This window comes from Crinia signifera, chromosome 6, assembly GCF_055691185.1.
Source record: "Crinia signifera chromosome 6, ASM5569118v1, whole genome shotgun sequence".
Lineage (NCBI taxonomy): Eukaryota > Metazoa > Chordata > Amphibia > Anura > Myobatrachidae > Crinia > Crinia signifera.
The window spans coordinates 133294221-133414302 of NC_139222.1; the positions used below are offsets into that span (position 1 = coordinate 133294221).

At 42.7% G+C, this 120082-nt stretch overlaps 4 protein-coding genes across 4 annotated transcripts; all 4 read right to left on the bottom strand.

Moving 5' to 3' along the window:
• Window positions 1–12685: 12685 nt before the first annotated feature.
• Window positions 12686–29478, bottom strand: LOC146007077 (keratin, type I cytoskeletal 17-like). Its single transcript, XM_083145459.1, has 8 exons — window positions 29127–29478; window positions 17922–18004; window positions 17022–17178; window positions 16023–16181; window positions 15787–15912; window positions 14553–14767; window positions 14214–14248; window positions 12686–12838 (listed from the first exon to the last, which is right to left on the bottom strand). The coding sequence occupies exons 1-8, from the start codon at window positions 29457–29459 to the stop codon at window positions 12735–12737; spliced, it is 1212 nt and encodes a 403-aa protein (XP_083001585.1). The 5' UTR covers window positions 29460–29478; the 3' UTR covers window positions 12686–12734.
• Window positions 29479–38362: 8884 nt separating this feature from the next.
• Window positions 38363–81174, bottom strand: LOC146009640 (uncharacterized). Its single transcript, XM_083150092.1, has 19 exons — window positions 80946–81174; window positions 80569–80792; window positions 80249–80331; window positions 80011–80167; window positions 79669–79827; window positions 79453–79578; window positions 76405–76622; window positions 76225–76256; window positions 75203–75294; window positions 67937–68136; window positions 66493–66768; window positions 55611–55658; window positions 49688–49753; window positions 48190–48346; window positions 45113–45271; window positions 44899–45024; window positions 44455–44669; window positions 42003–42034; window positions 38363–38466 (listed from the first exon to the last, which is right to left on the bottom strand). Exons 1-19 carry the CDS (start codon window positions 81172–81174, stop codon window positions 38363–38365), a joined length of 2703 nt encoding a protein of 900 aa, XP_083006218.1.
• Window positions 63277–66555, bottom strand: LOC146008208 (keratin, type I cytoskeletal 12-like). Its single transcript, XM_083147278.1, has 8 exons — window positions 66142–66555; window positions 65813–65895; window positions 65574–65730; window positions 65245–65403; window positions 65030–65155; window positions 64428–64668; window positions 63708–63767; window positions 63277–63365 (listed from the first exon to the last, which is right to left on the bottom strand). The coding sequence occupies exons 1-8, from the start codon at window positions 66316–66318 to the stop codon at window positions 63277–63279; spliced, it is 1092 nt and encodes a 363-aa protein (XP_083003404.1). The 5' UTR covers window positions 66319–66555.
• Window positions 81175–111996: 30822 nt separating the features above from the next.
• LOC146007078 (keratin, type I cytoskeletal 10-like) lies at window positions 111997–114332 on the bottom strand. Its single transcript, XM_083145460.1, has 7 exons — window positions 114161–114332; window positions 113769–114061; window positions 113440–113522; window positions 113199–113355; window positions 112856–113014; window positions 112642–112767; window positions 111997–112230 (listed from the first exon to the last, which is right to left on the bottom strand). The coding sequence occupies exons 1-7, from the start codon at window positions 114330–114332 to the stop codon at window positions 111997–111999; spliced, it is 1224 nt and encodes a 407-aa protein (XP_083001586.1).
• Window positions 114333–120082: the final 5750 nt, after the last annotated feature.

A 120082-nucleotide genomic window follows, 5' to 3' on the forward strand; every position in this document is an offset into this window, starting at 1 on the left:
ACCCGGAGGAAACCCACGCAAGCACAGGGAGAATATAAAAACTCTGCACAGTTAGGGCCATGGTGGGAATCTAACACATTACCTCAGTGCTGTGAGGCAGTAATGCTAACCATTACACCATCCGTGCTGCCCCAATTTAATTTAATACATTTAATCCTCTTTGTCTAACTCTGATAAGAGAGCGGACCAAACTACAGTATTATTTATGCAGGGCCTCATCTAAGGGGAGCTGGAGGGGTGTGTGTGCTGGATTTGATAGCCATATGTGTATGTAGGAGTGGGGAGAGACAGAGTTGAGCCAAATTACTGCCTTGCCTTGGGTGACACGATCCAGCTTCAGGCCTGAGTTACGGGACAGGTTTTGCCTCAAATGAAAGGTCAGCAGCAATCTTCCAATTGTGAGCTTGAGCAAAACAACTGTTATTTAGAGTTAGACATTTCAGGCTCACTGCACCCAGATCATTTGCTAGACAGTTTATGGCATATACTGGACTATTATTTCAAAATCATGCTCTATATGAGAAGCCAGATTCTAGTGGAGAACTGTTGGATCTATTTGACATCAACAGAATGCTTGGACATTGACCATGGCAAATACAGATGTTTTGGGAATCTAGTTTTGTGTATCATTACTATGAAATGCTGTACACTTCAGATGTATAATATGCTGCTGCTAACCTGCTTGTCTATATACTGTAGAAGTGTTTGGTCTGCGCTCTTGGAAGCAGGAATGTAACTCCCAGAGGCAATGTTAATGAGTATATTTGGACTTCCCCTTATATTGGATGTGGAATATTTTATTGGTTCCCAAATGGAAAGTGTTCTTAGGTGGATGAACTCCCCCCAAAAATATACAATTATTGGAGACATTTAATGATTTCTGTGGGTCAAGGCATGCTTCAATGTTCTTTGTCTTAGTCTTTGTGCTCTATAAACAGGGAAACATCATCTATATCCTGAACATACAGTAGTTACGGTACTTCTGTAGTTTCACGGCGCCAGTATGGCTATTAAAATCAACTATTTAAAATCAACTCCATGCCAACATGGATAGTGGGGGGTATGAACTATCCATGTTGGCATGGAGTTAAGTTACTTTTTTTGACATATTTCGTGGCGAGCGTAGAACCCGGAAGTAGCACGGCGCCATGCTGGCGCCGCGAAACTACAGAAGTACCGTAGTTACTAAGCAGTGGCTTGTCTGTTTATTTAGTTGTAGCTGCCATGTTCAAATGCAGGTGAGTAAATTGTATTGGCGCTGATGAATACAATGTATTTAGGGCTTGATTAAGGTTTTTTAGCAAATCAAAAATCACACAACTGGACAAAACTATGCTGCACTGCAGGTGGGGCCAATGCAACATGTGCAGAGAGAAAGTGATACATGTGAACTCTAAATTACACTGTGGAGCTTACAATCTATTCTATACCACATATACATGCACACAAGCCAATTTACCTACCAGTATATATTTGAATTTGGAATGGGTTTTAGTTTTGCCAAAATCCCCATGAACCTTTTGTTTTTGTTTTTGGATTTCTTCAAAATTAATAAAAACAGATAAAATAATGTTCTTTGGACCAATCTTTGTTCCTAAAGTATTATTACCATTAATAACATTTTCAGACATTTTCAGTAACTCTTGACTACAAACTCCTGTGTGAAATGGCACCTGAAATCACGAGGGATAGACTTAAATGTCCAAAACCCCAAATTCCAATTTTAATTCCAAATTCCAAATCTACTGTAGGTCAGCTCCCCTAAAGGAATATAAGCCAGGACTAGACTAAATTTGATACCCCTAAATACAAAAAAATGAATGTCTCATCTCTACTTTAATTGGTTGTTTCTACTGATTTAACAACAAATTAGAATAAGTCTCATGCCCTAGGTTTGTGTTTTTGATAAAGGGTGTATCTTGGATGGGACTTCTCATTTAAAATATTTTGGTATTTGGTATCTCTTCTGTCCTGATGGATTATGTAAAGATGAATTGGCAGTACGGATGATGTAATGGTTAGCATTACTGCCTCACAGCACTGAGGTCATGGGTTTGATTCCCTAACTGTGCGGAGGGCATTCCACTGAGTGGGCGCAGCCTAAAGAAAGTCCTGCAATCTTTAATGGGAGCGAATAATGAGTGTGGATGAGAGATGAAGATTTTATAAAGAGCTCAGGTTGGCAAATATTTTAAGATAAGGGAAGAGATGTATGTTGGTGCAGTTTGGTTAATTACCCTGTGCATAAGTAAGAGTATTTAATATTGAATATGGTAGAATTCAGCTGGAGGGAATGATTTAGCCAATCAGCAGACAATGAACATCTTGCAAGGAAGATTAGCCTTGCAGCTTACCACTCATATAAATGTTTGTACTTTTATCTGCGGAAACTGGAAAATATTTGGCATAAGCTGCTGGATTCTTATTATGCAATTGGGCCGAATGCTCTGCCTTAAGCCACTCATTGGAACCCCAAGAGTGCCCGTCACATTGTTTTCTCTGCTTTATTTCTAAAATTAGCTATTTTAATAACATGGATATTAATAGCACTTTATGTATTTTATCATAGCTGTGTTACCAGTTGTTCAAATTATGGGGTGATTGTACACTGCTCGCTAACCAGCGGCCGTTCGCTGCTTTGCGAGTTGCTTAATGCCACCTGCCGCCCATATGAACACCCCCCACCGCCGTAACCCCCCGGTAACATGCAGGTATGTCGGGCTCCGGTAAAATTTTGAAGGCTTGGCCTAATCACGGGAGGTGGCCATGCCTCCCGCGATTAGGCCATGCCCCCAAAATGTTTAGGGGGGTGAACAAAATACTCTAAAGTCGAGCAGGCTCAGCATGAGCTCTCATGCTGTCAGCACAGCACAGGCTGTGTGCGCTGCTGCTGCCCGGGAGGGACAGAGGGGGAAGGTGTGGGTGTGGGGGGTGGAGGGGGGCCCCTCCAGCAAGCCAGGGCTCGGGTAATTAGTACCTGCTACCCCCCTTCTCGGCTGCCCTGGTAACATGTGAGGGGATGTGTATGAGAACACACCCCTTGCATACAGCCACTAGCAGGTGAAATCATTCAATGGTCACCGGCCATTAAATGATTTCTCCTGCCTTCGCAAATATGAAGACTGGGCAGGTGGCGTTTAAGAAATGAAAATACTGTATACAGTAGGGTGAGACCAGCTACGTATACTTGCTCTACAGGGAACAGTACAGTACATAGTATGAGACCGGCTACTGATAATTACTGATCAGAGAATAATACAATATATAGGGTGAGACCAGCTACTGATAATTACTGTACAGAGAATAATACAATACATCGGATAAGACCAGCTACTGATAATGACTGAACAGAGAATAATACAATATATAGGGTGAGACCAGCTACTGATAATTACTGTACAGAGAATAATACAATACATCGGATAAGACCAGCTACTGATAATTACTGTACCCGGTACTGTACAGTAACTGTTTGACAACAATAATAATGTTGTAGTACGTAATATGGACAGCTGAATGAGAGAGACATGAAAATGTTTTTCCAAAACAAAGAATTACTGTAAATACACAGTGTGAAAATACCTTGGATGCGGCTGCTGGGTGATGTGTTCCGCCTGAGTAAGATCATGCATTACTCTTTACACAGAGTCAGACATACTAACCAATTTAAACTTTAACTCATTATTACTATACTTCATAAACCAACACATGAACTTTGATTCCTTCGTACGTTTTGTTTATCTTGGGAGGAACCAGCATCCATTTTTAATCTTACAAATACATGAGCTGTTATGTTTTCATTGACATTGGCAATTGCCTGGCATAATAGCTACAAGTTCTTCCCTTTTAATAAATCTGAACCTGATCTCCTTTGAATAAAGCAGAATTTGTTGACCATAAAGCTTATTAAATAAAATGGTGCAAATAATACAGTGTGTAGTAATAACCTATTGTAACAGTGAGACAATCACCTTTACTAATATGTTGTGCAAGATAAATAAAGGGTAATAAGAAAGTTTTTGTGTTATAACATTTATTTTAATAACCGGCGGTTACAAACTCGACACCCATTGACCGACAGTCAAAATACCTATACAGTCAAAATACTAACATGTTCCAAAATACTAACTAAGTACCAACTTAGTGAAAATGCCGAATTTTAAAATGCCAATATGTCAAAATGTCGACAAAAGTTTCTGTGTTTTGTCAATATGGACACCGTCTAAGTGTACCACGTGCGCTTGCCATGCTTCAGCAGGGTTCCCTGCCATCAGAAAGTTAAATGCTTGCCAGTTTTCTGCACATATCTTGCATGTTTTTGCCTTGTCATTGTTAAAAACCAGGCATGCAAAACTATAGGCAATGGACAGTTGCCTGTAGTAGTAGTCTCTACTAAAGTGTTATAACTCTGCTGTAACAGGGTGTTCTCATATAGGCAATGTTAAGTGAGAGAGTGTCAACAGACTTTTGGATATACAGAGTTGTTGCAAAGTGCTAATGTGTCCGATTGCAGATATATCTTTACACAAAGTATATGGTATGTGAAAAGTGCTCAAGCCAAGAATGCCAGGGAAGGTGTCCATTCACGAAGAGACACAAGTCTGCATATGGGTTAATACAGGATAAGAAAAATAAGAAAAAAGCCCATGCCCCCATTTTTTGCCACTGTGACCACATGCCCAGTGCTCTGTGAACTGTATGCCCTCAGTCCTTCTGACTACGGGAATAGACGCTGTGTATGTGCATGAATTGGGGGACTCCCAACTATCCCCTCCCACAGCGGGACACTGCTGGCCCTGCATGGGACGTGGGACATTGTAAAAAAATGGGTTTGTCCAGTGAAAATCGGTACAGTTGGTAGGTCTGCCTTTAGATCAATTATTTATTTAATATAACCTTTAAAAAATTGCATGGCGAAATTAGGTTTAGTATAAAGGATAGAAATTATGTGAATACAAGGTTAATAACATTTTAAAATGATTAATAAAATAAACTTATACACAATGGGGGAAATTTACTAAAGCAAATTAGTAAAAAATAAGTATACAAAAATACACCTATTTTTTACACATTCATATTTTTGGGATTTACTATCCTTAAAATACGCAATTTGTATTAGTATTGATGGCACATTCGTATTTGTATTTACAAATACGAATGGATACGATAGAATATGAATAGGAACCACCATTCAAAAGAATGGTGATTCCTAATTTACTAAGCGGCCAAAAATTTATAAAAACGGCGCGGGGCCCCCCCACGGCCGTAACCAGCACCAGGCTCAAATAGCCAGGCCTGGTTTTAAAAAATCAGGAAACAATTTGTGTAGGACTTTGCTGATTTTTAAAACTAGCCTCAGGGCCAGGCCTGGTTCCCAAAATATGGGGGACAAAATGAATAGGGGTCCCCCGTATTTTAAGAACCAGCCCCAGGCCCAACCAGCCAGCAGTGTAATTTCACTGCCGGGCAGGGATGGTGTAAGGCTTCTCAACACCCTAGGCAAAACTTCAACCTACTGCCACACCCCTCCCATACTGCCACCACTATCCACTTTGCAATCCCTTAAGGCATACTTGCCTAACAATCTGGAATGGCAGGGAGGCTCCCAAAGAGGTGGTGGTCCTCCCAGCCCCCCCAGGAAAGTGGGCAAGTCCCCTGCTTTCCCAGTAGGCCTCCCTTTGCCATCCACAATAGAGTACAAGGAGGAAGGGGGCAGCAAAGTAGGGCTGTAAGCCTCAAGTAAAACTATGGAGGTAAGGTTTTAGAAGTACCACAGCAGCCACCCGCATTAAGTACAACAAGGATCCTCATAGACATCGATGATTTTTTGATAGGCAGACTTGGTGCCCCCCCCCCCTCCCCACAGATCCTGGCACCCTAGGCAGCTGCTAAAAGCTGCCTAATGGTAGAGCCGGCCCTGCAGCCGGGGGACACTTATTATATAAGGTCCGTGGCCAAAACATTAACCCTACTGACAAGTCAGCCTGGGCAGGGGTCCTGAGGGAGTGGGGACCCCCCCAATGAAGGCCCCCCCCCTCCAAAACTTACCTGTCCAGGCTGAAGCCTGGTGCTGTCCCTGGTACCCCTGGGATGTGGGTACTGGGCTGATTCAAGTGTAAAAAAACATTGGGTTTTGCTGTGGAACTATGAGTCCCAGCAAGCCTGGAATGCATACTGGAACTTGGAGAACCACAAGTCCCAGCATGCAGCCCATTAACCGGGACTCTTAGTTCCACAGCAAAACTAGTTCAATAAAAACACACTGACACTAGTAAAATAAAACTTTATTTCATACATAGCCCATACTGATACTTACCTATATTGAGCCCATAAGTAGGTCCCCGTCCATTGGTCCTTGGGTCCAGTGTCCTGGGGTCCGGTGTCCGAAGAAATCCATAGAGGGACCTGTGGAAGGAAATTATACTCACTGGGCTCCTCCAGAGTAGATCTGGTCCTCTTGTGTCCTGAAGTAGTCTACCGGGACCCCACGTCGTTTTTAATTTATTTCATTCTTTATCTTTTGCACACTGCAGCCTGCACGAATCTGACTGATCCGTGCAGACTGCTTATACGAATTCGTATTAGCGGCCGTATATATGGCCGCTAATACAAATTAATACGACATCGGGATTACAAAGCAGTTGTATTTGACTGCTTTGTAAATTCCTCTCCGGAATACAAATTTGCATATGGCTAAAACAGCCGTATGCATTTGTATTCATTCATATTAAGCATACGAATACGAAAAATCGTATTTGTATTAGTAAATTTCCCCCAATATGTGCATGTTATTAACTTGGTTAAAGTTATGCTTTAACAAGTACTAGTAAAGGGGATTTGCTAATGTAAATAGAGTGATTACAGTTAGCTGAAGGTCACATAAAAATACAAGGTACTCTTTACCTATCACGGCGCCCATCGCGGGCATCGCGGGTACATTTATGTCTGACCGCGACGCGACCGATGCGATGCCCGCGATTTCCCATTGAAACCCATGTTAAACATGGAAATCGCGTCGGTCGCGTCGCGGCCGGCCATAAATGTACCCGCGATGCCCGCGACGCGATGCACCCGATTTCCCATAGCAATCAATGTTAAATGGCCCGACCGACGCGATTTTACTGTTAAATGCCTCAATGGACCCGATGTGGCCATAGGAAACAATGTTAAATGGGCCACAGAGGCCAAATAGGCAACCTTGACTGGGAAATGGCCCCCCCAATTGTTACCGCCACCCCATGATCAACGTGAACCCGAAGCGTGGCGAGCGCAGCGAGCCCGCGAGGGGCGGCGGTACGCGTCCTCCGACCTTTTCATACCCCCACTATCCACGTCGGCGTGGAGTTGAGAATAGAATAGTGTGGCGAGCGCAGCGAGCCACCGAGCCCGAAGCGTGGCGAGCGCAGCGAGCCCCGCGAGGGGACGCGGATACCTTCACAGCTATACGCGTCCCCTCGCGGGCTTCACAGGTGTCCATGGCGACGCGGACACCTGTGAAGCCCGCGAAGGGACGCGTTTACCTGTGAAGGTATCCGCGTCCCCTCGCGGGGCTCGCTGCGCTCGCCACGCTTCGGGCTCGGTGGCTCGCTGCGCTCGCCACACTATTCTATTCTCAACTCCACGCCGACGTGGATAGTGGGGGTATGAAAAGGTCGGAGGACGCGTACTGCCGCCCCTCGCGGGCTCGCTGCGCTCGCCACGCTTCGGGTTCACGTTGATCGTGGGGTGGCGGTAACAATTGGGGGGGCCATTTCAGAGTTCAGGGTAAGTATTTGGGCTGTAAGGCCCATTTAACATTGTTTCCTATGGTAAAATCGGGTCCATTCAGCCATTTAACATGAAAATCGTGTCCATCGGGCCTTTTAACATTGATTCCTATGGCAAATCGTGGGCATCGCGTCGCGGCCATCGCGTGCACATTTATGGCCGGCCGCGACGCGACCGACGCAATGTCCATGTTTAACATGGTTTTCAATGGGAAATCGTGGACATCGCGTCGGTCGCGTCGCGTCCGGGAATCTTTAGCCCGCATACGACGCGACCGACGTGATTTTTTACCTCACGATGCCCACGATCAAGATCGTGGGCGCCGTGCTAGGTAAAGAGTACCAAATACAATATTATTTAATATTACATTGAAAAGTAATAGTAGGATGGTAAACTGATATGCCTTTTACACCCCCAGCCCTCATGCACTCCCCTACTCCGCGAGGTGAATGGCTGCCGCACACAGGCATCCATTTACCTCCTCCCTGCCTCCGCTGCTGTCTTCAGAGTACAGCACACAGCAGCGGAGGCTGTGTGCACCCCCACCCAACCTCCATGTCTGTTCGCAGGATGCTGCAATCTTTAGGTTGGGCTTCCCCCATTGCTGTAAACGGGAGCTGTGTTGGATGACCCGACGTACCCATTTACACTGCCCTCTACCCAGGTCTTGCCTGTGTTCTACCCTGGTCAGGATCTGGGTAGAAGTCCTGTGTAAAGGAACACGGGTTAACCCCTTTTACACTGCCGCTGACCTGGGTCCACGACAGAAAAACCTGGGTTTTTGCGGCACTGTAAAAGGGGTATAAACGTTGTTACATTTACCCAAGACATAGCGGGAGCTTATGTTGGTAGATGTGTGCTTTGCAGTGTTTGTAACTATGCTGTATAATTAATTGTATCTAAATGCCTGGAGTTGTTTGTGCACTTGTTAATGCATGCCTACTTGCATATTTAAAAAAATAAACCTTACAGCCCTGTTTGTACACACGCTTTAAAAGTATTAAGAAGTTATTTGTTTAAACAGTAAAATGACTAGTAACAATTCATATACTATGAATTAAATTATAACATTAACAAAACATCAACTTACACTTGAGTATAATGGATTTTCACTGCTGACACTAAAACACCAACATGTATAGTAAAAACATTTCAACACATTTTCACTCTTCTACAGTATGATATAAAAACAGTTCCGTGCTATTGTGTATTTAGCTCAGCTGTTATCTGGAATCCGGCAGGATGTACAGTAACTATATTTATTTAATGCCCATCCCTACTGTGTTTATTTTTTTTTTACTTACTGATCCCTATAAACAAGAAAACTCTTTCATACTTACGGAACTAGACTTCCGGAGAAATGGCAGCACGATTAGATTATTGCTTTCACGTGTCCTTTACAGTCTTATCCCATGAAATAAAATAATGTCCTCAAATGCTAGACACATGTTTCTTTAGAGATCTGCCACGCTGGACCCTATGGAAAGTTTACCTTCCTGAGACTGCAGCTTGTCAGAAATGTTCCCTTTGCTAAGAATGTCGTTCGTCAGGTTTTTAACCAGTTTTTGAATCTCTGTTCTGATGATTAAAATATCAAGAACTACTGTATATCATTGTAGAACAAAGTCAATTTGAACATAAGGACTGCATTTTTTTGAATAGGTGTTGCAGCTATTTTTATACATTAAACTAATGCTAAACATAAATTTAAAAATAAATATATTTTAAATGTTAAAATGTCTTGAGTGAGGCATCTATATGTACAAAATTATAATTTTAATGCATGGTAGGTAAAAAGTTAAAAGAGAAAAATACAGTCTACAACATGACGTATTGCTAGTAACAGGCTATTAATGTAAAATAAAAGTCAGCAATTTCTTAATCAAACTCTGCTTTGCAAAGTATCAAGTTAATACTTTGGAGAAAAGTATTCAGGTGTGTTTGTAATTGTCAAACAGCCAAACTTGGAGTTTTCGCTGTAGGCTGGTGCATTTTTATTTTACAAGATGCTTATCTGGGCTATTGCTGGTTGGCTTTAACATAAGTTTGTTTTTTGGGCTGTGCTTATCAGGTTAGGGCTGACCTCTTTTCTACTTCTCCAGATCAATCCCCAGTGCTCCCTTTACCTTATATCCCCATCACACATTATATCTCCATCACACATTATAACACACACCCTGATGCCCATTACATATTATACCACACACCGTGATGCCAATCACACATTATACCACACACCATGATGCCCATTACATATTTGATACATAAGTGCCGCTTACCTACATGGTCATTGCTAGAAGGTTCTTGCTTGATGCCAGGGGCTTCATACTCGATGCCAAGGGGGCTTTATGCTCATTGCCAAGTGGGAATACATGCTCGGTGCCAAGGGGGAATTAAATGCTCATTGGCAAAGGGGAGTTAAATGCTCCTTGCCAATGGAGGGGGTGAAATTGACTGTACAGCCAGGCAGTGCACAGCTCTACCGGAAGTGTCGTGCGTTCCAAATACCGGAAACACGTCACTTCCGGATATCCGGAAGCGGCATTACTGAGATAATAATAAGCAATATCTGTTGTTAAGATAAAACTATGTTTACAACACTCGTTTTTGATTGGTACACATTTTGTATGAACAGTCCTGTCTCCTGCTCATGATAGGTAACATTAGATATGTACTTTTAACTTTATGTGATTTTAATTGATTAATTGTTGTGCCTAGTAACCGCCCCCTGAATAACAGAGAGGGGTATTTAAACCCCCCGGATGCAGCCATACACACACCTTGAAAAAGCTCTACCACAGAGCGAAACGCGTTGGTGAACCTACCTAAGTGACTGACCTCCACTACAAGACCCTAACAGCTGGCAATACCTGAGAGACCGAACCAGCCTCCAGACCTTGTTTTGGCACCGATTGGGGAGAAACCAGGCCAATTCACAGACCAATTCACTGGCACCCGAGGAACAGCAGGAGTTCAATTTACTCCTTAACACCAAGCTGCTTTCCCCTCCCCTCAGCCTTCCAGGTCTTTACATTCGAGGCAAAATAGGAACGGATCCAAACGGGCGCTTCACTCTTTGCCCATCACCCAGCTGGACTCATTGCAAAAATATACGGTACCGTATGGACACATTTTTTCAGTCACTTAAGGAAGTATCAAATCTTCCCCATATTTTTTTTCAATGCTATATACCCATTGAAAGTTTTTTTATGTGCACAATATATGTATAAGTTATTTTAACTTGAGCTGCTATAAATGTCTATTTCCACATTAAATCATGTTAAACTTTTAGGTTACTGGCATTTCTTTTTACTTTTCAATCTTAATTAGCGCAGTCTACTGTATCTCTTTTTTGTATCTTCTAGCAGGGGAGTGACAACCCCCTTTTTTTTGTACTGCAGCTTTTCTTTTGCTTACCAGGTCTAGGAATTGCGCCCCTACCTGATATCTTGTTATCAGTTCTCTTTCTAGTGCACAGCTCTCTGCCTGGCTGGCATTGCTTTAAAGTGCTTAATGGTCGGGACAGCAGGCAGACTATTGGATGGTCCGGTGCATTCCTGGACCACCCCTTATATTTGCCTATGCACTGTACACCTCTGCAACTTAGATGACCTAAGGGGCTGCATTTAGTAGATATGTTCCTTTTAAAAACTACAGCACAAAACCTGCTGGCTCAAAGCTGCTGCAAAGAGTGCTTTTGTGGAATGGGATTGGTGGCATTCTGTACAGAAATTAACATCTGTGCTCCATCTCTTAATCTCAATTTAATAATCTTGTTGCACATAATGGGATGTTATCCTTGCACGGAACTGCAAAACTATGAGCACAAATGTATCTACTTTATAATTATAATGGAACACTGTCCAACTATTTCAATTAGCTGGTGACAGGTGAAATCTTCTGCTTTTCTGAAAATGCTTTTATTTTGATCCATAAACCACACAGAAAATCTAGGTGCTCCTGTGTCAATTATAATGAAAAACATCTATTAAAATAATGTATATGTAGATTAAAGGCAATGAGGTGTATTATAGATTATTTATAGGCACATTATACATACAGACATTTTCATTGTTGCGTGTTTTAAGTAATTCATTATTAGGGGCTCAATGTGGTTGCCCAGTATTCTACAAACTCCAAAAGCTGGAAGTTTACAGAGACATTACGCAGGAGCCTAAACGATCTTCAGATGGCATTGGACCTGGAGCCTTAATCCTTCCTATCGGAAGGAGGTCAAGGGTTGCAAAGAAGGATCCCTTGCCCTTCTCTGGCACTTCATCCCCTCTGCAAGTGCACATGCATGAATTCAGTTTGGGATCTTTATCACGGCAGAAGGAATCCTAACAGTCGGGATACTGACAGAGGCATCCTGATGTTTACAGTCCGGGTGGTTCCTGGTGGTATTTTAACCCCATCCCTAACCAATCAATCCGGCAGACTAACCCTTAGGATGCTCCTCCCAGGGCCTGGAGTGCAAAGAACAGGTCCTCCAGCATTGGGTGTTACCTGAGGTAGGAATGCTGTAGCTGGTAGCCCATGCAGCAACTTGTAGTCCTATAGCATCTGCACTATTTTATGTATTACCCATCATCTTACTGCGTAGACCTCTTAGGGATTTGCATCTGCTGTGTTCATGTGACACAGATTAATATTTTGCCTTTACACAGACAAATCAAGTCACTTGGCCTTAGAGATGAGTGCTTGGATAACATGGAACCTGGTTACTGTATTTTTTAAGTCGGCACAGTCATCGCCAATCTACATTCGTGATACTTTTTTTAATTTCAATTTTTTCTTATGCTATTTTTTTTATATCAACATGGTATTTTTTTATGGTAAGTAAATAAACATGAATTGCAGAATAAAGGTTTATTGGATAGTGAAGACATACAGTAAATACTTTACACCTCTTCCCAAGCAGATGGCATGTCATGCAGCATAGACCGTGGCTCTATGTGACATACACATTACAGTTTTAGCTTCTCTTCGGTCTCGTTTACTTTCTTTGACACAATCTTGCCATTAACCACTTCCTCCACGATTGTTGTCACTTTCCTGGTTTTATTTGGCTCTAGAAAGGAAAACAGAGGGATTGTAAAAGCTGCATATTCATTCACACTAATTGTACTGTGCCCAGGGTTGGTCTGGCATCAGGGGTACATGGTTCTAGGGATCAGGTTCCAGACTGTGCACTGTATACTGTATACATATGTTACATTATACTGCAAATGACTATGGTCTTTTTTGTATAGTGCGTTGCGGTTATTAATCTGGTACATTATTATAATTACACTATAGGTATTTATTATATAAAAATGTATGAAGGGGCCCAGTCATATCTTATAGATAACAAAGTCTCTGTGATAGCTAGCCACACCCCCTATATTGCTGAGCACACCCATAACCATGTGCCCCTACCAAAGCACACTCCTCTGGCACTGACTGTGCTTGGCTGTAGTCTCAATTGAACTATGTTAATTTTAACAAATACACATCACAATGTTTGTAGACTACAGCTGTGCTCACCTATCCTGCACTCATGTTATCTGTTCTATGGAGATATAACATATGGAGGACATGTACAACCGCCTGTAGAATAATAAAAGAACTACTAAAGCTGCCACTCTGGTCAACAGGAAGAGGACATTCAGGGGCAGATGTATTATAACCACATGTATCTTTATTGAGGTGAAGTAGGAAGCAGCAGCATCGCGCTGTATAAACATCTCTAATGCCGAAGTGGGTCAAGTGAAAAACCCCTACCTACCAGTGATCGGTGGTAGGACCCCACCACAATTTTTAAGCCTAGTGCAGTGTGTCTCACCCCAGCCGGCTCATTGGGCATGTGCGAGGTCTCGCTATTGTCGCAAGATCTACTGTGCAGCCTAGTCATCAGCCTCCATGAATGGGCAACAACACCTGCTTTTCATATCGGCATGCTAACTATAGCAGCCAGATATAGCAGCCATCTATAGCAGCCAGATAAAGGGGATGCAGTTGATTTGCCGGCGGTCGGGATCCCGGCGGTCGGAATCCCGACACTGGAATCCCGACCGCCGAAATCCCGAAACTTTCTCCCTCCGTGGGTGTCCACGACACCCATAGAGGGAGAATAAAATAGCGTGCCGAGCGTAGCGAGGCACCGGGCCCGCTGCGTGGCGAGCGCAGCGAGCCCGCAAGGGGGGTCGATCCATGTCCCCCCCTTGTCGGGATTTCGGCGGTCGGGATTCCAGTGTCGGGATTCCGACCGCCGGGATCCCGACCGCCGGGAATTCGTATCGGATCCAGATAAAGACAGGGGTGCATAACATAGCACACTTCCCTGCATTAAGGGAGAAGTTGTATCAGGCATAACAGTGCAGAAACCGCTTCTCCCCCCAATGACCTTTCTAACATCTAGCCCCTAGTCTTTAGCTTTACATTAATATACACAATAAAACGCATACCTTTCACAGGGACTGATATCTCTTTATGTTGCCATCTGCAAGAGATAAGCATAATAAAGCATTACATTATATGTACTATTTTTTTGTAAAATACAATTGAGCTAAATGTTTGCATATAATGAATGAAATGTAATAGGATGAGACAATCAGAAAGTGAAAGAAATCCCCAGGGTTTTTTTTAAATCGGCAATCATTTACACTGCAAAATCAAACCGGTTTTACAGTGTAAATGATTGCCACCTTAAAAAAAAAAAAACTGCAGATTTCTTACCAAATCTCTCACTTTTTGATTCTCTCATCCTATTACATTTCACCCATAATGTGCATTATGAAACTTACGCCTCTCCATCAAGTAGTCTGCGGTAAGTCTCAATCTCCCTTTCCAGACGGGTCTTGATGTCCAGAAGAAGTTTATACTCTGCATTCTGACGCTCTAGATCACTGCGGACCTGACTCAACTGTTCTTCCACGTTCCCTACATAGCCCTGTAGTTGTGCCAACTGAGTGCTGTAACAATGCTCTGTCTCAGCCAGGGAGCACTCTAGGGATTTTTTCTGTTATAAGAAGGAGAAAATGGAACACATTTTGTTTATATAATGCGAAATGGAAAACACAGAAAAAACATCTAGATTATTCTAAATCATAGTGAAGTGAAGACACTTTAATCTGCTTTTAATGATTGTCTTTATATTATTCATTATTTAACTTTTATTCATGTTTTAAGGCAATATAAGCATTCACATATATGAGTGCACAAGGATTCATTCAAAAATGAAATACTCCCTGTAAAGCTCTTAATATTATGTTGATGCTATCTAATGATAATATTTAAATACAAAAATAAAGATATTTTTTTATTGGTAATCACCCTCCCCTAGGCAAAAAGCTATTGTAACCCAAGATGACTTCAATATGCTACCACCCACAAATAACATTAATACACCCACATATAACATAAATACTATACCAACACTCAGATAACATTAACACTCTACACACCCTCATACTACACCTTCACTCCTTGCCAGTTACTTATACCCCTTTCACAACGCAAATGTCTGGTTGCACCCGGGATTTGGACATGCATCCATCCTGGGAGCGACCTAGAATTTGCGAGATGAAGCTCACCACAGAGACCCCGGAATAAACCGGGTTGCTGACATCATCAGGAGGTGGAGTGGCAGTTTATCATCGGGAGGCGGGAGAGGAGGTAGCGCTTGAAACTAACCCTGCCTCCTCCCTATAGTGTGAATGGGACCCAGGTCGCTCGCCCTGAGTTATCCATTCACACTGCCAAGCAACCTGGGTACGACCAGGGTAAAACCTTTTAATCCAGGTCAGACTGCCAGGTTGCTGGACCCAGGATTTTTCAAAATGCTCTTTCATACCACACAGTGAACTGGGTCAGACCCAGGTTATTTGTGTGGTGTAAAAGAGGTATCACAAACCCTTAACAGATGATCAAGCTCTGCTCTAAACCTTACCTCTGTGAAAAATGAGGATTAACATCCAATTGAATCTAAGTTTTAAGTAAAAAGCTAGTAGCTATTTCTTCATGTCATATTAACGTTACCATGGCAAGTTGGGCCTGCAATTCAATTTCCAGTTCTTGAAGGGAACGTCGTAGCTCATTCAGTTGAGTCTTGTGGCACTCGACCATCTCATTGCTGTGGGAAATCTCCCTGTTAAGTTCTGTGCTCTAAAAAATATAACAATGAAATGAAATCAATATTTCTATATTAATCCATGCTATTAGGCCAACAAAGAGTCTATAACATGAGGTGACTTATGGCACATTGATGTTGTTACCTTTTCATTGAACCATTCTGCAGCCTTCTGTCTGTTCTGCTCTGCAATTTCTTCATACTGAGATCGCATATTATTCAGAAGTTTGCTGAGTTCTACTCCTGGGGCAGCGTTCATTTCCACATTTACATCGGACCTTTCTCCCCTCAGAGCATTCATTTCCTAATATTATACATGGAGACATTTTGGATCAAGTTTGGACAATGTTCTTCTGGATGAATTACACATAGTACAATAAATGAATGGAAAATATACATGTGAGGATAGAGATGAGCTAAATATTTAAATCTGATCTATGTAGTTTCTTCACTGGGCTACACACTTTGGTAATGGCCTGTCTTCCAGAAGAATTTGGTGTTAACTACTTAATATGTCAGTAATGCTCAGTAATTGGGATTTTCTTATGATTGAAATAGGTTAAGACAATTATTTAGAACATGTCCAACACAATAAACAAGTAAACATTCGAACATTGGCAGATATATTGGGTCATTGATGATCAATCCACCATGATCATTGTAATTCTCCGTTATCCTGATCTCTGCAACCACAGCAGGTGCCAGGTTTTTAGGCACCAAAAGCAAAGCTTCAGCTTCCACTCCACCACACATGCACCAAGACCGACCAGAAACTCGTATAAAATGTGGAGGTAGCATCTTAGAAGTGCAGTACCTGCCATTTGCAATAACAACAAATATGCCTCTCTAAGAGTCATCCTTAATTTTGTAATAGTCAATCTCAGGGGTGCCCCCAAATTCTGGCGCCTTTAGGCAGCTATTTAAAGCTGCCTCATTGCAGAGCCAGTGGCTGCTAATCTCTGCAGCTACATGGTGGTGGTGGTGGTGGTGGGGGGGGGGGGGGGGGGTCACTGGGCTTCTGATCAGCAGTGATTGCTTCCTGGCACTGGGAAAGGGTACCAGGAAGCAAAAGGACTGGAAGTACCTCTACCAGCAGCCGCAGCCACACAGTGGGCATTTCTGACAGGTCACCAAAACAAATTACCGCTTCATGGTTCCTCTTCAGACATTCAATCTCTTCTTTAAGACTCTCGAGCTGTGGTCCCAGAGCAGACTTAGCAAAATTCAGTTCATCCAACAGTCTGCGCAGGCCACAAATGTCTGACTCAACGCTTTGGTACAAGCACACTTCATTCTCATATCTGAAACAAGACAATTCATGTTAAGTGTATAGTGTTTATCATATCTCCACAAGCTAACACAATCTGAGTGGGGCTTATTTATAATAAGATAATATTGCTCATGCTTTCATTGTTGTGATAAACAGTACCATAGTTAAAATAAGTTTTTTTTACCAAAATAGTTTTAGGAAACTTATTTCTCTTCTGCTTGTTTGATCACACACAGTTTATATTATACAAAACATTTTTTTTCATATGCTGTCTTCAGTTTGTCAATGGCCTCAATTTAAAACCACAATGAAAAGATGCATATATTTTTAATGTTCTGTTAATATAGTAATATAATTGAATAGCACTATTTTGTAGTGCTATTCAATTATATTACTATATTAACAGTACATTAAAAATATATACATATATTCATGCACTATACTATGGATGGCTGGCAGTGGTCAGAAGAACGACAACAGCATCCCAATAGTCAGAATCCCAACAAGGGCTGTGTAAGTATTCTTATTCTATCTCTCTACCCCTACTAAACTACCAGCCAATCAGCTCCTATCACAAAGACTGTGTTTGAAAAATGACAACTGTGTTTGAAAAATGACAGGAACATGTTTGTTCAATATTTTACCACTCTCCAAGCTTTGATACATCTCTTCTAGTGTAAATGTTTATTCTGTGTACTGTGATTGCATGTTCAGCCAAGTTACTGTCACAGAACATGGCAGATGCGTACACGGAATTAGATTGTCTCTACTCACTTAATCCTGAAGTCCTCTGCTGCCAGCTTGGCATTGTCAATCTGAAGCACGATCTTCGCATTTTCACAGCTTTCAACTAAAATCTGTGGTGAGAAATGGTATGTAAACTCATTATACAGAAAGATCAAAGTAAAAGTAAATAATACCTGCTGTTAGGCAATGTTGTTATACATAGTACAGTGTTTCCTTACGAGCTTACTAAGGAGCTCTGATGAAAGATTTAACGAAGAGGGAATGCCAAGAACAATTCAAGGAAAAGACAGAACATTTTAAAAACCTTGGTGGGGGGGGGGGTGGGGGGGGGGGGTTTGGTATATTTTTCCGTTGTATTCAGAATGATGGAGAACGCCCTAATCCATACAACACAAAGTTCTAAACATTTTGTATAATAGAAGATATACCTGAATTTGAAGACTGTCACCCAATACATTATTTTAGGATATTTTTAAATAAATAAATTAAATAAATAAATATATCTCATCTCTTGACAATATCCATATTTTAAGCTGTCTAAAAAAAATATATAGTTATATATATATATATATATATATATATTTTTTTACCCAATAGTGGTATGGCGCCTATAGTAAAGTCCAAATGCAAAGTTTGCAAATTCCGTGTCCAGTGAAGTAATACAGATGGTCTTTTCCAATATTTTTGTTTATTATTCTTCACAGGATAGTTGGATAAAAACGCTTGTAGCCAATCCCAACGCGTTTCGTCTCACAGAGACTTCATCAGGGGAATTATACAATAATCTACAAGTATAAAATATTACTTGTAGATTATTGTATAATTCCCCTGATGAAGTCTCTGTGAGACGAAACGCAACAAAAATATTGGAAAAGACCATCTGTATTACTTCACTGGACACGGAATTTGCAAACTTTGCATTTGGACTTTACTATAGGCGCCATACCACTATTGGGTAAAAACATTGGGTATTGTACGTTCCCTATTCCTCAGGGAACTTAGTGGTGAGGCTGCCATACATACAAATATCTATCACTTTGTAAAAATATTTTGTCAAATAGGCTCTAGCGCGAATTGGAATATTGGGGATACATATATATATATATATATATATATATATATATATCACATGGCACTTGAGATGGAAATCTTCAAAATAATAATAGACATTATGTAAGATAAAAAGACAAGACATGATCATCTTGGTATAAAATATATCATTCTTTATGCTACAAAGTCATAACATTTGTTTTATAAGTAATGTACTGTATGTATGTATGCATGTATGTATGTTATGAATGGCATCCTAGGATCCAGTGGGGTGGCCAATATTTTGTGGGTCACATAGCTACATTTTGAAGGGTCACCTGCCCCAGTGCTTGTAGAAAGACCCCTCTCCGCAGCTGATGTTATGCCCCATAATTCATTCATTCTCTACTTCATTTTCTGAACCACAGTAATGCCCTAGTTCAATTTATGTCACATTGTAGGGCTGCCAGTACACATTATGCAATACAGAACCCCCAGGTAACATTATGGCATACATGGTCCTCAGTTAATATTATTTCCCATTACAGTTCCTCCAGTTCATATTATGCCACACTATAGTGCCTCCATTTTATATTGTGCCACAGTACAGTGTCCTACTTCACATTATGCAACATTATATTGCACTCCAGTTCATTGTATCACACATTACACAGATTAGGTCCAGGGGCATACCTATATATTGTAGGCCCCAAGGCCTATGCTCTACCCAATGGTAAAGCTATATATAACACATGTATCTTTAACAGGGAAGCTGGGCCCCAGAGCAGGTGCACTCCCTGCTCCTATTGGTAGCTACGCCCTTGCTAGGATCTCCTATGTCAAATGAAAAACACATAAATGTATCCTTAACTCAATAATCCAATTTCTAACCCTCCTTTTTGAATCACACCATAATATTAAAGATGTTTAATCAAGAGCATAGATCAGTATGTATAGTAAGTTGCAGACCGGACTTAACTGTAACCCCAGTCTTTAGTCCAAGCTCAGTAATAAACATAGATTCATACTCTAAATTTAACTATGGCTTTAAAAAAGCCTTGTTCTCAAATCCCATGACCTAATAAGTTATCAAGTCTGTAATACAGTATAATTACTCTAAATGCTATATTTGTATTGTACAGTACTATTTTGGTAATAAAACTTGGGAGTAAATAGTTATAATGGGGCACTGTTGAAAGCTAAACATTATGATTAGGCTGCATCAATCTTTATCTAGGATCCATTAATGTTTTATAATAGTCCTGAATCTACTTTCAGTTGTAGAGCACTAGATAATATGCTTCAATAATCAATGTGTGTTTTTGGCGTTCCCCGTCCACTAATGTTTTAAATGACAGCCAGTAAATTGTAATTATTATGAACCATGAGAAGTATTAGTGAAACAATCTATAAGAACAGTATAGTGTAATATCAACACACTATGATGTACAGTACTACTAGCATATTCCTATAATTTTAAGAAAGGTAAGCAAATATTGCTTAAACGTGTTTAGAGTGATCTCATACTGTATGTTCTGAAGGAGTCAAATATTTCCTTGGGTCAATAACAATTGATTAATAATACATATACATTTGTGCTAAATATAATTGTCCCTTTAACCCCTTCCCGACATTTGACGTACATTTACGTCATGGTCGGGAAGCACTTCCCGACACATGGCGTAAATGTACGTCATGGATTTAAACTGTCACCGCGTCTATAGACGCGGTGACAGTTTCAACATGTCTGCTGTCCCTGACAGCAGACATGTCCGTGCATGCCCAGGGGGGGCTGCGATGCCGCCCCCCCGTCGGCGATCGCTGTGATTGGCTGTTCAGTATGAACAGCCATTCACAGCGTTTTCCTGTGTCACCGGCGAATAACGTTCGCCGGTGACACGGGATCGGAGGTGATTGGTGCTGTAAAGTACAGCACCAATCACCGCGGGGTGTAAGGGTGACACTGGTGTCACCCCACCTCACCCCGCCCGCCCCCAAAGGCCGTGATTGGTCCGTCGGACCGACGGACCAATCACAGCCATGGAGGGGGGTTTAAACTAACGGTGACTGCACTGCAGACGCCATTCCGGTCTGGAATAGCGTGCAGTGCGGTCACCGTGCCCACCTGCCGCCATATACTGACCAGAACCTTGCTCCATACTTACCTGATCACTGCTTCATCACTGCTTGATCACTGCTTGATCTGTGCTTGTAGTGTGCTGGATGCTTCCTGGATCCTGTTGCTACTTGTGCCTTCCTGTGCTGTGAAATTGTGCTGCTGCAGTGTAATAGCTAGATAGAGAGATAGATAGAGAGAGATAGAGAGATAGAGAGAGATAGAGAGAGATAGAGAGAGAGAGATAGTGTCAGAGAGTGCTATATTTTGTGCTGCTGCAGTGTGATATAGTTATAGATAGAGAGAGAGAGATAGAGAGATAGAGAGAGATAGAGAGAGAGAGATAGATAGAGAGGCCTAGTGACAGAGTGCTATATTTTGTGCTGCTGCAGTGTGATAGTTATAGAGAGATAGAGAGAGATAGAGAGAGAGAGAGAGATAGAGAGAGATAGTGACAGATTGTGCTATATATTTTTTATATAACTGACTGCTGCCCCCTCCTTTTGTGCTGATCAGTATAAATTAACTGATCAGCAACTTTTTGGGGGCGCAGGTTTTTTTTTATATATAGATATACCTGTCAGTGCTGCTGCTGCAGTGTCATAGAGTGATAGATAGTGAGAGATAGAGAGATAGAGAGAGATAGTGACAGAGAGTGATAGAGAGTGCTAAATTTTGTGTCTGCTGCCCCCGCCTTTTGTGCTGATCACTATATCTGAGGTGATCAGCAACTTTTTTGGGGGTACAGAGGTTTTTTTTTTTTTATATATACCTGTCAGTTGCACTGTCAGTTGCACCAAAGGTTGTGCACCTGCTGCACCTCACTGGTAATCAGTGTCGCATCACTGATCACCTTTTTTTTTTTTTGTGAGTGCTGTGGGGTCTTTTTTTAATTTTTTTTTTACACACACTGTGATTTTGTGGGTGTCCTGTGGCCACTGTGCGCTGATCAGTGACGTACATCACTGATCAGCTTTTTCGGCACAGGGTTGATCTATTTTTTTTTTTTTTTTGATCAAATTCCTGTTGCCTTTGAGCGCTGTTCAGTGACAGACGTTACTGACCAACATCTGTGCTAAATTTTTGGCGCAGGACCTTTTTTTTTTTTTTTTTTTAACCCCTTCAATTTTTTATTTTTAACCCCTTCATTTTTTTTTTTTTTTATTGGTATAAAGTATTTTTTTTTTCTGCACTACATACACACTACACACTACATACCCCCCGGGTTGAAATAAAGTTTGTACCCCCCCCCCTACACTATACACGTGTTGAAACATTTCACTACCAGTAACACAAAAATAAAAATGGCATCCCAAATGTCCTCCCAAATGTCCTCCCAAATGTCCTCCCAGTCATCCAGGAGAATGTATTCAGTGGAGGAGGCATATGCCATGCTTGCCTCTGACTCTGACACAGCCAGTGATGCAAGCGGGGAATTTGAAGGATTCGTCTTAAGCTCCTCTTCCTCCTCTGGTGATGAGGGACCCCCTCAAAGACGCCCCCGTAGAGCAGCTGAGACCCCCCCCAACAATTGATCTCGTATGGACCCCACCACCAGACAATTTTGAGCCCCAGGTTCCTGAGTTTTTGGCCATGCCAGGAATCCAATTTGATTCCACAGGTCTCAGAGAAATTGACTTTTTCAAATTATTTTTCTCTGATGATTTTATAAATTTAATGGTGGACCAAACTAATTTATATGCCCAGCAGTTTATTGCTCAAAACCCCACGTCATCATTTGCTAGGTGGACCCCTGTAGATGCAGTAGAGATGATGACGTTTTGGGGTCTGGTGTTTCATATGGGCATAGTAAAAAAGCCAGAAATTAGGCAATATTGGAGTACAGATGTTCTGTACAGTACTCCATTTTACCGTATGGCCATGACCCGGACTCGATTTGAGACAATTCTTAAATTTATACATTACACCGATAATGCACAGTGCCCACCCAGAGATGATCCCACCTTTGACCGGCTATTCAAAGTCAGGCCGGTCATTGATCATTTCAGTGCCAAATTTGAAGAGGTGTACATCCCTGAAAAATTTATTTGTATCGACGAGTCCCTTATACATTTTAAAGGAAGGGTTAAATTCCGCCAGTACCTTCCCAGTAAGAGGGCAAGGTATGGCATAAAAATGTATAAACTGTGTGAAAGCACCTCAGGGTACACCCACAGGTTTAGGGTTTATGAAGGGAAGGATTCAAGAATTGAACCGCCAGAATGCCCCCCTCCCTCGTAGGTGTTAGTGGGAAAATTGTCTGGGATTTAGTGCACCCCTTCCTGGATAAAGGTTATCACCTCTATGTGGATAACTTTTACACTAGCATCCCCCTGTTTAAGGCCCTTGGTTCAAGAGGTACAGCAGCTTGCGGTACTGTGCGCAAGAACCAAAGAGGCCTCCCAAAAACGCACATTGCCCAAGTAATGAGAAGGGGTGAAAGCAGGGGAATATGCAACGAAAATATGTTGTTGGTCAAATATAAGGACAAGAGGGATGTCCTTATACTGACAACAATTCACGGAGACAGTACCACCTCCGTCCCTGTACGAGGTACCAGTACCCACACCTCAAAACCTAATTGTATCCTGGATTACAATAGGTACATGGGCGGAGTGGATCTTTCAGATCAGGTACTGAAGCCGTACAGTGCCCTGCGGAAAACAAAAATCTGGTACAAGAAGGTGGCCGTGTATATCATCCAGATGGCACTGTATAACGCTTACGTGCTATTCCGTTCTACCGGCCAGAGGGGGACATTTATGCACTTTCAAGAGGAAGTCATAAAGGGCCTAATATTTGGGAACCAGCAGGCAGAGGGCCCCAGTACTTCTAGTACTGGCCCCCGTATTGTACCAGGGCAGCATTTTCCTGATGAAATCCCCTCCACTGGAAAAAAGGGCAGGACACAAAAAAGGTGCAAAGTTTGCTATAAAAAGGGAATAAGAAAGCAAACTATTTTCCAGTGTGACACTTGCCCCGACAAACCCGGCCTATGTATAAAGGAGTGTTTTAAAATATACCACACATCTATGGAATATTAGGTTCATAATTTCACCGTGCTTCGGGGGTCTTGCTAATGCCACATAGCACCCACCATTCATTCCACCAGAATCTGAGCCGCAAAATCCAAAAATCACTCCTTCCCTTCTGAGTCCTGCCATGCACCCAACTGGTATTTTTTGGTCACATGTGAGGCATTGCCGTACTTGGGAGATATTGGGGCACAGATTTTGGGGTGCTTTTTCTCCTTCATTCCTTGTGAAAATGAAAAATTTTGAGCCAGAACTGCATTTTTGTGTAAAAAAATGTAATTTTTCATGTTCACTGCCCAGTTTTATCAAAATTGGTGAAACCCCTGGGGGTTTGAAATGTACACTATACCCCTAGATGAATTCCCTGAGGGGTGTAGTTTGCAAAATGGGGTCACTTGTGGGGGGGTTCCACTGTATTGGTGCTTTGGGGGTCTTGCTAATGCGACATAGCACCCACCATCATTCCACCAGAATTTGTGCTGCAAACTCCAAATATCACTCCTTCCCTTCTGAGTCCTGCCACTTTTTGGTCACACATGAGGCATTGCCGTACTCGGGAGAAATTGGGGCACAGATTTTGGGGTGCTTTGTCTCCTTCATTCCTTCTGAAAATGAAAAATTTTGAGCCAGAACTGCATTTTTGTGTAAAAAAATGTAATTTTTCATTTTCACTGCCCACTTGTATCAAAATTGGTGAAACCCCTGGGGGTTTGAAATGTACACTATACCCCTAGATGAATTCCCTGAGGGGTGTACTTCGCAAAATGGGGTGACTTGTGGGGGGGTTCCACTGTATTGGTGCAACATAGCACCCACCATTCATTCCACCAAAATCTGTGCTGCAAAATCCAAAAATCACTCCTTCCCTTCTGAGTCCTGCCATGCACCCAACTGGTATTTTTTGGTCACATGTGAGGCATTGCCGTACTCGGGAGAAATTGGGGCACAGATTTTGGGGTGCTTTTTCTCCTTCATACCTTCTGAAAATGAAAAATTTTGAGCCAGAACTGCATTTTTGTGTAAAAAAATGTAATTTTTCATGTTCACTGCCCACTTGTATCAAAATTGGTGAAACCCCTGGGGGTTTGAAATGTACACTATACCCCTAGATGAATTCCCTGAGGGGTGTAGTTTGCAAAATGGGGTCACTTGTGGGGGGGTTCCACTGTCTTGGTGCTTGGGGGGTCTTGCTAATGCGACATAGCACCCACCAAAATTCCACCAGAATCTGAGCTGCAAAATCCAAAAATCACTCCTTCCCTTCTGAGTCCTGCCATGCACCCAACTGGTATTTTTTGTTCACATGTGAGGCATTGCCGTACTCGGGAGAAATTGGGGCACAGATTTTGGGGTGCTTTTTCTCCTTCATACCTTCTGAAAATGAAAAATTTTGAGCCAGAACTGCATTTTTGTGTAAAAAAATGTAATTTTTCATGTTCACTGCCCACTTGTATCAAAATTGGTGAAACCCCTGGGGGTTTGAAATGTACACTATACCCCTAGATGAATTCCCTGAGGGGTGTAGTTTGCAAAATGGGGTCACTTGTGGGGGGGTTCCACTGTATTGGTGCTTTGGGGGTCTTGCTAATGCGACATAGCACCCACCAAAATTCCACCAGAATCTGAGCTGCAAAATCCAAAAATCACTCCTTCCCTTCTGAGTCCTGCCATGCACCCAACTGGTATTTTTTGGTCACATGTGAGGCATTGCCGTACTCGGGAGAAATTGGGGCACAGATTTTGGGGTGCTTTTTCTCCTTCATACCTTCTGAAAATGAAAAATTTTGAGCCAGAACTGCATTTTTGTGTAAAAAAATTTAATTTTTCATGTTCACTGCCCACTTGTATCAAAATTGGTGAAACCCCTGGGGGTTTGAAATGTACACTATACCCCTAGATGAATTCCCTGAGGGGTGTAGTTTGCAAAATGGGGTCACTTGTGGGGGGTTTCCACTGTATTGGTGCTTTGGGGGTCTTGCTAATGCGACATAGCACCCACCAAAATTCCACCAGAATCTGAGCTGCAAAATCCAAAAATCACTCCTTCCCTTCTGAGTCCTGCCATGCACCCAACTGGTATTTTTTGTTCACATGTGAGGCATTGCCGTACTCGGGAGAAATTGGGGCACAGATTTTGGGGTGCTTTTTCTCCTTCATACCTTCTGAAAATGAAAAATTTTGAGCCAGAACTGCATTTTTGTGTAAAAAAATGTAATTTTTCATGTTCACTGCCCACTTGTATCAAAATTGGTGAAACCCCTGGGGGTTTGAAATGTACACTATACCCCTAGATGAATTCCCTGAGGGGTGTAGTTTGCAAAATGGGGTCACTTGTGGGGGGGTTCCACTGTATTGGTGCTTTGGGGGTCTTGCTAATGCGACATAGCACCCACCAAAATTCCACCAGAATCTGAGCTGCAAAATCCAAAAATCACTCCTTCCCTTCTGAGTCCTGCCATGCACCCAACTGGTATTTTTTGGTCACATATGAGGCATTGCCGTACTCGGGAGAAATTGGGGCACAGATTTTGGGGTGCTTTTTCTCCTTCATACCTTCTGAAAATGAAAAATTTTGAGCCAGAACTGCATTTTTGTGTAAAAAAATGTAATTTTTCATTTTCACTGCCCACTTGTATCAAAATTGGTGAAACCCCTGGGGGTTTGAAATGTACACTATACCCCTAGATGAATTCCCTGAGGGGTGTACTTTGCAAAATGGGGTGACTTGTGGGGGGGTTCCACTGTATTGGTGCAACATAGCACCCACCATTCATTCCACCAAAATCTGTGCTGCAAAATCCAAAAATCACTCCTTCCCTTCTGAGTCCTGCCATGCACCCAACTGGTATTTTTTGTTCACATGTGAGGCATTGCCGTACTCGGGAGAAATTGGGGCACAGATTTTGGGGTGCTTTTTCTCCTTCATACCTTCTGAAAATGAAAAATTTTGAGCCAGAACTGCATTTTTGTGTAAAAAAATGTAATTTTTCATTTTCACTGCCCACTTGTATCAAAATTGGTGAAACCCCTGGGGGTTTGAAATGTACACTATACCCCTAGATGAATTCCCTGAGGGGTGTAGTTTGCAAAATGGGGTCACTTGTGGGGGGGTTCCACTGTATTGGTGCTTGGGGGGTCTTGCTAATGCGACATAGCACCCACCAAAATTCCACCAGAATCTGAGCTGCAAAATCCAAAAATCACTCCTTCCCTTCTGAGTCCTGCCATGCACCCAACTGGTATTTTTTGGTCACATGTGAGGCATTGCGGTACTCGGGAGAAATTGGGGCACAGATTTTGGGGTGCTTTGTCTCCTTCATTCCTTGTGAAAATGAAAAATTTTGAGCCAGAACTGCATTTTTGTGTAAAAAATGTAATTTTTCATTTTCACTGCCCAGTTGTATCAAAATTGGTGAAACCCCTGGGGGTTTGAAATGTACACTATACCCCTAGATGAATTCCCTGAGGGGTGTAGTTTGCAAAATGGGGTAACTTGTGGGGGGGTTCCTAAATTTTAGCATCTTATGGTGCCTAGAAACCTACATGGTGCCTAAAAAATAATCTCATAAAAAGGAGGCTCCAAAATCAAGTAGGTGCTCCTTCTATTATGAAGCCTGTGTTTTGGTCAACGTGCACACTAGGGCCACATATAGGATATTTTTGAAAACAAAAGAATTGGGGGAATCAATTTTTAGTCACATTTCTCTAGTAAAATGTACTGTGTTCCTTAGAAAAATGTATTAAAATTGCAAATCTGCAAAAAAAATGAAATTTTGAAATTTCACCTACACTTTGTTTTAATTCCTGTGAAACACCTAAAGGGTTAACAAACTTCCAAAATGCTGTTTTGAATACTGTGAGGGGTGCAGTTTTTGAAATGGCATCATTTATGGGGGTGTCTCACATACAAGTCCCTCAAAGTCATATCAGAACTGAACTGGTCCCTAAAAAAATCAGTGTTTGAAATTTTCTTGAAAATTTGAGAATTTGCTATTCATATTGTAAGCCTCCTAGTGTCCAAAAAAATTAAAAGGAAGTTGAAATAATGATGGAAACATAAAGTAGACATATGGTCTATGTTAGTTATTAACTATTTTGAGTGGTATGATTATTTGTCTCACAAGCAGAAAATTTAACATTTTGCAAATCGCTAAATTTTCCATTTTTTCACGACATTTTGGTATTTTTCACAAAAAAACACAGACTGTATCGACCCAAATTTACCACTAATTTGAAGTACAATGTGTCACGAAAAAACAATCTCAAAATCACTGGGATAAGTAAAAGCAAAAAAAAGTTATCCCCACTTAAGTGAGACATGTCAGATTTGAAAAAAATGGCTCTGTCAGGAACGCAAAAACTAGCTCTGTCAGGAAGGGGTTAAATGAAGTGGCTTAAACAGATGAAGATTTGACATCTTTAAAATACACTGCATAGTAAATTCAGCCCTATCTCTTCAGGGGCTACAGTATACATTATGTGAAAATGATATCCAGGAGCAGAGTGCATTCATGTGAATTTCTATTACCATGTACCGTATTTAAATAAGTAATTGATGCTTCCACTTAAGAGAGACAAATAATGGAACATACAGTCTATTAACATTGGCAAGATATTGAACTTCTAACCTAAGGCCTAAGAGGTATGAGTGAATCATTGTTTATCTGCAAGCACTGTGACTGAATGAATGAGCCCTGACATCTGTCACTGCTAACTGGTGAATGCCTTTAGATCTATTCTGTCACCTGGAATATGGATAACAGCCAATTAGAAGATAAAGATGACATTTCTATGTATTATACTATGAAATTGTTATATTCTTTTAGCAGTGTACTTTCCTTCTATAAAATGCCGAATGAACAGACTGAATTTTCAGGGGTAAATTTACTAAGATGGGAGATCTATTGAAGAGTACTAATTATTTATTTAATTAAATTGACCCCTCAGTGAGCAGCTCCCAGTGGTGGAAAAGCTAATGGCAGCGCTTAATACAAACTGCCGGTTCCGCTGTTTATTATGTGGCATTATTATTATTATCATTTTTTCACCCACCTTGTGTTTGAGGTCCTCAATGATGTGGAAGTAAGGACTGTAGTCCTCTATTTTTGGCTGATGTTTTATATACCACTCCTTGATCTTTGATTCAAGGTCTGCATTGGCATCTTCAAGGGCCTTCACTTTGTCCAGATAGGAAGCCAGTCTGATGTTGAGGTTTTGCATGGTCTCCTTTTCTCCTCCATGCAGGAGCCCATCATTTGCACTATAGCTCCCAGCTGAAAAGTGCTCAGATCCAATGGCCAGGTCCCCAGCTAGACTGCTGATTCGGTGGCTGCTGACACTGCCGCTTACTGATCTTACTGATCCACTTTTCCAGTGACAAGACATGGTATAAAATCACAGGAGCGGCCCCTTTAAACTTCAAGTGGAAATGTTTTAGTGGCTCACACAAAACTGCACAACTACAACATACTGTACATATATTCCCTATATATATATACACACAAGTTACTGAGATGGGTGTAGTAGTAGAGTTTTTACTATAAAACAACAAGTAAATCCTGGATGGATTATTACAAATTGCACACTTAAAAAAAAACCATATATCCACTTTTTCATAGCTGTGACTGTGTCTATCATTTTTATTGCTGCAGGTGAGATTTGTGGTGTTGAAAAACAACCAACAATCACTCACGTAAATAATAATTATTATTTGCATTAATATATTTTTATATGGCAGCTTTTTAGTGAGATGTGCAACTGATATTTTAAGGATTATTGTCATCATTGTCGTCATTGATAATACACTAGACTTATCCTGCATTAAAATAACATTTTTATTTCTGCATTTCATATGTTAACACCAGACTGCTTCCTCATATGGTCACAATGCAGCAATACTTCCCACATATTAAAGTATGTGTAAAAAGTGCCTCCACTTGCCAACTTTAATGTGTCCCTAACTGCTTTCACATCGCAAACCCTGCTCTAATACGGTATTTAAAAATGTTTCTGAAATGGGCCTGAGCAAGCTAAACCCCTTTCACATAGCATGGTGGACCTGGTTTATTACTGGGTTATTACTGGGTTGGTGCCTTTCACACTGAACCCGGTTCACCCATACAAAACAGTGTAATGTCATTTGTAACGGACTTTTATGGCTCACAAATTTGTATTATAGCTAAAAATAAACCTGTTCGTTGATGTTTATGTACTGTGCCAATTACAAATGTTTTTATTTATTAGATAATCCTTTACAGTGCCAGTGATTTGCCTGGCAATGTCTGCCTCCCCTCTTATTCTAAGCAACTCCCTCCCCTCCTCATCAGTCCATGTTGCCATAACTATATATTCTGTAGTGTAGAAATATGCCAACAATGCTTCCCCACTACTTCAAATGCTATTTCTCTTGTTTCCTGTTTGAGAATAGTGTTATTTGGCAGGGAGACAGCCTATCACCTTCTTTTGCAGAGAAATGTGTTCAAAATACCGGGTCTGAGGCTTTCACACTGAAAAAGTAATCGCCTTTGTACCTTCTTTTAACATGGTTTGAATTACTGGACCTCCGGGCTGCAGCTCCGCGGAGGAGGAGATGGGGAAGCAGGAGCCGGGTTACGGTAAGTCAATTGAGGAGGGGGAAGGGGGCCCTGGGCCCAGACTGGAAATTAATCCTGGGCCCCAAAATTCCTGATGGCGGGCCTGAGAACATTTAGGACGAGTGATGGGGTTCTTTAATGATGTGCAGGAGTGCGGATCCTTAATGAAATTCAGTGTACACACCAGGCAACATAGTTAAAGTTATCACTCAGTAGGGTCCCATAGCAAAATGTGGAGGATGGCCTGCAAATACTTTTCACCATCCCATAGAAAAGTAGAGTGGAGCATGAACCCATACACAAGCTACTGAGAGTAACATGCAGTTCTGTCAGGTAATAGACAACTTGTGCTGCAAGAAAACCATTAGGGTAAAGTAGCACTTTGAGTGGTTAAGTTCAGCCATCTTGTAGGGATGGCTGTTGACCATCAACGGTTTTTGGCAGATGTGGAATACTTTTGCAGTCCATGGGGAATGGATTCTCTCATTGATGGCACAGCATAACCAATTTTTTCCCAAGGTGTCAGGGCACTGAGCATAACTCCACCCCCAAAACCCACAAAGCCCTAACCCCAGATTCTGATTTGCCCACAGATCACGAATGCAGCAGCTGATCGGGAGTTACAAAGCTTTTGTAGGGGCCCTGCTCAGCGGGTGGTAATACCGATTCAGGTGAATACAGGCTGTAAAGTAGGCCTTAATCTCACAGTGCAAAGCCCTACACTGTTAGTGAGGAGGAGTAGAGACATTGCCATTGTGAAAATTGCACAGAAAATGTAATTCCTTCAGGATAGTAATAATGATTCTTATTAGATGCTGCTTATTCCAAGTCCAAGGCAACACAGAGTACTGTATATTATGCTCTACCCGTCACAGTGAATTATATGTACCAGAGCAGCAGGCTTTCTTCAGTCTCTTTCCCCAACCAGGCTGAACTGAGTTATAGATTCCTAATACAGCCTTTAGAAAAGTTACACAGGTAAGCCCTGGTGTGCATACTGTAGCTAATTAAGTGCAGTTATGGAATGGCTGTTACTGCACCATAGCATTAAAAAAGTGAGAAATACTTCATCAGCAAAGTGAATATTATGATATATTCAGCTTTCGAGAGACCTAAAGTTTACACTGGGTATTATTGCACAGATGAATAGGGAAAAATATAAGCTAAATGTAGATACTTTTGTTGCGAAAGTTAACTAAAGAATGTTACAAAGTTACAACTAAAGGTCAATACACTGGGTGGCTGGAAAAATGCTCAGTGCATACACACTGGGCAATTTTCATCCTTTTCAGTGATTTTTATGGGGTTGGGTAGCTTTGCATATCAGGACCAACACCCGCCGGCGGCCGGCGATGATGAGGGGCATACATACTGGGTGGTTTTTTAGCTGAAAGCAGCTTAAATGGCAAAATTCACCCAGTATGTATGGGCCTTACCTGTCAGCTGAACAGTATTGTATTTTAATACAAAGAATAGGAAACTTTCCCCTTTGGACCATAACAGCCCACTGCTGCATAATGAACATACTTAGCATCAGTTTCTGAGCTGGGAAAACCAGATAAGGAGCTATAGGGAAGAGCGACATCACTAGCCTGGTGCGGGAGTGACACCAAAGTGCCGGCATTTCTGCTTTGATAGGTATGATACTCTCTTGAGCACATGGCTCCTGTCACACATAAAGTGCCAGCAATGTAGACAGCCTGATCTCCGGGGACAGCCAGCATCTCTGTGGATGCTGGACACCTCTCCAGAGTAATGAAAATAGGGTCCTGTGAGGCCACGCCCCTTCCATTTACACCACACACCCTTTTTTTTGGAAGGCTGCACTACTGGTCGGCAGGGGATGTAATTCCACCAAACTTGGTTCCAACACACCTGGTGATGCCTCTGATAAGGATTACAACTGTGTGCTCCAACGAGAACTATTTCATGGACACAAACTAGTACATGGGGCCCCATTAGTAGTAGTTATATGTGATCATTCCAAATTACCTTTATTAGTTTGCTAAGTTGTCGAATGTCAGGTAGCTTCATTGAAGCATTCCAGATAAGTACATTCCTACAATTACATCATAAAATGATTGTCTTCATGTAATCAAAATTGTATTGCATTGTGTTGTGAAATCACATTGATTTTTATGCTGCAAGGCTGTGTTATACTGACCTTGGGTGGGTGTCACATATGCAACTCCCAATGCCGGTGGTCAGGAGCCTGATGTTCAGAATGCCGACAGATCCTATTATTCTAACCCTAAAGCTAGCTCTAATCCTAAAAGATCCATCCCACAGCCAACCCCCACCATTTCATCCCGCAGCCTAACCCTCCCACTAATGCCTAACCCTAACCCTAAAATTACCCTTATCCCTAATTATAACCATTGAGATCTGTCAGCGATGTGAGTGTCAGTATTCTGGAATTGTTGGAATTGTTATCGCCAGGATCCTAACTGCCAGGACCCAGACTGGTACATTTTCAGCTACTCTCATAGAGGTAAATTTACTAAGATGGGAGTTCTATTGAAGATGGGATGTGCCCATAGCAGCAGTGGCGTAACTATGATTTGAGCACCCCCCCGCCGATAATAAAGCAGCGCCCCCCATGCCCCCCCCATCCCCCACAGATATACCTGTATTTGCTGCGGTGGTCCCGGCTCCCCTCCTGGCTTCATTCTGATGCTATGAAAAATGGACCCAGACAGTTTCAGAGAACTGTCTGCTATATGGGGGCGGACATTTTATGATGGTCTGTCTCCATAGCATCAAAATGAAGCCAGGAGGGGAGCCGGGACCACAATTACAGGTAAAGCTGCGGGGCATGGAGGGGGGGTGGGGGGCATTACAATAGCCCCGCAGCCCCCCGGCGCCCGCACTTACACAGTGCCTCCTTGCGACAGCGGGGGCCGCGGTGCTATTGTTACGCCACTGCATGGCAGCCAATCAGATATAACCTATTACATTCTAGAAGGTGCTAAATAAATACCATATATACTCGAGTATAAGCCTACATTTTCAGAACATTTTTTATGCTGAAAAAGCCCCCTCGGCTTATACTCCAGTGAGGGTCCCACTTGGGTCAATACGTTTTCTCAGTTTTTTGTTGTAAAATTAGGTGCCTCGGCTTATATTCGGTTCGACTTATACTCGAGTATATACGGTAAGTAGAATCTGATTGGTTGCTATACGCAACATCCCATCTTCAATAGAATTCCCATCTTAGCAAATTTACCCCATTGACTCAAATGCAATTGGTAACAAAGCTTCAGGGAATCATATTAACAGTTGTTGTACCAGTATCGTGGGGCAGAAGAATGATGAAATCAGTTTGGGTATTACTGCCCATTGCATTAGTAAACTATACTGTTGCTATCCCACAATAATGGATTTTTATAGCAGACTTTAAAAGAAAACCTTGCTGAATAAGCATTTGGAATCCTCCCCTTCTGGGGCTTTTATTGCTGTGTGTTTTGAGTGCAAATCTTAAACCCTATGCATTTTCTTTGGCAATGTGAATTAGCAGCCAATTAAATACTTTATGCGGTGTTATTACCTAAGACATTGTACCGTATTTCAGAAGATTTCCCATAGTCCAGAAACAATACACACTCATTCCTCCTCTAATACTGTACAGCCCATTTCTTTGTCATGAAAACCGGAAATTTCAGAACTTTAGTCAGGAATTTGTATAAAGTCTCACGCAAGATCCATATGTTATTTATATAAAGGTACCAGTCACCTCAATACTTATATGAAAAAGGAAAAAAAAATTGCGCTATAACACCAATGAGTTACTTAAAATAAATGGGGAAATTTAATAATTATTAAACTACCCTATTTATTTAAGTAACTCATTGGTGTAGTAGCGCTCTTTTTCTTTTTCTTGTATATTTTCTGAGGGATTGCTCTTCCCCTTAAGTAGCCGCTTTATGGCAAACCCCTTGTCAGTGCCCGGTTGGTTGCCCAGGCAACACCCATCCACCTCAATACTTATAGTTTTGCTTTCTGCACTTACAGTAACAATAATTTGTATTCCTGTTGTATACAGAAAGAATCCTGTACTTTTAATAATGCACCTGAACTTTAACAGTATAGGTTCTGGAAAACATAAAAGAATACTGTAAACCAGATACTGCTAAACAGACCATGGATATGGCTGTCAGCAAACAAATTGTGGGCATAAGATTCAGAGGTGAACGTAGATACTGCCGAGGCTGGGTCTTTTGGTGGCTGCCTCTCTGCAACTTTGTGCAAATGGCACTACAAACTCCTTCACTTGTGTACATTTGTGTGTCTGCATGTAAAAATGACTGAAATTCTGGCAAGGATGGGTTAGAGTTAGACTGCAGGGCAGGGTGGGTTAGGCACCAATGTGGAGGAGGGTTAGTGTTAGGCTACAGGGATGAGAGGAAGGGTAAGTACACTTATTGGACTCCTATCAGGACTACCTCCACTGATACAGTATGCTGCCATTGATATCACGACTGCTGCCATCCTGTCCACAAGTCATCTATATGTATTCCGTGAAGGAGTTTTTAGGGATTTATACGCATATATGTGCAGAAAGTAGAAAAACAAACCTCTGAAGCCTGCTAACATTGTCTGCAGCTCTACACCAGGCTTATACCCCTTTCACACCAGAAAATTCAGGGATCCACATGGGAATACAACCCAGGGATCATGCCGGGGTATTCCCGGGTTGGCCCCTTACACACCAGAAAAGTCCCTGCATTTTCTGATATGGGAAGGAGACCGGATGGCTGGAGAATGGCGGCAGAGGTGGGCAGGAGGTGGTTTGGCAGTGGAGAGTACTCACCCCGGGTTGCTGGTCCTTGGTGCAGGTTGGGATCCACACAAGCGGCGGGCGCAGATGACAGGTCAGACGGCAGGGGCAGATGACACAGCTCACCGGCTGCAGTGAGGGCGCCGGAGAGCTGTGTCATCTTCATCCGCCGTCTGTCCTGTCATCTGCGCCTGTCACCTGTGTGAATCCTCAGCCTGACTGCATACACTGAGGACCGGCAACCCGGATGAGTACCCCTGCCCCTTTCACACTGGCCAGGACCCCGGGTTCAACCCGGGAGCAACCCTGCTCACTATAATATATGAATGGATGATATCTATAATCTTTTGGCTCAAATAATAATAAATCAGTCCCTAGTGGAGTTTTGGATGTTCTAATGTAGCCTATTTTGAGATCCTCAGCAATATGCTTCTATATGGACTAATCAGGATTTAATAATTATAGAAGCTTTCAAATATATACTATCTTTACATAAAATATCTGATATCCTTTATAAATCATATTCTAATGACAATTTCAAGTAATTTACCAGAGCCGGGAAATCTGTCAGCTGAGGGGAGGAGCAATAAATGTCCAGCAGCAAAACATGGCATCAGAAAGTATCCAACACATGGGGAGGGGGAGGGATGGGGGTGGGACAGTAATCAGGGCACAGCTGGTTCCACCTTTTCACAAAGCTATTCCAATAGTTTCTCTGAGGGAGGAGAAGAAGTCGGCTGAGAGCTTGGACCTGGGAAGAGAACAATGTGGCATTTGATTGAAGAAGGGAGAAGGTGTATGTGTGTGTGTTACAGGGAATCAATTTCTTGATTGCCCCATTGACCTGGATCTGCCACTGCTGTGATACTAAACATACCTGAAATATACAATGTGTGGTGGGAGCAGCTCACTTCACTGCAGATAATCTTAATTGCCCATCCTGGCGGATAAGTATTATTTAAAACCTCAAAGAAATTTGGAACTTCCAAGAACAACAAGGGCATACAGTAGCTACCATAGGTGCAGGTAATGCAACTGATATGGGGCCCAGAGATTAGTTATACACTACCATTGGGTGGTACATAGGAGCCCTTACAAACTATTAACCTGTGGCCTATAATATACCTAATTATACCCTTGGACCTTATAAGGTTACAAAACATGAGCTGGGGCACTAAAATGTGTCACACTATGAAGTGGAGGCACTATAGTGTAGATACATATTAATTGGGGCACTCTAATGTGGCATAATATGAAGTAGAGGCACTGTACTGTGGCATAATATGAAGTGGAGGCACTGTAATGTGGCATAATATGAAGTAGAGGCACTGACATGTGGCATAATATTAATGGGCAACACTGAGAGGCTCTTTCAGGTGCATTTGGAGCTGCTATGCCATTTGCATTAATGCTAAGATTTTTGTCTGACTCACCACGAGAACCATTATGAATAACAGCATTCTTAATTGCCATATATAAGGGATTGGACTCAAATTATCAAATTTAGGGCTCCATTCTTTATCTACCTATATCCTTACCTCAACCTAAGACCTAAAAACTGACCCTTGGTTTAAAGTCTCCATTTTGTGTTGTAGTGCCTTCAATGTTAAAATCAGGTAAATGATATACAGCATACAACAGATAGAGACAGCATTTAATGACAATTTATAACAGCATTAAGCTTTCAAAGTCACACCAAATATAGAATTTATGGTACTTCTTTACTTTCACGGCGCCAGCATGGCGCCGCGCATCAGAGTCCCCTTGCGGGGCTCGCTTCACTCGCCCACGCTGCGGGCTCGGTGGCTCGCTACGCTCGCCACGCTAATTAAAATCAACTCCATGCCAACATGGATAGTGGAGGTATGAACTATCCATGTTGGCATGGCGTTAACTTAGTTTATTTTACTTAATTAGTGGCGAGCGTAACCCGGAAGTACGCGCGGCGCCATGCTGGCGCCGTGAAAGTAAAGAGGTACCGAATTTATCAGCGAGTGGAAAGTGGAGGAATATGGATGTCTTCTCTATCATGTAAGGAATGCATGAGGAAAACTATCCATCTGTGATGCTGATTAGGTCAGAAGGCAGAATAGTTAAGGTGCCCATACACGGTGCGATGAACTCTGTGCTTTTAGTACTAGATTGCATTGTATCTAGTACAAAAAGCATACAATGTGCTACAGCACCGTGCTTTTTGTACTAGATACGATGCAATCTAGTACTAAAAGCACGGGTAGCACATACTTTATGTGCTGTGCGATGGGATGTGAACAGGAGCACGCATCTCATCGCACTACTCTGTCGCACCGTGTATGGGCACCTTTAGAGCAAGATCTACTTTGCAGTGAGGTAAATAATCAGAGAGATGGTCTGGTGCTGAATCATTTGTCAACTGTAGTTGTAGTGTGCTCTCATACTCGCTTCCACAATAAACATGTAATATGGTGCGATTGCACACACCCATTCACACGCAAACATACATACTTAACTCCCCACACGCTCCCCCGCAAGTCTGTCCTCTTCTCCAGTAGGGCACCAGGGGGTTAAAAAAAATGCAAAATCTCACATTTGACAAAAATCGCCTATCACGTCTCGCCCCACATGTCCATTTGTTTTTATTAAATCTGAACATACAGGCGCACCAGTGTAACTACCTACCCACTGCTCTGTATCCTCAGATGCAATTTTGAGAATTTGTAACCAGTTAAATTGTACTTATTTGGTTAAGTTAAGAAAGTTAGAATGAACCCTAGTCTGTACTTTATGAGAAATGACAACAATTAATTGCATGATACAGTTTATTGGATATAACGGAAATATATATTCAGCCAGTTGCTTGTTAGCATTGATTAACTTTATTATATAAGCAAATGCAGATAATATCCTTTTAAAGATATTATAAATATTATTTTTTTTTATCACATTTTCAGCTTCTCTTCTGTTTCATTCACTTTCTGTGATACAACTTTGCCGTTGATAACTTCTTCAACGATGGTTGTGACTTTCCTGGTTTTATTTGATTCTGAAAAATGCATAGGTATTTGTATTTTGTTAGTTACTTATTATTCTGCTAATTTACAAACACTTACCCCTGTTTTTTCCATATTGCTTGTGTGCACCAAATTATCTACTCATATGCATGTATATTCTTTTTTATGTATATTTGCCTTATGTCTCCCTAGGCATGAAAAGGAGGTTTGAGAGTAATACACAAGCATAGGTTCAGCACTCTAGAAAGACATTCGGAAGAAATGGTGCAACTATACACAGTGTTGAAAATTAAAACCAGCAGCACTATCTACATTAGTTACCAGTGGCAGCTCCTTCCTGATTGTAAGAGGGGGGTTGGCTCTGGCCCAAAGAGTGGGCTACCCCCCCCCCCCCCCCCACTGCCGCTGCTCACCTGGTTTTCACTGCTGTGGTCACAGCACCTGTATAATACAGATGACAGGCACTGGGACCGGCGCATTCACAATATCGTCCTCGGTACTGCGCATGCGCATACCCTCAGCTTCTATGGGCTGCTTCGGCTGCAGCCCACAGAAGGCAATCACGATCCTGATGCCTGTACAATGCAGGTGACAGGCACAGTATCGGCCTCGGTCCTGCCCATGCATATACCCCTGGTCCTATGGGCTGTTTTGACTGCAGCCCATAGAAGCTGAAGAGGCAGCCCAGAGGGAGGACACACCTCGCAATGGGACTGCCTTGGGTGACTGGCAGGTCTGACTTCCAATAGTTACTACCAGTCACAATAAAGCCAGTGCAGTTTTACTAACTGCATCTGGCTTCAATACAGTGATGGATGTTACTTGGGGGGTAAAAACAACCTATGGTAGTTACTATCAGTGTCAGCTCCAGACAGTGGCGTAGCTTGTGTAAGGCCACTGCTTGGAGGAGTGGGGGCTGCGTGGGTGCCGGAAGCCTCTCACTAAATTGTCGGACGCTTGATGTCGGGACGGCCCTAGCGGCGGCCGGGGCTGATATTATGACAGAGAGCAAAAGCTCTATCATACGTCACAGCCTCCTGCTGCTGCTGCCGCCCGGCCAGTGTATGACAGGGCAGGGTGACAGCTGCCCCCTGGACCAATCTGCTTTCTGCCTAGAGCGGACAGCCAATTGCTAGGCATCATGCTGCTTTCCCTTCACAAGCAGCTGGGGAACCTCTGAGTCTGTAGTATACAGGCACGCCCGGCAGCTCCGTGAGTCCATGGCTGCACAGGGAAGAGGAGGACGCTCAGCCCCCACCATCCCCTGCTTGCTGTCTGTGTGGCCAGCAGCCCCACTTCACTCCCTGCCCTCACGGCAGCCCAGCCTAAGGCAGCAAAACAATGTAGGTAACTAACAAGCATAATAGGTGCGTGTGTGTGTGGGAGGAAACTAGTGTACAAAAAGTATTTTTACAGTGGGTTAGTGATAGGGATAGATAGGTACACACATATATGACTATCACCCCCATCGATTATATATTTATATGTATGTATATATATATATATATATATATATATATATATATATAGATAGGGGTGATAGTCATATATGTGTGTGTGTGTATAATGGATGATGTAGGGGGGTGATAGGCATATACGTATAATGGATGTGGGTGTGTGGGGGGGTTGCTACGCATATATGTATATATAGACGGGGTGATTTGCATACAATATATTCTGGGGGTCAGGATACCAAGACTGGGTTATGTGGCAGACCCACATGTGGTGGGCGCCTGGGCTGAACTGACAGACGACCCAGGCAGCAGTGAGTGCTAAGCTGGTCCCGCTCCGTGCATATTTAATGAGCGGGACCCAGCGCAGTGTATATTTAATGAGTGTGTCCCCGCCCCATGCATATGCTCAGCGCTCACTGCAGCCTGGGTCGCCTGTCAACTCAGCCAGCAGTGCCCATAGTCAATCGCCTCTCCCCTTTTTGGGGGGCGCCAGAATTTTTTTGGCAGGGGGGAGAAAAATTTCTAGTTACGCCACTGGCTCCAGAGGTGGATTACATCGCAGTTCAAAATTCAAATGGGTAGCCAAACTAACTGCCACCCTAAACACTGCCAAACATCAAAGGTTGGGACTCACTGGCAGTTGGTATTGTTCCCCTATTTGGATTCTGAACTGCACTGCAGCCCCACCTCTGGAGCTGCCACTGGTTACTATTGTATTGTTTTTTTGTTTTGTTTTTTTTATAAGGAACTGATTTAATGTAATGTGCTTTAGCTAATGAACTTGAATGTGATTTCATTTACATTAGATTTATATTTTGTACTTGTAGTTACTAATATTTGTAATAAAACATCTATTAACATGTATTATATTATTATATCATGTATAAATATGCCTTCAAAGGGAAATAATGAATACATATGTTATGTTCTGTGAGCTGCATTAGTGGTGGTCAAAGACACCTGGTGCAGTCAAAAGACACCTCAGTGACAGGAGCTGAGTGCTGCAAGTTAATATAACACTTGAGCACTTGGCTCCTGTCAGTGTGGAGGAGTTGGCATTTTGGTGCCCCATAGTCTTGATGGGTGATACCCAAGAGAGGTCCGAACCTTCCACACTCCTCTTGTGACACCACTGAGCTGCATTGTCATACTGTATGTTGTTACATACAGGACAACACTGAGTGCTAGTTGTGGCACACTCTTATGTGCATTCTATTAAACTGTACTATAGAACATTAGGACCCCAAATGTCAGAGAGTCATTCATCTGAAAACCAAAGAATCAGTATGCTAGGACAATGCTAGGAACCTAATGCTGTGATCAGTTGTTCTAGGACAAGAGTCAGTGCGCCATTGTTCTGGGTGTCATTGGGTCATTGATCCGAGAAGTACAATTATCACGAGTATATTTACGTCATTCCTTTGTGAATTCACTTGGCAGTGTGTCATTGCCCTGGTACTCTGTTGTTCTCAGGCAATAAACATCAAATGTAATTGTGCATTGCTTTTCTGCCAACTAGGTACCCCAAAAATAAGTGTTGTGAATCTACATCAAGTAAATCCCCACACTTCTGCACTAGGACACAACATTCTGCTCTGTAATGCTTTGTAAACTATATTGTCCTAGCATATTATTCATTTATATTGGCATCTGGCAGTGTGCTTTGTAAATACCAGAAGAGGTTCTAATTCATATTTTTACAGAAGTCTAGTTAAAATTAAATAATATTACTGAATGCTACACTAATACATTAATGGGGTCATTCTGGTTGGTTTGAAAAAGCAAACTCCTTCTTTAATGGACAAAACTATGTGCACTGCAGGTGGGGCTGATGTAACATGTGTGGAGAGAGTTACATTTGGTGTGTGCTCAACAAAAGTAACCTAAATTGCAGTGTAATAATAAAGCAGCGAGTATTTATTCTGCACAGATACAAAATAACTCACCCAAATGTAACTCACATGTTACATCTGCCCCACCTGCAGTGCACATGGTTTTGTATATTAAAGAAGGAGTTTTCTTTTGCAAACCAATTAGAATCACCATCTCAATGTCATTAAAGTGTAAAGTTGTCATGTATGGCAGACTGACTACATCCAATAATGCACACATACCTTTCACTGGAGCTGGCTCTTTGTAGTGCCATCTAGAAAACACACAATAATTTTCAATTATTTGATTGTAATATTCTTTATAATACAGTTTTCCTTTCTAAGACATGCAGGACTGTCAATAAGGTCTTTATGATACAACAATTTTTATGATACAATATCCCTTTCTAAGACATGCAGAACTGTGGACTGCCGTGCATCCATGGAATTATTGTGGATATTTACAATAATAATAAAAATACAAAACAGAGGTAGAGGGCATCTACTGGCACTTCTGTCTATAAAGAACTGCCCAAGTGCTGACTGGTTCTACTATTGGGACAGAAAATGTTTAGCGGTAGAGCAACACTAAGTGATGTCAATGACAAAAATAATTTAAAAAATAATAATAATATCCAGATGGAGTATAAAGTACTAATATAATAATGTCATGTAGTATAAAGTGATCAGGATACTGAGTACCAGCATTTAGTAAACAACCAAAATAAATACATATATAGGAATTGGAAATTTGTTACATTATGTTCTATTGCCAGTGGAAGGATGCACTGATTTTGCAAATCAATTTGCAACATAAAATTGTAGTGTGACATTTGCTAACAGTCATAAAATTAGCCTAATATCAATGTCTCAATGTCTCATCTTTAAAAAAGCAAATGTATTTTTTTAAAATAGAGATTAATTTATTTCTCTGCCAAAAAGTGACATTTTATTTTTTTAACTATTACATTTGTTTTCTATGTATAGATATTAAAAATAACAAAATGTGAAGCTACTGATATGATATATACAGTATATATAGTTTTTTATTTAATTTTGTTTTTAATGTGTTTGACAATAATCTCTTGTAACTGTCATTTTAGAAACACAGACTGTAACAGGGCAGTTAGGAGTGGTTACTTTATCTTGGTCAACTTTATCTCTTGGTAAGGGTAAAGTGCGCCTAGTGCTGGATTTCAGGGTGCGCTGAAATGGACTCTACATTATCTCTGGCCAAGGGTCTATTTAAATAAAGTTTGGTATTTTTTATTTTTTATTTCTGAAATCCAATCACACTTCATGTTGCATCTCAAATACATAGATTTCCAGTAATGATGAAAAGCCCAAAAATGGCAATTCAGTTGGAATTAATTGATTCCACTGCTAGCCCTCTCTCATACCCTCTAATATTCCAAAAATAAAAAATGACTTACAGTAAAATAGGCAACACTCCCAATAAGGCCCAGACACACCCTAGACTAAAGGGCTATACACACAGGACAATTACATCCCCATTTCTTAGTGATTTGACTAGATCACTTAGAAATGAAACAGATATCGCTCCATGTGTATGGCCCCAGCTACGGCAATGTGCATTCCTGTGCATTGCTATCACCTGAGTAGATGTATACTGCATGCAGTATAAATCTAGTCATCGCCAGTGGTCTCTCAATTGAGCACACTGTCTGCGACAGATGTCTCAGCGCACATCGCTCGTGCAGCACTTTGTGCTGAGCGATCTGTGATGAGCAATCTGTGCTTACATAGATCACTCAGCACACTGCTTCTGTTGCACCATGTGTACGGGGCATAACTGATCACAAGCTCATTTTTATCATGTATACACGTCCCATCTGGGCCTGTCTGAAACTATCAATTGTAGGGATAGTTTTTTATTACAGGTTGAGTATTCCTTATACAAAATGCTAGGGACCGGAAGAATTTTGGATAACAGATGATTCCGTGTTCCAGAATATTTTTATATTTCTGTATATTGATGTATCTTAGGGTATCTTGCCTTTATGTTGTACAAGCACATCAAACACATGAAATACACACAAATATAATTTATTTGTGCATAAAGCAAGGTTTCAAAACATGAACCAAAGTTTGTGTACTATCTTAGATACTGAATTTAAATGCCAAGCAATCCTTTTCTTGCACATATTTAGTTCCAGTAACATATCATGTCCCCAGTAGTGCTGTTACAGATGTCTCCAGATCTTTTTTTTTTGCAAAAATAATAGTTTTTTTTCCACTTTCTGAAATGTATGGTTTTAAGAATAATTTGGATAAGGGATATTTGAATGAGGGATACTCAACCTGTATTATAAATGCTATTATGTTCATGTTCTTCTAAGCAATAGAAAATAATTGTAGTGTATTGTTCCAGAAGTACTGTACATTACTGACTAACAATTTGCCTATTTCCTGCACCAGAACCACATATGGACAGTATGGATGGCAATGGTTAGCATTACTGCCCTAACTTTATGGCATGTGTATATTCTCTGTGTGCTTGCTTGGGGTTTTCTCTGGATTTCTTCCAACAATCCAAAAATATACCAGTAGGCTATCTGGCACCTGACACAAATAAACCCGTAATGTACATGGTTCTCTCTAGATAAATGGTTGTCTTAAAGGTCAAGCCGCTTTAGTACTGAACTGTATATATAATGTGCATTGTGACACTTACGCCTCTCCATCAAGTAATCTGCGGTAAGTCTCGATCTCCATTTCCAGACGAGTCTTGATGTCCAGAAGAAGTTTATACTCTGCATTCTGACGTTCCAGATCACTGCGGACCTGACTCAACTGTTCTTCCACGTTCCCTACATAGCCCTGTAGTTGTGCCAACTGAGTGCTGTAACAATTCTCTGTCTCAGACAATGAGTGCTCCAAAGAGGATTTCTGATAACAAATAATAATTGATTATTCTTTTTCTATTATTCACTTTATCTAAATATACATAAAGATGACACAGACCGTTTTCCACTTTATATGAAGCTTTATGCCTTTCCAAATGTTCCAATTAATCTCTTGTTGCATGCTGAGCAGTGCAATAGAGTCTACTCCACGTTTGCAATGCTTTGTCCATATAATTTGTATTAAAATAACCACAGAAGAATAAAATGATTACCATGGCAAGTTGTGCTTGAAGCTCAATTTCTAGTTCTTGCAATGTGCGCCTAAGTTCTGTCAACTGAGTTTTGTGAGACTCGACCATTTCGCTGCTGTGGGAAATCTGATGGTGCAGTTCGGCGCTCTACAAACATAAGGAAATGATGACAAACAAAGCCATAGTGTAAGATCCGCTGAAACATACAGTAACCCTAACATTTTGAGCACATTACCTTTTGTTTAAACCATTCTTCAGCCTTCTGTCTGTTCTGTTCAGCAATTTCTTCATATTGTGATCGCATGTCACTCAGAAGTTTGGTAAGATCAATACCGGGGGCTGCGTCCATTTCCACATTAATATCACCTTTCTGTCCTCTAAAAGCCTTCATTTCCTGAGAAACAAGAAATAATCCATGTTTCATTTACAAGAAAAAAATAGCTAAAAACACAAATTTAAAATATGGTATCATATTTACTATAAAACTAAACTACTTTCTTGGAATAATCTGGGAAATGTAACTTTAAATATACTTTATTAACATTATAATGCCTTTATGTAACATTATAATGTCTTCAGTTCATTTTATGCAACATTACAATGAGCAGGTCCAGGGGCATACTTAGATATATTGCAGGTTCTAAGGACCCATATATATCACCCAATGGTAAAAAATTATATAAAAAGGCAACTATCCCTTTAAACTGGGACACTTATGAATGTCACAAGTCATGTGGCTGACTGACTTCATGTCTGCATTTCACCTGATTTTAATCAGTCACAGAACCTGTGTAATCCATGAGAGTCCCAGTTTAAATGGATAGTATGGTAAGCCTATATATCCTATATATAAAACATGCAACTGTGACAGGAAAGGTGGCCCCTCTTAGCTCGGGACAACATAGCAGCTGAACTCTCTGCACCTATGTTAGAAACACCCTTATCTAGATCTATACATGTCCTTTTTAAGTTAAAGTACAGCATACTTTCTTAAAGTTTACATGAATTCAGAGTTACTTTAACACTTCCATGGCAGGATTTCTAGAGGGGGGGGTTTCCAAATTCAGTGCACAATCTCGCACTCTGTACAACATTGGAGCAATGCGGTAGATGGTCTATAGTATTGGCTATATCAAACATTTAAATAATATAATAAAAGTTAAATAAACCATTATAATAAACACACAAACATAATGGAACTAGTTCTGCACTTTTTAAGCTCACATTCTACCACCTTATGGTAAGACTCCTGTCTAATCTTTCTGGTAGCTGCTCTATGGTCTACTGCACTGATGGAGGATTGATAACAATAAAGTTAGAAGATGCTACCACTGGGCATGTGCAGCAGCTCTCCTCTGTCCCTTATACTGCATAATATTGTAATTGTTGTCATAATTTTATCCACTTGCCAAAAGGAGGGGGGTTTCTGGGCAACTGGAAATCCCCCCTGCGTTTGCCTATGAATGGGTACAGGGCCATTATCATATTACTCCTGGTCTTGTGTAGTAATTTGCAAATGAATTCCAAAAATATTCAATTTAAGTAAAGCCAAGTGTTCTGAATAAAAATCAGATCACTTTATTGACTGAGTAATTTTACAAATCAAGTAAGAGTAAGGGGTTGATCCTATTTACACCGATGTGTGCGATGATTCGCTGAGTGCGAATCTTCACAACACCAGGTGCACTTTACGGTGGGCCGAATTCGCTTAATTTGGGTGCCGTATTCACCGTGAAAATGTTACCCAAGCGGCAACTCACACCTTTCGGGGTTAATTGGAGGTGCTTAGGTGCCCAGGATTTTAGTGACCCGGGTTAATTGCAGGTGCTTAGGTGAAATCCTGGGTAGATCCTTTTAGGCATACGCTAGTCCCAGGTTGATGCGCGTTTATGTGAAAACATCTGGGATTTCCCCATAAGTCTGAAAGGAGTATCAGACTCTGACACATGGGTTAAGGCTAGGTAAGGATAAAGGTTCGAATTAAAACTATTATCAGTTCCAAATTCAGTGCACAATCTCGCACTCTGTACAACATTGGAGCAATGCGGTAGATGGTCTATAGTATTGGCTATATCAAACATTTAAATAATATAATAAAAGTTAAATAAACCATTATAATAAACACACAAACATAATGGAACTAGTTCTGCACTTTTTAAGCTCACATTCTACCACCTTATGGTAAGACTCCTGTCTAATCTTTCTGGTAGCTGCTCTATGGTCTACTGCACTGATGGAGGATTGATAACAATAAAGTTAGAAGATGCTACCACTGGGCATGTGCAGCAGCTCTCCTCTGTCCCTTATACTGCATAATATTGTAATTGTTGTCATAATTTTATCCACTTGCCAAAAGGAGGGGGGTTTCTGGGCAACTGGAAATCCCCCCTGCGTTTGCCTATGAATGGGTACAGGGCCATTATCATATTACTCCTGGTCTTGTGTAGTAATTTGCAAATGAATTCCAAAAATATTCAATTTAAGTAAAGCCAAGTGTTCTGAATAAAAATCAGATCACTTTATTGACTGAGTAATTTTACAAATCAAGTAAGAGTAAGGGGTTGATCCTATTTACACCGATGTGTGCGATGATTCGCTGAGTGCGAATCTTCACAACACCAGGTGCACTTTACGGTGGGCCGAATTCGCTTAATTTGGGTGCCGTATTCACCGTGAAAATGTTACCCAAGCGGCAACTCACACCTTTCGGGGTTAATTGGAGGTGCTTAGGTGCCCAGGATTTTAGTGACCCGGGTTAATTGCAGGTGCTTAGGTGAAATCCTGGGTAGATCCTTTTAGGCATACGCTAGTCCCAGGTTGATGCGCGTTTATGTGAAAACATCTGGGATTTCCCCATAAGTCTGAAAGGAGTATCAGACTCTGACACATGGGTTAAGGCTAGGTAAGGATAAAGGTTCGAATTAAAACTATTATCAGTTTTGGTTTTATTATTATTTTTTAATATAGATCAAATATATTTTAGTACTAAGGTTTTAAATCAACTCCTTTGGAATAATAGTCTCCATTTTTTAAAACAATTGGTCTCTTGTTTTTCAGGATATCAGGAACAAAGATACTGTTTGTATTTAGGCCCTAATGCTTAAAATCAAAACACATGCCCTTTACATTGTAATTTATTTAAATGGCCATATATATACAGTACACTGACTGAAGAGTTGTATGCCTGAGTAATCTATTCCAAAACTGTAAGAAACATGTTACTGTAAGGGATTCACTTTTATATGTCCACATGGTGCAGGTACTGACAATTAGAATGTCAACATTTTAGCTATGTCAACATGGTAAAATTACCTCCTCATGGTTCCTCTTCAGGCAGTCAATTTCCTCCTTAAGGCTTTCCAACTGAGATGCAAGGTTGGACTTTGTGAAAGTCAATTCATCGAGCAACCTACGTAGGCCACAGATGTCTGATTCAACGGTCTGATGAAGACAGGCCTCATTCTCATACCTAAAATAAAGCTTTGTGTGAAACACATTTTGCAAATATGTACATACATCGCATTTACAAAAATTAAAGGTAACTCCACTTAATGAATAAAACAATTTTGCCCAATTAAAACCCTTATGCAGGATACACTAATTTCTGGGATGACTTCTGATTTTTTTATGACTTATACTCATAATAAGCAATGAATAAAAAATACATGGCTGTCTTTAGTCTTTACTACGAATCTTGTGTAATAAAACTTACCTGCCTTATCAGCATATGTAATCCATGGAACAAACTATACACTGCAGCTATTTATTTTGTTACAAATATTGCTATCAGAGTGGAGATATATCAAACATTCTAAAGAGGACAAGTGGAGAAATAGCAACCAATAAGGTTTTAAGCAACATTTTTCAAGTTTCAATCATTGTTCAATGATAGCTAAAAGCTGGTTGCTATGGGGAACTTTTCAATTTGTCCTCCCTAGATGGTTTAATATACAATGTCTCCCCATCAATTATTCACATGACTGTGAAATGCAGCCATTTTTATATTTAACTATTGATTTTGAGCAGATTATTTTAACTTTTCAAAATGATGACATTATATTGTAGTGTTCAGAACAATCAATTTCAATTTAAAATGAAAAGCTTTTTCCATTGTATTATTTTTTATGAGGTGAAGTTTTTATTTGAATAATGGTGCTACTTTCAAACATGTGTGCAGTTGACGTTTGTGCAAAGTCAATGATGAATACTAAACAACGTTTCAGTCAATTGAATCTGCAGTTATTTTTGATATGATACCCCACCTGGAAGCATATTATTTTAAGGTAGACTTTTGGGTCTGTCTCTCCCTGTGTGGAGAGTTTGTTTTACTTACCCCATCTGTCTTTATCTTCTCCCCCATCCCCCTCTATGTGACATTTTTTGTGTATGCATAATAGATCTATGTGACACATTCTCTGGCTCCCACTTCCCTACGTAGAGAAAGGATAGTCCTTCAGCATTATATTCTATAGACAATTTTATGGTCAGGAGCAAAGAATACTGGAACATTGCTTTAATAATGCTGAAAAAATTATATTTGTTCACTTATTATTATTGTATGATAAAATATGTTCACGTTAAGTTGAATTTGGAATTGAATTGACTAATCTTGTAGCCTTGTAAGCAGGGACCCCCTACCTCGATGTGGGTTTGTTTCTACCAAGTTTTTTTATCACTGTTGTTTCCAATTGTAAAGTGCATCGGAATATGCTGCACTATATAAGAAACTATAAATAAATCAAATAAATAATCATTGTATTGAACTAAAGTCCCTACATGTAATCTTTGAGTGCATAGTGGCTTAACTTACTTAAGTCTGAAGTCTTCTGCTGCCAATTTGGCATTGTCAATTTGCAGGACAAGTCTGGCGTTGTCTGTACTTTCAGCTAGGATCTGGGAAGGACACGAACATCCGCAAAATAAGAAGATACAAAGAAAATGTTAGTGTACAGTATATATATTTTAACAGTTGCCTCTTTGAAACTTGGATAACACTTGTTTCCTACAACTTGGACTTCTCACTCTCAAGTTATTGTTCAATGTATTTTGGACTTAGAAAATAAAATGTGTTTTATTTTTTACTTGTAGCAATTAGCTGTCTACTGTAGTTGTTATAATTATATTTTCTAGTACACAGTGTAATGCTTATGTTATACAATAATAACTGTGCCAAAACAATATTAGCTGGATGACCTGAAAGTTTCGAGACTGACCAACATTAAGTCATTCATCTCTCTATGGTCAGAACTTAGAATATGCAAACACTTATTTTCATATATTTCTTTAGAATTCATGAAATTTCTCCCTTCGTTTACCCTGTTTTTGAGGTCTTCAATGATGCTGAAGTATCTGGTGTAGTCTGGAATTGTTTTCTGCTGGTGCTTAATGTACCACTCCTTAATTTTTGCTTCAAGGTCAGCATTGGCATCTTCCAGGGCCCTCACTTTGTCCAGGTAAGAAGCCAGTCGGGTATTCAGGTTTTGCATGGTCTCCTTTTCGCCACCATGAAGAAGGCCATCATTTGCATTGAAACTCCCAACTCCCCACTGATCCGATCCTTTTGCCAGGTCAGCAGCCATACTGCTAACTCTGTGACTACTGCCACTTCCACTCACTGAAGATCTTATCGATCCACTTTTCCAGGTACAAGACATTGTGTATAATGGTAGATCCAACTTCTGCAGGCTTCAAGGATCAAATCGCAGAGCACAACTTAGTTGCTGTAGAAAAGGAATATTTATACCTGTCAGTGGGGTGGGTGTAGTATTCTCTTTTCTAATTTTTTACTATAAAACAGCCTATAAATCTTAGCTGGATTAATGTAAATTGTACCTGAGAAGTATATCCTCAGATTTGTTTTTTTGTTTCTCTGAAACCCCTTAGGCTGTCTGCCTTTTTTATTGTTAACGCTCAGCTTCTTGGTGTTAAAAATTTAAATCTACTGCTTTTTTTATTAACTTTGAAGTGTGTCATGTTTTCTACAATTTCTTTGTCTGTAACAATGATAACAAACAGACAGTAAGGAAAATAATTATTAGGTGCAGTTTTATATACAGCATTTCTAAAGGTCTGTCTAGCCAATATCTTCGGTATTACCTGCCTTTTTGAAGTTCCCAGTTTCGTCCTGCTGTATGTTCAAAAACTGTATTTCGTTTTTTTTTTTCATTTGTTTCTTCATTTCATATAGGCCACTTATTATATGTCTGCATTTTATAATGTGACAGCCTTGTGTGCGGGGGCAAAATCATTCAATGGGCGCCGACCATCGCAGATGTAAGACACCTCTCTGTTGTCTTATATTATTTATTTATTTATTTATTTATTTACCGTTTCTTATATAGCGCAGCAGATTACGTTTTGTTTTACAATTGTAAACAGGGTACTTATATGTTAGTCGGGCACCCGGCTACGGTACGCTGAGAACGTTCTCAGCGTAGCCATTGCCGGGTGCACGACTAACATATGTGGGATTCAGCGGCTGGGCAGCAGGCGGGCAGCGAGCAGCGGGCAGTGGGCGGAGGGGGGGGGGGCATTATACTTACCATCCACGATATCCCCTCCGGCACTCGACTCCCCGCATCGCGGCCGCCATGACAGTTCTCCCCGGGTACGCTATTAGCGTTGTCACCGCTGGGGGAGCATCACATGGTTTCCCTGCTCCCCCAGCGGTGACTACGCTAATAGCGTACCCGGGGAGAACTGTCATGGCGGCCACGATGCGGGGCGACGAGTGCCTGAGGCGCCGGGGACATTGTGGATGGTAAATATAATGCACACTACACACACACACTACACACACGCACACACACAACACCCACTAACACAATCATATCCACACTACACACACACACAACACCCACTAACACAATCATATCCACACTACACACACACACACAACACCCACTAACACAATCATATGGCCACTATCCACGTCATACCCCCGGTGTCCACGTGGGCTTGGAGTTAATTATAGAAAGTGTGGCGAGCGCAGCTAGCCACCAAGCCCGAAGTGTAGCGAGCCATGCTTCGGGCTCGGCTGCGCTAGCCACGCTTCGGGCTCGGTGGCTCGCTGCACTCGCCACACTTTCTAAAATTAACTCCGCGCCCACGTGGACACTGGGGGTAGAAAGTGGATAGTGGCCATATGATCCTTTATGTATTAGCTGGGCATTCCCTTGGCCCCTATGACAGCCTGCTGCCCCATGCTCCTGTCTACCCTGCTGTGTGTGAGTGGCTGGCGAATAATCAATTCTCCATGCCCACACACTGACATAGGTTGCACATGCGATAAATACTTATGAACATGCGCAGTCTCTATAAATGGCTTCCCTGTGCGAATGCGCAGGGGAGCGATTCATCTAGAATCACCCACAAAATGTGATATTTCCCTACAATGAGGTGTCACATATGCACTTACTTTGTGTAATGAATTTTATATATTTTCTTTTGGCCCAAATTTATCCAACTCTTAAAGAGCCGCAGAAGAAGTTCATTATTTTTGTGTGTCACATGAAGCCCACAAGTCAAGGCCCGCAAATATTAACTATGTTGTTGTTGTGCTATAATATCATTAGAACTGTGACATAAATGGTCCTTCACATTATTATAGAATATTAACTAGAAACAGCTAATCATTGTGTAATGTATGTGTGTGAACTCCCTGTGTTACGTACATAGACAGAATTTCCTGGATGTACTGTAGAAAAGCATGAGACATGAGTGTCTCTATCACAATGGCTTGGCAATCATAATGCAGACTCACTGCACAAAGCATCTGATGTTTGCTTTCTACTTTATTTTCTTGTCACCAGATTGTGAAGCATGATAATGAAGTGAGTAAATTATACAGGGATGTGTTGCATAATTTTAAATGCTTGATAATTATGAGATCTGTAGCATTATAATGTATGTCATCACTAATGGAATATGTATTAAGCAATATATATATATTTATTCTCATTGTTAAAATGTAATATTTTTGAGGCACCACAAACAGTGGAGTACAAGGAATATACATAGTAACAGTGAAATCTGACACATCAGTACAAATTGACATGGATGTCCTCTTAAGGTCAACATACATTAGTCCGACTTGTCCTAAGGAAAGGTAGGACCTGAATATCCCTGCAGCTCCCCAGGAGAGGTCATATGCGATTAGGCACTTCATATGCCAAGTTTTGTATGTGATAAATCCCCCCCACGCCCACTGCCGTCCCCCATCCGGCTCCGGGCTGCACATAAGATTTAGCAAATCACATGTAGACGGGATGTCTACATGTGCGATTTGGGACAGTTTCATGGCCTGATTCACTTGAATCGGGTGAAATCGTGCCCAAATCACATAGGCCCTTATTCTGATTGACGCGGACTTTACCGCGTACTTACGGATCGCGTCTTTATGGCGTCTGCGCATGCGTGGAGAACGCTACGCGCATGTGCCACGCCTTGACTCGGTACCAGTTCGGCCAAATCCCGTCCAAAACTGTTCACCGCTATCATTCGGGAAATAGGGGCGTATTATGGGCGTCATGCGGAATGACACATGGGCGTAGTTTCAAAGTGGGCAAAACGGGGCAGAAACATGGGCGGACACGGGGGAGTACACTTATGTTGGGGGGCGTACATTCGGAAACCACTCCGAATGCACGCGATCAAAAAGGGCAGAAATGTGCGGTGTCCACAAGTGTACTATTGCTTTGCGGACACCACTCGTTCATGCGGTAGGCGAACGTACGCCTAATGACTACAACCATTAACACCTGAACCCAATAGAATCTACTCCTTTACTCATTACTCACTAATAGGACGCTTGTCAGTGCTTTAATTGAAACCATTGCTGCTTCAAGGAACCCGTACTAAACACCCACATATGCTGTACTTGTCAGACACTTTCAAACTGCTAACAATGGACATGACAGAATATTAATACTAGCAATACACATGTGTATTTGACATGTACTCATGAAACCACACACATTGATTCCAATTCCAAATAAGCAGTTTTTTATGAGGATAGGTAATTGAATAAGTGGGTCATGTGATGTATTGCAGAAGATACTTCATAGTGGGTTGTTTGGCGTAAATACTCCGCTTACGTGCGGTAGCACCGCTTGGCTCCCGTTCGGATGCGGTATTCCCGAGCATACTCTGTAATACTCTGTAATACCGTGCCGAATCGGAGTGTTTCTCCCGCACACGCATGCTTTGTATGTCGTCCGTAAACACGCCCTGTTCTTAAAGAGTGAGTCCGTCCGAATGCGGAGGACACGTGGGCGTTTCGACGGACGATGGCCGCATGCGGCAAAACGCTGTGGCGTGCGGACCGCTCCGTAAGAATGCGGGAATTTCCGCACAGATCAGAATAAGGGCCATAGTGTATTACATCTTTCATACATACGCCATGTAACACGCCTTGTAACTCGCACTATGGCTTCTTGGCATTGTAAGTGGCGTATTTGTACCCCATCAATGAAGCAGGGGATTAATGTGGATCTTTTTCAAAGCCACCAAATCAAGGTCCTTACATATAAATAGTGCATTGCTCTATTCCCTGTAAAGCCAGTAGGGAACCTACCTGATTCCCCATTTATACCTGCCAACTTTCCTGATTACAGTGGGACAGTCCTGCAAACTGTAGACTGTCCCACTGTCCCTCCCACAGGTGGCAGTGTCCCGCATGCGCGTGTGGGGGGGGGTGGGATTGGAGGTTGCTAGAGATCACCGCTGCTCTGTGAAGCAGCTGGTGATCAGAAAAGGGATGTCGTGTGTATACACATGGCATCTCTTCAGTTCAGGAATGGAGCGAGGGGCTGCTCAGCTTCCAGGGGAGTGCTGGGCATGCCCCTGAAAAGTATAAAAATGTTGATCATCCCCCAGGCTGATGCGCTCCGGACCCCCACCCCATTTGAGTCTTTATGTCTGAACTGCCCTCTACGCAGGGGCTTGATTTCTTCTGTCTACTCAATGTTACTCACAGCCACTGCTGTTTCTCTTAGCCGCCATGAAAGAGATTGGGAACTGGACCTGGGGCCACCACCTGATGGCTCTTGCTGGGATGAGGTAGGAGAGGGCATAGCTAAAAGCTCTATCTCCACCTGACTCAAATAAACATCTTACAAACTATACTAAAGATGGTACTATACCCCTGTGAGGCTCTCCAAAATGTTTCCCTCTTCTAGCCCTGTGTGCTGGCGAAATTGTGGCCATAGGGGGACGCTATTCCATATTTGGTGGACGTGTCCTTCTATTTCCCCTTTTTGGACTAGGATAGCTCTGCTCCCGAAGTCTATCTCAGGTATCCCACTCCCCCTAGACCCATGGTCGTTCCTACTCGCTTGTCCTTTCCCAGACTTAGACTCATCCTTGAATAAGCTCCTGGACCTCTTCCACCTGTAACCTCTGTCCGCTCCTAGTGTGTTTCCATGGCTGGAGTAGATGTCTCTGCTGTATTGAGCTGCCCCTGCGCTCCCGCGGGACTATACCTCTTTTTATACAGTAAGTTTTTCCCTTTGTTTTTGTATCTTCAAACAACTGCAATTCGTATTTACCTGAATCTCGTCATATATACAAGGAACTGTGGTATATCTGTACCTGACCCTCTTCTCCCACCTTTTTCACTCACCCCTGTCTTTCCCTTCTCCCCCTCCCCTCCTCTTACTCTTCCCATTCCCTGTCTGTGCCCTCCCTCATGGTTTCCTTCTTATTTTTTCTTGTTTTAATGTGTAAAAAAAGATAATGATTTTTTCCTTATATCTGATGTGATTATACTTTGTATTGATTCTCTTAGAAAATAAAGAGTTTAAAAAAAATGTTGATCATGGTGGTAGGCCACGTCTCTTCTTCCCAATGCCATGTAGCCCTGCCCCTTTTCAGTACAGCCCAAATTTAGATAAACAGAAATTGGGAGATATGCCCATTGCAATGGGATTTAGGGTCCTGCCATCCCATCTGAAGGGACTTTATATATTATACACATTTTATATTTATTTGTAAAGTTTTTTTTAAATTATTTTTTCATATTTTTATTTAATTTACTTTATTTTTATTTTATTTAATTGTTTTTGTGTGCAATTTAATGTGTACATCTGCTTATGTGTCTAAAACCAAAACAGAAAAAAAACTGACAAAGGCGCTCGGTTCAGAGAATATAAATACATTTCGGCTGCAGTTTAGAAGGGTCTGCTTAACCCCTTTGTGTTATGTAGAAAAAAAGAAAAAAGTAGAAAACTGCGCTAGACATATATAAACAATAATCATGTTAATTTAATAAATATTATACACTGGCCAGTGATATCATAAAACGATTATAAAATCTAATTAGACGATGCAAAAAGAACTAGACATAGACATACATTTAACACAGAATTATCCTTGATTATTAGTATAGGTGGATTAGTGGTGTTAGGATCTATTAAGTCAATAGTCCTTTTTGTTATTGTAACTTGATGTTAGTTTGTCAAAGAGTCAATATTAGTAACATCCTTCTGGGTAGGGATTCACATAAAGTTCATGTCTGGCCAGACTTTGTTTATAGCAAATACCTGCACTTGTTTAGGTGTCCCTTGTCTTCTCCCAGCTGCTGGTATTATTTCGATCCAGTGTAGCTATTTCTGGAGCCTCTTGGCGGCAAGGAGGTAAGTAAGGTATACCGGATGGTGCAGTCCAAAAAAAATCTTGTACCGGATGGTGCAGTCCAAAAAAAATCTTGTGGTTGACGTGATTCCCTGCCTTTGATTGCCCTCGGCGGCTTCCTCAGAACCAGTGGAGCTGGTCAGCGAAGGTGCCCGCACAGAAGCCCTGTGTGGTCATCGGTCCCCTGGGCGAACACCCAGGGGACCGATCAAATGAGAATAAGGGCCTAAATGCCATTAAATATGTTGTACTGTACATCATCAGGAAGACTAGCTGGGCAAGATAAGGTCAGATGTTATAATGTTTTATGTTTTAGATATTTTATTGTATAAATAACTGGCACTTGCCTCACCACCAAAGATGACATCTCCTTGGTCATATAGTATGCCAGGGTGTAGCAACTGATATCTCTAAATTAGCTTATGTACCATGTATGGCCTCAAATGTCAGATTAGTCTAACAGTCATATTGAGAAGACTTTTATTGTAAGATGGTAAAATTATCAAAATGTTCCACCCAGCAGTGCAGTGTTCCAAAGATAGAAACTCAAATGCATAATTATTGAGAATTATGGCAATTGTGATCATCCCTGTCATCATTTATCTTTCCTTATGAGATGGGAAATGGGTTGATACTCATGTTGTAATCCTTTAAAAATCCTCTCATTTAAAGATAATATACTGTGCGGAATGAGTTATGGGTGTGCCTCATAATAAACTAAGTTGAGACATATCACTTATGCTAGTCTCTGACAATATCATCTGTCTACAAGAATGTTTGCTTGCTTTCCATCTTTGAATGTCAGAATCAAACACTGTTCTGCATGGAGGCTTTTTAGGTCAGTAAGCATCAGTTTGATAAACCAGTTGAATCAGCAAGATATTTTACCAAGGATGGGGTGGTAGTCTGCGAGGTGGGTGGGGATGGGGCGAGAGGGTGGAGGGATTTTAGCACAATCTTGTGTAATATTGTGTGTTCATGTTTAGAAATATATCTTTGTTTGCTATGCATCAGGTCCAGGGCCATCTTAACCTCATTCTAGGGCCTAGACAATGCAATGCACTGGGGGCCCTAATTAAGTAAAATAAAACCATCACATGTCTCTCCTCCTGTTATCAGCCATCCAGCAATTAGCAGCTTAAAGTCATTAACTATTTGGCTGCAGGCCGGTAGAGAATATTTCCCAGCAGCTCTAAGTTTTTGTAATTCACAACCAAAGCAGCTTATCATCTCTACTAGCCTCACAAGAAATTCCAGAGGCACCAGCAAACCCTTGCTTGAAAGGACCTTAGAATTGTGGGGCCCTATGGTGCTACCCAATAAGCGCATGTGTAAAGGTGGGCCTGATCAGGTTGTGGACCAGTGGAGGGTGCTTGGAACCGTATGGATGGAGGTTTAATGTATGGTGAGGCCATACACTGGGATACCAGGGAACAGCTGGACCAGAGTGTTGGCGGAGACCAGGAACTGGGGCACTGAGTCTAACTCGCAACTGGTTTTCACCAGGGAACGCTACAAGGGGCTTTGGGCTTAGCTGTGCCCGACAAGCAGGTCGTGACCCCCTGCCCTGGTCCTCTGGTACAAGCTGGCTGGTACAGAGGATACAGGATAGAAAGCAGGAGTGGATGTACCGTACTGGAGTCTTGAGATAACTTGAGCTATCGGCCTGGGAGCCGAAGGTAAGTATAGATACTCAGGTAGCCAGGGGTGACATTTGGCAGCCTTGAAGCTGTTAGTGATTGTCGATGGCTTGGAAGCCAGAGACAACTGTTGAAGGCCTGGGAGCCTGTAGATAAGTATTGGTGGCCTGGGAACCATTAGGAGTTGATGACAGCCTGGGAGCCAAACGTAACTGTGGATCGCCTGGGAGCCGGTAGGAGTGTCAATGGACTGGAGATTTCGACAACCAGGACAGGGATGGTAACAGTCTCTGGTGAACATGACAGCTGGGGGTCTAGTCAGGGTGTTGAAAGTCAGGAAACAGATGATAATGATCCCTGGAGAAGTACAGCAGCTGGTGGGTGACCTGGGGTGTCAGCAGTCAGGACACTGATGGTAATAGTCTCTTGTGCAACACTGCAGTTGACGGTCGACCCAGGGTGTTGACAGTCAGAACACTGACACAATAACAAGAGATTGGCCTGAGAGCCAATATGGGTGACTAGCCTGGGAGCTAGTAGAGGTAGCTAACCAGAACCAGTGGCGATCTCTGCTGGGGATGGCTGGGCACACTCTACCGCAGGGATGAAATATGCAGAAGTGACTGGCAGGTGGAGAGATAGGCAGATAGCAGCAGGACACTGGAGATGGAATCACTGGAAGTGCTGGTGGGTAGCTAGGAGCCTGGAAACTCTCTGACTCAGGAGCAGGAACTCAAGGGACAGAATAAACAAGGAGGCTTGGCCAGAACCCTGGCTTATTTCCCCCTTGCCTGTCTCTGATTGGCTGCATGCTGCAGCATCAATCAGAACCAGGAAGTGCCTGGAATTACCTTGGTTCTGACACAGGTATCCAGGTCAGAGTTCAGATCAGCAGACCGCAAGATCGGCCCATACTGTCAGCTGATCCCAGGTGTCATGGCGGTGCCCATGCAACATGGGCCCGGCGTGGATACCGCAAGGGATGCCATGCAAGGACCAGGGGATCCAGGGAGCACAGGGGACATCATGCCATGAACCCCAGCCAATGATGACACAAGCAATGGGCCTGCGATGCAGCACACACTGGCGTGATGGTAAGGGGCACGGTCGCAAACAGTTGCGCACCGTGGTTTGTGACACAGGTCCAGTGAAACAAGTGAGATAATCACAATTAGAAATTAAAAAGTACATGCAGAAATAAACTGTAGTGGCTGAGGTTTTAATTTGTTAAAATTCTAACTTGAGATGTGTGCCATATTTGCAGGCATTGGTTTTGGCTCTAATTCATTTTCCGGTTTTGGATTAAATTTTGGATTCCAATCGTGACTGGTTTGGTTTTGTATTTTTCCAAAGATTTACAAAAGAAACTAAAATCACAGAATTTGGGCATTTTTTATTCATTGAGTATTATTAACCTTTATACCAATTATTTTCCCATATTTCAAGTCAAATTTAACCCCCCAGAATATTGTTTTCATCCACTTTAAGCTACCTAGTTATTAAGTAACAGCAGCGGCACAAATACACAGCAATTTATGGCACCCTGGCGGGCGGTGTTAGTTGTTTTGCTGTTGAATTAACGCTGCTTAGCTAGTCAACCAGAATCAGGCCCTAAGTGATAGAACAGCGGCACAAACACATGACAATTTATAGCACATCTATGATATATTGCCACATAGCAAATGACACTGCGGAGTCACACCACTTATGTGAATTCAGTGGGTTATGGCTTTCACTTTCACAGTACTTGCAAGTTATGGATACACAATGGGGTATGGCCTGCAGAGTCACAGTACTTGTATGTCATGGATAACCAGCGTGATATAGCCAGCGGAGTCAAAGTACTTGTATGTAATGGATACACAGTGGGGAACAGCAAACAAAAAATTACAGATTTGAAAACTTGTTTTTAAAGTTTATGCGCAAATGATACTGTGGACTCACACCACAATGCAGTGGTGTATGGCCTGCGGAGTCACAGTTCTTGTATGTTATCATACACAGTCAGGTATGGCCTGCAGAGTCACAGCTCATGTATATTATGGTTACACAGTGGTGTACAGCACAAAAACTTTATTCAACTTTTTTTTTTAAATTTTCTGGACTTTTCTGAATACATATGACATTTTGTTAAACTTTTTAAAAACCTTTTTTTAATACTTGAACAGATGTGCATTGAACAGGTATGTTCACTGCACTGGATAGATGCCCACTTGACAGGTTCATTGGCAGCACTGGAGCGGTTTGACACTGGACAGGTGTATTGACAGCACTGGAATGGATGGACACTGGACAGGTGAATTGGGATCACTGGAACAGATGGAAACTGTACAGCCACTTCTGGATTGACACAGTACAGCCACTTAATGGACACAGTTTAGCCATCTTAAATGGACATCGCACAGCCACTTGTATGGACACACAACAGCCACTTGTATTGACACAGAACAGCTGCTTGTGTTTAGCCTGCAATCTCTGAAAACAGCACAGCCATTTGAGCAGCAGAACAGCAAAGTGCCGGAGTGAAATATTGCTGATTGGGAGTATGACTTTTTGCCTCTTCTGAAATCTCTTCTGGTGGGAAGACCAGAACCCTGGCTTAAGTAGACTCTTCTTCAGAGGCGGTTTTTACCAATGGGCTGCAGGGCTGCAGCCCCCCAGGTAAAATCTGCCACTGTAGTGAAGCTAGATGCAGTCTGTGAGACTACACTGGCTTTACTGTGACTGGCAATGACTTCCTATTGGAAGTCTGACCTGTCAGTCACCAAGACAGTCCCATTGGGAGGTGTTCCCTCCCTCCAGGATGCCTTTCTGCAGGCTGCCGAGCAAAATCCATGATTGCGCATGCTCAGTACCTACATATTGTTACAGAATTTATCTATTTTTAGTAGAGATGTGCGGGCTCGGATTCCTCAGATCCGAGCCAGCACGGACGTCATCAATCCGGGCCCGGATACGAGCAGTGCTCGGCGCTTCCCGCCTGACTCGAATCCGGGCGCATGGGCAAATCGTCATCGCCCGGCGTCGGATTCTCGCGAGATCACGGAACCCTTAAATTCCGCAACCTCGCGCCGCCATCTTCACTCCAATCTCGGAGAAGGGTTGGGAAGGGTGTGCTGCTGCTGTGTGTGGTCTCTGCTGGGGCCCGTGCTGCTGTGTACTGTGTCTCTGCTCAGTGATCAAGACATCACCATTGCAAGGATGACTGGTGCTGTGTTCTGTCTCTCCTTTGTGCTGGGGCCTGCCTCTGCTGAGTCTGCTCCTGTATAGTCAGTCACAGTGTGATAGTCCACTGGTGCTGCTAGTGCCACTGCCTGCCCTGCACTGCCTAGTGTCTGCTGCAGTCTGCTCTCTGCTGTTGCCACTGGCTAGTGCCTACCAGTACCTATTGAAGTATATAATTCCAGTGTGCTGTTGCCCCTGGCTACCAGTACCTATCACAGTATATAATTCCAGTTTGCTGTTGCCACTGGCAGTGGCTACCAGTATTTTATTTATTGCAGTATATAATTCTAGTCTGCTGTTGCCACTGGCTACCAGTATTTATCGCAGTATATAATTCCAGTCTGCTGTTGCCGCTGGCTACCAGTATTATTTATCACAGTATATAAATCCAGTCTGCTGTTTCCACTGGCTACCAGTATTTATCGCAGTATATAATTCCAGTCTGTTGCCACTGGCTACCAGTATTTATTGCAGTATATAATTCCAATCTGCTGTTTCCACTGGCTATCAGTACTATCAGTCCAGGGGTGCCCACATGTGTGCTGTATCCATCCAGGGGTGCCCACATGTGTGCTGTATTTGTCCAGGGGTGCCCCCATGTGTCCTGTATCAGTCCTGGGGTGCCCGCATGTGTGCCGTATAATTCCAGGGGTGCCCCATGTGTCCCATATCAGACCAGGGGAGATGCCCTTTTTTTTAATGAAAATAAAATTAAGGTGTTTTTTTTTTTTACTGCAAGGGCTGTTAAATGCGCTGTAGTCCAGGGGTGAGCCAAGAGTGCTGTATAATTCATGGGGTGTTGCCTAGTAAGGTGTGCTGCTCTTTTTTATAATTAAAAGAATACACATTTTTATTTTTACTGCAGGAATTTGTCTGCCGTATAATTCCATGCCAGCCGCCATCTGTGCCGTATAATTCCATGTGTGCTGTATCAGGTCAGGGGTGCCACCATCTGTACCGTATAATTCCTGGGGTAAGCCAAGTCTGCCGTATAATTCATGGGGTGCTGCCAAGTGTGCTGTATTAGTCCAGGGGTGATGCTAAGCATGCCATATCAGTCCAGGGGTGATGCTAGGTGTTCTGTATTAGTCCAGGGGTGATGCTAAGCGTGCCATATCAGTCCAGGGGTGATGCTAAATGTGCCGTATCAGTCCAGGGGTGATGCTACCTGTGCCATATCAGTCCAGGGGTAATTCTAGGTGTGCAGTATCAGCCTAGAGGGGATGCTAAGTGTGCCATATCAGTCTAGTGTTTGTGTTGCACACTTGTGTGGCTTATCATAGTTATCCAGCTACCTCGATGCAACCTTTTGCCCTAAAAACAATATTGTAAGGTGTGAGCTGTTCAGAATAGACTGTAAATGAGTGGAAATTAATGTTATTGAGGTTAATATAGCGTAGGAGCAAAAAAAAAAAAAAATTATGCGATTTTAGCAGTTTTTATGCTTTTTTAACAAAAAAATCAGAACCCAAAACCCAAGAAATCCAAACACAAAACACTTAGAAGGTGTTTTGGCAAAACCCATTAGAACCCAAAACCTCAAGGTAATCCGAACCCAAAACCCAAAACCCAAAACCCGAAAAGTGGCCGATGCACATCTCTAATTTTTAGTGATAGAACCAACATCTCCCAATTTTTTGTTACCATTGGAATACACAAATACACATAATTGTTGCATCACAGGAAAGTTTTATTGAATATAAGTTACTATTACAGCATCACCATAGATAAGAGAAATACACCTCTCGATGTATTGAAGAAAAGAAAAATTACAGAGCAGGAGAAACATATTATATAGAGTAAGGATGCCATTGGGACATCAAATATATATTTTTAGAAAGTAGTAGTTGTGGTAGTAGCAGCTTGTACATAAACAGTAATACAGGGGGCTTAGTGGTGCTGATCACACCTTCTCTTTCTCATTGACTTTATGTGATACCACTCGTCCATCCACCAATTCCTCAACAATAGTTTTAATAATCCGGGTCTTAGAGTGCTCTGAAAATAGAAAGCAACACAAGTAATAACAATTACCATCTGTATGGTACATTATGTGCAAAATAAGTATGGTTTTATGAAGATTCTGCAGATATAAGGTTATCTGCAGACAATATACATATGTGTAGACTGTCAGCACATTCTACTCCATATCAGACAATAACATATATGTGTATGTAACAGGTGGTCACTAGGAGAAATCCGGAGACCATAGTCATCAGTTGTGTTACAATTTAACATCAGAAATGTAATCTTTGTCATGTTTTGTAAATCTCATTCTTTATAATATGCTTTTACTTCTTATTATTTGCAATCTGTAATACCAGTGTTTTGCCTTTGGTATATTTATGCGGTCTTCATTCTGGAATTGTGATCTTTTTGTGCTGAGATTTAGAGCTTTTTCCACAGTGGTCATGGATAATTTAATCATGAGTCACATAATTGGGTGGTTTCATGAAAGCTTAAGTTATATATTGTATTTTCAAGAACACATCTAGAACATGTTAATAATTTTTAGATAGTGTTTTGAAAAAGACTGACTGTAAGCTCATTGGAGCAGGGCCCTCTTCCCTGCTGTTCTCACAGCCCTCTTCTTGAATTTCTATTACAGCTCTCTTACTCACCGACTATCTATACCTGCATCTCTTCTCACTCTTCATCTCCACCAATGACAACTTGCCCCTTGTACCATGCAGACAAATCCTCTGTTTCCTTACATCTCAGTTGTATTGTGTATTGGGGATTGTGCTGCTTACCTGTTCTCTGTTTTAGTTACTAAATGTTATGTTAAGTTCTGTGTACACTGTAATGTTGTAATGTGTGACCTATGTACGGTGCTGCAAACCACTTATTGGCCCTTATAAATTAAATCTAATAATAATAATAATAATAATAATAATACGTCGTGAGACTGGTGGAGATGATTTTATTGCACTAGAAAAAAGACATGCTTGTTACTGTTAATTTTGAAGAAGACATACTGTATATTGGCAAGTCAGTGAACAATATCCGTGAGATCATAGTCATAGGCTATTTACATTATAATTTCCAAGAGACAATCTTTTACAAAATGCACGTACCTGTTTTCACCATCTAGCAGACAGCGGTAGGTCTCAATTTCCTTCTCCAGTCTGGCCTTGACATCGAGAAGCTGATCATACTCCAAGCTTTGCTGTTCCATGTCAGTCCTAACCTCACACATCTGTTGCTCCAAATGGCCGATCTTTGCTTGGATTTGCCCAAGTTGTGCACAGTAGTTGCCCTCGGTCTCGGCTAATGAGCTTTCTAGGGAATTTTTCTATAGAAGAAAAAAATTGTGTTTTACTTTTCTAAGTGTATATCTCTGTGTCTATCAGTAGTTTCTGTCACTCATGAAATGCTGCTGTTTAGGTATGGTTGCCAGTTCTATTTTCTTAATTTAATCAGTTATCATTTTCAGATGCAATAAAATACATACTTTAGATATTTTAAATACATTATGACAGCATATATTGACTACTGAACATCTGTTTTTTTTTTTTAAACTGGAACAAAAACAAGTGAAAAGATAAACGATTTAGCAATAACCAATATAGAATAAACTAAGAACTGAAGGTACTACTAATTACATGAAATGAGAGGACAAAATGTATTTTATTATAGTATTGTTGCCTCCATACCGTTGCCAGAGCAGCTTGTAGTTCAATCTCCAGTGTTTGCACAGAACGTTTCAAATCAGTGATTTCCGTTTTGCTGGACTGAACCTGCTCAACCCCATGTGAGATTTCCTGCTTGAGGGCTTTACTCTGAAACACAGCCATCAAAAAAATCTAACTATGTAGAAGATATTTACGGTACTGTATAACGGTTACAACAGTAAGCTTTTTCTTTTTACCGCTTCATTAAACTGGGCTTCAGCATCTCTCCGATTTTTCTCTGCTAAATGTTCATAGTCAGCTCTCATGTCATTTAGAATTTTGGTCAGGTCTGTCCCTGGAGCAGCATTCATCTCCACAGTTAAGTGTCCTGTTACCCCTTGATAACTCTTCATTTCCTTAAAACAATGGGAGATACTCATTTAATCTTTATGATAAAGTCATCTGGGGAGGAGAGTGATTTTCCAAGAAATACAAATGTGTAATCAAATTGAGGTTTCTGTACAAAGTAGTTGATATAAGACAGGAATGGTTAAAAGGGTGAAAGATTTAGGTTCTGTTGTGTTACCTCCTCATGGTTCTTCTTGAGACACATAAGTTCATCAGTCAAACTTCCAATCTGTGACTCAAGATCACACTTGGTCATGTTAAGTTCATTCATAACTTTGCGTAGACCATTGATATCAGCCTCCACGTTTTGATGAAGGTACAGCTCATTCTCATACCTGCATGGAAGTTACATTATTTTCCAAATACCCTGTGCCTTATACACAACAACAATAAGGATCTTGGTGATTATATTCTTACTTTAGTTTGAAGTCATCAGCTGCCAAACGGGCATTGTCAATTTGTAGGATGACTCTTGAATTGTCCACAGAAGCACATTGAATCTGTACAGATAAAAAGGCGTTCAAATAAAGTAACTATTCCTGACGATAAGGATCAGTTTTTCTTTGTTACATTATTGTTTAAAAAAAAATGAAAATAAAAGTTATATACAGTATATAACAGCTACAAATGCTTTTCTACTCTGACACTTTATGCAATAGAAACTTAGAAAACCCAAATATATTTTCTTTGTTTTCACACCATAAAATCATTAAGGGGATAAAATAGTAGAAGTATTGAAGTAATACCTGTTTCTTGAGATCATCAATGATTTTATAATATTTACTGTAGTCGTGGTCAGGCTTGTTGTCCTTGCTGTGTTTTTCATACCAACTCTTAATTTTGCATTCAAGATCAGCATTGGCTTCCTCTAATGCTCGTACTTTGCTCAGATATGAAGCAAGGCGATCATTAAGATTCTGCATAGTTTCCTTTTCCCCTCCAGATAGAAGGCCATCTCCACTAAAATTGCCTCCATGTTGACTTCCACCAAAGCCTGCACCACCAAAGCCACCAGCACCACTTAGACTACCCCCAAATGCCCCTGCCCCACCAAAGCCATGGGCAGCACCTCCATGTTGGCTACCACCAAATGCCACTTGCCCACCAAAGCCATGTGCAGCACCTCCATGTAGACTACCACCAATAGCTCCTGCACCACCAAAGCCATGCACAGCACCTCCATGATGGCTACCACCAATAGCTCCTGCACCACATGACCCTCCAGAGGATCCAAGAAATGAGCAAATAGTGGTCCCATAGCCTCCACCTCCAACAGACATTCTTGAAGATGCAGAGCTTTTGTGGTGCGACATATTGGTGATAGCTGTGAAGTAAGACCTACTGTTTTAGCTGTGCAAGCGATAAGAAGCTTTCTTCATGAATAAACATATTAGCTTTTATATACAATAAGTAGGGTGTTTCCGTTTCATATAAATTTCCAACCCCATTTTTGGCTTTTTTTTATTTCTTGATTAAATGTTAATTAAAGTGTATGCAGCGTGTCCACTTGGACTAATTTCGGTAATCCCTTCGGGTGCTTGTTCACAATAAAATCATATGTGGGTGGAGCATAGATAAGTATTATTTTACTTCCTTTAACCGTATAAAGCTAGACATGTAATTTATGTTTTGAAATACATTCCTCCTCCTTTCTCCCAGATTGCATTTTACAACTGAAATTTACAAGTTTATAGCATTCTATTATTGAGCATTAGCTCAGTAATCACTTTGCTGTACTATTTAAATTAATAATAACTAAAACTTACATAAATCTTTGTGAAAATTATAGGACAGGAGAAAAAGCTGTGATACATTTGCAATATATGAAGAAAACAGGAATAAAATTAAATTATTATTATTATTATTACAGTATTTTACTTTTTTCATATGGTGCAACAAGGAATCTGCATAACTTATTTACAGTGTATCCGTGTTGTGTTCACAGCATATTATTTTTATTTGTTATGTTACAGCCTTATTCCAAAATGGAATATATTCATTCTTTCCCTTAAAATTCTATACACAATACCCCATAATGAAAACGTTTTTGTGAAATGTTTTTTATTAAATAAATAACTAAGAAATCACATGTACATACTGTAAGTATTCACAGTCTTTCCCTTGAAGCACACAACTGAGCTCAGGTGCATCCTGTTTCCAATGATCAGCCTTGAGATGTTCTTACAGCTTCATTTTTAGTGTACAGTACCTGTGGTAAATTCAGTTGATTGGACATGATTTGGAAAGGCACACACCTGTCGATATAAGGTACCACACTTGACAGTGCATGTCAGAGCACAAACCAAGCATGAAGTCAAAGGAATGCTCTGTAGACCTCCTTGTCTTGAGGCATAAATCTGGGGAAGGGAAAAATATATCTGCTGCTTTGAAGGTCCCAATGAGCACAGTGGCCTCCATCATCCATTAATGGAAGACGTTTGGAACCACCAGGACTCTTCCTAGAGCTGGCAGACAGTCTAAATTCAATGAGAGGGGGAGAAGGGCTATAATCAGGGAGGTGACCAAGAACCCGTTCATCACTCTGTCAGAGCTACAGCATCCTTTGTGGAGAGAGGAGACCCTTCCAGAAGAACAAACATCTTTGCAGCAATCCGCCAATCAGGCATGTATGGTAGAGTAGCCAAACGGAAGCCACTCTTTAGTAAAAAACACTCATGGCAGCCCATCTGGAGTTTGCCTAAATGCACCTGAAGGACTTTCAGACCATGAGAAACAAAATTCTTTGGTGTGAATGTGAGGTGTCATGTTTGCAGAAAAACAGGCACTGCTCATCACCAGTCCAAAACCATCCTTACAGTGAAGCATGGTTGTGGCAGCATCAAGCTTTGGGGATGTTTTTCAGCAGCAGGAACTGTGATACTAGTCAGGATAGAGGGAAAGATTAATGCAGCAATGTACAGAGACATCCTGGATGAAAACCTGCTTCATAGCGCTCTTGACCTTAGACTGGTCTTTTGGCAGGACAACGACCCTAAGCACACAGCCAAGATACCAAATACTGTAGGACAAATTCAGGGTATATACATTTACCTGCTGTACATCAGCAAATTACATCATGGTGGTAGAAAACCAATGGTGACTTCCGGTGGAGGCCAGGGATAGTCGCAAGCTTTCGGTTCTCCCAGCTTCCATCCCCCGGAGCCCCATCCCCGGCCCCCCAGAGAAACGGAGGAGGGACGCAGAGAGTGGAGAGCGGCAGGAGGGGAGATCAGAGGAGGCCCCTGGCCACAGCGCAAAATCCTGAGAAGGGACACAGAGAGAGCGGAGAGCGGCAGGAGGGGAGGTCAGAGGAGGCCCCCAGACACAGCACAAGATCTGGAGGAGGCTTCTGGCAAGGATGCGGCTGCAGCCCCCCGACGTGAACGCGGCTGCGGCCCCCGATGAAGGACAAGGGAGAAACCCCCCCAGTGGCGAGGATGCTACCCCCACTGTATCAGCCCAGATGACCGCAGCCAGAGGAGGGGTGAGGTGGAGGAGGGAGGCGGATGGCCTCCCAGCGCAGGCCGTGGCCCCCAGTGGCATGGCAGTGGCATGGTGTAGCGCCGACCCCTTATACAGCAGGAACCCCCCCGGCCATGAACACCCAGTGCCCTGCTGAGGAAGCCCATGGGAGAAGAGGTATGACTCTGCATCGGGCCAGTAATGGTGTACTCCAGCCAAGCTCCAGCCTGACACTTTCTGACTACCCCCTCTCTCTGCACGCTGGCTCTCCTCCCCCAGCTGCAGCTCCAGCCAGATCCCTGACACACTGCCCCCCCTACAGCCTTAGGATCCATCCTGCTGTGTGCTGTTGAGCCCTTCTGCTGCTGTGAGTAGCATGATCAAGATGGTGCTGCAAATGGCTGCCTAGGAACTGTGCATTCAGCCACATGTAACCCCATGTCTCCCCTGTCTCGTCTCTGCTTGTATTGTATTACCTACCTGGCTGCTGCAGCAACCAGTGGCGCCGCTGATGGCTGCCAGGCGCTGGGCTGCTTGGCAGGTATATGTTCCCTGTGTGATAACTGTACTCTCTCTGCTTGTATTGTTACCACCTGGCTGTAGCAACGACCAGTGGCGCCACTGATGGCTGCCTAGGCGCTGGGCTGCTTGGCAGGTATATGTTCCCTGTGTGATAACTGTACTGTCTCTGCTTGTATTTTTGCCGCCTGGCTGTAGCAACGACCAGTAGCGCCGCTGATGGCTGCCTAGGCATTGTACTGCCCAGAAAATATATGTTCCCTGCCTCTATAATCCCCAGGATTAGTGTATACCTGTATGTGTTTTGCATATCTGTACTCTCACCGGCTGTTGCACAGCAATAGAACTCAAATTCCTAGTATATGCGAGTATACCTGGCCAATAAAGCTGATTCTGATTAGATGCCATTGATGAGAGTACAGAGAAGAAGATAGTTAAAGTAAGAGATGGCAAAGCACATAAAGAAAGAGGGCCCTACTCATTAGAGCTTATGTGCTATATTCCATCTGTGAATGCCAGAATTATACACTGTTCTGCATGGAGGCTTTTTAGGTCAGCTAGCATCAATTTGATAAACCCAGGGCCGGCGCTACCACTAGGCAGCTTTAGGCAGCTGCCTAGGGTGCCGGCCGCTGGAGGGCGCCTTTTGTTCAGCCACAGCGGGTTCGACTATTGCTGTCTCCACCCGCAGCAGCCACCACCGGCCCATAACCCGTTGCTAGCAGCAGCCGTGCACTCTCACTCCCGTCAGTAGCAGAAGCCGCCCAGTGCCCTTCAGTGTCAGCAGCCACCAGCCCTCACACCCGTTAGTAGCAACAGCCGCCGTCCTCACTCGCATCCGCCCTCACGCCTATCAGTAGCAGAAGCCGCCCGCCCGACCTCACAGCCATCACCAGCATCAGCCGCCCGGCCGGATCTCTAATGACAGCTGTGCTGGGCTGCGATGGTGGAATTCTTCAGTAATGTGTAGCTTCAGCCTGCGCCGCAGAGGGAAGAAGGAGGCGGGGACCCAGAAGGGGTGGACTGGAGGGGAATCCTACTTTCCCTAACTTGGCTGCCCAACTGCTGCTTACCTTCATGGAGGTTAGAAAAGCAGCTGGAGGGTTGGGGAGGGATGTACATTTTGGGGATTGATATAAGTATGTATGTACTGTATGTATGTATCTTGTGTATGTATGTGTGTATATGTGTGTGTGTATGTATGTATGTATGAGAGAGAGGCAGTATTTGAATGCATATATGTATGTATGTACTGTACTGTATGTATGAAGACAGATTATGGGTGTCTATGTATATACGAGAGAGGCAGTGTATTAATGTATATATGAAAGAGGGGGGGGGGGGGGGGACACAAGTTTTGCCTAGGGTGTCAAGAAACCTTGCACCGGCCCTGGATAAACCAGTCTAATCAGCAAGTAATTGTACCAAGGAGGGGGTTCTGAGAATTAGGTGGTGATGGGGCTAGAGGGTGGAGGGGTTTTAGCACAATCTTATGTGATCTGTGCAATATTGTGTGTTCATTTTTAGAATATTTTTTTGTTTCCTATATACTGTATGTACCAGTTCCAGTGAAATGATCACAATTAGAAAATAAAAATGACATGCAGAAACAAACTGTAGTGGCTGAGATTGTACATTATTAAAATTATAACTTGAGATGTGTGCCATTTTTTCTGATTCTAATTCATTGTCTGGTTTGGGATACAATTTTGGATTCCAGCAGTGATTAATTTTGGTTTTCTGTTTTAATTTTTTTTACAAAAAACATTTTTTGTTCCTTGAGGATTATTAACCTCTATAACAATTACTGTATTTCCACATATTTCCAGTCAATTCTTACGACTCCACAATATTGTTTTCATTCACTTTAGGCCAAAGGCTGCAGCGTGTCTCCTAGTTGCTAGGGGCCTGATTCTGGTTAATTCGGTTCCTGGTGTATTCGCACCAGGGACTGATGTTTAGCCACTGCGCATGCGTATATTAGCATATATAGCTTTTGGCGATTTGCCCAGTCACCGAGGTATTTACACAGAGGGGGCAGGATGGAGGCAGTCAGGGGGTGTTCACATGGGGATGCCATGCATTTCCTGGGCATTCCCAAAAACGGTGGTTGCACCCAGGAAAATGGAAATTAATGCAAAACATTCATTTGCAATGTGCCAGGAATGGAGCAGGGGGTGGGCACCCACTCGCCTTACTGGTGTGTTGGCAGCACTGCAGCGGATAAAAACTGTACAGCCACTTCTGGATGGACACAGTACAGCCACTTAATGGACACAGTATACCCACTTTAGATGGACAAAGCACAGCCACTTGTATGTACACACCACAACCACTTGTATTGACACAGAACAGCTGCTTGTATTTAGTCTGGCATCTCTAAACACAGCTAAGCCACTTGAAGGAGCAAAATACAGCACAGCACACAGCAAAGTGTCTGAAAACAGAGTGAAATGTTGCTAAATCATAGCCGGCAAATCCGACATGGGGAGTATGATGTTTTGCCTCATCTGATATCTCTTCTGATAGGAAGACCCGAACCCTGGCTTAACTCTTTGAGTGCTAACATCTCTGTGAGAGATGTGCAAAACATCTGCCAAAAATGTCCGTTGCTCAAATATGTTATATAAATTCAAAAAAGAAATGTTGTGTACAAAAGATACTCTTTCCTATATATGGTAAACTTTACAGGTCATTATGATGAATAAAAATGTTTTATTGCCAATTTTCACACCTATTTTGACAAATTCACTTGGCACTCAAAGGCTTAAGTAGACTTATATCCCAAAAGGTTAGAGTTTCATCCTGCCTAGACTATTGCTCTACCTTGGTCTCCCAGCAAAAGAATTACAACATTTGTAGCTGGAAAAAAATGCAGCTGCTAGGCTATTATCCAACCAGCCCCATTCAAGCCACATAACAGCCATGCTCTACTCACTTCACTGGCTACCTGTATGATGGTGTCATTTACAAGATTGGCTTACTGACTTTCTAATCCCTTCATGACCAGTGCCAAAGGTACTTGAAGCAGCTTCTGATTTCATAATGTCCCACTTAATTACTGTGATCTGCAGAAGATGGACTATTAACAATCTACCTGAACTTATCTGGGAGTCAGTCTTCCAGCTTTGTGGTTCTGACTCTATGGAATGCTCTTCCCTGCTCAATGTGAAATTTCTCCAAGCTGGAATCCTTTTAAAAAATTGATTTATGGATATTACTAATATCTACTGTTTTATATTTTGTGTTGTTAAGGCAAAATAAAATCACTTTGAGTCCTATAAGAGCAGGGCTGGGCAACACCGGCCCTCCAGATGTTGATGAACTACACATCCCAGCATGCCTTGCATCAGTTTCAGCATGGCCACATAGCAAAACTAATGCAAAGCATTCTGGGATGTGTAGTTCATTAACATCTGGAGGGCCGGTGTTGCCCAGCCCTGTATTAGAGGAAAAAGGCTATATAAATAACTTTTACTTTATTAGTCACCTCCAAATTTTATGTAATCTTCTGTTAAAGGCAATCTGTGACCATTAGAGGGGACAAATATACTGGTGAATGTAGTGCACCAAGAGCTCCGTCTTTATGCTGTTTAATGTAAAGTTTAGACAGGAAATATTACAAGTAGTTTAGCTAGACTGTTAAGGCCCCCATACACTATGCGATTTGGGCACGATTTCACCCGATTCGGATGTATCGGGCCGTGAAATCGGCCCAAATCGCACTTGCAGACACCCCGTCCGATCCGATGCGCGGTCCCATGCGCATCGGATCGGGGTCGGGAGGTCCGACTGTCTGCACATAAGATTTGCTAAATCTTATGTGCAGCCCAGCCCCGGAGCCGTGTGGGGGATGACAGCGGGCGGGGGATGCCGGCTATAGAGAGCCGAGCAGGGGGAGGCTGCATAGGGAGCCGGGCAGGAGGAGGGTGACAGCGGGAGCAGCGCGCCGGGCAGGGAGGATGACGCTGGCTGCCGGGCAGCGGCGGGAGCCGGGAGGAACACACTAACTTTAAAAAAAAAAAAGCCCATACAGATGACTAGCAAGCCATTGATTGGCTGAGACCTCTCTCAGCCAATCAGCGATTGGCTGAGAGAGGTCTCAGCCAATCAATGGCTTGCTAGTCATTCTGTATGGGCTTTTTTTTTTCAAGTTATCTGTGTTCCTCCCGGCTCCCGCCACTGCCCGGCAGCCAGCGTCATCCTCCCTGCCCGGCGCGCTGCTCCCGCTGTCTCCCTCCTCCTGCCCGGCTCCCTATGCAGCCTCCCCCTGCTCGGCTCTCTATTAGCCGGCATCCCCCACCCGCTGATGACCCCCCCCGCACGGTTCCCTCCTCCTGCAGCTCCCCGGGGACCGCATATGATAAATCCATGTGATTTATCATATGCAAACCTTGGCACATCAAGTGCCTAATCGTGTGTCCCCCTCCCGGGGAGCTGCTGGGTGAAATCAGGTCCGACTTGTCCTTAGGACAATTCGGACTAATGTATGGGGGCCTTTAACCTACATTCCAGAGTACTAGCCATGTGGTGCTGTCCAGTCCTACCAACACGTGTGGTGTCTCCATCAGAATTACATATTTAGCACTTTTACCTACTTATGTTGAATATTTTTCCAAATACCAAATTATATCTGGATCTCTGGATTACAGAATTTATCTCTGACATTACAGGGGACAAATATGCTGGTGAATGTAGTGCACCAGGAGCTCCATCTGTATTTTGTGTAATGTAAAGTTCAGACATGGAATATTACATAGTTTAGCTAGACTGTTAACCTACATTCTAAAGTACTAGCCATGTGATGCTGTCCTACTGTACCTCTACCAGAATTAAATATTCATCACTTTTATCTTCATTATGTTGAATATTTTCCCAAATAGCAAATAATATTGTTACATAATTTATCTATTTTTATTGTAAGAACCAGTGGCTTTTTTACAATCAGATTACACAAATAAACATAAATGTTGCATCGCAAGAAAGTTTTATTGAATATAAGTTACTGTTACAGCTTTACCATAGATAAGAGAAATACACCTCTCAATGGGGGTTATTCTAGTTCATTCTTTCTGACAAAATCCTTCTTAGATGGACAAAACCATGTGCACTGCGGGTGGGGCAGATGTAACTTGTGCAGAGAGAATTAGATTTGGGTGGGGTTTTTCTTCAAAGTGAGATCTATATTGCTGTGTAAAATCATGCAGTCAGTATTTACCCTGCACAGAAACAAAATAACTCACCCAAATCTAATTCTCTCTGCACATGCTACATCTGCCCCCCTGCAGTGCACATGGTTTTGTCCATCTAAGAAGGATTTTGTCAGAAAGAATGAACTAGAATAAACCCCAATGTATTGAAGAAAATAAAAAATGACAGAGCAGGAGAAAACTATTATGCAGAGTAATGGTGTGTACACACGGTCAGATGTGCCTTAAGATCCTATCCACAATCCGATCAGATAGGATCGATGATAGGATCTTAAGGCACATCCGATTTGCATCCAATCTTGACTATATAGTGCAGATCTGCACTATATAGACAAGGCAGCCAAGACTTTCTGGCTTCCGATACGTGAACGCGCTTCGGGATCGGATCGGGATCGCAAGGGTCAAAACCCTTGCGATCTGCATCTGATTCCGATCCGATGCCGATCCGATGTTGACTATATCGTCAACATCGGAAAGGAAATCGGACCGTGTGTACACACTATAAGGATGTCATGGGGACAGCAAATAATGTATATATTTTTAGAAAGTAGTAGTCGTGGTAGTAGCAGCTTGTACATAAACAGTACTACAGGGGGCTTAGTGGTGCTGATCACACCTTCTCCTCTTTCTCATTGACTTTATGTGATACCACTCGTCCATCCACCAACTCCTCAACAATGGTTTTAATAATCCGGGTCTTAGAGTGCTCTGAAAATAGAAAGAAACCCAAGTAATAACAATTACCATCTGTATGGTACATTATGTGCAAAATAAGATTAGATTTCAGATTTTATGAAGATTCTGCAGATATAAGGTGCCTGCAGAAAGTACACAGTATATGTGTGTAGACTGTCAGCACATTCTTCTCCACATCAGACAGTAACATATATTTGTACATAAAAGGTGCACACTATAACCTGGAGACAATACTGTATCAAACAGATATGTTATAATTAAGGTTAAATAAAATATGTAATCTTTGTCATGTTTTTCAAAACTCAATCATAATATGCTTTTACTTCTCCTTATTATTTGCAATCTGTAATATCAGTGTTTGGTCTTTGGTATTTTTAAGCTGTCTTCATTCTGGAATTGTGATCTTTTTGTGGTGAGCTTTAGAGTTTTGTCCACAGTGGCTCATGGATAATTCAATCATGAGTTGCATAACAGAAATGGGCGTTTTTAATGATTGCTTAAGATATTTCTTGTCTTTATCAAAACACTTCTAGAATATGTTAATAGTTTTTATATAGTGTTTTTACAAAGACTGACTGTAAGCTCCTTGGTGCAGGGCCCTCTTCCCTCCTGTTCTCACAACCCTCTACTTGCATTTCTATTACAGCTCTCTCACTCACCGACTATCTATACCTGCATCTCTTCTCACTCTGTTCATTCATCTCCAACAATAACAACTTGCCCCTTGTACCACGCAGACAAATCCTGTTTTCTTACATCTCAGCGGTATTGTGTAATAATAATTGGGCTGCTAATTGTTACCTGTGCTTTGTGTTTCATTTTTCAGTTTACTGTTATGTTAAGTTTCGTGTACACTGTAATGTTCTAATGTGTGCCCTATGTACGGCGCACTTGTGACATCTTATAAATAAAATGTAATACTGTAATAATAATAATACTTACGTCGTGCGACTGGTGGAGATGATTTTATTGCACTAGAAAAAAAAGACATTCTTGTTACTGTTAATTTTGAAGAAGACATATATTGGCTATGGTAGTCATTGAACAATATCTGTGAAATCATCGTCATAGGCTATTTACATTATAATTACCAAGAGACAATCTTTTACAAAATGCACGTACCTGTTTTCACCATCTAGCAGACAGCGGTAGGTCTCAATTTCCATCTCCAGTCTGGCCTTGACATCGAGAAGCTGATCGTACTCCAAGCTTTGCTGTTCCATGTCAGTCCTAACCTCACACATCTGTTGCTCCAAATGGCCGATCTTTGCTTGGATTTGCCCAAGTTGTACACAGTAGTTGCCCTCGGTCTCGGCTAATGAGCTTTCTAGGGAATTTTTCTATAGAAGGAGACAATTGTGTTTTACTTTTATAAGTTATATATATATATCTGTGTCCAACATTCATTCCTGTCATTTATGAAATGCTGCTGTTTAGGTATGGTTTCGAGCTTTATTTTCTTAATTTAATCAGTTGTCATTTTCAGACACAATAAAATACATACAGTATATAAATACATTGTGACAGCATATATTAACTAGTGATCATCTGTTTTTTAAAAAAAAAACTAATTAAAAGTGACAAAAATGTTTTTTAACCCCTTCACGACATTTGACGTACATGTACGTCATGGTCGGGAAGTACTTCCCGACATTTGACGTACATGTACGTCATGGATTCTAACTGTCACTGCGTCTATAGACGCGGTGACAGTTAGGAGATGTCTGCTGTCCCTGACAGCAGACATCCCCCCTCGTCGCCCAGGGGGGGCAGGGGTGCCCCCCCCGGTCGGCGATCGCTGTGATTGGCTGTTCAAATCTGAACAGTCAATCACAGCGTTTCCTGTGTTACCGGCGGCTAAGCCGCTCGGTAACACAGAAAACGGTGGTGATCGGTGCAGCACCGATCACCACCGAGCGGCAGCACCCCCCTCCCACCCGCCGGGCACTCACCCGGCAGCAGCAGCAGCTCCCCCGGCTCCACCGCTACGTCCGGAGCGCACGCTGCGCTCCCCTCCTCCCCCCCGCAGCAGCAGCAGCAGCAGCAGCATCATGCTGCTGCTGGAAAAGTTAAAAATAAAATAAAATAAAAAATAATGTGCAAATGTGTGTATATATATATATATATACACACACATATATATATATATATATATATGTGTGTGTATATATATGTATATATATGTATATATATATATATATATACACACATATATATATATATATATATATATGTGTGTGTGTGTGTGTGTGTGTGTGCGTATACCGCACCGATCGCCAGCCCCCCCCCCCTCCCACCCGGCAGCCCCCCTCCCTCCCACCCACCCGGCTGCCGCAGCGCCAGCACCCCTCCCACCCCCCCGCCAGCCGCAGCGCCAGCCCCCCTCCCAAAGCTGGTGACCAAAATGGGGTCACTTGTGGGGGGGTTCCACTGTATTGGTGCTTCGGGGGTCTTGCTAATGCGACATAGCACCCGCCATTCATTCCACCACCAAAAATCACTCCTTCCCTTCTGAGTCCTGCCATGCACCCAACTGGTATTTTTTGGTCACATGTGAGGCATTGCCGTACCCGGGAGAAATTGGGGCACAGATTTTGGGGTGCTTTGTCTCCTTCATTCCTTGTGAAAATTAAAAATTTTGAGCCAGAACTGCATTTTTGTGTAAAAAATTAAATTTTTTTACACAAAAATGCAGATCTGGCTCAAAATTTTTCATTTTCACAAGGAATGAAGGAGACAAAGCACCCCAAAATCTGTGCCCCAATTTCTCCCGGGTACGGCAATGCCTCACATGTGACCAAAAAATACCAGTTGGGTGCATGGCAGGACTCAGAAGGGAAGGAGTGATTTTTGGATTTTGCAGCACAGATTCTGGTTGAATGACCCCCGAAACACCCATACAGTGGAACCCCCCCACAAGTGACCCCATTTTGCAAACTACACCCCTCAGGGAATTCATCTAGGGGTATAGAGTACATTTCAAACCCCCCGGGGTTTCACCAATTTTGATACAACTGAGCTGTGAAAATGAAAAATTATTTTTTTTCATTTTCACTGCCCAGTTGTACCACAATTGGTGAAACCCCTGGGGGTTTGAAATGTACACTATACCCCTAGATGAATTCCCTGAGGGGTGTAGTTTGCAAAATGGGGTCACTTGTGGGGGGGTTCCTAACTTTTAGCATCTTATGGTGCCTAGAAACCTACATGGTGCCTAAAAAATAATCTCATAAAAAGGAGTCTCCAAAATCAAGTAGGTGCTCCTTCTATTATGAAGCCTGTGGTTTGGTCACCGTGCACACTAGGGCCACATATAGGATATTTATGAAAACCAAAGAATTGGGGGAATCAATTTTTAGTCACATTTCTCTAGTAAAATGTACTGTGTTCCTTAGAAAAATGTATTAAAATTGAAAATCCGAAAAAAAAATGAAATTTTGAAATTTCACCTACACTTTGTTTTAATTCCTGTGAAACACCTAAAGGGTTAACAAACTTCCAAAATGCTGTTTTGAATACTGTGAGGGGTGCAGTTTTTGAAATGGCATCATTTATGGGGGTGTCTCACATACAAGTCCCTCAAAGTCACATCAGAACTGAACTGGTCCCTAAAAAAATCAGTGTTTGAAATTTTCTTGAAAATTTGAGAATTTGCTAGTCATATTTGAAGCCTCCTAGTGTCCAAAAAAATTAAAAGGAAGTTGAAATAATGATTGCAACATAAAGTAGACATATGGTCTTTGTTAGTTATTAACTATTTTGAGTGGTATGATTATTTGTCTCACAAGCAGAAAATGTGACATTTTGCATATTGCTAAATTTTCCATTTTTTCACGATATTTTGGTATTTTTCACAAAAAAACACAGACTGTATCGACCCAAATTTACCACTAACTTGAAGTACAATGTGTCACGAGAAAACAATCTCAAAATCACTGGGATAAGTAAAAGCAAAAAAAAGTTATCCCCACTTAAGTGAGACATGTCAGATTTGAAAAAAAGGGCTCTGTCATGAAGGCACAAACTGGCTCTGTCATGAAGGGGTTAATCAATAAATATAGAATAAATATAAGTAACGATGAAATGAATAAAGTAAGAACTTTAGATACTACTAACTACAATAATTTAGAGCCCCAAATGTATTTTATTATAGTATTGTTGCCTCCATACCGTTGCCAGAGCAGCTTGTAGTTCAATCTCCAGTGTTTGCACAGAACGTTTCAAATCAGTGATTTCCGTTTTGCTGGATTGAACCTGTTCAACCCCATGTGAGATTTCCTGCTTGAGGGCTTTACTCTGCAACACAGCCATCAAAAAATATGAAACTATGTAGAAGATATTTACGGTACTGTATAACGGTTACAACAGTAAGCTTTTTCTTTTTACCGCTTCATTAAACTGGGCTTCAGCATCTCTCCGATTTTTCTCTGCTAATTGTTCATAGTCAGCTCTCATGTCATTTAGAATTTTGGTCAGGTCTGTCCCTGGAGCAGCATTCATCTCCACAGTTAAGTGTCCTGTTTGCCCTTGATAACTTTTCATTTCCTTAAAACAATGGAAGGCACTCATTAAATCTTTATGACAAAGTTATTTGGGGAGGTGGGTGGTTTCCCAAGAAATATAATAGTCTAAATATGAAACTAAAACAAAATGAAGATTTCTATACAAAATGTTGATTTAAGACAGAAATGATTATCAATTGGCAGGATTTAGGTTTTGGTGTGTTACCTCTTCGTGGTTCTTTTTGAGACTCATAAGTTCCTCAGTCAAACTTCCAATCTGTGACTCAAGATCACACTTGGTCATGTTGAGTTCATTCATAACTTTGTGAAGACCATTGATATCAGCGTCCACATTTTGACGAAGGTACAGCTCATTCTCATACCTGTATGGAAGTGACATAATTGTCTAAATACTGTGTGCCTTATACACACAACAATAATGATCTTGTTGATAAGATGCTTACTTTAGTTTAAAGTCATCAGCTGCCAGACGGGCATTGTCAATTTGTAGGATGACACTTGCGTTGTCCACAGAAGCACATTGAATCTGTAAGGATAAAATGCCTTTCAAATTGAGAAACTTTTTATAATGCTAATAGGTTTTGCTTTTATCTGTTACATTGTTGTTTAAAGAAAATAAAAAAGTGACATATAACATAGCAAAAAATATTATTTTTTACCCAGATATGTCATTCAATAGTATCTAACAAAGCACAAATAGATATTCTTTGTATTCAAACTATCCAATCATTAGGGTCATAGAATAGAAGTAAAGAAGTAATACCTGTTTCTTGAGGTCGTCAATGATTTTGTAATATTTACTGTAGTCATGGTCTGGCTTGTTGTCCTTGCTATGTTTCTCATACCAACTCTTAATTTTGCATTCAAGATCAGCATTGGCTTCTTCTAATGCTCGTACTTTGCTCAGATATGAAGCAAGACGATCATTAAGATTCTGCATAGTTTCCTTTTCACCTGCAGATAGAAGGCCATCTCCACCAAAGTTGCCTCCATGTTGGCTACCACCAAAGCCACCAGCACCACTTAGACTACCACCAAATGCCCCTGCCCCACCAAAGCCATGGGCAGCACCTCCATGTTGGCTACCACCAAATGCCCCTGCCCTACCAAAGCCATGGGCAGCACCTCCATGATGGCTACCACCAAATGCTGCTGCCCCACCAAAGCCATGGGTAGCACCTCCATGTTGGCTACCACCAAATGCTGCTGCCCCACCAAAGCCATGTGCAGCAGCTCCATGATGGCTACCACCAAAAGCTCCTGTGCCACATGACCCTCCAGAGGTTCCAAGAAATGAGCAAGTAGCGGTCCCATAGCCTCCACCTCCAACAGACATTCTTGAAGATGCAGAGCTTTTGTGGTGAGACATATTGGTGATAGCTGGAGAGTAAGCTATGAAGATATAAGATGCTTTCTTCACGAATAAACAGATTAGCTTTTATATACAGTAATACGTAGGGTGTTTCCGTTTCATATACATTTCCAAACCCAATTTGGGCTGTTTATTTCTTGATGAAATGTTAATTAAAGTGTATGTAGCGTGACCACTTGATTAATTTGGGTAATCCCTTCATGTGATTGTTACAATAAAATATGTGGGTGGAGCATAGATAAGTATTATTTTATTTTATTTCCTTTAACCATATAAAGCTAGACATGTAATTTATGTTCTGAAATAATTTCCTACGCCCTTCTCCCAGATTGCATTTTACAACTGAAATTTACATGTTTATAGTATTTAATTATTGTGCAATAGCGCAGTAATCTCTTTGTCATACTATTTAAATTAATAATAACTGTTACTTATATAAAGCTTTGTGAAAAGTATTGGACATGAGAAAAAGCTTTAGAACATTTGCAATGTGTAAAGAAAACTGGAATGAAAGTAAATTATTATTATATTATTAATATTTTCATTATTCATATGGTGCTACAAGGGATCGGCAGCATCCATTAACAGATGACATAAACAAATAGTCTAAACAAGAACACAATGAATTACAGTTCATGGCAATATAAGACAAGTAAAAGGATATATAAATGTAGCTATTGTACATCAGCAATTGACACTGAAATAAGTATCATGGTGGGAGAAAATTGAGGGATTAGATGCCACTGAGGGGAGTATGGAGTAGAAAATAGTTAAAGTAAGAGTTTGCAAAGCACATAAAGAAAGAGTGTCCTACTCGCAAGAGCTTATGTTCTAAAGGGGAGATGCAGATGGACAAGGGTTACACATATGGGGTAGGCAATGAGCATGGGGCAGAGGGCTAGGACGAGTTGTGTGGTTTTGGTGAAGAAGCGAGTCTTAAAAGACCAGGCTTCTGGAGGATAACACAGCTTTCTGGACAAGTTATATATACACCGATCAGGCCAGTGGCATAAGATTATATTTGGCACCCAGAGGCGAAATAGGTGGTGTCCTTCCATGGCTCCAGGATGAAAATGCGCTGACATCCCAGAGACTCACCATTGATACATCTGAAAGGATAAAGAGTCCTTATTACAGAGACTCCAGATAATCAAAAAACAGAGAGACATCATCAGTTGGGAGCAGCATCTGCAGATCCTGGGAGATGGTAATGTCTGCAGCCTAAAAGATATACTTCACAAGAGCCTGGCCAGGTATCTTAAAACTATTAAGGCAGCTAACCAATGCAAGGTATTACCAATAACAAGGGCATAACTACCATAGGTGCAAAGGGTGCAGCTGCTATGGTGCCCTGAGCTGAAAAGAGGCCTATCTTCTCTTTATAAATGATATGTGCTATATATTTATCATCATTAGTTGGTACATAGAGGTCCTTACAAACTTTTGCTATGGAGCCTACAAATATCTAGTTATGCCCCTGACCAATAATATTACTAATTTGTAAAGAGAGGCTTTTTCTAACATTTTAAACTAACCTAGCTATACAGTATAATAAGAAATCTGTTTCAACTGTGCTATATATTTGTGGCACCACAACACAGCAGAGGCGTCACTAGGATTGGTGTCACCCAGTGTAGTAGCCCATGGTGTCACCCCTACCCCTACACCCCCCATCCCACGTCCAGCAGTCTCAAAACGCATATAGTACTTGCCCGGGTGCCATCCCATAAAAGATCTCATCCTCCAATATAAAGCTGCTAATAACTAGCGTCACTCTGGGTCTTTGTGAAAAAGTGCAATTCAAGTGTTTATTGTCTACAGCGTTTCAGGCCTCCACCCGTCTGTGTGTCCAGAAGAAGGGTGGAGGCCAAAAATGCTGTACAAAAATAAGAACTTGAAGTGCATTTTTTCACAAAGATCGCCACAACACCCGCTGGTATTCAGCCAATGTTTCAATAAGCTTTACTTATTTTCATCAAGGCGATAAGTAAAGCTTATTGAAATGTTGGCTGAATACCGGCAGGTGTTGTGACTTTATTCCAGACCTGAATGTCACCGTACAAACGTTGTTGTGTGGGGACAAAGTGGTCTCCTAATTTTGCGGATGGCAACAGGCAATTACAGGATACCAGCATAGCGAGTGCCAGAACACATTGATGTTGTATATATATATATATATATATATATATATATATATATATATATATAGAAACGGGGGTGCGGCACTCCTTAATGCTGAAAATCCCAACAGGGGGAAGGGGTTGAATTCCCTTTGGCGGTGCCCTCCAACTGTATGACCGCCTGGGGGGTCCAGTAAACACAGGGTGTAGGGGGGGCGGTGGCACTCGCACACTGTGCGAGTGGGCGGCACTCGCACACTGTGTGAGTGCCGCCGCCCCCCCCTACACCCTATATATATATATATATATATATATATATATATATATATAGTCCAAAGTCCGGCGGCACTCGGAGTGAAAAGACAAAATGACAGCCAAAGGCAATATTCTGCCAACGTTTCAATTAGGTTTACTAATTTTCATCAGGGCATACAAGATACAATAACTACTCACCATTTATGTGCTTGTCCATCACCAAGTGAGTCTGTCAGCGCCGCGCGGCAGGCACCACGCCGCCTGCACGCACGTCACGTCATGACGTCATCACAGTGCTCCCACACCATTACAACCAACTTTATTAAAACTGTAACAAAACACAATGGAAAGGCATCATATAAAAGTATAAATATAGCGCAACTGTCACTGTATCAAAACGAACAGCATGCATACTTAGCAATAATATTGCTACATCCAAATGTGGATCTTGTTAGAAATACCAATTATGCTGAAAAACTACGGTGAGTATTGCACATAGGAGAGGAACACTTAAAATCACAACAAGAAGAAAAAATTATGAGTACACTATAAAAAGCAGTGTAACCCAAGTGATTCATTCAGACCCTGGGGACTAAGAGTGCCCAGTCTGAAAATCCACTCCGCCTCACAATGCAAAAGAGAAGCTTGGATCTATTGCCCCCCTTACAGTTGGGGGGACATGATCAATGATTTTATGCTTGAATGCCGTTGGTGAATGCCCCGTTAGAATTTGAAACATAGAATTTGACGGCAGATAAGAACCACTTGGCCCATCTAGTCTGCCCCTTTTTTTAAACATGTTACCTCAAACCATATTTGATCCTTATTTTTTTGTAAGGATATCAATATGCTTATCCCAAGCATGTTTAAATTGTACTACTGTATTTGCGTCTACCACCTCTGTTGGGAGGCTATTCCACTTATCTACTACTCTTTCTGTGAAAAAATTCTTCCTCGCATTTCCCCTGAATCTTCCTCCCTCTAGTTTCAGTGCATGTCCTCGTGTTCTGTTGCTCCTCTTCCTGTGAAGAATGTCTCCCACCTGTACCTTGTTAAAGCCCTTGATATATTTGAAAGTTTCTATCATGTCCCCCCTTTCCCTTCTCTGCTCTAAAGTATACATATTAAGATATTTTAGTCTTTCCTGGTACGTTTTGTGATGTAGGCCATGGACCATTTTAGTTGCTCTTCTTTGTACAGTCTCTAATGTATTTATATCCTTCTGGAGATATGGCCTCCAGAACTGAACACAATACTCTAGGTGAGGTCGTACCAATGACCTATACAGTGGCATTATTACTTCTTTCTTTCTACTGCTGATACCTCTCCCTATGAAACCAAGCATCTGACTTGCCTTCTTCATTGCTTTGTTACATTGCCTACCTGCTTTTAAGTCCCCTGAAATAGTGACACCTAGATCCCTCTCTTCCTCAGTAGTTTCCATTATTGTGCCATTTATACTATATTGAGTCTTTGGATTTCTGAGACCCAAGTGCATGATTTTGCATTTTTTGGCATTAAACTGTAGTTGCCATTCTCTTGACCATTTCTCTAATCTGCCTATATCCTCAATCATTTGTTTTACCCCTCCTGGTGTGTCTACCCTGTTGCATACCTTTGTGTCATCTGCAAAAAGGCACATTTTACCCTCAATTCCATTTGCAATATCACCAATAAAGATATTAAAAAGCACCGGTCCAAGTACAGATCCCTGGGGTACTCCACTTGTAACCTTTCCCTCCTTTGACTGTACTCCGTTTACTACAACTCTCTGTTTTCTGTCCTGCAACCATGCTCTTATCCATTCAACTATCTTAGAATCCAATCTCAAGCTTTCAAGTTTATTTAACAGTCTGCGATGTGGGACAGTGTCAAAAGCTTTACTAAAGTCTAGATAAGCTACATCTACAGCCCCACCTTGATCTATTACTTTAGTCACCCAGTCAAAAAAGTCAATAAGATTTGTTTGACATGATCTTCCCCCAGTAAACCCATGCTGTTTTGGATCCTGTAAATTGCTGGTTTTGAGATATTCTACAACTCTTTGTTTTAAGAGTGTTTCCATCAATTTCCCTACTACTGATGTAAGGCTCACTGGTCGATAGTTGCTTACCTCTTCCTTGCTTCCACTTTTGTGCAGTGGGACTACATTCGCTGTTTTCCAGTCCTCTGGGATTACTCCAGTAGCTAGTGACTGGTTGAATAATTCTGTTATTGGTTTTACCAGCTCCTCTTTAAGCTCTTTTAGTATCCTTGGATGTATCCCATCTGGCCCCATTGATTTATCCACTTTCAGTTTTGAGAGTTCTGTGAGGACTTTCTCCTCTGTAAATGTACTTGTCTCTCCCTCAGTTTTCTGACTATACTTGCAACTTAACTGTGGCCCCTTCCCCTCTCTTTCAGCAGTGAATACTGAGCAGAAATAATTATTAATATTATCTGCTATTACATTGTCCCCCTCAAGAAAACTTCCACTCTCTGTCTTCAGTCTAATTATTCCACTTTTTGTTTTTCTCCTTTCACTTATATACCTAAAAAAAGTTTTCCCCCCTTCACCCACTGACTGGGCCATTTTCTCTTCAGCCTGTGCTTTTGCACATCTGATTACCTTCTTAGCCTCCTTCTGTCTAACAAGATACACCTCTTTGTCCTCATTCTTCTGCGTCTGCTTAAATTTCTTAAAGGCCAACTTTTTTGCTTTCACAATACTTGCTACTTCTTTTGCAAACCACAATGGCTTTCTTTTTCTTGTGTTTTTCCTAACTCTTTTGACACAAAGTTCTGTTGTTTTTAGAATTGCACTTTTTAATTTTTCCCACTTATCCTGCACTCCTTCCAAGTTCTTCCACTCTGCCAAAGAATCCCTTACAGAGTTTCCCATCTCTACAAAATCAGCCTTCCTAAAATCTAACACCTTTGTTTTTGTGTGCGATGAGTCAGTCTCTGTCTTTATTTTGAACCATACTGCTTGATGGTCACTGGATCCCAGATTTTCACCCACATTTATGTCAGATATTCTGTCACCATTTGTAAGTATTAAGTCTAATATTGCGTCCTTACGAGTGGGCTCCCTCACCAATTGCTGGAGGGATGCTCCTTGCAAGGAATTCAGCATGTCCCTACTTCTGGTGGAACTTGCAACAGGCAGCTCCCAGTTTACATCAGGTAGATTAAAGTCTCCCATGATTATCACCTCTCCTTTTAATGCCATTTTATTGATGTCCCATTGCTGCATAATGCCTGGCAACAGGCTGCTCACTTGACCCTTTAAGTACCGCAGTGCGTATGGCCATCCTGTGCTGGGCCATGCGCACTTTGAATTGACAATCTGTCTTGCCAATGTAGTACTTGCCGCAAGGGCAGACAAGTACATACACAACGTGGGTGGTGGAACAGGTGACCCTAAATTTTATGGGAAATGTGATGTTCTTTACAGGATGTTTGATGCTGTCACCCGTCCACATATAACTGCATGTGACACAGCCAGTACACTTAACACAGCCCACTTTAGGAGCACCAAGGAACGTGGTGTTAAGGGATCTTTCGAAATTGGTAATATCACTATGTACCAATAGGTCACGCAAATTACTGCCTCTGGAATAACTAGTAACCATCGACGTATATATATATATATATATATATATATATATATATATATATATATATATATAGGATACTTGCGATCTGGCACTCCTGGTACCTTGGTCAATGGCCTGGGTGCCTTCGTAGATAATCGTACATGCAGGTGGGTGAGGATTACTCCTAGGAGATAAGTCACCAACGCGGCACTCCAGGGCTTGTGAGAAATCAGGCAAATTTATTGTGCAACAGTTTCGGGGACAACGTTCCCCTTCCTCAGGCAGACAGCAATACAAAATTACAAACATAGGGTCCTACCTTATAACAATGTGTGCAGCAAGAAGGCACCTCCTTCCGTTGTACGTGGCCGGTGGACTGGTTCAGAGCGGGAGACGCCGCCAGCGGGATGCAGAGCAGACGTTACTTCCTGTATCTGACGTCACCAAGCTACGTCTGGCACGCTGACGCCCGTTGCCAAGCACACAGGGTAGCGTGAGTTGTTTACAGTAAGGAATGGTGCTGGTAGTGAAATAAATTGTGCTGTGTGGGATTAAGAGATGCATACAAACACTTATTATAAAAACATGATGCTGGTATAAATATCAATATTAAATGGAGTGTATAACGTGCAGCATATAAGTGATGCACGTAGGTGCTTAACAATGAAGATTGGGTCAATAAAGCATGCAAGACATTTTTACATCCAAAAAGGGTTATCTGGGGTCATCTTGGATCAAGTAAATATAAATGTATAAACGAGGGGATAAATAGGGTATCCTAAAATGGATAAGTTAATCGCCCTATACGATAAGGGGTCAGTCCATCAGGTCCCGCTATAGGCAAAAATCATAGAAAAATATCGTCCAAAAACATCGACCAAACGGGAAACGTGTTTGGACCACAGGGGACTAAGTTAGTGTGTTCCACATGATACGCTCATTGAGCCCGTTGGGTGAGACAGTATTGAGCCTGTAGATCCACCTGGCTTCCAGTCTTAGGAGGGCTTTCTGGCGATCACCCCCCCTGGGCATTGGTGGAATGTGGTCTATCATAAAGTAGCGTAATGATGCCAGTGGGTGGCCCTTGGCTTTAAAGTGAGCCGCTACTGGCTGGTCCATTGGTTTGTTCTTTAGAGCAGCATTTATAGCCGAGTGGTGTGCGGCCATCCGCTCCTTGAATTGTCGAGTGGACATACCAACATAGTATAGTCCACACGGACATACTATGATATATACAATATATCTAGTGCTACAGGTCAGTATGTGTCGGATCTGTAGCCTTTTGTCTTCATGGGGGTGTTTGAAGGATGAACCTTGGATCAGGTAGTTGCATGTGATACACTTGATGCACTTATAGCATCCCGGGGTTTTTCTTTGTCTGGTGGATGCTCGGTTATCATCAAACCCGGTTATGTCCGTGTGTACCAATAGGTCTTTCAAGTTACGTCCCCTCTTATAGCATGTCATCGGTCTTATTTTGGAGAAGCACGGTAGTTTGGGATCAGTGGCTAGAATGGGCCACAGGGCTTTACTCGCAATAGGTATAAGGCTGCTGTTGGTGTCGAATGTGGTGGACCACGGGAATACCTTAGCATTTTCCCCTTTAATATTTTTGGGTTTAAGTAGATCTTCACGTTTAAGTTTGAGTACTTTTGCTTTAGCCTGATGCAGGGCTGACAGGTGATAACCCCTTTCATGAAACTTGAGGATGATGTTATCAAGCTGTAACGGAAGTGTTTCTGTATTACTACAGATACGGGCCGCCCGGAGCATTTGGGAGTATGCCAATCCCTTTTTCAATGGTGGAGGGTGATGGCTGCTGGAAAGCAAGAGGGTTTTCCTATCTGTTTCTTTGTAGAAGATAGAGGTGCTGATGTTACCTTCATTCAACGTCACAGTCACGTCTAAAAAGTTGATAGTGTGACTGCTATGCGCATATGTGAGTTTAATGGGTCCTGGCATTGCATTGATGGTGGTCATTAGATCGACGAATTCCTCTGCCATGCCCTGCCACAGCATGAACAGATCGTCAATGTATCGACACAGGAGAATGATGTTATCTTTAGCAATTTGTTCTTGAAAAAATATGCGTTCCTGGGCGACCATGAAGACATTGGCGTATGCTGGTGCCACGGCCGATCCCATGGCACAGCCTGCCTGTTGAAGGTAGATTTGACCATCGAATCGGAAATAGTTACGGCATAGGACCAGTTCAAGCAATTGAAGGTAGAGTTTTTTATTGAAGGTAAACCTTTCGCCAAGGGAGTCCAGAAATTCTTTCATGGCCAGGAGCCCCTGGTCATGAGGGATCGAGGTGTATAACGATGATACATCCATAGTGCATAACATAGCAGTCAGGGGTAGTCTGGGCAGTTGTTTTAAGCGATTGAGGAAGCTTGTGGTATCCATGAGGTGCGTATCTTGAATGATGACATGCGGCTGGATCAAGACGTCCAGTAGTTGGGACACCGGTTGAAAAAGGCTACCTTGAGCAGAGATTATTGGGCGACCAGGTGGAGATGTAGCATGTTTATGAATTTTCGGTACACTGTACAGTATTGGTAGAATAGGGTGGGTAGTATGCAGTGCTTCTTTGAGCTTGATGTCTATGATCTGTTGGTCGACTGCCTTCTTGAGTAGTGCCGTTAGTTCTTTTTGGTACTTCTCAGTGGGGTCGCTGTGCAATTTCCTGTACGTGTTCCCATCTGCTAATTGGCGCATAATTTCTGCTCGGTAAGTACTCAAGTTCTGGATTACGATGCCCCCGCCTTTATCAGCGGGGCGTATGACGATGCTGTGGTCATCTTGCAGAGATTTTAGAGCTTGAGTTTCACCTCTGGATAGATTAGCATGGAATGGAGTGGGAGCTGCTTTGAATCGCTCCATGGACGCGTCCAGAAGACGTGTGTACGTTTTTATAGATGGATTGTGGGACATGGGGTCAAAAGCGGATTTGCTATGAGACCTGATGAATTGCGTGATAGGGGTGGGCTGAGGGGGAGCCTCATGATGCTGGAAAAACTCACGTAATCTGAGTTTACGGTTCATTTTATGGATGTCAAGTTGCCAGTCGAAAGGGTCATGTCGATTGGTCGGTATAAAGGAGAGGCCTTTGTTGAGGACATTTTCTTCATCGGGAGTGTGCAGCCGATCCGATAGATTAAATATTGCTTTTATTTTGGTCCTGCTCGCTTTGAAGTTCATCTCCCTTTGGCCGCCACGACGGGTTCTTTTGTTGTAGGGCCCCTCCGGGTGGTAACCCCTAAAGGGGGACGTCTGGTGATGGTGCCATCATCGGATTCTGCCGGAGCAAAATCACTGTCAGATTGGGAGGATCCTGGTTGTGGGGCAGCGGGAGTTCTCCGTGATCTCCAGCCTCGTCTAGCAGTTGCTTGGAAGCTGCGGGGCTGGGGCTCACTGCCTGTAAGCCACCTGTAGACCTGGTTAGACTCATAGTCTGCCTCTACTGTGGCTAATTTTGTCCTCTTGAATCTTAATAGATCACGACGGTAGTTGTCGCATTGATTTTTAAGCTTGGATGCCCAGGCGTCAAAGTCAGGGGAGGCAATCAAATTTGCATTAGCTGTTTTAAGATCATCAATCTTGCTCCGGGTATTTCTGAGTTCTTTACCGGCCTCCTCCACCACCAGCACCATCAGGTCCAGGCTGCATTTGTTGAGTATGGCTACCCAACGCCTGCAGAACTCTGGACTTGACCGGCCGATGGTGGGGATGTTCCGGACTCTGAACCCTCGAGGTATAAACTTTTTACGGTAATAGTCCGATAAAGATTGGCCGTGAAGTAAGTAATCGATTTCACGGCGTCTCAGCTTAAATAGTAGGTTGTATATGTCCTCAGCTTCAATATCAGGATTAGGTTCCTCCGCAAATAGAATGTGAGAAATTTCATCCTCTGAAAAATTCAGTATTTCTCCGGGGGGAGTTACAGCAATCCCCTTAGAACCAAGTGGATGTTGCGATGCCTCCATGTTGGTTGATAAAAAGAGCTGGAGTAGATTTAGCAAGATGTAGGCTGGACGTCCTAGGAAAATTTAGGAGAGTGGGTGCCACGATCCTATGCTAACCGGGCAGGCTAGCGACTACAGGATACTTGCGATCTGGCACTCCTGGTACCTTGGTCAATGGCCTGGGTGCCTTCGTAGATAATCGTACATGCAGGTGGGTGAGGATTACTCCTAGGAGATAAGTCACCAACGCGGCACTCCAGGGCTTGTGAGAAATCAGGCAAATTTATTGTGCAACAGTTTCGGGGACAACGTTCCCCTTCCTCAGGCAGACAGCAATACAAAATTACAAACATAGGGTCCTACCTTATAACAGTGTGTGCAGCAAGAAGGCACCTCCTTCCGTTGTACGTGGCCGGTGGACTGGCTCAGAGCGGGAGACGCCGCCAGCGGGATGCAGAGCAGACGTTACTTCCTGTATCTGACGTCACCAAGCTACGTCTGGCACGCTGACGCCCGTTGCCAAGCACACAGGGTAGCGTGAGTTGTTTACAGACGGTAGCTAGGTTACCCGATGCCACGTAGCAGCGGTAGTAAGGAATGGTGCTGGTAGTGAAATAAATTGTGCTGTGTGGGATTAAGAGATGCATACAAACACTTATTATAAAAACATGATGCTGGTATAAATATCAATATTAAATGGAGTGTATAACGTGCAGCATATAAGTGATGCACGTAGGTGCTTAACAATGAAGATTGGGTCAATAAAGCATGCAAGACATTTTTACATCCAAAAAGGGTTATCTGGGGTCATCTTGGATCAAGTAAATATAAATGTATAAACGAGGGGATAAATAGGGTATCCTAAAATGGATAAGTTAATCGCCCTATACGATAAGGGGTCAGTCCATCAGGTCCCGCTATAGGCAAAAATCATAGAAAAATATCGTCCAAAAACATCGACCAAACGGGAAACGTGTTTGGACCACAGGGGACTAAGTTAGTGTGTTCCACATGATACGCTCATTGAGCCCGTTGGGTGAGACAGTATTGAGCCTGTAGATCCACCTGGCTTCCAGTCTTAGGAGGGCTTTCTGGCGATCACCCCCCCTGGGCATTGGTGGAATGTGGTCTATCATAAAGTAGCGTAATGATGCCAGTGGGTGGCCCTTGGCTTTAAAGTGAGCCGCTACTGGCTGGTCCATTGGTTTGTTCTCCTTTATACCGACCAATCGACATGACCCTTTCGACTGGCAACTTGACATCCATAAGATGAACCGTAAACTCAGATTACGTGAGTTTTTCCAGCATCATGAGGCTCCCCCTCAGCCCACCCCTATCACGCAATTCATCAGGTCTCATAGCAAATCCGCTTTTGACCCCATGTCCCACAATCCATCTATAAAAACGTACACACGTCTTCTGGACGCGTCCATGGAGCGATTCAAAGCAGCTCCCACTCCATTCCATGCTAATCTATCCAGAGGTGAAACTCAAGCTCTAAAATCTCTGCAAGATGACCACAGCATCGTCATACGCCCCGCTGATAAAGGCGGGGGCATCGTAATCCAGAACTTGAGTACTTACCGAGCAGAAATTATGCGCCAATTAGCAGATGGGAACACGTACAGGAAATTGCACAGCGACCCCACTGAGAAGTACCAAAAAGAACTAACGGCACTACTCAAGGAGGCAGTCGACCAACAGATCATAGACATCAAGCTCAAAGAAGCACTGCATACTACCCACCCTATTCTACCAATACTGTACAGTGTACCGAAAATTCATAAACATGCTACATCTCCACCTGGTCGCCCAATAATCTCTGCTCAAGGTAGCCTTTTTCAACCGGTGTCCCAACTACTGGACGTCTTGATCCAGCCGCATGTCATCATTCAAGATACGCACCTCATGGATACCACAAGCTTCCTCAATCGCTTAAAACAACTGCCCAGACTACCCCTGACTGCTATGTTATGCACTATGGATGTATCATCGTTATACACCTCGATCCCTCATGACCAGGGGCTCCTGGCCATGAAAGAATTTCTGGACTCCCTTGGCGAAAGGTTTACCTTCAATAAAAAACTCTACCTTCAATTGCTTGAACTGGTCTTATGCCGTAACTATTTCCGATTCGATGGTCAAATCTACCTTCAACAGGCAGGCTGTGCCATGGGATCGGCTGTGGCACCGGCATACGCCAATGTCTTCATGGTCGCCCAGGAACGCATATTTTTTCAAGAACAAATTGCTAAAGATAACATAATTCTCCTGTGTCGATACATCGACGATCTGTTCATGCTGTGGCAGGGCATGGCAGAGGAATTCGTCGATCTAATGACCACCATCAATGCAATGCCAGGACCCATTAAACTCACATATGCGCATAGCAGTCACACTATCAACTTTTTAGACGTGACTGTGACGTTGAATGAAGGTAACATCAGCACCTCTATCTTCTACAAAGAAACAGATAGGAACACCCTCTTGCTTTCCAGCAGCCATCACCCTCCACCATTGAAAAAGGGATTGGCATACTCCCAAATGCTCCGGGCGGCCCGTATCTGTAGTAATACAGAAACACTTCCGTTACAGCTTGATAACATCATCCTCAAGTTTCATGAAAGGGGTTATCACCTGTCAGCCCTGCATCAGGCTAAAGCAAAAGTACTCAAACTTAAACGTGAAGATCTACTTAAACCCAAAAATATTAAAGGGGAAAATGCTAAGGTATTCCCGTGGTCCACCACATTCGACACCAACAGCAGCCTTATACCTATTGCGAGTAAAGCCCTGTGGCCCATTCTAGCCACTGATCCCAAACTACCGTGCTTCTCCAAAATAAGACCGATGACATGCTATAAGAGGGGACGTAACTTGAAAGACCTATTGGTACACACGGACATAACCGGGTTTGATGATAACCGAGCATCCACCAGACAAAGAAAAACCCCGGGATGCTATAAGTGCATCAAGTGTATCACATGCAACTACCTGATCCAAGGTTCATCCTTCAAACACCCCCATGAAGACAAAAGGCTACAGATCCGACACATACTGACCTGTAGCACTAGATATATTGTATATATCATAGTATGCCCGTGTGGACTATACTATGTTGGTATGTCCACTCGACAATTCAAGGAGCGGATGGCCGCACACCACTCGGCTATAAATGCTGCTCTAAAGAACAAACCAATGGACCAGCCAGTAGCGGCTCACTTTAAAGCCAAGGGCCACCCACTGGCATCATTACGCTACTTTATGATAGACCACATTCCACCAATGCCCAGGGGGGGGTGATCACCAGAAAGCCCTCCTAAGACTGGAAGCCAGGTGGATCTACAGGCTCAATACTGTCTCACCCAACGGGCTCAATGAGCGTATCATGTGGAACACACTAACTTAGTCCCCTGTGGTCCAAACACGTTTCCCGTTTGGTCGATGTTTTTGGACGATATTTTTCTATGATTTTTGCCTATAGCGGGACCTGATGGACTGACCCCTTATCGTATAGGGCGATTAACTTATCCATTTTTGGATACCCTATTTATCCCCTCGTTTATACATTTATATTTACTTGATCCAAGATGACCCCAGATAACCCTTTTTGGATGTAAAAATGTCTTGCATGCTTTATTGACCCAATCTTCATTGTTAAGCACCTACGTGCATCACTTATATGCTGCACGTTATACACTCCATTTAATATTGATATTTATACCAGCATCATGTTTTTATAATAAGTGCTTGTATGCATCTCTTAATCCCACACAGCACAATTTATTTCACTACCAGCACCATTCCTTACTACCGCTGCTACGTGGCGTCGGGTAACCTAGCTACCGTCTGTAAACAACTCACGCTACCCTGTGTGCTTGGCAACGGGCGTCAGCGTGCCAGACGTAGCTTGGTGACGTCAGATACAGGAAGTAACTGCATCCCGCTGGCGGCGTTTCCCGCTCTGAACCAGTCCACCGGCCACGTACAACGGAAGGAGGTGCCTTCTTGCTGCACACACTGTTATAAGGTAGGACCCTATGTTTGTAATTTTGTATTGCTGTCTGCCTGAGGAAGGGGAACGTTGTCACCGAAACTGTTGCACAATAAATTTGCCTGATTTCTCACAAGCCCTGGAGTGCCGCGTTGGTGACTTATCTCCTAGGAGTAATCCTCACCCACCTGCATATGTATATATATATATATATATATATATATATATATATATATATTGACAGCATGAATGAAGGCTATCCAAAAATGAATGTGTATAATTGCCGGGGTGCTGCACGCAGGGGGTATTTAGAACTGGGTATCGTGGCAAACTCTCGGACTTAGTAACAAAAAGCAGGCTCAACACACAGAGCGCATTGCCAATGTTTGGGGGTTTATTCCGTTATCAAGCCTAAGAACAAATGACAAACTGTACAACACTTACCTAAATCTCCTCTGTTCTGTATCACATGCTTACTCCTGGGAGCCGGCGTCCATTCCCTGCCTGCTCGTGCAACCTGCCCACACTGATGACATCATCGGCAGCAGGACTCAGGTTCCAGAGCCAAGCATCGGTTTTAGCCTGGCAACGCTCAGGAACAACAAGCTGTGTAAACAGAAATGGAGAGAGATAAAACAGAAACAAACAATAACCAAGTGTGTAGTGATATTACAGTGACATGTGCAGAGTATTAGCCGAAGTGAAAAACCAAGAGACCAAAGAAGAGAGGCATAGGTGGCTGCAATATGGAAGCAACAGTGTATCAAAAAACATATTGAAGCTTAATTGTTTATTAAGACCCTTGGGTCTCACAGTATCCAATTTATGGATCCATTTAACTTCTAGTTTGAGCAGTTTCTTGCCTCTGTCACCTCCACGGAAATCGTCAGGGATATGATCTATGATAATGGACCTTAAACTGGAAAGTGAATGTTTTTCTGCCGCAAAGTGCTTGGTGACAGGTTGATCCATTTGTTTATTGTTAAGTGCAGCTCTGATGGCTGAACGATAGAGTGCAATATGCTCTTTGAAGGTTCTGAGGCCGCATGGGCAGAGAATGAGATAAATGACATGAGTGCTGGAACACATGAGTATTTATTCTTGTATTTAAACCCATAATGAGGATGGTTAAAAGTTTTGCAATGGATCGTGGCATTACACAGAGCAGCCGCCCGTTTTTTTTTTTAAGTTCCAATCGGGACTCTGGAAGAGATGTCTGTTCTAACAATCCAATCCCATATTTTCCAGACTCTGGTAAAGCAGGATGTCAATCGCGATGATTTCAGTTTTTTCAAGTCTTTGTCATATTGCATGGTAGGCCACAGTTCTTTTGCAGTGGTAGTGATGGTATCATTAGCATCATTGAAGGAGCGGACCCATCTGATTACTTCTTTGGTGTCTTTATTATGCACTCCTCTTTGCAGAGTGGTTTCACAAGAGACACTATTCACTTTATCTCTTGCTTTATCCACTATTGTGTGTGAATAGCCTCGAGATAGGAATTTATTTTGCATCATGTCCAGATTGGAATTCAACTCCTCTGTGTTGGTTATTCATTTGACCCTCAGTAATTGTGAAAATGGGAGTCCATGCTTAAGGGCTGGCGGATGATGGATTTGTGCCAATAACAGCGTATTGCGGTCAGTGGGTTTTGAGAAAATAGACGTGCACAATCTTCCTTCCACATTGGTAATTCATGCATCCAAGTAGATGACTGATACCAAACTCATGGTGTAGGTATACTTGATGGGACATGTGTTCTCAATAGCTGACACAAATTCTGCCTCACTCTCTGTCCACAGGAGCAGCACAACGTGTGTAAAAGTTGATTTTGGCACTTCGTCACCACTGAGGAACAGGTCCTGTTCTATTACCGCCATGTAGGCATTTGCTTAAGATGGAGAGACTGGAGAACCCATCGTGCATCCAGCATGTTGCAAATAAAACCTTTTGTTGAACAGAAAGTAATTGCATTGTAGAATAAGGGAGAGGAGCATGATGAAGAGATCAGTCAGTGGGCCTTGGTATTCAGGGTCATTTTCAAGTAGATTGCTTGTTGTCAGGATACCGCCCTCATGGGGGACTCTAGTATATAGGCTGCATATGTTGAGGGTGATCAGCCATCTGTAGCACTGTCAGGGGCTGGCTGGCAACGTTCAGCCTGGGCGGCAACACAAGCAAGTGGCCCACCACCATCGCCATCGTTTCACCACCCTAACCTCTCCCTTCTCCCCTCTAGTATGCAGCAAAGATTAAACAATCATTCCCCCACACATACACACATACAGATGGGTCAGGTCCCATCCTTGCTGGCGGGTCGCCAGAACGTCTGCACTGGCGACCCGCCAGCAGCCACGCCAGCGAATGCACTGAGACGCGCGTGCGTCTCACGCGCACGCGCGTCTCAGTCTCCGCCGCCAGCGCAACAGAAACCCTGTCCGTCTCCACCTCAGGGAGACGGACAGGGTTAGGGGGGGTTAGGGGGGGATGCGGGCAGGCGGCGGGGACCCCGGGGGAACGGATGGAAGCGCCGTCGGAAGGGGACGCACGCGCCTCTCGTGCGCGCGCGTCCCCTTCTCACCATCGCCATGGCGCTGGCGGGGGATGGCGGCTGGCGACGCCAGCGCCATCCCCTGCCAAGATGGGACAAGACCCATCTGTACAGTACACCAGAAACGGGGACAGTGCGTGCCGAAGGCACGTTGCAAAAATTTACACTGTAATGCCGATTACACATAATGCCACACACCGTAATGCCCAATACACATAAAGCCAACACCATAATACCCATTAAACATAATGCCACACACCATAATGCCCATCAAACATAATGTCACACCGTAATGCTCATTACACATGATGCCAACACCGTAATGCCCATTACACATATTGCCGCACACCGTAATGTCCATTGCACATAATGCCAACAGCGTAGTGCCCATTACACATAATTACACATAATGCCAATACCGTAATGCCCATTACACATAATGCTGCACACCGTAATGCCCATCACACATAAAGCCAACACCCATTAAACATAATTTATAGGTATATTGCTCGTTGTCATGGGTTACATGCTAATTGCCAGGCAGTTTATGTACATATGACAGATGCAGTATATGTATATATGAGAAAGGTAGTGTATGAATGTATATATATGTATGGAGGCAGTGGATGGATGTATGAATGTGTATATACTGTATGAGAGGCAGTGAATGGATGTGGGGACATACAGTAAAAGGGGGGTGTCAGACTGGGGGACGTACAATGAAGTGGGTCAGGCTGGGGCACATACAAAACGGGAGCAGGCCTGTTGCATAGTATATTTCATCTTCCAACAGCGTAAAAGACCCTCTCTGTATATTTTTTATTTATTTATTAGCAGTTTCTTTAAAGAAATTAATATGTGGGGTGCTGGGAAAAGGGTATTTGGGGGAGCAGGGGCGGTATTCTGCAGCTTTGCCTATGGTGTCTATAACCCTTGCGCCGGCACTGCCTCTGTCACCACTGAACCTCTCCATCTCCATCCCACTGCACCTCTATGCCCGTTACCCCTGCACTTCGCCCCATTTGTCATCGCTGCACAGCCCACATACACCCCTTAACAGCTATCACCACACTCCTATAACCTTACATTACTCCCCCTGACCACCCACACACTACTACTGCCCATGTCTTCCCACATGCACCCCATACCCCTCTAGCCCCAACATACCCTACTCCCCCTATCTCCTATAAACACTCTATATAGGGACTATGTAAAAACCGGACCCGGACTAAACCCCGGACTGCCGGACCGGACATCAAAATATGCAGTCCGGAACTTGTGGTGTCCTGTCCGGGGGGTGTACCGTCCGGGGGGTGTCTTGTCCGGGGTTGTCCCTGTGATAGCTATCATCAGGGACACAGGGAAGGGGCCCGTACGGTTTTTGCTACATGCAGGGAGGCTTTATTCTCTCCCTCCTCCTCTCCCTGGTCACAGGTGTCACAGGCAGCCCCCCAGACAGGACACCCCCAGACAGGACACCCCCCGGACCGGACGCTACAAGCTCTGGACTGAAGATTTTGATGTCCGGTCCGGGGTTCTTGTCCTGGTCCGGTTTTCACCCATACCCCTCTATATACCAACACATCCTGCACTTCAGTTCCTGTCCCCCAATATACACCCCATAATAACACTCTACCCTGGCCACAGACACATTCCACTGACTGTCCCCAACATACACATGCCATAATCACCCCCCCATCCCATATGACCATCTGATAGCCACTGACAGTCCCTAACATTCCTATACACATCCCATAACACCCTCCTTGCCCCCTTTCTTCATATAACACATTACCTTCTTTATATTTGCTGGTCGTGGTCCCTTCTGGTAGCCACATTGTGGGAGCTGGGCAGGAGGAGGTTAGCTGCGACGGGCGGCTGTCAACTGGATTTGTTCACCATCCTGCAGCCTGTGCAGGCCCTGCGCAGGCTGTACAATTACAGGCAGGTCAGAAGTCAGCCGTCACAGCTCGCACTGCGACGGCGGTTGTGAAGGCTGTAACTGGGCTGGGAGAGCAGGCAGGCGGGAGGGGTTGGGGGCAGCCGTCGGTTTTAGGGGGGGTGGCGCCACGCCGCGCCACTGAACTTTAGTAGTAAAACAAAAAAACACACAGAAATGATAGCCGCCTCTGTGGGTAGGGGTTCCTTAATCAGCGTGCCAGCGCTACCCGAATCCGCACTTCCGGGTAGCGCTGGCTGCACTGACAGACACTAGAGGTATGGAAGTCCTCTAGTGTCTGTCTCCTCCAAGTCGGCGACCATTTTTGGAGGGTCGCCTTACAGAAGGCTGAATGCGGGTGGACCCGGAGGCGAAGGCGGCGACAAGATGCATTGGGCACAGCGGCAGTCGGCCCAGCCCCAGCAGGTAGATACCGGCCCGGGGGGCATTTGGCACCCTGCCCCCCGGCCCAGCCCGCCCCTGAGCACTGTACCGATGGAGTCAAGTTTATTAAGAAGATGGGTGGTATCTTGTAGATATGCTGGTGTCTTTTGGATAACTGGTTGGAGAAAGTGGTCAAGAAATGATGATATTGGACTGTAGAGCGCATCCCTGGCTGAGATAATCGGCCGACCTGGTGGGTGTTGTTTGTCCTTGTGAATTTTGGGCAAGCAGTACATCAGGGGTACTCTGTGGTCAGGTATTCTTTCACCGAGGATGGTAATTGATTCAGATTTACAGCTTCAGAGAGGATGTTGTCAAGTTCTTTTTTAAATTGGAAGGTAGGGTCATTTGACAGTAATTCATAGTTATCTGTCTTGGATAGTTGAGAGTATACTTCACTTTGGTAATCTTCCATATCCCAGATAACTATACCACCACCTTTGTCCGCAGGTAGGAACATTATGTCATCGTATGTGCTCAAATATTCAAGGCTGCCCATTCTTCTCTGGATAGATTGGAATCCGCCAGATGTCACTAGTTGAAAGAGACTGCAGTGTGAGAGGGGGAGAGTCAGAGGGTGCAGGTTGGGCTAGAATGTAGAATTAAAATATGGGATACAGGGTGGGAGAGCATGGATGGTAATAGGGGACAGGGGTAAGAGGGTTGTGCAGGTGGTACAAAATGCAGGGTGAGCATTGGGTGCAGGGAGGGAGAGAACACATGGGGAAGGGGGTGCAGGGAGGTAGAGAATACAGGTAGCAAGTGAGGATGCAGGGTGGGATAAGAAGCATACCATATCTGGATGGGCTCCCTGCCTGGCTCCAGTGGTGGCAGGTACTGGAACCAGGCATATCCCATATGGGTGCCTGGCAGTGGCAAACACAAGAGCCAGATTCACCTCAGTGGTGCCGGGAACTGGCTGCTGCAATACAGAGACCGGCCGCGGCGCAATGCTGGGATCCAGCAGCGGGACTGTGAGTGACTTTTAAGTCAGCTTACAGTCAGCACCGGGTGCAGGGCAGCAGAAACGGTGGGTGCAAGTTTGAGTGCGGCTCTGTTTGGTGACACCCGGTGCTGGCTACACCCACCGCACCCACCTGGTGACGCCACTGCAACACAGTAATGTAACTTTATGCTCCTTCCCATGCTGAATACATCCTTGGCTGGACACTATTTAAAAGGCAGCAGGATAGGGGGATAGGGTTAACTGTGCTCTGAGTGCCGTATCTGACATGTGGACACTGTCCAATCAGTAAGAGGCATATGGATCCCAGGGAGATAGCGATACTGCCTGCGCTGTGCAATTTACAGTACAGATGTTTTCTTTGACAGTTGGCAGATGGGTAGCAGCCATCTTAGGGAGACTGATAGCAACAACTTGAAGCAGAAGCATCTTCTATTGCCAGGGATGCAGATTCCATGCCTTACTTAATAAATTAAATATTATTTTTATATTTGTGTGTAGTATTCAGTACATTAACTGAAACATCAACTGAAGAAAAAGATTAATACTGCCAGCGATACTATTAGACTACCTAATATTTATCTGTAAATTGTAACCTTTCACATGATACATAGGGGATTATTCTGGTTCGCTCGCAAAGGCACAATCACTCACTGTGACAAAACCATATGCAATGCAAAGAGTTAGATTTGGGTGTTTTATTGGGTACTTGTGTACAATCACGGCTCCCACGATGTCCATCGCATAGTAAAAAATCTCATCGCATCGCATGCATCGCATGCGATTGCATGCAATTTTTAACAGAAATGCATCCAAATGCATTGAAATTAGTATCAAACATGTTCAATGGCCCCCAAATGTCATTTTTGAGGCTGTACCACCCCCACTATCAACGCGAACCTGAAGCGTGGCGAGCGCAGCGAGCCCGCGAGGGGCAGCGGTACGCGTCCTACGACCTTTTCATACCCCCACTAGCCACGTCGGCGTGGAGTTGAGAATAGAAAGTGTGGCGAGCGCAGTGAGCCACCGAGCCCGAAGCGTGGGGAGCGCAGCGAGCCCCGCGAGGGGTGCATTTAACATTGTAAGCACCCATTAGGGTGCTTATACAATAAAAAATCTTATAGGGGGGCCAATTAACATTGAAAGCACCCATTAGTGTGCTTTTACAATTTAAAATCGTATCTCATCTCATATCATCTCATCTCATTGTATGCCATATACAATGGTATACAATTTAAAATTGTATAAGATCGGGACCCATCACATCGCATCTCATCTCATTGCATACCATATTAAGCCTTATGATATGCAATGCGATGGGCGCCGTGATAATACACAAGTACCCCATACTTAACCCCATAGCTTGAGTGTCACATATTCACTAACCGGTTGCTAATAAGCACCATAAGAAAAAAGCAATACTAGCCTACTTTTCTTAGCTTCTTGCTAAATATGAAAAATGAGTAGCACAAAAAAAAAGGATTTTACACTACTCTGCCTTGTTGTGTCTAAAATGTATCAATTATATGCTGAAGAATAAACAGCACAAGAGGAGACCAGTGGCCTGATTCAGACCTGCATGCTGGGCTGTGAGTATTCGGAGCCCAGAGAGCAGGTAGCTGCCCCTGTGCATGGCTGTGAACACGTAAGCATCTGTGCACACAAGGGGAAAATCATTCACCATCTAATGATTTTCTCATTGCCCGCAATGCAGAATGAGCCAGCACTCACTTGGCTCTGTGAAGGCCATGGGGATGAGGCCACTGATGATGTCATCCCCCCAAATGCCTGTAGGGTATCGCTGCCTTCAGGTGGATGGATCATGCATGTGCACAGCGTACTGTGCATATGCGCAGTTGTTCAATAATCGGATGGGCTGCAAATTTGCAGCCTGTCCGAACGGGGTCTGAATTGGCCCCCAAATCCAAAGCAGAGTAGGAAGATATGGTTTCCTTATAATTGTATGCAGATTTACTATTGAATTTTATTCAATTATTTTACTGTGCATGATTTTAACCTGGCTTTGTAATTGTATGTATTTTCAATTGTGTTTCTTTAAAGAATTCTGCATTTTGGTACGGAGCAAGATTGAAACTTTGTTGAGTAATCCCAACCCTATATATCAAGCCTGGCCAACCTGTGGCTCTCCAGATGTTGTGAAACTACAAATCCCATCATGCCTTGCCACAGTTTTGCTATAAGGGAGTGTTAAAACTGTGGCAAGGCATGCTGGGATTTGTAGTTTCACAACATCTGGAGAGCCACAGGTTGGCCCGTCCTGCTATATATATATGCCCTTATTCTGGTTGGCTTGGTCCCATGCGTGTTTATGTTCTCTGCATATGCATCTGCTCATACAGATGGAGCCCCTCTCAACTATCTTCCTTAGGTCTTGGCTCATCATGGCTCACCATGGCTATCCTATTGTTCTCAGCAGCAATACAATATATAGAACAATACAGTAGGGGATTAATCCTATTACCATTTAATCCTATTAAAGGGCTAGATGAGGAGGGCTCCATCTGTATGTGCATGTGCTGAGTGTCTGTGCAGCAGCCCTCGCCAACCTGCACAGTCAGTGTGGTGCTCGCACAGGGCGGCAGGTGGGACAGAGGGGGTGGCGGCACTGAAATATCTGAACACCCAGTGTTTCATGGGTGTTCCATTGCAAATGCGGGCTTGACAGTGTATCAGGGACATAACATGTCAGCCACCCGCCCGGTCTTCATTTCGCTGCCCGCAAATATAAGTCAGTCTCCACTGACTTATATTTGCGAGTGCAAGTTAAAAAATAGGGTTTGTTCACTGCGCTGGATTGAAAGGAAAAAAGCAGCTCAATGCGTTTTTTAAGTACGTATGAAAAGAGGGGTGATGAGCGCTAATTAAAGAGAAAAAGGTTATTAGAAAAGGAAAGAAAAATAAGTAAAGAAAAATAAGTAAGAAAAACACCTGAAAATAAAACGGGTTAGTTTTAAATGCTTACAGCTCTTCTGAGCCGGTGTAAAAGTCATTAATCATTCGATGGTCGCAGGGGAAATTACTTGACGGTCAGCGGTGTCGTTTTGTTTGGTGGCTTCTGCGCTATGTTGTTTGAGCAGCTTTTTTGTAATAAATTGATTTGGGGATTGATGAAAAGCGCTAAAAAATATAGTGAATGATTATATACTTAGAGTGGTACCTGTGAATAAATTATAGTTAGTAACAATGTTAACACCTTTTTGGGGAAGACATATAAGAAGTTGGATTAACTGATGCTGTCCCTATACCTGACCCTTACGTGCTTCCGGTGCGGTGGTGACTCCGTGTGTCAAAGTGCAGTAACAGGGCTGCCTCCTGATGTTGTTGCGGCTGTGTGCTGTGCGTCCGCCTCTCTGTGTAGCAGGGTGCAGTGTCAGGACCACCGCTTGATGTTATTGCGGCTAGGTCTCTGCGCGTCCATGACTGCCGGAAGTCGGAAGTTGTTACCGGAAGTTTGCTGCGGCTGCCGGGCAGAGTTTCAGGGCAGGATTGGGAGCAAGTGTCAGTGTCCTCCTCGTGGGACCAACGCGTTTCGTGCGTCCTGCGCACTTTTTCAAGGATGCTTGAAAAAGTGCGCAGGACGCACGAAATGCGTTGGATCCACCGCACCGGAAGCACGTAAGGGTCAGGTATAGGGACAGCATCAGTTAATCCAACTTCTTATATGTCTTCCCCAAAAGGGTGTAAACATTGTTACTAACTATAATTTATTCACAGGTACCACTCTAAGTATATAATCATTCACTATATTTTTTTAGTGCTTTTTATCAATCCCCAGGTCAGAGGTGTAGGCTGTGATGTTTGCAGCCTACTGAGCCAACCTGAATCAGGGCCTGTATCTGACCTACACTGTATCCATCCCACACTATATCCATCCAGCGTATAACCTGCACTAAATCCAACTAACTCTATATCCCGTACTGTATGCAGGCTGCCAAGTGAAATCCCAGGCCAACAACTTCCCACAGCACATTAGGAGCATGTTTAGCACATGAGACTATATATAATTTTATACGTTTTACATACATACATACAAACAGTGGCTGAAGGGGAAAATTTGAAATGATGCAGTAGCGCACGCAGGGAGGGTTTCTGAGTACCCAGAAACCCCCCCAGGAGTCTAAGGGTCCTAGGCTGATAGCTGAGGGTCCCCTCTTTCCATGGGTATAAGAATTTTGAAAATCGGCCCTTGGGAACCGGAGATATCTGACTTCAAAGCACTGGTCCCCATCCAAGCCTGTTGATTGCTCTTCCCAGTCAGATATTTCAGGTTCTGTCTGACTTAGAGTTTTTCTGAGGGTAGATTCCAAAAGATGGGACTCTTCCCCTTTGATGGACACTAGTAACTTGTCTCTCTTGTTCCTAGAACCAGAGATATCAGCCTTCCAGCAGCTGGTTACTGCTCCAGCTCCACACACCTGGTATGTAGTTTTATATTCTCGTTGGTAGATTGCTCTACCTCCTGAACTCTGATCCCCTAGTCCCCAATACCATTTGGTAGGTGGGATTCTCTACTTTTTAATGCCATTAAAATCTAAGAAATCTATTTCTGGGAACTGGAGATATCTGCAGTCAAGCAAGCTGTCCTCCCACCAGAAAATTGTGAATAATAAGCCCACTCCGGTATACACCCCCCTCTGCGTATTAAACATCCTCTACCACCCTGGAAGTTATGTATCAGGGCCCCTTCATTCAGCCCAATGCCCCCTTCTCCCACCCCATCTCCCACAATCTGTGCAGTAAAGGGATAATTAGTGGAAATTACTGATCCAGGCCCTACATGCTGAGCGGTTGATATAATACCCCCTACCACCCGTGGGACATCAAAGCTTCCCCCACCCCTACCGCTGGAGGATCGGTAGGTGCCCCAATACATTGCTATGCCCAGGGGTCTACACTGCTGTTGACGCCCCTGTGTGTGTGTGTGTGTGTGTGTGTATATATATATATATATATATATATATTATTAATATTATTATTATTTATATACATTTGGTCTATCTATAATACTTTAACTGACCCGGCATATACTGGGTCACCTAAGTGTCCATCTCCATGCTTTGCTCCGCCCCTCTGGAAACCCCCTTCTGAAAATCCTGCGTTTGCCACTGTGATGGTATGGTAAAGTGAAGTTTGTAGCTCCGGAAAAGATGATGTGGCCACTCAAAGTGGACATGTCCTTAGCTGTAGTGTTCCACACTATATACCCTTTATACTCATTACACAACACAATAGTAGACCCTGGAATTAGTAAAAAAAGTTGCATTTTGCCACACAGTATGAAGCAAAATTCACGATATGCCACATGGATTGAGACAAAATGTACAATATGACACATAGAATGAGCCAGAATTCACGTTATGCCACACAGCATGAGCAAAAATGAAAGTTAATCCACACAGCATGAGTCAAAATTCACGTTATGCCACTCAGTATGAGCTAAACTTCATGTAATGCCACATAGCATGAGCCAAAATTCACATTATGCCACATAGCATGAGATGAACTTCATGTTATGCCACACAGCATGAGCCAAAATTCACGTTATATCACACAGTGGGGCAGATGTATTAAGCTTTGCGAAGAGATAAACTTGAGATAAAGTGGAGATAAATTGGAAAGAGATAACGCACCAGCCAATCAACTTCCAACTGTCATGTTTCAAACACAGCTGATTGGCTGGTGCGTTATCTCCTTTCAATTTATCTCCACTTTATCTCAAGTTTATCTCTTCGCCAGGCTTAATACATCTGCCCCACTATGAGCTAAAATTCATGGAGAGTGACAAAGGAGACACGAGAATAGTGACAGTGAGGACACAGGGACACTGACAGTTAGAACGCAGGTGCAGTGACAGTTGGGATGAAGCGACAGTGATATCGGTGATACAGGGAAAAAGAGTGACAGCGGGGAGGCGGGGAGAGTGACAGAGAGGATGTGGGGACACTGACAGGTGGAATGAGGGGAAAGTGACAGCGGGAACACAGAGACATGGAGAATGACAGCAGGGAGAATGACAGCTGAGACAGTGACAACCTAGACATGGGGAGAGTTACAGCGAGGATGAGGAGACACTGGCTGTAGTGATGCAGGGGCAGTGACAGCAGGAATGAAGAGACAGTGACAGCGGAGACACAGGGACAAGGAGAGTGACGTAATAGCTGGGACAGTGACAACAGGGACACAGGGAGTGTGACAGCAAGGATGCGGGGACGCAGTGGCAGTGACAGCAGGAATGAAAGGACAGTGACAGCGGGAACACAGAGACAGGGAGATTAACAGCGGTCCCATGAGGAGAGTGACAGCGGTGGGACAGAGCAGTGCAGTGGCCATTTGTTGGGCTAAACACCTACTCCCAGGACTTCATATGCACCGGTGACAGGAGGAGGCAGGAGTGCAGAAGCCGAGCCACCTGGAGGGGCTGTGGAGGCAGCAGGAAGGACGGGGGCCAGCTCCACCCTAAGCAAGAAAATTTTGAACCCCCCCATGTGCCTGCACACTATTGAAAAATTGCGTGTTGCCTTGTAATAGCGGGCAAAGGAGAAGCAGTAGGTGATACCAGGGAATGGGTGATGGGCAGGCAGTGGGTGACAGGTAGATGCAGTTGGAAATAGGGTGACAGGAGAGAGTGAGACAGAGGGGTAGTGGGTGATATATTTCAGTGGCCCTGGGATGGATGGGAAGGGGATAGAGAGTTGATGGTGGGGGTGCACTGGGCTGAATGAGGGGGTACACTGGGCTGAATGAGGGGGGAACATTATGACTGGAGTAGCTGAGGGGGTACTGAGGGTTATTTATAAGAGGGACGTTTGTTAGTTGGGAGAGGGAAGAAGGGAGACACAGCTGGGAGAAATAGTGAGATGGTGGGGAACACTGTGCTGGATGGGGAACAACTGGGCAGGAATAGAAGGGGACAGCAAGTAGTGAGAGGAGGGAACACTTGACTGAATTAGGAGGGGGTAGATCACTGTGTAACTGGCAGACTGGGTTCAAGGTATGGGGGAAGTGATATGGGCACTGAGCTAGGGAAGGGGCAGTTGGAGCACTAACCTTTCATCATATCCCCCGCTGCATGATACTCCAGCGCAATGCAGGGATCAGTTCCCCAGCAGAGGGTCTTGGCTCTGCCTTTCCTACCTGCCCTCTACATATTATTGCTGGATGTGGCTTCCAGCAGAGGCACCTTCGTCCCTTCCCTGCACACTGATGCTAGGTCGATTCGGATCCCTCCCCCTGCTTCCCGGTCTGACTCCCGGCCAGCACTGCATAACGGCTCCCATGAGCTGATGTCCGCTGCAAAGGAGCACTCTTTAAACAGACCCTGCTGCAGATTCCCGGGCCCAGGTAAACTCTACCCGTCCCCCCCTCTCGGCGGCCCTGACTGTATCCAGCTATAATGTACATATCCAGCATTGTATCCAACCCGCACTCTATCCAAATAACAATGTATCCTGCATTGTATCCAGCCCACACTGTTTCCAACCCATACTGTATCTAACCCATACTTTATACAACCCACACTGTATCCAAACTGCTCTGTATCCCACACTATATCAAATCTGCACTGTATCCCTTACTGTATGCAACCCACACTGTATCCAAACCACACTATATCCAACTTTGTCTGTATCCTGCACCATACCTAATGTACACTTTAAGTAATGCTCACTGTAACCCACACTTTATCTGACCTACACCGTAAACAACATTGTATCTTAGCCCCACTCATGTGGGTTGTGAGTCCAGGGGCAAAAATATCATTTGGGCCCCCCTCCTCAACCTCAACCCAAGTTCATAATAAGTGCAACACAGCAGTGGGAGACAGGTAGAGGCACAGGGTTACAGGGAGAGGCAGTGAAAATGGTGAAGGGGCAGCAGTGGGTCCCTTAGTCCTCAGGGGTACAGGCAGGGCCAGATTAATGGGGGGACCCTGGGGGGTCAGTACCCACTTTTTGAAAGCCTCCCTTATCACAGATCAGATCTGTCTTAGGATCCGATTTGCAGTACTGCATTCTCTGCTTCCTCCCTGCCCCCACTGTGCTGATTGACAGCTGAGCCACCAGTGGCCTTTAGCAGTACAGGGCACCCGAGTGACGGCTCAGCTGTCCAATCGTGTAAGGCAGCCTGTGGCTCAGTCACTGGCTGGGCACACAGACTTACAGGAGGTGGGATCCTGGGCAGCATGTGGAGTGGCAAAGGATAGGCAGAGAGGCTCACAGAGTACAAAACGAGTTCTCTGACAGAAAAAAATCAGCTCCCGCAACCATGGCAACCAGACACTGGTTGGCTGACAATTGCTGCCTCTCAGCCAATCAGTGACCTGTTACAATGGTACCAGCAGCGGATTGTCTCCGACAGGCAGAGGTGAGGGAACATGGTGGGGAGCGTACAAACACTGTGTCATTGCTGCTGTGTGCTGCTCCTTTGTCCTTTACTGCATCTGGTGCTCTCCCACATCCTTCTACCTGTCATCTATGCGCCCCATTGAGCCTCCATCTACTGTCCCTTGTCCTTGTATCTGTGCACAAAGTGGGAGGTTGCAGCAAGGGAGAGAAGGCAGAGTGACAGTTACACTGGGAACTGGTGATCCCTGCGGGAGGGATGCAGACCCTGAGCCTTAATCCAGCTCTGGGCACAGGTGCACTGCACCTGCTGCACCAGTGGTAGTTCTGCCTCTGGGGAAGTGCATCAACTAGCGATTGAATTTGTGAGTGGTTGGCTCAGGTGCCCCTCCTCCACAACAACCCTAATTTACAATATGACACACATCAGTGGGTGACAGGGAGAGGGGCAGAAGTGGGCCCCTTAGTCCTCAGGGACCCTTAGTCCATTGCACTAGCTGCACCAATGGTAGTTCCGCCTCTGGCACCAACACCTATTCAACTCTGAACACTTAGTATGAAGTTATGCCCCTTTGCTTAGTAGTGTGACTGTCGTCACTATTATCTGTAAATCCCTTGCTGCTTCTGTTGCTGTCCCTGAGAAAGATTGCCACACTGCTTTGCTTTAGGTCCTGGGGTAACCTTGCATCAGAAACTCATCATAGTAAATGATAGGGTGGAGTTATGTCAAGATGCTTAAAAAGTACATAATTGTTTTTACTGCAGATTTATTAGACATTCTTCATTGAGAATTTTGGTGTTACAATTTTAATTATGAATTCATTTAGTACAGGAAGATATTAGTCAGCTCCAAAGTGTAAAGGTGTATTTTTTGAATTCTAGATGCTTTAATCAGGCTCTCGCATCTTGTCGTGGTTTTGCTATGAATTTAATGAGTCATACAATCAACCTTTGGGCCAGGAAATTACTGAGGAGAATTTGTGGCTTACAAATTGCAACTAACAGAGAATCATTAGCAGATTTAAATACACTGTAGTGCAATCAGAGAATATCAATATACCTCTGTGATTCTGTGAATGATAATTACATGAAATCTGCTGTTGAAGACAATCTGTGACATTACAGGCAACAAATATTCTGGTGGATGTAGTGCACCAAGAACTCCTTCGGTATGCTGTTTAATGTAAAGTATGGACATGGAATATAACAAGTAGTTTAGCTAGACTGTTAACCTACATTCCAGAGTGATGCTATCCAGTCCTACCAACACGTGTGGTGTCTCCACCAGAATTACATATTTAGCATTTTTACCTACTTATGTTCTATATTTTACCAAATAGCACATCATATTGTGAGATCTTTGGGTTACAGAATTATTCTGTTTTTTTATTGACAGAACCACCCATTTGTTTTTTTTTTACCATCAGAATAAACAAATACACATAAATCTTGCATCAGAAAGTTTTATTGAATATGTCACTATTACAGCATCACCATAGATAAGAGAAATACACCTCTCGATGTATTGAAGAAAATAAAAAAAATGACAGAGCAGGAGAACCCTATTATGTAGAGAAAGGATGTCATGGGGACAGCAAATATATATTTTCAGAATGTAGTTGTCGTGGTAGTAGCAGCTTGTACATAAACTGTAATACAGGGGGCTTAGTGGTGCTCATCACATCTTCTCCTCTTTCTCACTGACATTATGTGATACCACTCGTCCATCCACCAACTCCTCAACAATGGTTTTAATAATCCGGCTCTTAGAGTGCTCTGAAAATAGAAAGCAAGTAATAACAATTACCATCTGAATTCTTCACCATTAGAGCAGTGAAATTCTGGAACTCATTGCCAGAGGAGGTGGTTGTTGCAACTACTGTTAATGAATTTAAATCAAAACTGGATCAATTTATAAGGTATTCCTATAGATATGACTTACTCAAGTCAATAGCTATAAGTCAGATAGGTTGAACTCAATGGACTGATGTCTTTTTTCAACCTTGATTTCTATGTTACTATGTTACTATATTACATATTGTGCAAAAGAAGATTAGATTTCAGATTTTATGAATATGCTGCAGATATAAGGTTCCTGCAGACATTATACATCAGTGTAGACTGTCAGCACATTCTTCTCCATATCAGACAATAACATTTATCTGTACATAACAGATGCTTGCTTTTTATATGTGCACCATTGAAAGTAAGTGATTCTCTTTAATACTAATAATACTTCAAAATAATATTTTTTTAAAGATAAGGATTCAAAATGGAAACCTGGAGACCATAGATTTCAAACAGTTATGTTTTTAGATTTAGAAAAGTAATTTATTATTTGCAATCTGTAATAGCAGTGTTTGGCTTTTGGTAATTTTATTATGTCTGAGCTTTAGATTGGATTTGAATAATTAGATCATGAGTCACGTAACAGAAATGGGCGGCTTCCTGAATGCTAAAGATGTTTCTTAGCTTTTACAATACATATCTAGAATGTTAATAGTGTTTACTTACCTTTTGTGGCAGGAGGAGATGATTGGTGTGTACTAAAGAAAAAGATATTCTTGTTACTATTCGAAGTCTTATGTATAGGCTAAGGTGGTCATTGAACTATGTCTATAAGGTCACGGTCATAGGTTTTTTACATTATAAATGCACGTACCTGTTTTCACCATCTAGCAGACGGCGGTAGGTCTCAATTTCCTTCTCCAGTCTGGTCTTGACATCAAGAAGCTGATCGTACTCCAAGCTTTGCTGTTCTATGTCTGTCCTAACCTCACACATCTGCTGCTCCAGCTGGCCGATCTTTGCTTGGATTTGGCCAAGCTGTGCACAGTAGTTGCCCTCGGTCTCGGCTAATGAGCTTTCTAGGGAATTTTTCTAAAGAAGGAAACAATTGTGAATTACTTTTCTAAGTATGTATCTCTGTGTCCAACACAAATTCCTGTCACACATGAAATGCTGCTCCTTAGGTATTGTTGCCAGTTTTTTTTTTCTTAATTTAATCAGTTGTCATTTCCAGATGCAATAAAATACATAGGTGCTATAAATACAATGTGACAGCATATATCAACTAGTGATCCTTTCGTTTTCTTAAATAAAATTAAATTAAAAAAAACAAGTGAAAAGAAAAAAATATAAATAAAAGAATAAATAATAAATTTGTTTTAGCAATAATTAATTGATAATTAATAGTTGTAGCAAATATTCAAATATAGTAAGAATTGATACTAGTAATTGCAATACATAAGAATCTATTATCCATTTAATATATTGATAATGCCTCCATACCGTTGCCAGAGCAGCTTGTAGTTCAATTTCCAAGGTTTGTAAAGAACGTTTCAAATCAGTCATTTCAGTTTTGCTGGACTGAACCTGTTCAACCCCATGTGAGATTTCTTGCTTGAGGGCTTTACTCTGAAACACAGCAATCAAAAAATGAAACTATGAAGAAGATATTTGTGGTACTGTATAACGGTTACAACAGTAAGCTTTTTCTTTTTACCGCTTCATTAAACTGGGCTTCAGCTTCTCTACGATTTTTCTCTGCTAATTCTTCATAGTCAGCTCTCATGTCATTTAGAATTTTGGTCAGGTCCGTCCCTGGAGCAGCATTCATCTCCACAGTTAAGTGTCCTGTTGCTCCTTGATAACTCTTCATTTCCTTAAAACAATGGAAGGCACTCATTAAATCTTTATGACATAGTAATCTGGGGAGGTGGGTGATTTCAAAAGAAAAATACTAGTCTAAAAATGCAACTTAAATAAAATTAAGGTTTATATGCAAAAAAGTTAATTTAAGACAGAAATGGTTTATAAGTGGCAGGATTTAGGTTCTGTTGTGTTACCTCCTCATGGTTCTTCTTGAGACTCATAAGTTCCTCGGTCAAACTTCCAATTTGAGAATCAAGATCACACTTGGTCATGTTGAGTTCATTCATAACTTTGCGTAGACCATTGATATCAGCGTCCACATTTTGACGAAGGTACAGCTCATTCTCATACCTGCATTGGAAGTGAAATCATTATTTAAGAATTATGTGCCATAAACACACACAACAATAAGGATCTTCATGATTAGAAGCTTACTTTAGTTTGAAGTCATCAGCTGCCAGACGGGCATTGTCAATTTGCAGGATGACCCTTGAATTGTCCACAGAAGCACATTGAATCTGTAAGGTTAAAATGCAGTTGAAATTAAGAAACTTATATCATGCTAATAGGTTTTGCTTTTCTCTGTAACATAATTGTAAAGAAAATAAAAATTAAAAAGTGATATATAACATAGCAACAAATATTCTTTTTAACCTAGATATTTTATTCAATATTAAATATTAAGAAAACACAAACATATTTTCTTTGTATTTAAACTATCCAATCATTAGTGTCATAGAATAGTAGAAGTATTGAAGTAATACCTGTTTCTTGAGATCATCAATGATTTTGTAATATTTACTGTAGTCATGGTCTGGTTTGTTGTCCTTGCTGTGTTTTTCATACCAAGCCTTAATTTTGCTTTCAAGATCAGCATTGGCTTCTTCTAATGCTCTTACTTTGCTCAGATATGAAGCAAGACGATTATTAAGATTCTGCATGGTTTCCTTTTCACCTGCAGATAGAAGGCCATCTCCACCATGTTGGCTACCACCAAATCCCCCTGCCCCACCAAAGCCATGGGCAGCACCTCCATGTTGGCTACCACCAAATGCCCCTGCGCCACCAAAGCCATGGGAAGCACCTCCATGTTGGCTACCACCAAATGGCGCTGCCCCACCAAAGCCATGAGCAGCACCTCCATGTTGGCTACCACCAAATGGCGCTGCCCCACCAAAGCCATGGGCAGCACCTCCATGTTGGCTACCACCAAAAGCTCCTGCACCACATGACCCTCCAGAGGTTCCAAGAAATGAGCAAGTAGCGGTCCCATAACCTCCCCCTCCAACAGACATTCTTGAAGATGCAGAGCTTTTTTGGTGAGACATATTGGTGATAGCTGTGGAGGAAGCCCTTCTGTTTTAGCTACGAAGATATAAGAAGCTTTCTTCACGAATAAAAGATTAGCTTTTATATACAATAATAAGTAGGGTGTTTCCATTTCATATAAATCTCCAAACCCCTTTTTGGCTCTTTATTTCTTGATGAAATGTTAATTAAAGTGAACATAATGTGTCCACTTGGACTAATTTGGGTAATCCCTTCAGGTGCTTGTTACAAAAAAAATTACATGTAGGTGGAGCATAGATAAGCATTATTTTATTCTGTCTCCTTTATCCCTATAAAGCTAGACATTTAATTTCTGTTCTAAAATAATTTCCTCCTCCCTTCTCACAGATTCCTTTTTACAACTGAAATTTACATGTTTATAGTATTGTTTTATTGAGCAACAGTTCATTAATCTCTTTGACATACTATTTAAATGCATTATAACGTTTGCTTATATAAAGTGAATAGTATTGGACAGGAGAAAAAGCTTTTGGACATGTGCGATTTTTTTTTTAAATACAGCAATGAAAGTAAATGGCATAAAAACACATCAGACAAAAATACACATCCGTGTGAAATAAGTTTAAAACACATTGATGGAATGCTGCCCATAGCAACCAATCAGAATCTACTTGTTATTTATTTAGCACCTTTCTAGAAGATAATTGAATCTGTTTGGTTGCTTATAACAACATCACATCTTCAATAGAACTCCCATCTTACTAAATAAAACCCAGAGCCTATTTCAGCATGCAATAAATACACAATGCCAATGTTCACGTATCTGACTGATTATTTGCAACAGCAACAACATTTCTGAGAACTCGTGGAAAACATGCATTACAGTGTAAATACACAAAGGTTGCAATTGATTAAGATGGTATCAGAAATGTGTTGGAAATGAAAAGTGAGAGCCATTCCTGGGTGGGGCTGATAAGTGTCTATTAGTGTGTGCAACAATGGTTCTTTCAGTTGTCACATCATGGGAGTGTCACAGCTGTGTTAGAGAAAACAGATAGAGTATATTGTTAGGAGTACAATAATGGAGGCCTTGGTCAGATGAAAAAAAAAAGCAATGTCAGCTGGCCAGCATTTTGGGGGTGGTAACTGGCTGTTTCCTTGGAATGACCAGGAAAAATGTCGGCGGATCCAGGCTTTGGTTAGAGTAGGTGTGGCCATAGACTATTAATTGTTAGCAAGCAAGACAAGTCTCCCATACATTCTAGGAGAGTAGTGACTATAGTTATAGTGTTTTTGGCCGGGAGTCTCCTGAAAATCAAGTCCCCCTCCCAGCCTGCATTCTCTTGTACCCCTGGCACCCACATTCCCTCCACAGCCACCCTTCTCTGCTTGTCCAACACCAGTATTTGTGGCTCTTCGGGGGAGGGGGCAGAACTAAAATGGTGTATATTACGTTGGCCGGGCTCTAGGAAAATAAAGGGATGTGGCCTCTGGGAGGGGGCATGATCATTCCCCCATGAAAAAAACAAACAAACAAAATCCTTTGTGTGGAATGACCGATCTATTATAGCTTTCTTACTGCTTTTCAGATATAGTAGTCCATGTAAATTATGTGGGTGATGTATCTTAATGTAAATATTGCTATCATTTTTTTCAAATTTGGCCCGCTGTGAGCGAATCTGAATCATCCCCTTTATACCACTCCACTTTATTTATCCAAGGCTTAGTAAATAAACCCCTGTCACACCGTGAATGTGTCATGTGTGCACACAGAGTAGGAGTTGTAATTGAGGTGCTTGGGAGACACAAGTTGTCCTCTACAGTAAAGTCCTTGCTGTGAGAATGCATATGTATGGCTAGTGAGGACTTTGCAGCCGAGCAAATATGTAAAAATCCATTTGTAAGACGGTCACCATCGAATGCTTTTTCCACTGGTCACCACTCATCATAGGCTTACCTGGCAGCTGCATTGAATATCGGCATATCTGGCCCTTAGCTGACATCAGACACCCTCTCCTAAAATGCTTGGGCACGCCAGCATTTTTCTTAGCTCTCTCACTAAACAACCGAATGCCGCCCCCAGATGCCTACTTCCTGTCAATCACTTTGTTAATGGCTAGTGAAGGAAAAAGTAGCAAGATTTCTTCACTAGGAGGTGTCCAGGATGCACAATATATCGATAATCAGCTCCTGTGAGAGCTCGGATAGCAGCGATCGGGTCTGAATCGGGCCCAGAAATTTAATGGCCTTTCCTGAACACGGAGGTGGCTTAGTAGATGCAAAAGATGATCTGCCTTATAGGTATACTATGGGCATGTTGCAGAGATGTAGCTGAAATCAGATGCATACAATGATGCTGAACTGCTAACAAAGGAGGCCACTGAAACCGCTGCCATAGGATAATTCAAGTTTTGATGGTGCATATCATTCATATAAATGAGGCACTCATTGGTATTTCATTGTCAATGGGCATCTCCGTCCTTGCATATTTGGATATATATATATTTTTACAGCAGAAAAGTCCTTTTTAACCTAATTTGCATAAAGTTACATATATATAACTTAGGGGGTTATTCAGACCTGATTGATGTGCTGCTAATTTGCAGAGCCACCTGCCATAGGTAAATCCTGCCCTGTGCAAACCTGTGAATTGTTGTGCAAGGCTTGCGAATGGCTTGAAAATTATACCGATCGGCAATTAGCAACAAATCTATACGCAAGCTGCTCACCATCAAATTAATTTTACAGTGTGTGCAGTCTGTGCATAGCCCCTGACTTACTTGGTGGCTGCAGTAGGGGCCGGTACTGAAGTCACATGACTTCCCTTCAAATCCCTAGGCACACCTACGTTTTCCCTGACCCCATACCTCTCAACTGTCCAGATTTTCACAGAACAGTCAAGATTTTTGACACTGTACTGCGTTCCACCCTCTAATGAGCAGAGCAGAAGTGATTCAGAGACACAGAAGACAGAGAAGAACTGGGGGCATGCCCCACAGCTCACAGAGCGCAGACCATGACCCCCACAGTGGGTAAAACATGTCCCGCTGCCACCCATGCCAATGTTGAGGGAGGTACAGTATGCTGACACTGCCGTAACTGCCGGTTACCACCCACAAATGCTGGCTTCCTATAAATTAACTTGAGTATGGCCAGCAATAAAAAAGTATCAGGATTTTATATCAGGATTGTTACGTATCGATTGTCGCCAGGCCTGCGAATTTGGAGCTGTGCACCCCCTTTAGAATCAGCCCTGGACATTCCTAGCAATTGAATAGAAGTTAGGGTGAAATGCAATAGGATGAGAGAATCAGAAAGTGAGAGATTTAGTAAGAAATCTCTAGTTTTTATTTTTAAAGGGGCAATCATTTACACTACAAAATCAAACTGGTTTTGCAGTGTAAATGATTGCCGCTTTAAAAAACTGGAGATTTCTTACCAAATCTCTCCCTTTCTGAATCTCTCATCCTATTAAATTTCACTCTATGTCTGAATCGCACAGTGTTCAACAGCATGTGATGCCGATTCGATGGCGATGTGGTTCCCCGTTTAGTAAATATCACATAGACAAATAGACTGTGCAGGCAAGTCTGCCTTGATTATATCGCCTTCAGAATTTATTTGGCATAGGGCCAAATTGCAAGATAATCTAAAGCGCATGTAGTGCTCTGGATGGGGTTACCCCTTACTCTCCTTGGTATGACACTTAGGGTCACTAGGGTTCTTTGTTTTGGTGGTTAAGAGGAACTCTTCTTGGATGAGAGGCCAACAACAAGGTTTAGTTCAATTGATTTATTTTGTCCCAAAGGAGGGTAGGTAGAGCTCAGAAATTATACTGTAAAAAAACCCCAACACAATATTACCAACAGTACTTCGTTACAATGTATTCGTCAGAATTTGTCTTTCCCTAGACAGCGGCCATTTTAAATCCAGGGGCTGATTTGTACACCCCTATGAAGGAAAGGGCAATATCAGGTCCTTTGTTGTGAAACTGGCTGAGTGGACAGGCGATGGGGTTTGGCAATGAAATAGCCATTCCAGCACTAATATGTCTCAGGGTGGTACACGGGAATCACTGGCCGAAAATCGTTAAGTGAGGTACGCAGTCCCTTCTCTTAATTCACAGCAGAGTTACTGGCTGGGGGAAGCTGACCACCCGCATACTGTACCTCCCAACATGACCCTCTCCAGGAGGGACACAATGCTCTGCTCCTGGACTTTCCTCTTAATGTATGATTGCCAGCACCTGTGGTGAAACACCTTTCTTATTAGTAAACCTGTTCAACACAGGTGATGATAATCATACATTAAGAGGAAAGTCCAGAAGCAGGGCATTGTGTCCCTCCTGGCATGGGTCATGTTGGGAGGTATGCACCCGCATGGTATGGGCCCGCGTGCCTTGCATCGCCAAATGAGACTCCAGTCACTGCAGTGGGGCTCCTATTCCTCCAGTCGCCAATGAGACTTCCCTCGTCTCTCACTCGCATGGCTGCCGGGTGTCCTCTGCAGCACAAGAACATGTCTCTCTGCTCTCTCTGACCCCCCGTCACTTCCACTCCAGCTATTCGCACCACCACCTCTTTAGCCAGTTGCTCTTCTTTTCGTTGCCTGTCTATCATTATGTCCCGCCTGCCTCTTTAGGGACTATCAATCAAAAGACCTCCCCAAGCCCTGCTCTTCCAGGCAACATTATAGGGACTCTGACCAGGTATTGAGGGATGTCCTATGAGGTATTGCACACATCTAAAGTGCAGTTAGCAAAAATCATATAGTCAAAAGCAAATAATCAAAATTTTATAGTCAAAATTGGCCATGAGCCAGAATCGCACTGTGTCCACAGCATTAGCAGCTAAGCCAGTGGTTCCCAAACTGTGTGCCGTGGCACCCTGGGGTCCCTCAGGACACTTGCAAGGGTGCCTTAGTTTGGTGGTTCAGGACCAAATCTTATTACTTATGGTCAATGCAATAGGCAATACCAGTACTTGTGGATTCCAATAAAATATTTGGACAAACAGAGGCAAATCTGGTCCATCACAGCATAAGTGAACCTAAGAATTACATATAAACGCAATTTAATTAATTTTATATTTTACTCTAAATTTCTCACCAAGAAACTTTTAGCGTAGGGATGCCATGAAAAAAATTCTGATACTCCAGGGTGCTGTGACTCAAAAGGTTTCAGAACCACTGAACTACGCAATACATCTGACATAAACATGATATGTACAGTTTCTGCATATATCCTATAACAGCTAATGCCAATCATGTGACATGTGCAACTTTTTTTTTTTGGTATATTATCTCCATATTTTTAAATAAAACCTGTCTTTGCTTAGCTTGGCACAGATCCATAAACTGTGAGGTTTGCCACACATCCCAAATCAGACAGAAAACTATTATCATAATTATGACTCTGGCATGCCTTGATTAACAGCCTCTTAGACCTAATTATTTTTTTCTGTAGGAATGTTTTGTTTATATTTGACATTCATATGCCATGTTGTTACATGAAATGGCGAACGCCCAAAGTCATCCTGCAGACTGGGTGGGTCCTATACAAACGGTAAGAGCATCATTTTGTCATCGGCCAAACATTTTATGAGTGTGTTTACGTACAAGTTATTTTTCTTATGACCTTAATCTTTGAAACAGAAAACATAGTTGGGCTGATTCAAAGTTGCAGACAATGTAATGTGTGTGCCCTGATTTTAGGGCATATAGGGAAAACACATTAAAAGCTCCACTGGGCAGGGACCATTGGAACATTGTTTTGCGGAAATATCGTGCT

Excerpts from the sequence above, each read along its gene's own strand:
- LOC146007077 (XM_083145459.1), bottom strand. The coding sequence starts at position 29,459 with ATGTCTTGTCACTGGAAAAGTGGATCAGTAAGATCAGTAAGCGGCAGT. Across the intron at positions 15,913-16,022 it reads CAGAATGGTTCAATGAAAAG|AGCACAGAACTTAACAGGGA; the intron begins GTAACAACATCA and ends TATATTTTTTAG. Across the intron at positions 12,839-14,213 it reads GATATCAGTCCCTGTGAAAG|AGCCAAATAAAACCAGGAAA; the intron begins GTATGCGTTTTA and ends TTTCCTTTCTAG.
- LOC146008208 (XM_083147278.1), bottom strand. The coding sequence starts at position 66,318 with ATGCAGAATCTTAATGATCGCCTTGCTTCATATCTGAGCAAAGTACGA. Across the intron at positions 65,404-65,573 it reads TCAAGAAGAACCATGAGGAG|GAAATGAAGAGTTATCAAGG; the intron begins GTAACACAACAG and ends CATTGTTTTAAG. Across the intron at positions 64,669-65,029 it reads TACAAGCTGCTCTGGCAACG|AAAAATTCCCTAGAAAGCTC; the intron begins GTATGGAGGCAA and ends TTTCTTCTATAG.
- LOC146009640 (XM_083150092.1), bottom strand. The coding sequence starts at position 81,174 with ATGTCTCACCACAAAAGCTCTGCATCTTCAAGAATGTCTGTTGGAGGT. Across the intron at positions 80,332-80,568 it reads TTGACGACCTCAAGAAACAG|ATTCAATGTGCTTCTGTGGA; the intron begins GTATTACTTCTT and ends TTATCCTTACAG. Across the intron at positions 66,769-67,936 it reads GATGCTGTAGCTCTGACAGA|AAAGCTTCTTATCGCTTGCA; the intron begins GTGATGAACGGG and ends TTATTCATGAAG.
- LOC146007078 (XM_083145460.1), bottom strand. The coding sequence starts at position 114,332 with ATGTCTCACCAAAAAAGCTCTGCATCTTCAAGAATGTCTGTTGGAGGG. Across the intron at positions 113,523-113,768 it reads TTGATGATCTCAAGAAACAG|ATTCAATGTGCTTCTGTGGA; the intron begins GTATTACTTCAA and ends TTAACCTTACAG. Across the intron at positions 112,768-112,855 it reads AAGCCCAGTTTAATGAAGCG|AGTAAAGCCCTCAAGCAAGA; the intron begins GTAAAAAGAAAA and ends GCTGTGTTTCAG.